This window comes from Pinus tabuliformis, chromosome 4_2 (assembly GCF_031772625.1).
Source record: "Pinus tabuliformis cultivar Carrire ecotype Pingquan chromosome 4_2, CPIR1, whole genome shotgun sequence".
NCBI lineage: Eukaryota > Viridiplantae > Streptophyta > Pinopsida > Pinales > Pinaceae > Pinus > Pinus tabuliformis.
The window spans coordinates 927,627,084-927,771,262 of record NC_142304.1 but is presented as its reverse complement, the minus strand read 5'-3'; the positions used below and the strand labels follow the sequence as shown (position 1 = coordinate 927,771,262).

General features: G+C 38.5%; 1 protein-coding gene across 1 annotated transcript; it reads left to right on the top strand.

Annotated features, from left to right (window-relative positions):
* Window positions 1-64,345: 64,345 nt before the first annotated feature.
* LOC149172730 (uncharacterized) lies at window positions 64,346-113,283 on the top strand. The gene is made up of 5 exons (XM_089426438.1): window positions 64,346-64,965; window positions 80,551-81,508; window positions 106,965-107,050; window positions 110,061-112,678; window positions 112,949-113,283. Exons 1-5 carry the CDS (start codon window positions 64,346-64,348, stop codon window positions 113,281-113,283), a joined length of 4,617 nt encoding a protein of 1,538 aa, XP_089282564.1.
* Window positions 113,284-144,179: the final 30,896 nt, after the last annotated feature.

Here is a 144,179-nt window from a genome sequence, read left to right as displayed (position 1 = left end):
TAAAGTACTTCAATGGAACTTAAAAAAATTGACTTTAAGTATACACAGGTGGGTGACTTCAGCTTTATTGGATACTCTGATTCAGACTTTGATGGAGATAAAGAAACTGGGGCATCTACTTCAGGTTGTGTTATGAGGCAGACTATGTGGCAGCAGCTAAGGCAACAAAGAAATTTTGTGGCTTAGGAAAATTTTGGAATATTTGCAGGAAAAACAAGTGCAATCAACTCCTCTTTTGATTGACAAAACTTCTGCAATAAAGTTGGCCAAGAACCCAAAGTTCCACGATCAAAGGAAGCACGTCAATACAAAATACCATCTGATATGACATCATGTTGAGGCCAAAACAATGCACCTATTCCATTGTTCCATATATGAGTAGATTACAGAGATATTCACCAAAGTGCTTGGAAGAGTAAATTTTGAAAGATTCAAAATGATTATTGGACTCACCAACATCCCTTCAGATTAACGGGTGGAATGTTGACACCTAATATTTGCGATTAGGTAAATCCATATAAATATTAGAAATAGAAAAACGAAGAGATTTAGAAGATGAAGATGCATTTGGAGTTGAAACCCAATAGTCTCCCTCTCCATGTATATACCCATGTTCCATATTAATGTAAAGAACAATTTAATTTGTGGAGTTACCTCTTGGTCTAAAAATATCATTTCCTAATATCCAAATCATTTTTTGGCCAAGACATATTCGCTGACATAGTTATACTTCCTTGTTAGGGTCAAACCATTAGCTAACTCTCTGGAATTCGACTTGATAGTTTCTCCAGAAGTGTTGTTTTAATTTTTAGCTAGTAGAAGTGTTGTTTTATGTTTTTCATTGCCTTTCCCAAGTGTCGCATGCGTTACCCAGTTTTTTCACTAATGGTCGTCGTTGCGTTACTCTCTCCGCATGCTTCATTTTTCTTCAGTTTGATTGATTCCTACATTCGTTTTATTGGCATGCATCATAATTCACTCATATCTGAAACCATCATCATTCTGCCCTTTAGATCTACTCATTTTCACAATCTTATTGGGCAGATCTGGGCTTGCTTGGCCTGGATCTTTCTCCTCCCTAGCATGTACTACGCATTTTTGGATCTCAAGGCTCTACCTTAGCTCTAGGAATTTCGCAGAGCCTTCCAAGGCCTATCTCCAATTATGGGTTGTGAAGTTCCAGGAGCCAATCCTAAGCCTTAGTCACTGGGATTGTGCAATGGAAGTCCCACCTGGCCTAAGCCTAACTGAAGTGCACATTACACAATTCCAGTCAGAAAGACTTCCCCACTGGTAGCTAGGACTGTGCAATGCACAAAACCAACTCATATTCAGTCACCTCTGTTAGGTAAACTTGACTCGGGATAGAGTCAAAAGTTGACGAGGGTAAACAGTGATGGTTTTGGGGCACATGGTATTGTGCACCCATGGTATTATGCCCGTGGTATTATATGTAATGGAGCCTATAAAAGGCTGGAAGGACTTCATTGTAATAAAAAGGCCTGGAGGTGAGAGGTGAAGGCTCACTGGCCGGATTGGCCTGGGTTTTGGCCAAGGATAATGAAATTTCATTATGATTGGGTTTTTCCCCAGATTTGGGGTTTTCCCGGATAAACATGTGTGTTTATGTGTTTATGGTTATTGCTGGTTAATTTTATATTTATTCCTCTCAGTATTTATTTATGTTATGCAGTAAATTTCTTAACAACTGGTATCAGAGCCAGATATTGGCTTCAAAGGGATTCTTTGATGCCAGGGGTTTATAGTGCTTGATGATATCAATGCAGCGTTTTTCCAAATCTGGGTCTGGAAAATAATGGTGGAACAATCGTACGTGGAAGAACCTCGAGGAGAATGTGCGGAAGATAGTGCCGTAACCGCCAGGGATCGTAGTGCATTTGCGATATTTACCGGTTTGGAACATTCTGACGAATTGTTCAGGGTTCATGCAGCTTCAAAAATTATTCATTTTCTGCTACGTGAGGCCACTGGTGCTGGAATCTACGAGGTTCTCATCAGGCTCGCAGTTGGAGCGGTTTGATAGAAGTTTTTGAGAAAATCAAATTGAGAGAGGATGGATCAGAATCGCAGCAGCAAGAAAAAAAAAATTAATGAAGTCAAAATTATTGCATGTAAATGGGCATACTACTGTAAGACCTGGTAAGGCATGTGTACCCCTTGGTGATCACCAGTAAAGTCTGGGTTAGACCTAGGTGATAGGGGGGATGTCGAGTTAACAATACCCCAGGTAAAAACTCTGAGGGGGGTAAGAGCTAGAGTGAGCGGGATTGGCTCACTTAGTAGGTTTGGCTGGAGTTAGTCAAGGAACCCCAAGTCAAGTTTAAGGGGGGAATTGTTAGGTAAACTTGACTCGGGATAGAGTCAAAAGTTGACGAGGGTAAACAGTGATGGTTTTGGGGCACATGGTATTGTGCACCCATGGTATTATGCCCGTGGTATTATATGTAATGGAGCCTATAAAAGGCTGGAAGGACTTCATTGTAATAAAAAAGGCCTGGAGGTGAGCGGTGAAGGCTCACTGGCCGGATTGGCCTGGGTTTTGGCCAAGGATAATGAAATTTCATTATGATTGGGTTTTTCCCCAGATTTGGGGTTTTCCCGAATAAACATGTGTGTTTATGTGTTTATGGTTATTGCTGGTTAATTTTATATTTATTCCTCTCAGTATTTATTTATGTTATGCAGTAAATTTCTTAACAACCTCTAAGAGCCAGGATTACACAATTCTTCCCAGTAGTTTCCTAGTTTGTTGTTTGGTATGTTCTTGAGGTGCTTTTGATTTCAAGTTGACATTTGCATGCCATGAGTGTCCTCTTTGTCTCTAGGTACAACAGTTGTTGAGAAACTCTCAAACCATTACAAGTGACATGGCTTCCAAGAGAGTTGCATCAAAGGATACTGTCAAGAGTAGCACTGGGGAAGCAATTCAGCAGGTGTCAGTGAATTTTCCAGTTTATGCAGACACTTAACTATTTATTGAGAAGGGCATGAAGTTAACATGGAAGGAAATCAAGGATATATTTACAAGGGACTTCAAGGAAGATCTAGAAGATTGGAAGGTTTATGCCAATATCCACTGGTTAGGCTTACATAAGGTTGCATGCAGGTACCCCTCCTTCCCTTGTGTGGACATCATACACTGGATTGTCTTACACAGAGATCCCAAGACTATGTCATTGAGTAGTGCCAGTGGGATACAACTTGCTACCTTCAAGATGAAGAATTATCATCAGATGTATCACTTACCTCAGCCAATGAACTGCATGTATACACTTTTCTTTGCCACCCACAACTTTGTAAGCACCATAGATACTATAAAGCGTTATGTGAAAGAGCGATCGAAGTTCATATCAACACCCAATCATGTTTACAAGACAGAGTCACTTAGAAAGGCCTACCAACTCTTGATCATATTTTCATGTTTATTATTCGGTCAAGACGACAGAGAGACCTTTCTGGAGAATTGGGTGGTTGTGTTGGACCAGTTGGTGAATGATGGAAGGCCATTCAATTGGTCAGATCTGCTGGCTCATCATTTCAAATTCCATGTGACTAACGCACGGAATCCGCCCAGGTATGAGCAAGCAAGATTATACATGTCTGCCTATTTACTTGATGCAATTTGTGCCCAGCATCAGTTTCCTGGCATGCGTTGGACATGGACACCAAAAGAGAATGTCATCAACATTTATTTGAAGTTTCTTTTTTAGTGTAGCTACCAAGGAGTTATCACGAGGCTAGCTAACCATTTCATCATCCTGATGTAAAAATTGATCTTTGAGCAAGATCGACCTTGCATGCCCCAAGAAGTGATGGTGGAAATACTTAACATTACAGATTGGTATGCCTCACCAGGTGGAACCTTCATTAGGATGTTTGGTAGAGAGAAGCCTCTGCATGTTCTATGAAGGTATGCCATGGACAATTTGGTCATGCAAGAGGTTGCATATTGTTGGGCATGGCATCCCCCGAGGCATGTTTTGGGGCTCAAAGCCCATGTTTGGGCGGAATGATGTTGTAAAGACTCCACAAATTGTGGGCGTGGAGCGCAAAATGTATGACAGATTCAAAGGGTTGTCTGCCCTAGTCTTGTAATGTAATGTCAGCCTACCCATGGTCTGCGGACGATGGGATTGTGTAAATAGAACGAGGCTTTAATTGTAAAAGAGAACTAAGTATGGGATAGCAAAGTAGAAGTCTAGGGGATTGTGTCGCAAGTGTAAAGTGTGTCTTGGGTCATAGAGTAGGAGAAGGCTCTACAGCTGAGTGCATAGAGGCCTAGTAGTCCGCAGTTGAGTGCGCAGGGAGGAGTCAAGTCTGTAACTGAGGAAGATAATAATAAAGAGAAGTTTTATCTTAAGTATTTGTATCTTTTCTTGGGTTATTACCTATTTGATATAAATCGCAATAATATTGTTTATTTACAGCTCACACTTGTATGAATGATTTACATTTCTAAGTATAACTTAATGCATACAAGTAGGCTAAGTTAATCAACTAACAGTGGAATACTAGTCAAGACTTGGGTAATAACAGTGTTCAGCCCCCAAGTAGGGCTAGGCAACATTTCAGGCTGCGAGGTACCAGTAAGTGCACGTAGCAACGTGCGCGTAGGGTCAAACCGTGGACCACTTGAACTCATCAGACATCTCCAGGGTGCATAAACCTGGTTCTAGCACCCTCCCATACTACTTCGGGTGAGATCTCAGTCTGCGCCTTGCGGACTGTTGCCGAAAGGGCCAGTAGTACCGGGATTTATTTGGCTAAATCACCTCTGAACCTAGGTCAGGCCCCAACAAGCCAAAAAAAGGTTCTGTTGCCAGGACTAGGATCTGCATAAGAGATGTCCGATGTCATGTCACTGGAATCCAACAAAGAAAGAAATTGAAGAGTGGCTTGACAAAAAGATTCACGAGTTCGCGACGCAGGAAAATGGGAATTTGTGAGTACCGAAGGAACAATAGTTAGAGTGCTACTTATATACGGAAATTCAAAATAATTTCTTTACATCCTTCCCCTCTGAGTTGTAAGAGTGGATCGTGAAGCTAGAAGATAGTCAAGGAAGGTGTAGGCTCGACAAACCGATTGTGTGGACTCTAGAGTTGGTGCACAGACTAGAAGCATCAGAAGATAAGATCGCACGCATTGTGGACCATTGGCTTGATCAGATTATAGGAGGATTTATCACCGAGTTCACGGTAGATACTTCAGTCAGCTACAACGAGGTGGAATGATGCTTCCTCAAAGGACTGCGAGGTAAGTACGTTAAATCTTCTAACACTTGGATTAAAATGCTACTGTGTGAAAAGAGGGTTATGCAAATAAATTGATGTTTGGGGCTACGCAAAGTGGGAAGATCTATAGAAATGAAGGTAGCGCAGAGATAGAAACTAGCCCCTTGATTTCGTCTCAGTGAGAAAGAGAGGAAGAGCTCATGAAAGTTCCACCAAGAAGTGCGATCAGTCTGATAAGGTAGCAAATTCCACGCATACCACCCCAACCTACACCACCACCAGTTTCACCCTCTTCCCCCCCGTCTTTGCCCACACCACCTCTGCCACCACCACAGTTTAATATGGCGAGTGAAGTAAAGTTTCTGGTGTTCAAAGGAGTAGGGAACGAAGACCCAGACCAATTTTGGTTCATGGTAAAGGCTGTACAGGAAGCGCAAGGAGTCACAAATGAAAACATAAAGAAGGAAACGCTGGTAAGCGTGTTGCAGGATCACGCACTGACATGGTAAATTAAGCATTCTAATGACAATCCAAACATGGGGATCACAGATATCCAAGTTGCGCTAAATAGGGAATTTAGCAGAACAAAATCAGAAACATAGTCGATTATCGGATTTAAGGAAATCACGATGCTTCCAGGTGAGACCCCCTGGGAGTTGGATCAGAGACTGAAGGGTATGATTCGTGAAGCCAACATGACCTTGATGGATGGGCAACAACGCGCATGATTTGTAGCATCACTAATGCCGCATCTAAGGACCGCAATGTCATAGTAGAAATTATCCACCCTGGTCGAAGCTTTTGAGATTGCAATGAGACTTCATGAGACCCCAATAAAAGATCCTAGTTTGGGAGTCCAACAAATTCACGTGCAGTTGAAAAACCTGTGTCTGGAGCTACAGAGTTTGAAATAGGACAGGAAAACTTGCCCAGACGTGCACGAGGAGGTATGGTGCATAAAGTGCAAAGGCCAGGGACATGACAAGGACCATTGTCCAATCTTCGCGAATTACTTGGCGAGAGGCAGACCAATGCCATTGAGACCAGAGGCATAAGCAGGACCGAGCATGGCGCCTGCACTATGGTGCGCAATTTGTCAAATAGGAGGGAAGCATGCTACAGATAACTGCCATATATTACAGAAGTATACGTAGACGTCCTAGCAGTTGTTCTATAATTTCTGCAGATTAGTAGGCCCTGATGAGTGCACCTGTAGAAGTTATGAATTAATGATGGATCGATCTCCTACCTACAGAGTTCAGACCGAAACACGAGCCCTTGATCAAAATACAGGGATTGCGCACACTAGATTCCAGGGGCGCGGACAAGGTCGACGTGGAATGGGACAAGGAAGGGGTCACGAACAACTGATTTGTTACAATTGTGGAGGGCCAGGGCATTATGCCCACGATTGTACAAATCCGACGAGAGCATCCTGTTTATATTGTACCTAGTTTGATCATAAGACGGAGGACTGTCCCACACTGATAGTGAGGTCGCACGATAAAGGAACACTCCAACCTCCACCGACTCAGAACTTGCAAATGATGAGGTCTGAGCCGCGTGAGGAGGACCCGAATGTAAACATCGTGCTCTAAAGCGGTATCATGACAGGAGATGACAAGGGCAAGAAGCCCAAAGAGAGTGCTTAGGTTCACAAGGCTCCAACAAAGGAGCCAAAGTTCAATTTGGAGTGCGCGAAGGAGACATTCATGCAAGCTAAGAAGAGCTTCACGGAGGCCTCCACTTCAGGTAGTAAAGACAAACTAGAACTCGAGATGGACCCATCAATGCTTACTACCTTTATGGAGACATGCACGAAGTTGCTATGCAAAAACAAGGTTGTAAAGGGACTGTAAGAACTCATCACTAGGTGCACTGGGTCCGAAGAACTGCGCGTAGTTCGGAAGCTCGGGAAGCACACAATGCGAACAGGAAGGGAGATGAGATTGACTGTGCAAATCGGGGAATATGAAATGGATCAAGTGATTCTGGATCTAGGATCGGACGCAAACGTCCTGCCAAAGCAGACATGGGAGCACATGGGCAGGCCCGCATTGCAATGGTCTCTTATTCAATTGAGAATGGCGAACCAGAAAAAGGTCCTACTAATAAGAAGATTGCAGGGAATAACAGTAGATATCGAAGGTGCGAACATGCTTGCAGATTTCGAGGTGATAGAGATTTTTGATGAAAGAAATCCCTATCACGTGCTAGTAGGAATAGATTGGGCCACAGACATGAATGGAGTGATAAATTTAAAGAAGTGCAAGATGATTTTTGAGAAAAAGTCACTACGCGTAGTGGTACCTTTAGACCCTGCGGAAGGATCGCGCTACACAGAGCCAGTGCGTGACGACAAGAGCGATGATGATCTAGACTGTATCTACAAAATAACCGCGTGGGAGAAGGACAGGGTGAATCCTAAAGTGGATGGCAGGATTTCGTGGGAGCGCGAAAGCTCCTGCACCTTAGGTTCAGATGAGGAAATAGAATGATGGCAGAACTGGCTACACGAGGTAACCACTATCAATTACAACATGATGGTAAGATCACTGCACTGCATGACAACAGAGGTAAGAGATTTTCCTATGTATGTTGGGTTGACAGTGATGGATGATTTCCTGAACAAATTTAAAAGAGAGGTGCCGGAATAGCAGCATTTTGACGCTCTGAAATGGGCACTCCGCGCTATGCCCGCAAGATGGTAGGGTACGCATCAAAGAAGTTTTGAGGATTGGCATGAATGCAGAAGGATGATGCTCATACGATTTGGAAAGCCTCGGATGAGGATGAAAGTAAGGTATGATGGACAAAACAGCCTGCACATCCACCGATGGGTACAAGCGTATGGTACACAACCTGCACGAACACACACTGTCCTCGTGATAGAAAACATGAACAATAAGAAGGAGCGGGAAAGACGAGTGCACAAACGATGAAGTATGATAAGACCAAGCATGCCAAATATTATCCATGGGGAAGCCTTTGACAAGGTGTACGAGGTGGTGAACACGGTCCACCATGTGAGACGCATTAACTAGGACCTACGCGTACCAGCAGTTCTATGGGCTTATAGGACCATGTGCAAAACCCTGACCCCACGAGCACTTCCGAAGTTGAAGTATGAAGCAGGGGCTATAATCCCTATGGAGCATGCGAAGCCTAGTCCGCACATAGCAACACCTGTAGATACGATGATTCGTGAAGCCTGGAATGAAGGAATCACATAGCCATAAGAAATAGAACACATTTGACTTGAGGAAGAAATCCGACGGTGAAACCTCAGACATCACGAAATTGAAAAGACAGGGTACGACTAAGAGAGAAGAGCGCTTTGATGGACGCGGAGGTCAAGAAGCTAGAAGACGAGATAAAGGAAGAGTTCCTCACCGAAAAAACTAGGAGGATAAGGCAAGATGTGTATGATCATACTGACAAGTTTGAGAACTATCGCCGTGAATTGGTTACTCTGATGCCTTGGCTTGGACCGCATATCGGTAAGCGTAGTAACCAGGGTAGTGCATTGCAAATGGTGAAGCACACGAGGCCGGCCACAACAATAGAAGGTGGGGATTCTCCAAGAACCGTGATGGAGGACAGGAGGGTGCTCCACAAAGGTGGTACGACCACCTGACTAGCCAAGGGAAGGCAAGTCTTAGCGCTCCAGGTAGTTGGAAGGGAGCATGGGACTATAAACTATCCTGCCCGGGAGCTACATGATGTTGGAGATGCGCGCAGAAGCAGAGAGTCACAAGGTCCGCAACCGTGCACGGGGGACTGTATTGCCACGCAGATCGGCCAAAGTAACCATTGAAGTCACTATTCACGATGGGATGATCGACTTGAGGCCAAATGGAGCGGGCGGCGAACATTTAAGACACAATTCATGGGAAATATTTGGAAAATTTTTCCGCCAAGAAAGCATTAATGGCCCGAAATTGAGGGGAACGGTCGAATTCCAATTCAAAAGGTGCTATAAAATACAAGAGGCTTCCCAACAAACAACACTTGGTCATTTGAGAATTGAGCGATTGAGCAGAGCACTGAGCATTGAGAGCTGAGTGATAATTGAGCCCCTAAGTTCGCGAGTGACAGAATACAACCTAGATACGATGACAACAACTAAGGATGGTTTGGGAATTGAAGAGGTAACCATAGGCGAGGCCGCACAAACCCCAATGGTGGAGGATGTTCTAGAAGGTGCCGGGGTTGTAGCAGAGATCCCCAAATCACCACGTACACTAAGACCCAAGAAGGATAAATAGGCAATGGCTCCAGTACGCGTGTCCCCAAAGAACCCGCTGCGCAACAAACTATCAATGGAAGAGAAAGGGAAAGCTGTCATGATAGAAACAGATGAGGAGGAAGAAGATTTGCAGGCCCTTATCATCGTGGAGGAAGAAGACGAAGGCATGGATGAGGATATTCAACCTACACGCTTTACGAAAAAATTTCCCGCATATGTCCCTCTGCGAAAGGGGAAGGCCAAAGTACCCAAGGACCTGGATGAAACCAAGAGTCCACTCCAGACCCCGCTCCTCCCAGACGGCATTGTGTTTGAAGGTACGCACCTGGGCCGCGTGCCAACCATGAAGTTTGAAGACTGGGACCTCGCTGACTACGAGAAGTTCCCTCACCTGGAGATCGGGAATCTCATGAAGCAGAATAGCACGGGGGTAGTGACAACGTTAGAGCCGCAGAAGTAGCTGTGCGGAGAGGAAACGGCTGGGCTACCGAACCAACTATGGGTGTCACATTTCCACTACACCCCAATATCCATTTTCATCATCAGGCAGCTGCTCTTCCTAGTGCATGATGGGTATCTATGGCTGGAGGAGCCTATCCCCATCATGGCAGACCTAATCCATCGCATTTCCTGGCTACCATACAAAGGAAAGGACCCCACGACCATATCAGAAGGGAAGGGTAGTTATTTGGCCCTGCGAAGGCCATGAAGACAAAGTAAAAGCTGGAGAAGGAGAAGAGGGGCTACGCTATCTCCATAATCAAGGACAAAGAGGTACACAGAGCAACCCAAATCCTGGCAGGAAAAGTTATGAGAAAGTGCCATGTCAACGAAGTACCTGCACCGGTGATGGCACTGGCCGAACAGTGCTAGGAGGGGGTCCAGTTTAACTGGGCTGAATTCATCTCCACAAAATTTTTGAAGAACTGTCACGAATCCCAAGAGTAGGGTAAAGCCTTCCACTATGTGTGGCTGCTGATATCCACAGTGCTCATAGCGGGGGAGCTGCCAAAGGATAGTCAATTCCCCCCAATTGACAGAGATTTACCAGAGGCCGTGAAGTACGCTTTGCTCTGGGCCACCAGGGACGTAAAAAGAATACACGACAATAAGATCTTCTAGGTGCTCATGGAGATGAACATCCGGATGTGGATCAATTGGAGGTTGCGCCTGTCGCCCACAATGTACAACAGTCTGCAGAGTTTTGCAGAATTCAAAGCCGACATGCATAATATATACATCAGGGCGTGCAAGGACATAACAAAGCAGTGGAAGAAGCTACCTTTTGTAGCCACTGACGACACCATTTTCATTGTCTTAGAGGCATGGCCCCAAGAATAGTGCACTCCAGATCTTGTATATCTCAAGAAGGCGGTAGTGAAGAAGAAGAAAGACGATGCCAAGCTACGTGTCAAACAATTGGCCGAGAAAAGGCGAAAGGAAACAACAACAATTGAGGTAAGGGCAGCACGTGAAGTAACATAGAAAGCCGTCGAGTAGAAGAAGGTCGCAGAAGAAGCAGCAGCATCACAGGCAGCAACTGCGAAGGTGGACGAGGGCTAAGCAATGTCCTCGCAGGGGCAGGAGGCAGAGGAAGCAGGAACAACAGAAGGGAGCGTGGAACCGGGGACCACGTCCACATAGATGAAGCCCACACATGATAGAGCACACATGACCAAGGAAGAAGGTCAAGGCCTCGAAATTGGTCATTGACCCGATCACCTTATGGTAATCAAAGAGTCATAAAGGGGAATGTTAAGGGTCACCCCACCCTTTGTTATAAATAGAACCTCATAGCTCATAGAATGGGCTTTTTGGATCTAATATTTTGGCTAGGCTTAGGCTTAGAGAAGGCTTGGGAATATTGTGACGAGCCTTCGCTTCTCCATAGAGTAGAGCAAGTATAATTCTTTAGAGGAGCAGGTGTTCTTGACTGTTATGTTCCACTATTGAGGCTAGTGGTTGTCAATGGTGTATGGATGGATGGAACTTTCACTAGTAATAATAATAACTGAGCCATCATGTTTTCATGCATATGTTGTTATTGTAGTTGGACTATTCTATTAGATTTAGCAATGCATGTTGTTTAACTTATGCATTTTATTATGAACTATTTTTTATGCAATTGTATGAATCTGCTTGAAGGCATGTTGTTGGATTAACCCGTGACTTTGTTTTGTGGACTATTCCACATCTAAGCTTGTGATGTCATTCTTCTTATGTGTTCCTTTCAGGCTACGTTCTATTACATGCTTCTAAGGAGCACACTTCCTTTTTCCCTCCATGTGTTAGAAACCACATGCATATCACTTGAATCACTTCAAGGTCACACACTTGCTTCCGACCAAAGGAATCATACTTATCTCTGTGTGCTACTATAGTCTAGGCACTACATTAGCACCCATTGCTAGGACTCCTACTCCAAATGGTTTGAGGTCTAGTATGGACTTCTTACCATGGAGACCCCCTTGAATGTTGGTAGGTCAAGCATCGTCAACATTTATGGCACTACAAGGAGGACTAGATGACAAGCTAAACCCTAAAAGTTTGATTTGAATCTTTGTACATCACTCATTACTTACATCACAATCTCAACCCCGACATGTTTTTCTCATGCTCATGATTTTGATGTGTTGGTGTATTTGATAGGTAACTTGTCTCGATTTTAATATGATGGTGAAAATAGAACATCATTGTTAACTCACGAAATTTCCTTTTTGGGTTTCTGTGACACGAATGAATTCCCCTCGGATGACATTGCCTGTCGGTTGTTCCCCTACACATTCAAAGGGTGCATTAGGAAATGGTGTCTCACATTGCCAATAGCCTCTATACACTCTTTCAACCACATGTTTAGAGAGTTAGGTCGTGTTTTCTTCTTTTATGATTGTAAAGCACTTAATCGCAAAATTTTGAAATTACAAAAAGAACCTAACAAATATATTGCACACTTTTATGAACGCTTTTGTCATTACTATTTTCAATTTCCGGAATATGAAGTTAATTGGAAATTTCTGATTGAAAGATTTCAGCATCTTGTTCATATATCGAAAAATCGACATGAGTTAGAATCTTTCGAACCCCTACCAACATACCTCGGTGTTAGAGTTCTAAATATGAGATGGAAAAGGTTGTTGTCGCAAGTGAGCCTCTGTCTCCTTCTCATCAAACAACTCTAGCTCCGTAGGATGAGGTTGGGGAAGTTACGACCTACTAGTTGAACTGTCACCTCCTCCCACCCCACCTACTCTAGATTTTTGTGTAGAATTAGACTGAAAGCCCAATGGTTTTCACGTGGTCTCATCCCCTCGACCTCCGTCCACTAGTTCCTTTTGATCCTCCATATTTTGGTGTCTTATGTTCATCCGTTCCAAATTCCACATGTGGTGTTCACGAGGATCAAGTTATCGATGGAGTTGGTGCTGGCCAGTCAACCTACGCTATCATTTCTTATGAGTATGTGTGGGAATCCAAACACGAATCTATAGTGAAGGATGACCTCATTCTGCTTGCACCTCATCCACTTTATCCTGACATCTTCCGTGATTCTGCCATTTTTGTTCCCTCTTGTGAAAATTGAACTCTTGATGTTTCCACTTCCGATCATTCACAGAACACACAGGATGTCAGTCTATCATTTGATTGCAGAGAGGACAAATATTTCTTTCAAATCCACTTGACCTCTCATCTTTCATTTCCAGAAATTCAAAGGGTGAAATTTTTTATTTCTCATCATCCCTTCTTTATGATTCTTCAGTCATGAGGATGTCGATGCCCATCTTGAATTTTCTGATCATGGCTATCGTGATATTTTCACTCTTCACTTGATCACGATTCTAATTCACCAACTCTTGATCTTTCTAAGCCACCAGTGTTTGATGATCTATCTTCTCATGAAGTGGAAACAAGTCAAGCTATCGAGGTAATTTAGCCTGAGACGATGGTTATGTCAAGGTCTTGTAGCCTCTAGGTCAGTTCCACTTCCGATCAGAAATCTGTTTAATCTCCATAGGCTCCTCATCACTCTCTTGTTTACATTGAAAATTAATATAGTTTACACTTTCCACATCCTCCAATAGAATCACACGATCCTATCGCTCATGCATTGGAGGAGTCATGCATAATGAGCACTATTGTGAAGCAAAAATCTTCTTCCTTCTTCATGTTTTCTCGTTTGTCACGTTCGAAAGAGTGTACATCCTTGTCATCTGCACAAAATGTGACGCGACACCATGATATGTCTACAGGGCGCCTTTCATGTGATTTCAATGTTTGCTTTTCCGTAGACGCATTCAAGCTTCAAATGTTTTGGTTTGAATTTCTTCATCTTTCATGTTTATTATTTTTCTTGAATATCTTTCTTGTTAGTCATGCAATCACTTATATGGGTCAACCAATGTACCAGTCGCTGCATTGGAAATATCACTTCACGTGAGTTGGCCCATGCTCTGCTTAGCTTAGGAGTAGGAGTAGTGTTTTCTTTCATGTTCTATCTTTGATTATTCTATTTTTTTTGTCTGTCTTGGTTTTGTTTTCTTTCCTTTGCTTCCTTTGTTTTTTTATGCACCCATAGGATTAGTTCCCCCCTAAAACCGTGTTTGGCTTCTTGATACAAGCAGGGTGAAATAAAAGAGGACTTGTACAACTATCAACATTTTGTTATTTTGTCTATTCCCTCTCCTTATGAAGGTCTTGTGTTTATTTTAGTCAATGATACCTTGATGCAAGATACGTTCCTTTTAGAGTGAGTCTTGGTGAAATCACGATGCTTTCACTTTTAACTAGTACCACCTACTCTAATTGGTTTTCTATATTCGGTTAACCCTTGTCAACTCAGTCAAGTAGAGTAAGGCAAGGGGAAAAACCTTAAAAAGTATGCTAGAGGTATATATAAACATCCTTCTCTGAAGGGACAACGTCTACTTCTCTCAATAAGTCAGGATCCCTATTCTGCCTCATGAAATAAATAAGTACCTATGCATAGTACTTTGAAAATGAAAAAAAAATGAAATGAAAATAATAAAGGTGAAAGAAGAGAAAAGATTTCTACACAGGGAGGTGAAGCAAGTAACTCCATCAGGGACTATATCTTTAAGTCAAGCTAGTGAAGAAGCCATGATGACAAAAAAATCAAACAAATTCTGGAAGAGGTGGACTCACTTTACATGAGAAAAGGTCCATATAGAAAGCTGGAGTTCTACCAATGTGTCACCAATGTTGTAGAAGCTACAACTGCCCTCCAAATTTTTTCCTATGCTTCCTTTTGGATCCTCCCTCATAAAAACAAAACACCTTATCTCACACTGACCCAAGTACTTGTGCTTTGGTTGAGCTTTATCTTTGCATTTTGCCTTGTGTTTTCTTACTTGACTTACCACCTAACCCACAAGTTGATCTCTTTACTTCGTTTCAACCTAGTTCCAGGCTTGCCTTACTGAATTGCACAATCCTTTAGGGAAACTAGCCTTGCTCTTAGGAATTGCGTAGTCCAAGCCAACAGTGAGCCATCAACTCGAAAATTGTGTAAAGCCAGCTGACAGCCAGCGTTCAGCTGGGAAAATGCAAAGAGCATGAGAGGCATCTAGGGCCACTCAACCCAAAAATTGCGTAAAACCCTTCCTTTAGATGCTGCCTGATGCATGAGCCAGTGAGTTGCCAGGTTATCCCCAGAGCTATGCAATCTCTCCGGGCATGCATGCTAGCTTTTCTCAAAAAAAGAAAAATCAAAAATAAAAAAATCATCCCTAAAAAATAGGGATCTTCTTTTAGCAATCGGAGGTGGCACTTAAGTTATTTTTGGAAATTGACGCCAAGTGTTGCTTTTTCCAAGATTTTTGGCCTTTGCGTCATAAACCTAAATTGACTAAATATATTTAATGGATTCCTTGAGAGCTCATTTTCACATTTCATCTTGGAGCTCTCGCATTCTCGAGGAGATCTAGCAACTTTGGACATAGTCGTCGCAACGTTTCCAGGTAAGTCTTGCTTTTCTAATGTTTTGTTGCTTTTTCTGTTGCTTTTGGTTACTTGGCTTGTGAGAGCATTGTTTTACTTGTTTTATTGAATGACCTATGGTGTTTTCATTTGTTTTAGCTTGTAGAAGTGTTGTTTTAAGTTTTGCATTTACTTTCCTAAGTATCGCATGCATTACCAAGTTTGTGCACTAATGGTCATTGTTGCGGCAACTCCCTCCACATGCTTCCTTACTCTTTTGTTTGATTGATTCCTGCACTCATTTTATTTGTGTGCATCATCATTCACTCAAATCTACACCCACCATCATTCCCCCTTCAAATCTACCCATTCTCATGATCCAATTAGGCAGATTTGGGCTTGCTTGGTCCAGATCTTGCTCCTCCCTGGCATGCACTACGCATTTTTGGATCTCAAGGCTCTGCCTTGGATCTTGGAATTGTGCAGAGGCTGCCAAGGCCTGGCCCCAACTGTGCACTACACAGTTCAAGGAGCCAGTCCTGAGCCTTGGTCACTGGGATTGCGCAATGTGCAGTTTCACCTAGCTTAAGCCTAATTGAACTACGCATTGCACAGTTCCAATCAGAAAGACCTCCCCATTGGCAATTGGGGCTGCGCAATGCACATAATTAGTTGGGATTCAGTCACCTTTGAGAGCTAGGACTGCGCAATTCTTCCCAACAGTTGCCCCATTTATTGTTTGGTTTATTCTTGAAGTTCTTTTGGTTTCAAGCTAACATTTGCTTGCCATGAGTGTCCTCTTTGTCTCCAAGTACAACAATTGTTGAGAAACTCTCCAACAATTACAAGTAACATGGCTTCCAAGAGATCTGCATCAAAGGATACTATCAAGAGTAGCATTGGGGAAGTAGTTGAGCAGGTGTCAGTGAATTTGCTAGTTTATCGAGACACTCAACTATTTATTGAAAAGGGCATGAAGTTTACATGATAGGAAATCAAGGATATATTTGCAGGGGACTTCAAAGAAGATCTATAATATCGGTAGGTGTATGTCAATATCCACCAGTCAGGCTTACATAAGGTTGCATGCAGGTAGCTTGTCTTCCCTTGTGCAGACATCATACACTGGTTTGTGTCACACATAGATCCCAAGACTCTGAAATTCACCAATGCCAATGGCATACAAATTTACCTTCAGGACGAAGAATTATCATCAAATCTATCACTTACCTCAACTAGGGAACCACATGGATACACTTTTCTATGCACCCACAACTTTGTAAACACCAGAGATATTATAAAGTAGTGGGTGAAAGATCCAACGAAGTTCAAATCAACATCCAATCATGTTTACAAGAAGAAATCACTGAGAAAGTCCTACCAACTCTTGATCATCTTTGCATGCTGATTATACGATTAAGAGAGCACAGAGACCTTTTCAGAGAATTGGGTGGTTGTGTGTGAATGATGAAAGGCCATTCAACCGGTCAGATATGTTGTCTCATCAATTGAAAGTCCATGTGACTAATGCCCAGGATCCACCCAAGGATGAGCAAGCGAGATTGTACATTTCTATGTATTTACTTGATGCAATATTTGCCCAACATCAGTTTCCTAGCATGGGTTGGACATGGACACTTCAAGATAATTCCATCAACATTTACTGCAAGTTTGTTTCTAAGTGTAGCTACCAAGGAGTTATGGTGAGGCTAGATGACCATTTCGTCATCCTGGCATACAAGTTGATATTTGAGCAGGATCCACCTTGTATGTCCCAAGAAGCGATGGAGACAAGACTTAACATTGTAAATTGGCATGCTCAGCCGGTGGCACCTTTATTAAGATGTTTGGTGGAGAGAAGCCTCTGCATGTCCTACCAATGTATGCCACGGACAAGTTGGTCATGTAAGATGTCGCATATCGCATCTCCACATTGTTATCAGTAGGGCTACATAGGAGGAAGAAGGCATCATGGTCTTCTCTTCCTTTATGGATTGGATTGTATGAGGTTAAGAGATTAAAATATGTGGATGCAAAAGCTAAGGAGATAGTGAAGTTTGAGTTCGGCACCAAAGACTTCAATCCATATGATCCCCACAGTATTTGCAAGAACCACTATGCGAAGGTGTATTATCCATGGATACACGGCACATGTCATTGGGCAGAGGAGGACCCTTGGAGGTATTGTTACAACCACTCCAAGCTCAATGAGCCAATCAGTATAGCCACAATAGGGAAAGCTACTTTGCAGGCAGTAGCACCACAGGAAGAAACAACAACATCAGTAGTAAGCAGCAAATCAGCGTAAGACAAGGGTAAGAGGATGATTGTTGAGAACCCAGAGGTTGAGAAAAGCTACAAGTTCAAAGAAGATCCTCTCATTGAGAAAGCAACTTTGGTAGCAGAGGAAAAGAGGCAACAACGCATAAAGAGGGTAGAGCAAAGGAAGACAGAAAAGCAAAGGTAGGATGAAGAAAAAAGGAAGTTGTAGGAAACATAGAGGAATTTGAAGGAAGAACATGAGCTAACAAGGAGAGAAATGGAAGAGAAGTATAAAAATGAACAAGAATGAGGGCAAGGCTCGATGATAGAGAAAACTGTGCCCCTACAGGTTGAGTCAAAACAACCAATAAATGATGAAGAGGGCGAGAAAATGTAGGATCGGGAGCTTTCTCAGCATGTTGAGCAAATGGTTGAGGAAATGGACATGGACTTGGGAAAGAGCCGTAGGATTAGGATACTGACCTCATGGCGAGAGCATCCAAGGTTGCCCCTCAGTCTCCATCAACTCCAATATCAGAACCAATCCCAAGCGAGACATGAGAGGTTCTTCTCCTTGATGATGATCCAGTGATGGATGTATACAATTTGTCATTTGATGAGTTTCAATAGAAGGTTGTACAAGCGAGGAAAAATCATTTCCCAGATGATCATGTGTCACCTGCATTTATGAAGGAAAGGGTGATAGTGTTATATGTAAGAAAGAATCTAGTCCCCATGGTCGTTTCCACTATGGCTTATGTAGGAGCCATGAGCTCAAATGTCAAGTTCTTGTCAGCAGAGAATGAATAGATGGCAAAGAACTTTCAAGCAATAAGGAAGAAAGCAGAACAATCTGCAGGATCTACAATGGCGGAAATGAGGAAATAGATACTTATTGAAGTACCTACTTTTGAGGTCAGCATGCAGAAACACTATGACGGATTTGTCACCATGAATAAAGCGGTTGTCCCTCTATTTGATTTTCAGAGGTAGGGTAGAAATATTGTCTAAACTCTCAGGGACATACATGCAGCTATCGCCCATGTGCAAGAATGGACAATGAGATACAAGGGTGCCCCGCTTCACTTGCCCAAAATGATGAAGCCACAGGCAAAGCTAGACAAAGCAAAGATCTGGATGGGATCCAAAACTATGAGAAGCTTGCCCCATTCATCAGTAGCATACATGATTCATATGAACGATTGTATATGAGTTTGGATGTCATGGTGAGAATGCACAGGATCTCATCAACTGGTTCCCTCATCGAAGGTAAGGAGAAGAACCAAGTTTTACTATAGACCAATTGGTACATGGAGCATCTAAGGCAAGAGGTCACCAACGATGACTTGGAGATGGGTGAAAAAACATGCAGAAATACATTGGTGGTCCTGACGTAGTCAAGACCATGTTGCACATGTTTAAAGATGAGTTGGACAAGGGTTCCAAGACTATATACCGAGAATTTATGGAGGCAAGAGTCCACTATCAGAATGACACTATCAAGCAATATGGGGACACCATAGCACAGTACCAAGCTTGGTATTAGTACGTCACCGAGAGTCATCAAGGATGTTGCTGAGTTGGTATCTCCCCAAACTTTTGAGTCATAGTTTTTTGTCTTGTTAGGCTGTCTCTAGCCTATTTTTTCTCACATGGGTACATGTATATTATTTGTAAATATGTTGTATGTGAAATTCCAAGTGTCATTAGTGGAATGTGAACAATCACTATGTAATGTAATGAGTTATTTGTAAAGGAAGTTGAAGAGTCATGAGGGTAGTCAAAGAGTCACAAAGGGGTATGTCAAGGGTCACCCCACCCTTTGTTACAAATAGAACCTCATAACTCATAGAATGGGCTTTTGGGAGCCAAGATTTTCACTAGGCTTAGTCTTAGAGAAGGCTTGGGAGTATTTTGACAAGCCTTGGCTTCTCCATAGTGTAGGGCGAGTATAATTCTTTGGAGGAGTAGGTGTTCTTGACTGTAATGTTCCACTATTGGGGCTAATGGCTGTCAATGGTGTATGTATGGATGGAGCTTTCACTTATAATAATAGAAACTAAGCCAACACTTTTTCATGCATATGTTGTTATTGTATTTGAACTATTATGGTTGCTTTAGAAATGTATGTTGTTTAACTTACGCTTTTGATTATGAGCTATTTTTCATGTAATTGTATGAATATGGTTGAAGACGTGTTGTTGGATTGACCCGTCACTTTATTTTGTGGACTATTCCACATTTCAAATTGTGATATCATTTTATTATAAAGTAAATTATGAGAAAATAGTGAAATTTAACTATGTGTAAATAATGAAAATAGTGAAATTTACCTATGTGTCGATAAAGAAAGAATGCTTTCAAGATAGTACAAAAATATAGAATAAGATAGCTTGTAATAGTTGGTAGAATGAAAAATATAAGTCAACAAAAAAGAAATTATTAAATGTCAATTGAAATGAGGAGATTCATAAAATGAGTGAATGCCAAAAAACTCATGCATACTAGGAATAATCCTTCTAAAAAAAATACAAATTAATTGGCATTGTAAATTTTCATCCTAAAAGAATGTGAATATAGTTACATTCACAAAGTTTATTGCTGGGAAAAAATTAAAGATTAAATGACAACAAATGTTTTCTAGGTTAATAAGAAAGAGATTAAGGAAAATTTCCCCTTTCTAACTAAATGTATAATAGGTTATTTTACAAGGAAATTTAAAGAAGTGTTAAACATGTTGTTAAGAGAAAACACCCTTTATCTTCCTAAGTTAGTTTTTAACTTACCGACACCTGTTATTTAGAATTGGACACACATTACCAATGGTTTGAAATGGATGATCATATTATCCAGAAATACAGCTTTCCACTACTATGCCAAGTGTATGTGTAAGGTGTGTGTTACATTTTGTAGTCTTCCCATTATGGTTAATCCTGATAGGTGTCAATTAACAAATGGCATGGTAAATTTTTAATGGAGCTTTGTAAAAAATTAATTTAAACAAGGTTTAATCATGCGATTTAGATATGCACGGAAGTTAGTGGTGTGAATTCAATCCATTGATATTGTGGCAATGATGAGAATATATTGGCATCTTTAAATTCAAACCGTCTGATCAATTTTTTTTATTAGTAAAATCATTAAAGTGCCCAACTCCAATAGGATGGACGCCTATCGGCGTAATTAGGTGGTCTACTTGCATGTTAAACATAACTCGTCTATGCAATGACACAACTATTGATATGTATGTGTTTTGAGGTTGATTCAATAGTTGTAGCGCAGTGAGAATTAACATTGTTGTTATTGTTCCTGAGCTAAATCACAAATCACCCAACCATATGTTTGTTCAATATATCCAATAACATGTTTAGTTGAAACCTTCCTTTCATATTGTTTATAACAACAGTATGTCAAGGACATTTCCCCCAGATATGTAGTGCCTTCTTAATCTCGAGCATCTTTCCCTTGCACGAAATTACTTCAAGGGAAACATTCCTAGTGATTATGGAAAACTAAAGAATGTAGAGTATCTTTCATTAGCTAGAGATGAATTGAGTGAAAGAATACCGTGGGATTTTGAGGCAACTTAAAAGCACTTGATTTTGGACTCTATAAACTATTCAATGGCACGATTCCTGAGACCACCACACCTGGTTCCAAAACCTTCCAACAATCCAAAGCTCAACAAAGAAAAGAATCCCATCACACCTCATCTAGGAAATCACACATGCAATCTGTTACATGCAAAATCCTCTTACTAAAATTTTTTTATCCAACCTTTGTTGTTTGTCCTTTTCTTTCCTTGTCCTTCCTTTTCTTTTCTTGTCCTCCCTTTTCCTTCCTTTCTCCAATGCTAGAGCGCTCCAAGAATGCTCTATGTGTACAAGAGTATGAGAGAATAGAAGAGAGATCCAAAACTGAACTCCCAAAGACCTGTGAATTCATCCTAAAAATCCCTTTTGTCATCAAGGCCTCTATATTCTTTAAATTCTTCTCTCATGCAAATTTGTGACCTTTCATCTCCCTTTTCTCCTATTTTCATTTGTTTAAATAATTAAATGTCAACTATTGCCTCTTTTCCTTTGCCAATGCCTTTTCCAATTTCATTAGCCATTAATAAACTAAAGGTGATGCCCACTGTGATGTTTTCCCCACCATTCAACTTGGAATACATGTCCCATGACATTGGTCTTATTTTTCATTTTTAAACTTTATTACATGACATTTTAACATGGGGTTGTTACATTGATAAAATGTAGATTCCTTAAAATTGTATCTGGTGACAGGGCTAAGATCTATAACGTGACCTTGACCAATGCCCTCTTGGTAACATCGACTTGACTGTGCTCGTTCACCAACTCTATGCCTCACTTTACCTCATTCGGGTGGCATCTTGTATTTCACCAAAAAACATAAAATACTCGAATACAATAATGTTATGGATGGTCTAAACTAACAAAATGTTTTACATTAACTAAAACAATTAGTCAACTAATAATAGCAACAACCCTCTTAGACTTGCACTGCAATGAACCAATAGCTGGCCTAAAATAATCTATTTAATTTAATAGTTACAAACTATAAAACAAAAATTACATAATAACATATAATAATAACACAAAATACTAAAATCGGAGCATAAAAGCATTCCACTTAGTTCATTATCAAATTTGAAAATAACATAATAACATATAATCATTTTTTCCACACAAGAAACCTTTAATTTGTATACATAACATTTATTTATATGCTTCTCTTTAATTCATTGGCTATACCCTACATCAATTGAGATCAATGCTAATTTAACCGTTGCTCTAATTTGGGTCTAAAATCTTATTTTCCCAATATTTTCACAAACCAAGAAATATTTCCCTAATTTTGAAATATTTTCATAACTTAATTTGCATTTTTATTATTTCCCTTTCCGGTTAATGCAAGAATTTTATTTATTTATTTATTTTTATTTTTTTTCTTCAGTAAATTGACATTGTATAATAATAATTATTATTTTTTTAAAATCAATCAATATTAGAAAATAGTATTTTCTGCATTTATTCAATGAATGCATGCATTACATTTCTCTACAACCAATTTCTTTTCTAACAAAGTAGAAGGATGTGCAGAAAGAAATATGTGTGGCAAAACATTTGTTTGTTCTTTTTTACACTTTCATGTACAATATACATTTGCACATACGAAATTTTTGAAGCGCGAATTACTGAATATTAAAAGATTAACTAAGGTTAATAATGGAATTATTATGCCTCACATTGCAATTTGCGGAGTGAAGGGATGCAATATTAATTGATTAAACCAATGTGGAATTTGCGTTCCACCATTAATATAAATATTAGTAAGTGGAAAATAGATTACATATCAAGAAACAAAAACCATTAGTGAAATTCAATAGACTTGAATTCGTATAATATCTAAATGTATAATGATTTTACCGTTAGTCTCCTACAAATGTTTATGATCTCAATAGTACCTCCCATTAATATCTGAGAAGTTATATGTTAATCATAGAATTAATCTTTAATTAGGCTTTTGTGATGTCCTAATTACATATCAATTATTCTTTTATATCCGATAATCACCAAAATGTTTCCAGCAAACAAGGCAATGTGCACAAGAAGTGTGTGAAGCATATCTTTTCAATCTGCTATAACAAATACATGTTAATAAGTGTGTTGATTACATGTCAATTTACCAAATAAACTGCGAAAAATGTTATTTTATAATATCGATAACTATGTTCTTCTTGATATGTTTATGATCAATAATCATTATACATATGCAGAGGGCGGAGATGTAGAGGAAACTTCCATTGTGCAAAAGAAATATACAAATAGAAGTGTATGAAGGAGATATGCACATCGCTTCATTTTCCTATGAGGCATACTGGATATAGAGACTTGTCCATGTTCTTTAATTGTTTACAACAATAAATTCTATTAAGCACTCGAATGATGTGTTGATTATGGGTCTATTCACCTAATATAGAAAGAGTATTTTAAAATATCGATAGATATGATTTTATTGATGTGTTTGTAGTCATTAATAATTACATAATACATCAGATTAAATCTTATTAAGCACTAGATGAATGACGTGATTGTACATCGATTTGTTGTATAGATATTAACACTACTACCACACATTAATTAATTCTACAATGTCAAGGGTGGATTTATTTGCAGCGTAATCAATATCTAACACTTCAAGTTTCCGCATATTCGCAACCATCCGTTGTGAGACAATTTTTCCATATATTGCTTCCACGCACACATGTCCTTTCTCGCATGCTCTAGTACTAAATGCTTTCAACAGTTTGTGCATTAAATGTTACCATTGGAATGATTACATAATATAATATTCTATAAACACTAATTTTTATTATAATCATTGGTTTTATCAGTATATGGCTTGATTTTTAGAAATGATATGAACAACATGCTTGCGTTTGGTCTCTCTAATAGTGACGTGTGTTAATTGGATAAATCTATGCACTAATTATTTGATTAATAAAGAGACACATCCTTAATAAAACACATTATAGAAGCATGGTATCTAGTGTTTAGTGCATCCGATAATGTGAAGAGCCTTATACAAGTGCATAGTGTGAAGAAAGCTTCCTTCGCACAATATCAAAGTCCTTTGTCTCAACAATATTTTCTTTCATAGATGTACTAATATGTTTTGAAGTAAGATGCGGTTTTGGTGGCTTGAGTCATTTAAAAAATAGTATTGTGTAGAAGGAAGTTCTCTTGGAGAGCTATGTGGAGGGAGAATGCATGCAGAAGTACATAACATTCGGGCAGACAAATTCAAAATATAGAGATGCTGATCAAGTTTTCATCATAGAGGAAGGTGGTTTTCATTATGTGGGATTGAGGTGTTATGTAAGAGTTAGAGTAAAACATCTATAAGGAAACCTACACACTTTGTTTTACCTTCCTCTTTCTGTGGTAGGAAGTTATGCAACAGAACTATGTGGAGGGAGAATGCATTTGGAAAAGTGGAACATCACAACACAGTTGTGTTTTTTATTATTCACACTTGTTCTATCACATTAATTATAAATTAAAAGCATATTTCATTCAATGTTGGACAATAAATGTTCAATTCACAGATGCTCAAAGAAATCTAAGTTTTATGAAGCTTTCATGAACATAAATGCAATTTAGCATGGGGAACCTAACCAATTTTTAACAAATAATGTGTGCATACTTTCATTCACCAACTATATTTTTTTCCATAGAATGGGTATATAGAAAGTGAGGAAGAAAGGATGTGTGAAATATCATGTCAGGATTTCTTCCTCTACACTTCGCATAAAACTAATTTATTTTAGGGAGGAGAAAGGGTGTGTGGAGAATTTCAGTGCGGAGGATTCTTTTAAGGAGCAGAGACTATATGAAGTAAATAATTTTTCCCCCACGTCACCTTAATAACACACTGTGCAGAAGTATAGTATGTAGTGTTTAGTGAGAGGGAAGCTTCCTATGCCAAATATTGGATTTCTTTGTCTCAAAAAACTTTTCTTTTACAGATGCGCTAATGTGTTTCAAAATGAGATGTGGCTTCGGTGGCTTTATTAAATCAAAAACTAGTATCATGTAGAAGGAAGGTGTGCAACAAACCTATGAAGGGAGAATGCATGTGGAAGTATGAAACATTGTGACTGAACAATTCGAAATATGGAGATATAGATCAAGATTTCATTGTAGAGGAAAGTGGCTTTTATTGTGCATGATTTAGGTGCAATGTAAAAGCTAAAGTAGCAAGTCTATAAGGAAACCTCCATACTTTTCACAATGAAAGCTTCTTCCGTTATCGTTTTACCTATCTCTTTGTACAACATGAAGATATTCATTAGACTATTCCAAGAGAGAATGCATATGAAAGTGAAAAACATATAGCACACTTGTGTTTATTATTGCGCACACTTGTAATGCTACAAGAATCACAAATTAAACACAAATTTCATTTAATTAGACAATAAGTTTTAAATTCATAAATGATTAGAGAAATATATGTTTTATGAAGCTTTCATGAACATAAAAGAAAATTAGTGCGGAGAACCTAATGGAATTATAAGAAGTAACATGTATGTAGTTGCATTCACAAAGTTTTCATCATGCGTTTGTTGACATACATTTTGAAAACACATTCTCAATTACCTATTGATGAGGATTTTTACAAATAGTTTTTTCCAAAATGCGTTTCTATGTGCTCTGCTAAGTTCTCATTTTGGTAGTTGTTAGGTTCATTATGGAATGAAAAACTCCACACAAAGTTACGAGAGGATAATTTTCAATGTGTGAGATACGAAAATGCAGAGCAAAGCTATGCAAAGGTGGATTTAATTGTGTGGGATTGACGTTATATGTAAGATCTAGAGTACCACATCTATATGGAAAGATTTACACTCTAGATAGTGGAAGATTCTTCCACTATCATTTTACCAGCCTCCTTGTGCACAATCCTTATAAAGGGGCAAGTTCAGTTCAATAGATTTGAGGATTCAACTAATTTCATAATATCTAAATTCATATATGAACTAACAAAAGTGAGACAAAATCCTAATTAAATAATATACAAACTAAAATGAACCCTGGGAATTCTAATAATTTTGATGGAAATAAATCCAAAAGCATAAAATTATTTATCTATTTTTATACCTCATGGTAAAAGTTTGTTTACTATTAATTTTGTTGACTATTGGATTAGGAAGAGGAAGACATCCCACCTTTTATAGAAGATTTGGCACTAGATGCTCAGGCAGAGTTAACAAAAGATACAATTTTGCAGACTAGGTGAAATACTACAAGATAAGAGCAGCATGATCTTTGGTAGATTGGGATGAGATGACAATTTCCAAGCAAAGCTAAATGGTACACCTAAGAGAAGGTGGAGGAAAACTTTCCTCACCTCATTTAGTAGAAGCTTTTACGAACCAAAATCATCCCAAAATGGGAATGTCTAATTTGAATTGTATCACCATATTATTTTTCATCCATCTCGATGCTCTTAGGGTGGGAAAAGTTGAGGAACCGGTTCATAGGACCATTTTTACCAATGTGACTCAGTTTGGAAAATTGGGGTAATGAAACCTTTCGTGAGAATTTTGAGGCATAAAATGATACTTTTTGTGGTAAAACTTTTCCACTTTAGTGCAATATTTTTTTTCATATTCTGAACAAAAATTCATTTCGAATGACCTCAATCAAGTTTGTATGCAAAATTTATGCCACTTAGAAGTTGACCTTCCTGTTTCACAATCGTAATTTAAGAGGAATCCACGCGATCCCCCATTATTCATGGAAAAGGGGCTAGCCATGTGATTATTATGAAGAAGACCCTAGAAGAGTTAATATTGTAGATTTGCTTAAGAGTTGAGTTAGTCGAACCTAACCACTAGTAGGCTATCGGGTTATGTTATAACTGTGCCACTAGGAGGAAAAGGGGTTTCATATTTTTTAGCGTGTTTGTTCCACTGATGAGAAAAATATTTGAAAGCCATGGGGGATAGAGCATGCAAAGAGGATTTTTGCATTGTAGTAGCCCACAAGCCACATGACATACTTCATTATACTTACAACCATTTTCTATTAAAAGAAAGAGATATAACAACCTCACCATCCAGCTCGGTTTTCTCCCAAAAGAGTTTCATAGGTTACATCTAGTGTGAAATGTATTTGTGAGTTTTTATTTTGTTGTTCTCTATTTTATGCATAAATTTTAATTTGCATGCATAAACAATTAACAATAAACAATAATCTAGAGATATAAAGAGAAAATAAATGCTAATATTGATGATTTTGATTTTTTAAATATATTTTTACCATATCTATTGTGACAAATTGTCTAGTGAAATATCCACACCAATTTACAAATTGATTTTTTTATTATTATTAAAGGAAACTACAGGAGTAGGAGTGGTGCTGATGTCTCCAAAACAAGAAAGCACACATCTGTCCTTTAAGCTAACTTTTCAGGTAAAAAAAAATGTGGCAGAGTATGAGGCTCTGATATTGGGCTTAAACGTTTCCAAAGACATGGGAATCAGAGACATAAAGGTGTTTGGAGATGCTAATCTCATCATTCAACAAGTGAACAAAACGTTCCAAGCAAGGCACCCAAGACTGAAAGCGTACAAAGATATGGAGACTTAAAGACTCTTTTGATAGCTTTTGTATCTCATATATACCTAGAATAAAAAATCATCTTGTTGATTCCCTCGCTGTGTCTGCTAGCATGTTCATCCCTCCCATGCCCCCTAGATTGGCATATGAAGTCTAGGTAAAATATAGACCATCCTTGCCTAATAATGTCCAACACTGGAAAGTCTTTGAGGATGATGATGAAGTAAATAGGTTTTTGCAAGTCATTGATGAATTCTTTGAAATGAAAATTGATCAAGAGAATCTAACCTTGGAGGAATGTCCCTAGCCCCAGCTAAGGAACAGAATTGGCCAAGACAACATTGTACATTTTCCTAACAATCATATACCTAAAGGGCTAGTTCCTCTAGAGAAGTTATTTGACCATAATGATGTGCCTCATAAGATTGCACAAAAAGAAAATCAGTCTGTAGTCCATAGGCATAACATAGGGAGTCCATATCATCCAAAGTATATAAATCTATCCACCCATTTGTCTGCTGCCCAAAGTTCTGAGTACTACACCTTAATGAAGCAATTTGTTGATATCTTTGCCAAGGAATACAGTGACCTTAAAAATTATGACAAAAATTTCATCCAGCATAAGATCCCATTGGAAAAAGACACCATTCCTTTCAAACAGAAGCTGAGGCACATAAATCCTTTGCTCCTCCCTCTGATTGAAAAAGAAATCAAGAAGTTGTTGGCTGCCAAAATCATAGTTCCCCTAAGATATTCAAAGTGGGTAGCCAAATTGGCAGTGGTGAGGAAGAAAAGTGGAGAAATAAGGCTATGTGTTGATTTCAGGAGCCTGAACAAATGCTCTAAGAAAGACAACTATCCCATGCCCAAAATGGAACATTTGCTACAGAAAGTCTCAGGAGCTAAAGTTATGTCTTTCCTAGATGGATTTTTCAGTGTATAACCAAGTTGTTGTACATCCAGATGACCAAGAAAAGACTACCTTCACCACTCCTTGGGGAACTTTTATGTACTCCAAGATGCCTTTTGGACTGATGAATGCTGGGGCCACCTTTCAGAGAGCCATGGATATAGATTTTATAGGAGAGAAGGATAAGTTTGTCCTTGTCTACCTGGATGATATAACAATATACTCCAACAACCATCAAGATTATTTGCAACATTTGAATAAAGTGTTTCTGAAGTGCAAAAGGTTTGGGATATTAGTGAACCTTAAGAAGTCACAGTTTGCTTTAGAAGAGGGCAAGCTTCTAGGACACATTGTTTCTGTTGCAGGTGTCAAGATTGACCCAGAAAGAGTGAAAGCAATATAGGCCTTGTGTATTCCAAGATCAAAAAAGGACATCCAATCCTTTCTGGGAAAAATAAATTTTGTAAGGAGGTTTATTCCTAATTTTGCAGAATTGGTAAAACACATCACCTCTATGCTAAAAAAGGGATCAGAGATCAAATGGACTGATACAGCAAGAAAATCTTTTGAAGCCATCAAAAGAGCTATTATGGAAGCTCCCACTTTAATCAGCACAGACTATAGCAATGAGTTCCATATCTTCTCCTTTGCTTCCTGTGACACCCTTGCAGCAGTCTTATTGTAGAAAGATGATGAGGATTAAGAGCATCCAGTGGCATTTTTTAGCAAAACCTTAAGAGATGCTGAACTAAGGTATGATATTATCGAAAAGAAAGCTTATGCTCTTATCAAATCTTTATAAGCTTTTTGAATCTACATTCTGCACTCCAAGGTAATTTCATATGTGCCCTCTGCTTGAGTAAAGGATTTCCTAACACAACCAGATGTTGATGGAAGAAGGGATAAATGGATTGCAAAGCTTATTGAATTCAACATAGAATTGAAGCCCACCAAGCTTGTCAAGGATCAGGGCCTTGCTTATTTGATGGCTGAACAAAATTTCAAAATGCTTGACATAAACTACATGGATACAAATTCAGAAGATGGACCGGATGTTGGTTGAAAATCTAGCTTCTTATGAATGGTATGCTCAATTTTTGCTGAAGCTAGAAGTCCCTCCAGGCCTTATTTCAAGCCAAGCAAGGACTATTAAGCTCAAAGCAACCAAGTTCTGTATTCATGAAAACTTGCTTTATTGGAGGGATCCATCTGGAATCATTTTAAGATGTCTAGACAAAGAGCAATCTATAGAGGTCATGCATTAGTTCCACTCCAGCATCTGTGGAGGACATCACTATTAGAAAACGACAGCCTACAAGATCTTGAGGGCTGGCTATTATTGGCCCACTCTTTTCTCTGAGATTTTCTCATTTGTAAGAACCTGTGACAAATGCCAGAGGTTTGAAGGAAAACAACAGTTGAAATACTTACCCTTGAAGCCAATACATGCCAGTGGCCCTTTCCAGCAGTGGGGCTTGGATTTCATAGGGGAAATTAATCCACGTTCTAGTGGCCAGCACAGATGGACCTTAGTAGCCATTGATTACTTCACTAAATGTATTGAGGCCATCCCTACTAAGAAAGTTTATCACCATGTTGTCATGAAGTTCTTGACAAAAAACATTTTCACCAGGTTTGGCTGTCCACACAAATTGGTTATAGACAATGCAGTAGCCTTCAGGGTAAAAGAGTTGGTGGGCATGTGTGACTCAATGGGCATTAAACTAGTGCATTCCACTTCATATTATGCTCAAGGCAATGGTCTAGCAGAATCATCCAATAGGAGCCTGATAAGGATAATCAGGAAGCTGCTGGAAGAGAACAAAAGGAACTGGGATTCCCAACTAAAGTTTGCATTGTAGGCTGAGAAGGTGACAACAAAGAAATCCACAGGGAATTCTCCTTTCAAGATGGTATATGGCACTGAGGCTGTATTCCCAATCCAGTTGACCCTCCCTGTGGCCAAATTATTGCAAGAAGAACAGAATGAAGAAAGTGACATGGCAAGGAGGATTAGTGACTTGGCCGAAATTCATAAGATCAAAGATCAACTGATTGAGAAGTCTGCAGCACATCAAAAGAGAATCAAGGAAGCCTTTGACAGGAAGGCAAAGATGGACAATTTTCAAATTGGAGACTTGGTTCTTAAATGGGATGCATTGAAGGAAAAGAATGGCAATCATGGCAAATTCGATGCTCTGTGGATAGGACCTTTTGTTATTACTCAGGTCCAGGGGAACAATACTTTCATGCTACAAAGTATGGAAGGAGAAACAGTTTTTGATGGCCCCGTTAATGGGCGGTTTTTGAAGATTTATGTTGTTTAAGGCCTTTAGGCCCCAACATTGTAAATATGTTCTTTTACAGCTTTTAGTGTAGGCTTAATTAGACTCCATGCCCAATGGAATACTAGGAAATCTTGCTGATCTTGTTTCTATATGAAAGATAGTGGTCTACGGTTCTTGAAACCTCACAGGGAGGATTTCATCCCCAAAAGGAGCCAGTGTTAGCTTTGTTGTGCAACGCTGACTTTCTAATGTCAGAGAGAGGCCTGGTCTATTGGTTGTGTCCTCAAAGGGGCCCCACACGGGTCATTTTCCCCTTCTCTTCTTACCCCGCTTACTCTCCACCATTTCCATTTCCCTATTTACCTTCTAAACCCGACAAAGCAACCCCCTTTGGCCTTAGTCCCAAGCGTAAAACCCCAAAGCACCCATAAAACCCTACCATATGTCTTCACATGCTCGTAACCCATCGCGCCACATTCCCACCGTTGATTAGCCCCCGCCGATCCAATGACTCACATCGCGCCCAACAAAGGCAACCCGCTCGACCACTCTCCACCGTTAGATCATCTCCACCAAGATTTCATGGCCTTCGCACATATCACGCGGACAACTAGATCGAATGAGAGTGCGCAATGAGGGCGGTTTTTCTCTCTCATCCGCTGTTATGTGTCATTCGATCTGTGGAATTGCACTGCCCCGAGCAATTACCACTTAGCGCCTGAAAGCAGTGCGATGAAAATCGTTACTGCCCAAGTAAACCACCCTCACTTGTTAACGCCCATGCAACTCCTTCGCCCGATGATTGTCTGATCTATCTACTAAAGATCCAATGGCCCTGATGCACCCCGCTCCCACCTCGGTCGATAGCCTTCACTGAGCCATATATTCCATTCATCTCTCTTATCTGACGGTCATCTCTCTCACTCATCCCAAATTTCCACCTACCCATGCACCCTACGTCCTACGTCCATTCTGTTGCCCAAGGAAGGAGATGACCAGCTCTGATTGACTGATAACAGTTGGATCCCCAACAACCACATTAAACAAAAAGAATGGCCAAAAGGAGAAAAGGACATAGCACAGCTCTGTAACAGAATTTATTAGTCATGGACTTCACTACTCCGAGCATTCCAACTGCCTAAAGGAAAACACAACAGTTGTACAGGTCAGATTTACACAAGGAGGTAAGTAGCCTTTTTCAGAGACTCCATCAGGCAGTTAAATGTAGTTGGTGGTCAATTAAGACCCCTCCATACCTAAATGGCGAGGTGCCATTATAATGTAAACTTATAAATATCCAGAAGAAAGATGTAATTAGGGTTGGCATTTGATGTAAGGTTCAACTTCTGGAGACTGTAGACAGTTTGTCGCTTGCAGCATCTCATCTTCATTTTCAGCAATACAAGCTTCTTTTGTTGTTAACTGCTCATTGTCCATTTTCCTCTGTTCTAAGCTTGTACCTAATGAGTTGTGTTCTTGATCTGTTAATGTTTAGTACTAGATAGCTGTCATCTTATCTCTGTGTTGGAATATTGAATGCATCACTGAATAGGTTGCTCAGGTTTCTTTCTATCTAATGCAGGAGCGTTGTCATCTTGTCTTTGCATTAATAGACTAGATTTGCAGGTTTTTGTACTAGTTGCAGCCGACCATCACATGGTCTTGTGTATCTGCTGGTGTGGTTAGTATCCTCCATATTCACCTAAATATCTAAACTGTGAGCATTGGTGGTCTAAAGCCTTGTAGTCTGAGGGTGTTCATGCATGTCTGGATTGAAACAGAGTAGAAGTGGTTATCTGGCTTGAACCAAATCATCATTCCTTCCATTAAAACCTACAACAATAGTTGAATTTATATGTTACCAAGCATCTCCGAGCTACAACCTAGGAGAGTTTCTTGGAATCCTAACAATTACCATTAGAATTTTATCTTCCAATAAGTTTACCTCATTTCCCTCTGAATTTTGGGCCTGTAAAATAATAGAGCACATTCATGTTCCAGTTTTGGATATGAAAAGCACCAGAATAAGCTCTCCATTTCCGTCTTCATCGCAAATATTCTGGTAGCCCCAATGTTGCCCAACGTGATTCCAACCATTGCCCAGGGCCTCAAGTCATGATGAATCCACTTGAAATTTAAGTGTCACGCCGAACCCAAAGGGGACCTTGGCAATGGAGGTGTTATTGGTTGCATTAGATTACATGTGACCGATTTTTAGAAACACTCGTTGGCAATATCAATGGGTTTTGGGATTTTGTTGTCACGCGTGGGTCCATGCAAGGTTTGGTCTATCGGTGACTCTTAGCTCTATTACTGTCTCTGCCCCCAGAGCAAGGGATTTATTTATGGTATGCATGTATGTAGGTTGGGCCTAGAACCTTCAAAGTTTTGGTATTTGAGAGGTTCCATTTATATTTACATCTCCAGAAATCTGAGGAAAAGTTGGATTCCTATGTGGCTCGGGGCATTTTTTCTTGTTGGTCGCTTGTCGGCAACAAGCAATTAAACTAGTTTTTGTTTTAGTTTTTGTCCTCTTATATGGTTACATTGGCAGGTGCCCTGTTCTTGAGGGACCCCCGAAAGCTTGTTGCTTTTGTGTATAAACTCCTTCGGATCCGCTTCCAAGGTTATAGTTAGTTTATAACATGCCTTGTAGGTACCTCGACTACATGGCTCGTGCTACCACAAGTAAACATAAGGCTTCCCGGGGATATCATAGCCGAGGTAAATAGAGTAAAACATCTCTTGCGACCAGACAACCCAATGCATCAGGTGGTAAAGTCCGTGGGCGTAAGTGGGCATCCCGAATCATTGATGAAGAAGCCCATGCATACCATTCGGGAAGCTCTGCCCAGGTCAGGAAGCTCAATGTAGAACGGGAAGAGGAGCTAAAACCAGAAAGAGAATATTTTAGAAATTGGTTTGGATGATTGGAAGACATTGGTGCCAGACCCCAATCATTCTTGAGGAAGATCCACCCAATAGAAACAAACAATTTAGTTATATTGGATGATGAAGAACCTCCTCGCTAAAGCTTCGGAGCAGCTCCAAATAGGAATGCCTTCGTCCTTTCATGGGTACCTGGATTATAGTAAGGAGTTTGAGAAGATTACATTCCAACTGCAACAAAAAAATGGTTGCCTCAGTCACATTGAGAAACATATTACATGTATCCCTGAAACTAAGCTTCCAGGCTACAGTGCAAAGGACCCTGCTCATGTTGATTCAACTAAAGATGAATAGTTTATTAGTGCACCCCTTGTTTTGGTTTTTGGTATGCAACAATTTCATACTTTTCAAAATGTTTACAATTATGTTTTATCTAGACTGTATAAAGTATAAGGACACTCAGGCTTATTTAGAGTGGCTTGCTAGGTTCATAATATTTTTCTTTTGGATGGCTTATCATGTCGTTAGGTGGTCAACAAACCTGGTTTTCCACTAGGTAGGTTGATGCCACCTAACCATCTAAAATTTGGATGTAACCTACCTCTTTTTTGACATAAAATTAATAGAAAGGTCCTACCAAGCTTACAAAAAAATAAATAAACCCAAGGTATTATTAATATTATAAACTAAAGGGATTAATAAACTAAAGAATTTAATATTATATACCATTGGGATTAATAAACCCAAGGATGAGCATGGTTAATTGAAGATGACTATATTAAACAACGATTAATCATGGTTAACTATAAGAGCCTTGATTAACCATTATGGTCATGGTTTATTATGCTTGACGATGGATTATGATGGTCGAACATGGGTGATCATGTTTGAGAATGGATAACATGAAAAGGGCATGGTTGATGAAGGCTAATCATGGTTGACTGCACTCAACCATGGTTGACCAAATTTAACAAAAGAGACCTTCATCATGGTTGACGAAATTCATCCATGGTTAATCATGGTTAACCATTGTTGATCATGGTTGAGCTTAATTGATTATGGTTCATCATAGAGACATTGACCATGGTTAACCATATTCAACCATGTTTAATCATGGTTGATCATGGTTCATGATGGTTGACATCGAATAACCATGGTTGAACATTATTTATCATGTTTGACACAATTAAAGCATGGTTGGCCACATTCAACCACGGTTCATCACGATTGACCATGGTTGATCGTGCTAAACCATCATTGTTCATATTCACCTATTCCTGACAATTGTTAACCTTATTCAATTATGGTTTACAATGGTTTTCCATAGTTCATCGTGGATTACAATAATTGATCATGTGTTCACTATCAAACGCAATCCAACATAGTCAACCACAACAGTAAATGTTGTTGACTAATTTTGTAATGTCACATTGTGATGCTGGATAAATTTCAACGTAATGTAACATTACAACAATGTTTGTCACAATTCAACATTGGATAGATTTTTGTACCATTTAGACATCAAAACATGTTTGATTATTAATATTAATCAATAATATTAATAAGCAATTATGTTTCACCAAAGTTGAATAAAGTTGATTTTCAAACATAGTCGAAGAATCACCCAAATTTTAAATGTGGTTGACCACATTTTGTAATCATATTATACATTTAAATGAAGTTATCAACATTCATGTTGAAAATCTCTTATTCATATAATCTACAAAACAAAAACGACTAAATTTGCCACTTCATTACGGATTATGAAAATGCAACTTCAAGTTGTTCATGAATTAAATTATTTAGAAAACTTTTGGTAGAGTATCCAACAAATGCAACAATCCTTTTGGTCTCCAACCTAGCAAGTAATAGTGATAGAAATGGGTGTTGCAACTAAACAAAAGATAAATTACTAGACTAGACATGCTTTCTCCTAAACCTGTCCTCCTTTTCCACCATAATCGAGATCTTGAAGGAAAGATAAAGAGGTTTAGGTAGACAAGTTTTTTCTTATCTTGAATAATGACCACTTTGTGACCCGTATTGGCATTTCCATATGTGCACTATTTAACAAAATTTCAAACAAATTTTTGTTATAAATTGATAAAGTAAGACTCAAGCAGTCTTGTAGACCACTGTAATAAAGCAGACCCAACACTAATCAAACTGGTAGAACAAGGTTGATACAAACCAATATGGAGCAAACTCTTAGAGAAAATTTGACGAAGACACGACAAAGCAAAGTTGATGCAATCCAAACACCAAGAAAAATCACATAGAAAAGTTGAATAATAAATGAGTTACGATCCATGGGTGTCCGATAGTGGGCAGTAAGAAAACTCGGGGAGCAAAGTTGATGAAAATATAAGACCAAGCAAATGTGTAGAGATAAGTTGAAACAAACCCTGCACAAAGCAAACTCACAAATCAAAGTTGAATAATTTATATTATAATCCATAAGCATCTGGAATCTAAATTCTAAATGTAATCTATATGTATAGCAAACAAATAACCATAAATTCCCTTTATTTTTTATTTGTTCGCTAAGCTAAAAAAACCGTGTCAATATGTTACCAACAATGTTGTGCACCACCTCTATGATTCATTATGACCTAACCCACACCCTATAGGTATAGACTTAATAATATGAAATGAAATGAAATGATATTTTAAGGTCCACAAGACTAAAAATAGTCTATGAGACGATTAGTTCCCTGTTGTTCGCTCTTTGCAATTCAGTCCTTTTCCGATTCAAATTGATGATGAGCTGACCCAACCTTCCAACAATCTCCTTGCTAAAAGGACAATGCCAAGAAACTGATGCTAACATGTTCTCATAAATTTCTCTGATGTCTTTGAATGCATCACATTCCAGAATGAAATGTTTTTCCGATTCCACAGCCCGAGACATGCAAAATGTGCACACCCTTTCTTTCCAAGATTTTTTAGGCCTTTTCCACTGTCCTCTTTCACACTGAAGTTGATGTGAGTTGGTCCTTAATTGAGGAATAAGAACCTTTGCCCTCCACAAAATGCTAGCTCCAATGAACTATTTTTGTTGTAAATCACACGTATGGTTGAATTCCTCAATGTAATATTTCTTCTTTCTACCCAACTCTTTTCCCCATGCCTTTCTATGAAACTTATCCATAACAAAATCCTTTAGCTCACTGCTATTTGTGGGACAGGCATTGAGATAGATATCCCATTTTTGCATCCATGTGTAGTTTTGTTTCATCTATGTTTTCTTTCTTTCATTGATGCCTTCATTGAAGATAACATTAGGCCATCTACCTACTCTCATTTGTTCAATTCTTTTTAGGTATATTATCAGCCGCACTATAGCAATTGATTCAATCGAATTTCCTCCTGTTTCACTCAACATTACCTCATAAGGTACCGAAATTTTTATTTTGAACTTGCTCATGATCAAGCGTTTTTGGATTTTCTCAATTTGTTTCCATTTTGAGACGGGAGTGTTGCTAGCCCACAATTCACACCCATATAGCATCACAGGAAAAACTAGGCGTCCAAAAAGCACTTTAATCGCTTTCCAATCCCATAACTCTGCCTCTCTACATCTGTTTTGAAGAGCATATAATGCTTTCCACCCTCCTTAAATTCTCCTCTTTCTACAGTCCACCCAATTGAGTTTGTTGTTGAAATCAACCCTAAGGTACTTGTACTCCTTTACTTCTTCAATAATGTTGTCTTCAAAGAAGAAAGTATGTTGGCTCTGCTTCCTTTTATTAGAAAAAATCATTACTTTGGTCTTGATAGTATTGAATTGCATCCCCACTGCTCTTCAAAAATGCTCAAGGGAATATAAGTGCATTTTCAATCATTGGGTCGATTTAGAAATAAATACAATATCATCAACATATAAAAGAAGTTTTATCACAAACTCCCCCAACTAAACACCATCTCCACCTTGCAGATTTAACCACTCTTCCAATTTATCAATATATAGACCAAAAAGAGTGGGGGATAGAGGGCAACCTTGCTTAACTCCAATGTCACTTTTAAAGCTTTCTGAAATACCTGCTGAGGTTCTAATTTTGACTTTCACTTCTTCATAAAGTCTATTGACAGTGGCTCTATAATGCACAGGAATTTCAGGTTCTTCCATTCTACGCCACAACTTATCCCTAGGGACTGTGTCAAATGCTTTTTCGAAGTCAACAAAGCAACAAAATACTTCTTCTTTGTCCTCCCAAACCTTTTCAACAATGTGTCTCAACGTGATGCCATGATCCACTGTAGAATGTTTTGGCCTAAAACCTGCTTGTCCTCTTGCCCTCTTTTCTTTTATTTCTGCCCACTTGCTAATTCTGTCTTCTACCATGCTGCCGAAAATCTTTGCAAACAAAGGATTGATCATAATTGTTCTATAGTTGGATGGATTATTAATGTCTCCACTTTTAAAAAAGGGTATTGCTAGGCTAGTCATCCAATCTCTTGGGAATCCTTGCTGAATGATGTTGTTGAATATATTCATGATGTGCGGTGCAAGAGCGTTCATTCCCCATTTTAGATACTCTTCTTGAAGTTCAACCAAGTCCTATGCCTTTCCTATTTTTAGCTTCTTAATTCCATTCTCCACCTCCTGTAATGTGAAGAGATTTGAATTTGTGTTCATCATGGGGGGAACTCCGCCTCAGATTCTTTCTCATAGAGTTGCCTTGCATAATCAATCCATTGATTCACTGTAATATTATTTTCAATTTGCTTCTTCCTTGGTTGCAGTTCCTGCCAGAAAAGCTTTGGATTATTCTTGCTTAAATATATTAACTCTTCTCTCATTTTTTGCATGAATTCATCTTTCTTCTTTTTTAGTATCTGCTTATATAACCTTACATTCATTTTCTCCTTTCCTACCTTTTTCAAGGTTCTCCTTGCCATTTTGAATTCCTCATCAAACCAAGCATTTACAGGAAAGCAATTTGATTTTGATTTCCTATTTTTTGCTCTTTTGCACTTCTCAAGTGCACTTTGGATTATATTTGTTAACTCATGGCTGCTGAAGCGTTTGAAACCAATTTTCTCATTCTGAATTAATCTCTCTAACTGGTCTTGAAGATAGTACCATTTTCTTGTGTTAGAAGAATTTTGCCCCTTGATAGTGATTGTCGAGAGCATTGGGTTTTCCTCTTATGTTGTCTTTCTTCTAACCATGATAACCTTATAAAAATTGGGTTATGGTCTGATTTTAAGTCCCAAATATGCTCTCCAATACTAACTTCATCTATCTTTTCTATCAAGCTTTGTGAACATATCACATATTCAATGACACTTGCCCCATTGTATGTGTTGCAAGTGAAGTTCCCAGACCTTTTACATCTATCTAGACCATTGCAAATAATTAGGTTGAAAGCCCCACACAGTGTAAGCAACTCATCTCCAAAATGATTGCTAACTTTGTCATCTTCTGAACACCTCATCCATTGGGGATTATCCTCTTCAGTGAGCCAAATAGGATTGTTATCCTCTTCGCAACAAAGGATGCTAGCTTGATTATTTGTTGTTCTAGCACTGAAATCTCCCACTAAAAGAACTTCTCCTTGCTGAGAGTACACTGCAATATCTTGTTTTAGAGCTGCATATGGATCCTTGTTGTCAAGCCCCTTATTTTTGTAAGTTTTTTAGACTTGAGGGGCAAAATAGCATGTTGCAATTCTTATGTGATTCTCATTCTCTGATATTTTCAACCATAAATATTGTTTATTTGCATCTTCTTTAATTAACTAAATGTGACAGCCTTCTTTTTCTCACTAAAACTAGTATTCCCCCATACCCTTTTCCATTTTTAGCTACCTTGTTCCAAACTGCCAACTTCAAATAACCGTCAAACACGGGAGTTTTGCAACAATCATGCTCATGAGTTTCCGTGAGAAAAATTATGTCTCTACCTTCCACAATAGGCCCTAACTCAGGTCCCCTCCTCCAAGGGTAACCTCTACAATTCCAACAAACTAAAATTAAGTAGACCTGGGTAAGATTTGACTACTACGCAGTTTGGCACATAAGACTCAAATTTGAGTCTTCACCCCTTTTTGTCCATGCTACTCTTGTTGTTTTCGTCTCTATTATTGAATTCTTTTTTTTTCTTTACTGTCAGCTTTCTACCCTGATTTGCTTGGAGGCCCAAACACTGCAATAATGGCTTTCCCATTGTACAACCATGCCATTTTCCCTTCATTTCTTGCTATTTTATTTTTCTCCACTTCATCCCTTCTCTCCTCTTGTTGTTTTTTGGTTAAATCTTCATCGAAGAAGAAGTATGAGCCTTTCAAGAGTTTATTTTTGCCCAAAAGCAGTCGTTTTTCTTGTATGCTTGCCATGGTGACTTTTATGGGTCGAGGCCTCTCTTCACGTATCCTCCCAACCCTTCTTGCTTGGCAATTTTTCCCTTTCCAATGTAGTTTCTCTTTCAGAAAATCTTTTGTCAAATTGAGAGTACTTTCATTCTTCCCATAATCTCTTATTCCCCTGATAATAAAGTTTGTTTTTCTATCCTGTCTTTCATTTTTCTCTATTTCCTATGCTTTGCAATCACTTGCATCTTCTTATTCCTCTATCCTTATGTAACCATTAGCGTCTTCAGCTCTAGCTTTGATTTCTTTTGGACTATCTTTCCCACTGTTCATTTTTTCCTTCTCTTTGGAAATGTATGTTTGCTGAGATATCTGTGTATCTACTTGAGTTCGTTTAGAAATTATCACATCTCTGTTTGTTGTTATTACTTCTCTCATGTTTTGCCATTTTTGTTTCCCTATCTCTAGAGCCTCTTGTAACATTGTTACCTATTCTTTTAAAATTCTATTACCTTCCTAGACAATGGTTTGCAATTGTAATCTCTGAAATTTTATGGTCTCTTTCTTGTTCTCTAGCTTCCAAAATCTCCAGCCTTGTTTTGACCATTATCAGTTCTTAGACATATAGATTTGATGACCAAGTAAGAGGTGTAGATGCGAGACTGTAAATGATTGATTCTTCTTTATTTTTGTTTCTTTTATTTATTTTCTTTTTCTTTTTCTTGATCTTGATAGATTTTCTTCTCATTTGTCCCCATTTAAGGCAACCAATCCTACGCCTTAAAATACCCTCATATTGCTTTGCGTTTACCCAAATCCACCTTCATGTTTTATCTGTTGAAGCAATTTTGACTTGACCCAAATGATTTGTTTCCACAAAATCTGAAATTTCCTTGCTCTTTACGCTTTGGCTCTTTTGACCGTTTTCCATGTTCTGAACGTTTACTTATTTAGAAGTTAACTACCTCACTGCTCTGTGCTCACGAAACCCTGTTCACGCTTCCTATCCATTATGCTCAGAAAACCCTATCCTCTACTTGCCTGCTTGTTCATGCTGCCTGTTACCTGTAAACAATAAAATGCCAAACCTGTTACCCATGCTTGTAATCCGTGAGGAAAATAACAATTTTAAGAAGCCCGTGTTTGGTGATTTGTTTCTCTCGCTTGATATCTGAGGCTAAAGAGAAGATATTGAAGCATTTAACCAAAAATTCGTGAACATCGACGACAAATTTTCGATCAAAGCAGTCTTTGCAATCCCAGCGCTGTTAAATTTGTTGCATCACATTCTCACTTGTATATATGATGACAATGAAGAAGGAGAGTTGGTTCTCCGTCTCATTGATTGAAGGTACTTTAAAAAACAATCCCAGACTTTGGCTCTTTCATTTCCATTAGATGGGAGGAAAACAAGATGAGAGCACAACATTTCCTGCCAGAGTCAAACTGCAGCCAATGGAAGTACTAACCCGATGGTTGGATCAATTCAACTTACCTCAAATGGAAGCGATAAAGGGAAGTATAGACTATGATATATAGTATAGATTATGATGGATAACTTATGGAGCGGAACGTAGATTCGAAGGTTTTAAAATTTTTATGCTCATCATGGTTGACTCGTGGATTTCGTATCCAGCTATTCAAATCTGTGTTTGGAGGATTAAAACGTGCTAAAAATCGCGGACAATCTACATGTTTGTCTTGTAATTTTTTTTTTAAATAATGGTACACTAGGAGGAAAGTGAACTCTGTAGTTTATTATATAAATAGAAAATAGAAAATGATAAATTCATTTGAATTAATGAAAGAAGTTTAATTTATTATATTCAATTTTAGAATAACAAATTATGATTAATTAATTTAAAAAATTACAAATTTTTTAGATGAAATTATATAATTATTTAAATAATAAACTAATTTTGATTTTAGTTGACAAACACTATATATATATAATTTTTAAATAAAAGTAATTTTCTAAATCAAGTAATTTATTTGTAATTCATAATTGATATAAATATATTAGTATCAGGAGAATGGGGAATATGTGTTTTATTATATTATTATAAGTTTCTATATGCAATATAAAGTAGAATAAACAAAAAATTAGATTTTAGTTTTCTTAAGTGGTGGCTAGGCTTTATCTAAACAACTCCCACGTGAAATGGTTTGTTTGACTGTATAGAAATTGCCTCTCCTTGATCACCTCAGAAGCTCCTTTCTATTTGTTGGGATCATGATTGTTGCTACACCAAAATCCATAGTTGTTAGTAAATCGACACAACCTCAAAGTTTATGAATCCTTAATAGGCGGTTAAATATGTGTCATGAAACACACATGGAGATCTACATTATCCAATGCACAACAATCTCCCCCTGAGTGTGAGCCAAGGGTGTTTCAAACTCGAGACCATTAGCTTTGATACCACTTGTTTGGATCATGATTTTCATTACACCAAAATCCATAGGTGTTAGTAAAAGGTTGCATCGCCAGAGTTAATTGTTCCTCGAGATATGGCTAAGCACATGTCATGAAACACACAAGGAGCTCTAGATTATCCAATTACCAACATTGTTACCAATTTGGCCCCTTTGTCCTTGCAGATCAATTCCTTAATGATGGCAGCCTTGCCCTCCGCCACCGTGCCACCACCCCCCCCCCCCTCTCACCCCCCGCCTCGCTACCGTCAAAAGTTTCTTACATCTCCCACCTCATTTAAAGGGTCCTCAATCATAACACAAGAGTGTTCATCCTTACCTTTTGAATTGTCCAACCACTCAATTAGGGATGTTTTATTGAAGGGGGTCATCTTGAAATCTAACCTCCTTACCTCCACATGGTTAGCAAAGATCCAACTACCTCTATTAGTGTCACTTAGTGTGCATTCAACCAGTTTTTATTCTACAAAGATAATGGTTAGTTTGCATGTTTAATGGGCTCTAGCCAAGCTTGTAGATCTAAATAAAATGATTGAGCCTACAATTGGAAATATATCTCAAGATAAAAATTGGTATCTATCCCTATGTTAAACATTTAGTTGTAGTAGAATTTAACCTACTAGAAGTTATAGATCGGATCCTTAACTCTTTTCCACAGTCCTTGGAAAATATAACATATGTATGAAAAATTGGATTTCAAAATTTGATATCTCTATAGACATACTCTCCATAATTTTCATCTCAATAAGCTTATCATTTTTGTACATTTGTTGGGCTATAATTTTATGTTAAATAGGAAATTCTATAAGTAAATTTCATTTTAGAATTGATGAAACAAATTCAATACATGTCACGACAGATGCATGCATGTTTATGTATGAGTTTAAATAATTGTGGAATTAAAATAGTTGATAAATATTATATCTAGAGTCAAAAGACAGACTATGAGCAAGTGACCTTCAAATGTAGAGAATGTTTTGAAACATGACACATTGATGTGCATTTCACTAATATTCTAAGTATGGTGCTAGAATAAATCTTATCAATATCCTATTTTCTAGGTTTTCAAAATGGATGCATAACTATTGGTCAATTTCGACCCTCTACATCCATATCAATATTTTTTATGTACTTACCATGGAAATATATCTCTACTAGTTATTCATCCTCCTGAAGAAGTAGCATCTGAAGAAATCGCTTATCAAGTCATAAGAGCAAGGACCCATTCCACTATTACACTTCTAGTATGAACCTTTGAAGGAAAATATAAAGACATACACAAGTTAAATCATCAAACAAGTAAAGGTGAGATGGCTTGAATAAGTAGTGGAAGAAGAATAAGAAACTTTAGAGATTCTTGATCCAAAACACCCCCAATTATAGATGAGATAAAACAGGCCACCTACATGGAATCCCAAACAAAACCTATTACTTTACTACAATATAAAAAGGGGAATAGATAGAAGGTGTCGAAAAAATGAAGTGTAGCCTACCTATAGTGATAGTATGATATCAAATTTGAAATCAATATCAAGACATCATCTAGCTATATAGTTATTTTGGATTAAATATCTATTCATAATTATGTGTCTATTCATGCGAGACATGATATAAAAAGGAGATGGAATCTCGATATAGGAGAACCCTTTAACATTCTATTGAGAAGGTCCCATCTATGAGAGACACTACTCTTTCATCACTCTTTCATATGCAAACATTTGTAGTATAGTTAGCCCATAACGTTTTAAGTAAAAAATCCTTGCTTCTATGAAAAAAATATATACCTTTTAAATAGATTCGAAGTGTTTCATTTTTCATTCTAGTGATCCTCCTTATAGTAAAAAAATATGAAAAAATCAATGAAAATGGAAGAGATGAGGTTTCCATCAAAACTATTTGGTTTAACGCAAACTTGAGTTAAACTATCAAATTCAGTGCATGCCACATTTTTTTTCCCCTGGAAAAATCGCAATCTTTCATTAATTTTGAAAAATTACATGTTGTAGATGCTATTAGCATATGCTGTATCCTTCTAGCCACTAAGGCTCTATCAAAAATTTACAGTTTGCCAAAAACTTTTGCTACTTTGAGCTTTCATCACCACGCAGGGTGTTCAGTGATTTTCTGTGTCAGGCTAGGGTAACTCCAGAATGAGTGGGAGAGAAAACTGATATTTTATTCATTAGCTAACTCATATTTATATACATAAATACAACGGATCAGTTCATCTTCTAGATGACTGTCCAGTTCACCCATCCATTTCGGATTAGGTGTCAACATTCCCCCCCTTAATCTGAAGGGATGTTGGTGAGTCCAAGCATCATTCTGAATCTTTCAAGCTTTTCTCTTCCAAGCGCTTTGGTGAAGATGTCTGCAATTTGCTCGTTTGTGGAACAATGATGGAGATGGATTGTTTTGGCCTCAACATGATGTCAGATCAGATGATATTTAGTATTGATGTGCTTAGTACGATCATGGAACTTTGGGTTCTTGGCCAACTTTATTGCAGAGGTGTTATCAATCATGAGTGGAGTTGATTGTATTTGTTTTACCTGCAAATCTTCAAGAATTTTCCTGAGCCACACAATTTCTTTCGTTGCTTCAGCTGCTGCCACATATTCTGCTTCTGTTGTGGAATCTGCTGGTACTGATTGTTTGCGTGATCTCCAGGAGACAGCTCCTGATCCAAGACTCATAGCATATCCTGAAGTAGATACCCCAGTTTCTTTGTCTCCATCGAACTCTGAATCAGAGTATCCAATCAAGTTGAAGTCGTCCACCTGTGTATACTTGATTCCAAGGTCTTGAGTTCCCTTCAAGTACCTTAGAACTCTTTTTGCAGCAGACCAATGTCCCTCACAAGGCTTTTGCATAAACCTGGAGAGGATTCCAACAGCAAATGAAATGTCTGGTCTGGTAGTAGTGAGGTAGATGAGACTTCCTACAAGCTGTCTATACTTTGTTGCATCCTCAAATTCCTTTCCTTCAATAGATGTGAGCTTCAAGTTTTGTTCCATTGGAGTAGAAAGGGGATTGCACTCTGTCATGCCAAATCTGTTTAACAAATCTCCAATTTATTTCTTTTGAGAAAGAAATATGGACTTTGGATGTTGGGTTACTTCAATGCCAAGATAGTAATGAACATAGCCCAAATCAGTCATTTCAAAAAAATTTCCTAATTCTTTCTTTATGGATGCAATATAGCTTTCATTGTTCCCTGTCATTAAAATATCATCTACATATACCACAAGATATACAACTGTTTTGCCAACTTTCTTGACAAATAAAGTTGCATCATCAAGATCAAAATGATTGAAGTTGAGTTTCAGAAGATGCTCAGTTAGTTTTTCATACCAGGCTCGTGGTGCTGGTTTGAGGCCATACAAGGACTTCACAAGTTTGCATACTTTGTTTTCATGTCCTTTCACAGCAAATCCTTCAGGCTGGGACATAAAAACATTCTCTTTTAGATCTCCATTCAAGAATGCAGTTTTTACATCCATTTGATGGACTTTCCAACCGTTCTGAGCAGCTAGTGCAAAGAGTGTCCGGATGGTTGCCCATTTTGCTGTGGGGGCAAAAGTTTCCTCATAATCGACCCCTTCCTTCTGTGCAAAGCCTTTTGCCACAAGCCTAGCTTTGTGCTTGTCAAGTGAGCCATCAGCTTTGTACTTGTTCTTGTAGACCCACTTGCAGCCAATTGGTTTGGTTCCAAATGGAGGATCAACCAGCTTCCAAGTGCCATTCTTTATGAGGGCATCATACTCCTTCTGCATCGCTTCTTTCCATTCATCATGAGAAGCAACTTCTTTGAAGGAAGTTGGTTCAAAATCTGTAGACAAGTTCAATTCACAATCATAAGTAACATCCATATCAACAGGTGAATTAGAGTTATCTACATCACCTCCATCTTGTCGGTTTGTATTTCTGGTTCCTGTTTTTCCAATTTCATCAGGATGAACACTTTCAAGTGTCTTTGTCAGCCACTTTGGGGGACCTTTCTGAGATGGTCCAGGCTGCTCTGTTGATTGAGTTGCGTCTGAATCAAGATTGAGTCTCCCAATTCTATCAATTACATCACTTAAAGCATCATCCGTTGTTGGAGTGTCATGCAGGGGAGATTGTTCTTCAGAAGGAGATTCCACATGTTGATCTAGTATAGGAATCCCCCCTTCAAGATGTGGAATCTGATTATCAAACTCTTGGAATGATTTCGGTTTTGTGAATCTATCCAAGCGATCAAGTTGCCGCTCAACAACACTGTCAGATTTGGATGATTCAAGAAAAATGACATCTCTAGATAAAACAAACTTTTTATTTACTTCATCATAGAGGCGATATGCTTTAGATGTGTTTGAATACCCCAGGAAGATACACTTACGACTTCTAGCACCAAGTTTGTTTCTATGTACCTTTGGTATTAAAGCATAACAGGTGGAACCAAATATCCTAAGATGTTTTACCGAAGGAACATGTCCATACCACAATTCATAAGGAGTCTTGTTTCTTATAGCACTAGATGGACATCTATTCTTTATATATGCAGCACATAGAACATCATCATCCCAAAACATTGTCTTTACATTTTAGAAGAAAAGCATGGATCGTACCATATTCAAGATTGTTCTATTCATTCTTTCTGCTACACCATTCTGTTGGGGATTATAAAGTACAGTTGTTTGATGTTTAATCCCATGTTGGCGAAGATATTGTTCAAATTCATTTGATGTATATTCTTTTCCATTATCAGTGCGAATAGACCCAATATGAGATTGTTCATCATTTTCAATCCACTTATGAAAATTCTTGAATGTTTGAAAAGCATCAGATTTGTTCTTCAATAAATAAACCCAACACATTCTGGTGTAATCATCAATAAATGTCATGATATATTTATTTCCATTTGCAGAAGAAACAGGCATTGGACCACATAAATCTGAATGAATGAGTTCAAGCTTCCTATGTGCTCTTGAATGTGAATCATGAAAAGACTGTTTGCTATGCTTTCCTAGAATGCAAGCATCACATTGCTTATGTTTTCTAGGAATTGTAGGCAAACCAACAACACCATTTTTCTTCAACAAGCGGAGACTATCATAGTTTAAATGTCCAAATCTAGCATGCCATAATAAACTTGATGGAAGTGTACCTTCTTCATGATGAGAAATATATGAAAAATGTTGTGCATGAGCAGAGGTTCCTTGCAGTTTAAGAAGTCTTTCTTCTTCTATACCCCTCATGACAAGTGAATGGTCAGATGCCTTTCTTACCTCAAGCTTTCCATCAAACATATGAATGGAGTGACCTTGCTGGCGGATGTGGACCAGGGACAACAAGTTTCTCTTGAGCTGTGGGAGATATAGAACATGATCCAGAAGAAAGTCTGGAAGACCAGGCAGTTTAAGCCTGATTGTGCCAAGCCCTGATGGCTTGATTTTTGACTGATCTGCAAAGTATACTGCTCCATCAACATTGTCAGTGAAGTCTTCAAAAAAATCTTTCCTATGAGTCATATGACAGGTTACTCCTGAATCAAGCAACCAGTCATTTTTCGAAGAAGCAAGTGAAGCATTAAACAAATCTTCATTTACTCCAATGTTACATTGTGCCTCAATATAGTGAGCGGATTCAGGTGCTTTACCTTTGTCTGTGTCATCAGTTTTACCTTTCTGCTGATTTCTTCTCTGCTCAACTTTGTCCCATGGTAGCTTGCATGTAGAAGCATCATGTGATCCATTTCATTTGCAGCGAATGCAATGCAGATCTGCCTTTTCTGCTTGAGGATGTCTGCCCCCCCTACCTCTGAAGTATCTTCCTCTTCCTCTTCGTCCACCTCTTCCTCTTGTAGAATCTTGAGCAGGATGCTTTTCTTTATGAGCAAGGCAAACAGTCTCTTTAGAAGATTCAGGGACTGTTTTCTTTCCAAAGGCTTTCTCTCTTTCAGCAAACTTTTTCACAAGAGAGTCAAAGGTTATATCTTTAAGATTTCCATTTGCTTGTAAAGACTCAAGATAATTGGAGTAGGTAGGATAGAGTGCTTTGAGAAAGGCAATAAGAGAGATATCCAGCTCAACCTTAGTGGATTTAATATCATGCATTATAGACTTTATTTCAGATGCAAGAGCAAGAGGATCATTATTTTTCAGTTCAAGAGTGAAGAGTTTAATCATGAGCTGAACAACTTCAAGTGCAGAATGTGTATCATAGAGTTCTTTCAGCTTTTGTAAAGCTTCAAAGGCAGTGGAATAGGATGAAATATGACGACTTACTTCTTCATTTACAGATGCTGCGATCAATGCATAGGCTTTGCTGTTCTTTTTTTCCCAAATGGCAAGTTCTTTATCTGCTGTAGGCTGCACAGGGTCTTTGTGTTCTTCTCCGACACACACTCCTTTCCATAGCTCATTGTAGATGAGGGTGTGTTTTACCATCCGAGACCATTCTGAATAGTTCTCCTTACCAGTGAGAACTATTCCTACCATAGAAATGATTGAATGCATTCTGTAAAAAAATATCTCTGCTAAAAAACTTCTGTTGATAAAAGACTTCTGCTGAAAAAAAATTCTTATGCCACAGCCTTATGCACTTTATTTTCTTCTAATGTTTGCATCAGCATTTCTTATATCACTGCAATATTACTATGTTTTGAATGTATTCACTTCAAAATGTATAAAGGATATATTACTTCAATATATATTACTTCAATATATATGAAGCAATAAAACATTCTGGAAACACAACAATGCTTTGAATAATATAAACTGGGTATATCAATTCAACAAACTGCTTTGAATTCAACGAACTTCTCAACCACTATACAAAAAACGCATCTCCACCTTATACAAAAAAATGCCATACAAAGTCAAAAAAACAACTGCATAATACTGAAGTCCTAGCATTCTTCGTAATACCCAGTGTTGTTGGCGACTTTTGAGGCTCTTGCGTTCTGCGAGTCTTTGATTGCCAGTAATAGAAAATGGCTCGAATAGGAGCAGTTCTTACAATAAAATGCAGTCATTCTTACAATAAAATGCAGTCATTCTTACACCATTCTTACAATAAAACGCAGTCACCATTCTTACAATAAAACGCAGTCACCATTCTTACAATAAAACGCAGTCATTCTTACACCATTCTTACAATAAAACTGAGGCCTGTTTTGGACCGGGAGTTAACCTTGGTAGAAATAGAACTGGTGCCGCTTACGACTGAACAACTCACGAGGCCCGATAGTTTCTCGTCTTCCGTTGAAGGTCAACAGCCTTGTTCACCGAATGGCTCGCAGTCATCTTCAAGATCTCCCATTACTCGCCATGGTTCACCAATGGTGGTTGGTGATTCTATGAGTAGAAATCATGTCGGTGTTGTAACAAAAGATGTAGGTGAAGCTGCTGCTGAAGCAAGCTCTCTGAGACACAAGCGTATCAAGTAATGTCAAACAGGAAACTCTAGATTTCGTGCAGAGAAGAAGGTATCATCGATGATTGAGGTTGTGGGCCTGGACTACATCAACACGGCCATGGATGGGTGAATGAAATCAGATGAATTGCTGGAATCTCAAATATAACTCCATGAATATCGAACTCATGAAATCACGACTCTTTAGTTAAGGGCACCCCGAGCTGGACTCAGCATACCTACACAGTGATATTTGCCATACAAATGGGGGAAATGAAATGCGCGGAAAAGTGTGAGAGCAGGCGCGTTTCTCAAAAATTACAAAGAGCGGAAAGTATGAGAGCAGGTGCTAACGGTAGTCACAATGGTAGTCGAGCAGACCTGAGAGAAGCGTTAGGGCGCAGTTATGGACAGAGGCAGCGCTCAGGAGACTGCAAACGTTCAGAGAGACTAAAGTTTCAGGCAGACAATCAATGTCAGAGTAGCGCTCAAGACTGAGCAGCTCTCAGGACAGCAGGAGTTACAACTATTTTTGGGACATGTGCTCTGATACCATGTCAGGCCAGGGTAACTCCAGAATGAGCGGGAGAGAAAACTGATATTTTATTCATTAGCTAACTCATATTTATATACATAAATACAACGGATCAGTTCATCTTCTAGATGACTGTCCAGTTCACCCATCCGTTTCGGATTAGGTGTCAACATTCTGTTATGCAGAAAAATGAAAAAGAGTCTGTTATATGGCTGTACATATGCCACGCAGGGCAATAACACTTAAAAGGATAGCCTGAAAAATATATACACAGAGTTTGTCAAGCATGTTCATCAAAAAATAATTACAAAAAAAGTAGTAATCAAGGGCTCTCTGCCCTGTGGTAGATTTGATCAATATACGGTCGGTGGTAGTAGCGGTATTCATTTGCCCCTCGCTGTTCCTGGATCATCCACTCTCCTCGGGGAAGTGTCGTGGCCTCCTTGGATAGCCCGTTAGCACAAGTGTTATTTTCCCTGTAAATGTGATTGCATGAGAGAATGTTAAACTATGCCTTGTACAAATTCACTTCATCCAAAATATAACTGTGTGTGAGAGTGACAAACAGTACTATTGTTGAACCAATTTACAACGATCTTTGAGTCCCCATATATGTTTAGATTCATGCAATTATGACCCAATGAGAAATGCAGAAGATGACGAAGAGTAATGAGTTCTGCAAAATTGTTTGTTCCATCTCCTAATCCCATCTTTACTTTGTAGTAATGCTGATCATTTAAGTAAAGAATAAAACCACTGCTGCATCCATAGTGTTTTGTCACGCCATGGAAGAATGCCCAAGGTAAATTTTTGTCAATAGGTGCTGAGTCATGTGGCCTTCGGGGTTGAGGTTGATGAGGTTTAGGAAGCTTGTTATAAGCAGATATAATGCGGGCTGTGACGTGAGGCCAGCACACAGGTCTGTTATCAAATATGACACAATTCCGAGCCAGCCATATATGCCAGCTGATGATAAGGGGTAGATTTTGTAATTTAGAACCCTGATGTTGATTACACCAGCTTTCCCATGCTCGACCAATATCTTCACCTTCCCAATGCCCGGAAAAATGAATGGAAGTGGTTATATTTTGCCAAAGATTGATCAGGGAAGTGCATTTAAGAAATAAATGGAGAGTCGATTCAGAAGAATTCTTGCATAAGACACACCAATGTGGACCATGAAAAGATCGATGGGTGAGAGACTCTCCTATAGGAACTTTGTCTCTGAGTATACACCAAAAGAATAGTCTAGTCCTTGGAGGCGATGTTAATTTCCATATACTCTTCCACCAGAAAGTGGTCTGCTCCGGTTGTTTGTGAGAGATCAGGTTGAGGTATCCAGTCTTTGGAGAGTATATGCCATTCTCAGCTAGATACTAGAAAAGTTCATCAGGTCCATCTTTTATCCTAATGTGAGATTCACATAATGCAAAGATGTATTCTTGCCATTCCTGTTGCCAAAGAGGGGGGTATATTAAGCTGCTGGGCTGATTTCCATCCTTGAGAAAAATGTTGGTATTCTGTGGGTCCACAATATGTGCTATCACCTTGATCTCATGGGAGTGTAGATGATGTATGATATCTCGAGATAGCTGGAATCTACCACCACCTCCAGTCCAAGGATCCAATCCAATGTGAGCCTTTTATCCATTGTTTATTCTCCAAACGAGGTTGCCCCTGATGCTAGGCAGGGAGTGTAGGAGTCTTGTAGACAAATGAAATACCAGATTGAGGCTAGCTTGGGAAGTGAACCCAGTCCATGATTTTCTGTGGCCATATATACTTATGATATGAGATAGAAGTCCATATATTTTGTCCAGTCAAAAGAGTCCAACCCATTTTTGCAGCCAGGGCTTGTGCAAAGAGAGGAAGGTTTTTTAGTCCCCAACCTCCCCATTTTTTAGGCAGAGCTATCTTATTCCAGCTAACCCAGGCAAGTATATTTTTGTCTTGGTGGCCATTCCAAAGATATCTGTTACAAAGTTGTTGTAATCGGGCCAAAACGTTCCTGGGGATCCATGCAAGTGCCATCCAAAATACAGGTGTGGCCTCAAGAACATATTTGATAAGTACTAATCGGGTAGCTCTGGATAAGTATCTGTGTCTCCAGATTGAAATCCTTTTTTCTAGTTTGGCGACAAGCCAAACCCAATCTGTGATTTTCTGACTGAGAGGCTTTATCCAGAAACCCAAGTATTTGAAACCATTGTCCAGGGGTATGATAAAATAAGGGAAATGTTGTTAAGCAAGTTGTGACTCCTGGATGGAAGTGAGGGCTAAGGTAATGGTAGATTTTGCATGATTTTCCTATATACCAGTAGCCAATGAGAAAAGTGGGAGAATTTTTGAAAAAGTGAGAGAGTCCCGAATTCTCCCATCCAAGAAAATGAGAACATCATCCACAAATAGAAGGTGAGTAAGGAAACAGGCATCATATATCTTAAGAACCCGAAGGCTTCCATCTCTTTTGGCCGAGGCGAACAAACGGCTAAGCTCATCCATGACAATCAGAAAGAGAAGGGGTGAGAGAGGGCAACCTTGTCTATGCCGCCTTTCATCATGAAAGAAATGGGAGGCAGATCCATTGATGAGAACACTGAAGGTAGGGGAGGTAATGCAAGCCATAATCCAAGTGATGAAGTCATGGGGAAAGCCCAGGTGGATGAGAAGCATCTTAATGTAAAGCCAGCTGACACGATCAAAGGCTTTAGCCAAATCAATCTTTAGGATAATGCCCTTTAGGTGTTTTGTCTAGATCGAGTGGATGGCCTCTTGGGCTGAGCCAATGGCTTCATGTATCTGGTGATGCTCAAGGAAGGCGAATTACTGGGGGGAAATATGACGGGATAAGATGGGGCAAAGTCGATTATTAATGACCTTGGAGATGATTTTGTACAGACAATTGCATAATGAGATAGGCCTGTAGTCATTGAAAGAGGAAGGTGTATCATATTTCGGAATGCTGGCTATAAAGGTCGAATTGACGGAATTATAAAGAGAACCGGACATTCTGCATTTTTCCACAACTTTCAACATATCATTCCCCAACAGTTCATAGAATGCAAGATAGAATTATATGGTGCACCCATCCGGTCCAAGACTCTTGTCCTTTTTAAACCATTTCAGCATTCCTTTGAGTTCACTTCCAGTAACAGGAGCAGTTAAGTCCTCGGCCTCATCAACATTTACAAATCTGGGAAAATTTCCAGCCACATTGATGATATCAGCTAGATTTGACCCAGGGGGATTTTTGTAGAGATTCCTGAAATGTGAAATGCCAAGATGGGAGAGTTTGTTGAAAGTATTAGCAACTCCCCCCTCAGGTAGTGGTAAGTTCCAATTGGTGTTTGATACCTTTCTACCACTTGCATAATTCTGAAAGAATCTTGTATTGTCGTCACGTGCTTTTAACCATATAGCTCTACATGCAAGGATTCCTCTCTCTCCTTCAAGATCCTAGCCTTTTTGTTTTCTAGCTCAATCAAATGAGTTTTGTCTTCTGCTGAAACAAAACTTAGGTTTCGATCATCAAGCAATGTGCTCAGCTCAGATTCAATGTGAGTTAAAAGAAATTCCTCCCTCTGATGTTTCTCTTTTTCCCAATTGACAGTTAGATGCTTAAGCTGAGACAAGTTTGACAGAAACTCTTAGTCAAGGAATCAAACCTATCAATCAGGTTGGCAACCCAGAATTCTGAGACCATGTTAATGTACTCAGGGTCCTATAGCCAAACATGGTTAAATTTAAATGGGGATTTTGGTTTAAGATGAGGACCAAACACCTCCAGATAAATCGGGGAGTGATCAGAGATGCCCCCTGAGCCAACCCATTGTTTGTAGTGATGCAGATGTTGCACAAGGGGGACCTTCATCAGAAACCGGTCTAATCTTCGAGCAAGTGCAGCTTTGCCCACCCTTCTATTTCTCCATGTAGGAAGAGGCTTATTCATGGAAACATCCACCAAGTTATGCTGCTCCAGAAGGTTGGTCATGTATCCTGTAATAGAGTCCACTTGCGCCATTGACCCCCAAGATTCACTAAAACCCAAAGAGAAATTGAAATCTCCTCCTACGATGATGTGATCAGGGGAAAAAATCGTAAGATTAAGCAGGTGTTGCCAGAAATTTTCCCTCTGATGACAAGGACCATAAATGTTAATGACCCTTAGGTTAATACCAAGCTCTGCTGAAAAAATGTCAAAGCCAATGAATCCATGGCCACCCTAAGATGCATAAACTCTGATGGTGCGGGGATTGTATCCAATGGCAAGGCCCCCTGATCGACCCACAACATCCAGTGCCATAAAATTCCATCCAGGAGATATAGATTTTAGGGAGCTGGTGATGAAATCAACCTCACCTAGGGTTTCTTATAGCAGGATAATGGCAAGTTTCTTGGAGGCACTAGCCATGCCTCTGCAATTGAATGATAGACACTTCATGGGGAAACCCTACCCAGGGTGTTCAGTGCTCTAAGAACCCCATCGAGAGTGGATTGTCTGCCAGAGGAAACCTCAGCCCCTTCTTGCTTGATGGATTTGGAGAGGTCTAATTTCCTCCCCCAAGAAGATAGAATAGCTGAACCAGGTAGGGTGAGTCCCAAACCAGCAAAATGTGCCGGTGTACCGCTAGATAGGGTACGAGAGCAAAGATTATAATGGTGAGATGATGAATTCCTGTTAGAAGATGGAGAGGTGGAGGATGTGGATAGTGAGTGTAAAGATGGCGCAATGGTCGCAATGAAAGGAGGTGTAGCCATAGAGAAGTGTGCCACATAAGTGATAATGGAGGATGGAACAAAAGATGTGCATAATGCAATTGAAGGAGATAGAGAGGTCAGGCGAATACCCGATGCTTTTGCAGCTTCAGCTGCAGCTCGAGCTCTGGTAAGTGGGGGCGAAGGCGATCTATGTGCTTCGTTCACCATCTTCGAGGGGACATTGCTGGCCGAAGGGATAGGGCCTAGAATAGGTGAGCAATGCAGAGCCGACGAGTCAATCCTTGTAGGTGTAGGAGATGCCTTCAGAGGATCCTTTGATTTCTTGATGAGTGGGCAGTATTTAAAAATGTGTCCAACCCTGTGAAATCTCCGATAATGGAAGGGAACTCCTTCATAGTCCAGGATCTGAACCCTGATGTATTTCCCCCATTGAAGTGTGATTTTATCTTCCAATCCCTCGCGTGTATCCAGATGAACCAAGATGCAAGCTAGGGTTCTGTTCTTTGACTGCACGAAAGTTCGATCATGGTCCAGGAAGGTGCCTAGGGCATTCCCAATTCTGATGAAAACCTCCTCACACCAGTACTGTAATGGAAGCCCTGACAAGCGTACCCAGAGTGTCCCTGCCCCTATTTGCTCCCTCTCTGAGTTGAAGAGGGGACTCCATCTCTTGAGGAGTACCAGAGCCATCTCAATGTGCCAGTACCTTGCGAGTACCAAATCCGTGTAGTTTTCTTTTGTGAGATGTAGGGCGAACCAACCTTTGGGTAAGACCTGCACCTCAGGCAGTTCCTTTAGCATTCCACCCCAAATCTCATGGACCCATAGGGTGAGTCTGGCTGCTGAATATGCTCTGCCTTGAACGTGTCCAACTAAAATAGTGCTATCCATATATGTCGCTTCCCCGATAGCAGAGGTCTCGCCGAACCAAATGATGATGTCCTTTGAAGTCGCCTTCACACACTTTGTCTTCCGCTTCCTAGTACGAGGGGCAGATGGATGATCTGCCAACGGATTAGGTGAACCTTCCAGAGAGGTATGTTTCGCAGGCTTGAGTTTTACTGCAGTAGTCTCAAAGCATCCCGATGGATAGTGTGTAGGAAAAGGAGGGTTTGGAGCCTCAAATGCATGAATATCTTCAGACGATGGAGAGAAAAAGGTCGAGATGGACGGATGGAGATGGTCAGCCGGCAGGTTTGGGTAAAATGAGGGTGAAGGAGGAGTTTTAGATGTAAGAATGTGTAGAGTACCAGGAGATAATGGGGGGCAGTCCAGAGCTGGAGATTCGATGGAAAGCGACCCGATAAACAAAGGAACAGTACAGTGCCTCGAAAAGGAAACCACCAACACAGAAATAGACAGAGCAGGTTCACATGGGAGGGTAAAGCCAGATGTCGGTGAAGAGAGATTAGGGTTTCCAAAAATGACACAGTCGGGGAAAGGGTCCTTGGTAAAATCGAGCTCCTCGACATCTATAGAATCTCCCATGATGCTATCAGTAACCATCGGCAGATAGAGACAGGCACGGCTACAACAGAAACAGAGAGAGAAACTGTCGGTTGTCGGGTGCCTAGCTTCAAGTGCCTGCAAAGAGATCTGCAGTAAATCCTAGGGTTTACCCTAAACCCTTACGAAGTTTACCTAAATTCGCCGTCCTCCCAACAACCAAATAGAAGTGCATGCGACATTGTTTTATTATAACATCTTATAATAATGCCAATACCAATAGTTGCATAGAAAACAAAATTAACATGGCCAAGTTTTATATATTCGAACTAGGTTGAATTGTAACTAACTATCTAAGTTGACTTTTAATATACTTATGGCATCATATATTAAATCACATTGAAATTGTGGAATCCATTACCTATTACAATACATAGACGACTCACAGGAAGTTCGAAACATGATTATAGAGAATAAATGAAAAACACTAAAAAAACTCATAAAAAGACAAGGTTTTGTTCTTATTACTCAAGAAATTCATTGGATGCATATAGGGTTCACAACCACTTGCACTAATATAATTCCTTTGTTTCATTTTCAGAATATCAAAACCCAAATGTTTTGAAACCTCCTAGCTGATAAGAACAGGAGCAACCATACATTATTAAAAAATGTATTGATGTCGCATAACCAAAAATCTCCAACTTGACAATAATCTCTATTTGTAGTAAGTTCTCTTCTCCACGAATTTATGTATTATGTTCTATTAAAACTAAATATGTATGCATCTCATAAAGCTTGGGTTCATGGAGTTTCATCAAATCATCTGCTTAGAAGGTCTAGAACTTGTGAGTCGATCAACAATTCTTTCTTCGTCTTGGTCAGAGTAAAAATCCTCTAATGTCATTGTTTATCCGTTGATACTTAGGTAAAATCCTCAAGATGTTTGACAATCATATTGATCAACAAACCATATAACAAGCACATGTCAACTAGAGCACATTTCTCGAAGAGCATCCATGGTCATCCTTCATGACAATATTCTAACATTCCTAGTCACTCACAATTAATCAATGAGCATAATTTTTTTTTCTCTTGTAAAACAACATCCATGAGTTTTTTAAGCAACATTCGCATTCCTAAACAAATATTTCTCAATCATATTTTCTACAATCATCTCCTTAGAAACAATTGAAGGTAGAGTACAAACATCCAGGTTGAATACTACAGCGGATTTCTATTCCAAAGTGGAATGGGATGTCATTTCAATGGATTTCATCATAGGGTTGTCAAAGACAGTGAGACAACATGGTTCCATCATGGTTGTTGTGGGCAGGTTAACAAAGGTTGCACATTTCATTTTGATGAATTCTACATTCTCAGCCAATGATGTAGCACATGTATTCATTTGAGATGTGGTCAGATTGCATGGCATTCCAAAGAATATTGTGTCGAACAGGGATGCAAAGTTCACTTCCAAGTTTTGAAAGGAGTTGTTTGCAGGTTTCAGCAGAGATTTGGCCTTTAACACAATTATCATCCAGAGGTAGATGGGCTGACAAAGAGGGTCAACAAGATATTGGAGGAAAAATTGAGGATGTATGTGACGCATCAGTAAGGGAAGTGGTAAGAGTATCTCCCCTTGGTTGAGTTTTCATACAATAATGAGTATCATGAATCATTTAGAATGAGTCCTTTTGAGGCATTTTATGGGTGGAGTTGCAACACTCCCATCAGTTGGAGTGATCACTAACGTCTATGGTCCTTAAAAACTAGAAGACAAACTAAAGCTTCTCACCTCCCTTGAGGAACTTAGGGAGAGATATCCTGATATGCCCTAGATTCTAGAAGTGGATTTCAATATGATCAGATCTCTTACAGAGAGAAAAGGTGCTACAAGAAAACTAGGCAGGGACTCCATTGCCTTCCAGAACTTCGTGAATAACATGGGGCTAGTGGACACAGAAAGAGAAAATGGAATTTTTACTTGGAATAATAAGAGAGGATGGGCTTCTCAAGTCACCTCTAAATTAGAAAAATTCATAATCTCAGATGAACTCCTTATCACAAGCCTTGATATGTCAGCTTTAATCCTTCCCTTTAGAGGCTCAGACCACTAGCCTATTCAGCTAGAAGCTTCTTTTATGGGAACATCGAGGAACAGACCTTTCAGGTTTGAAAATATCTGGCTCTCTCACCTTGATTTCACCATAAATATTGACAAATGGTGGATGGAAGAAAGGCCCGTTCAAGGCACTAAAATGTTCATACTACAGTAGAGACTCAAACACATCAAATCTAGGCTTAAAGATTGGAACAAACAAGAGTTTGGAAATATTTTTAAAGCCAAAAAAGAAGTTGAGAAGAAAATCCAGGAGATTAATCAGATCAACATCTCAGAGGGTTTTACTGAGGAAAGGAAAATTCAGGCTGACTCTCTACAGAACGAATGGGAAGATCGGTGCATGCAAGAGGATATTTTATGGAGACAGAAATCGAGGGTGCAGTGGATTAGAGAAGGAGAAAGAAACATGAAGTTTTTTCATAGATCAACCTTGGATCACAGATCCCATAACAGAATTTCCAAACTTAAAGATTCTCAAGGGAAAGAGCTTGTCTCACACATAGAAATAGAATCTGTCCTAGTTCAACACTTCCTTATCATAGTAGAGGAGCCTCTCATTGATAGATCACAGTTCATCAACAAAATCACAAAGTTCATTGCTAAGCTTGTAACTAGGGAAGACAACCACAATCTTAAGAGGCCAGTGTTGGAGGAGGAGGTTAGTAAAATTATCAATGAGATGCAAAATGGGAAAGCTCCTAGCCCTGATGGTTTCAATGTGGATTTCTTCAAAGCTTGTTGGAAAGCAGTCAAACAAGATATCCTTGAAGTTGTGGAAGACTCTAGGAGATCCAAAACTGTTCTGAAAGCTCTTAATGCCTCTTTCATAGCTTTGATTCCAAAGCAGGAAAAAGATATGACATCGGACAGATTCAGACCCATAGCCTTATGTAATGTGGTGTACAAAATTATCTCCAAAGTGATCGCTAACAGACTCAAGCCTCTTCTTCCTGTTCTCATTTCTGAGGAGCAAACTGGTTTTGTGGGAGGAAGATAGATTCTCAACAACATCATACAAGCTCATGAGGTGGTACACTCTCTTAGGAGCAATAAGCAAGCTGGTATGATCATGCAACTGGACCTAGCGAAAGCTTATGATAAGCTAAGTTGGGTGTAGATCAAAGAAGTGCTAAGAGCTTATAGCTTCGACCACAACTGGATAAGATGGGTTATGGCCCTAGTATCCATGACTAGCTTCTCAATTCTACTTAATGAATCTCCCTCTAGAACCTTTATTCCCTCTAGAGGTCTCAGACAAGGGGATCCGCTCTCCCCCTTCCTCTTTGTTCTCATGATGGAAGGACTAGGCAAAACGATCAAAATGGCAAATGCTGAAGGAAGAATCCAAGGTCTGAAACTTACCCAGGATGGGGATGCCTCCACTCATCAACAATTTGTGGATGATACAATGTTGCATGGCATTGCTACAGTCAAGGAAGGCAGAGCTTTCAAACAAATCTTGAACAAATTTGCTTTGGTAGGTGGTACATAGGTAAGCCTTGAAAAATCAAAGGTTTTTTTTTTCAATACTCACATTGCTATTAAGAGGAACCTCACTAGAATTCTTGGGTTTCAAAGGGCTCAGTTACCTTCCAAGTATCTTGGAATGCCTCTTACTGACAAACCTCTAAGTAAGGGAGTGTGGGAACCGGTCACCAATAAACTTCAGGACAAAGTCAAGAAATGGACCTGCAGGTCTTTGAACTTAGCGGGGTGCCTTGTGCTTACAAAGGCTGTCTTGCAGGCTATACCCATATTCATGTTTTCAGCTCTCCCTGCTCCCAAAGGTGTTATACAACAAATCATAAGTATTCAAAGAGATTTAAGAAGTGGGCATTGGTAGCATGGAAAAAGCTTTGCAAACCTAAGGGCCATGGAGGTTTGGGGTTTCATGACCCTAAAATCCTCAATAGAGTTTCAGGAGAAAAGCTTTGGTGGAGGTGGCTCAAGGAATCGACAGCCCCTTGGGCAAAGATTTGGAAGTTGAAATATGCAAGTAATTGGCATGAGAGGGATCATATCAGAATGTCAGGGCTCATCAAGGGCTCCCACATTTGGAATCTTGCTTGGGAGAATAGAGGTATTGTCCAACAACATAGTTTCTGGGAGATCAGAGCTGGTAAACTTGGACAGTTTTGGGAGGATAATTGACAGCAAGAACCAAATTTGTTTAGAGAAGAACTAACTGCTCTATAAAATGACACATATAACAAAGGTTTACCCATGGTAAGTGACTTCTGGGATCAGGTAAGGGACACTGAAAAATGGCAAATGTGGAAGAATCTTGGATACAGTGAAGAGAGCGCTTTGAAAGCCCAGGCGGATTCCCTTGCTCTTGATTTGGAGAAGAGGAAGATTTTAGTTCCTTCCCATCTGACCAACTAAGATGGGGTCGAAACATAGAAGGCACTTTTAACCTCAAAGAAGCTAAACGCATGGCCCTAGGTTTTGATTATCCAAACCCTGACTAGGTTTGGAATAACCTTTGGAGGAACTCACAATGGATGAAAGTCAAGTTATTCATGTGGTTAGTTCACCAAAAGAAAATTCTCACTTGGGAGAATATTCTGAAAAGGGGATTTGTTGGCCCATCCAAATGCCATCTATGTGGCTTACAGGAAGAAACGATGGAGCATTTACTAAACCTCTACCCCTTTACCTCTACCTTGTGGGATTCGGTAGCCTCAGTCTTCAGGCAAACTGATAGAGACAGACTCAGCATCACCAACACTTTGAATAATTGGAGGAAAGAATTCTCAGGCAATGAAATCGTAAACAAGGCTTGGACTCTAATTCCGGGCTTTATTATATGGGATGTTTGGAAAGAACACAATGGCAGGATTTTCAAGAAAAAAACAGGCTCAACTCAGAATATCATTGTCCAAATTCTAAGACAGATCAAAGATATAGTAGGAGCCCTTATGTGGAAAATTCCTAAGGACCCCCCTTCGGCCCAAGAGGCTCGCATATTCAGGAAGTTGGATCTCCACTCTCTGGTTCCCCTTGGAACTATTAAGGAAGTGAGCAAAACAACTACTGGTAAAGATTTCTGGCAGCCACCTTTGCACGGCTTTTTGAACATCAATATAGACGGGGCCTCTAAGGGCAACCCAGGGATGGCTGGATTTGGAGGTGTCATAAGAGATGAATATGGGAGAATAAAGGATATCTTCCATAGTCCTTTGGGGACTGCCACTAATAACATGGTGGAGCTCATGGCCTTAGAACAGTGCCTAGAAAGCTTGATTGAGTTAAATTTACAAAACGCTATCATTGAAGCTGGCTCAGAATTGGTCATTAATGTTGCCAAGAAAATGTTTAATGGAACAACACCTGGCAAAGTGTCGAAAAACTGGAGGCTCTCGCAGGTCTTTCAGTGTATTCATTCCCACTTGAAAACCCTAAGAACTGTCAGTTTTGTTCATGTGAGAAGGAAAGCCAATATGTTAGCTGATCATCTAGCGAATGAAGGCGTAATGTGCAAGGAGAGCTATATCTGGTATGACTAGGATTCTATACCCTCTGGTAAACTGAGGGACGATTGTCATCAATAGGCAATCAAAGACATGGAGTACTTCCAGATCATGAATAATAAGCAGGAGGGAGACTAGCGGGAGTGGGAAAGAGCGGAAGTCCTGGCGCCTGGTAGAAGTGTCGGGTGTTTCCTAACTGTCGATCCCACAATAAATGCTTACGCCTTAGCCAACTACGGGAGTGGAGGATGTGTTAAACAGTGGGCTTGTTGAAGGGCCGTAGACCATAGGCTTTGATGGCCTTCGATATCAAATGGATATCGGGTTTCAATTTGATGGAGGTTAAGGGGTTGAGCGGACCCGATATCTTTTTAGACCAAGGTTATAATCTAGATCAGGTCCGAAAAGTGGATAATTACCACACATGTTTCCGAAGCGATATATCGTGGACTGTCAAATCAATTGGGTTTTGATCAACGACGCAGGATCAATGTGCAACTCGGTTGATCGGAGTGAGTATCTATCATCCAATTGAAGGTTAGCTTGACGGTGGATCTCGGTAGATCTCGGTTGATCGGAGTGAGTATCTACCATCCGATTGAAGGTTAGATCGACGATGGATCTTGGTAGATCTCGGCTAATTAGAGTGAGTATCAACCGTCCGATTGAAAAGTAGATTGATAGTGGGGTCTGATTGAAGGAGAAGATTTTCATTTTGATCAACAAACTCTTCACTTAGGAATTATGGCCAGGGGTCTTTTGTGTTTATGCATGTAAGGTTTTGGGTTTTGTTGACCCGATTGTTTATTGTTCTCCAACCAGTTTGTCTTTTTTTAGTCTTTACACTTGTAAAGACATGTACCATATGTAATTTGTTGGGTTAATTGAAGGTTCCACTCTTACTTGACCAAAAAAAATTTTAACAAACTTTATTAAATTTAATATTAATATTAATATTAATATATTATATTATTATTATTATTATATTTACTAATTTTAGATTAATAATTTAAAGAAAAATTTGTATCTCAAGAGATTTGATCTTTGTGATTTCTCTAGAAATTTGATCTCTATCCAAAATTAAACAAATCTAAACTAGTTTAAATAGAAAATTACAAGATATATATTTCTATACTTGAGAAATAAATTGCAAAATATATATTTATATACTTCTGGGGGATCAAAATCACTTGATGGTTCATTCTTCCCGTGTTCATGACCTTGTTTAGAAACTTTATTCCAACCAGAAACTTGTCCAATTTGTATTTGATGATTAGTCAAGTGACAAACATTTATTTGGTGTCTAATGTCTCCTTTAATTTGATTTGGATTTCAAATTCGTATCTTTGCGTTAATAGATGGAATTCTGGAATCTTTTTAGGACTTTCAATTCTCATCTTTGCGTTAACAGAGGGAATTTTGGAATATTTGAAATGAAATCCTATAAAAATAATCTAAAATGATATTAAACACGACACATTATTATTTTTGAATTAAATCAAAGTCAGCCACATGGAAAAGGATGAGATGATTGTATAAAATACAAATATAAAAGGGAATGCAGTCTATTCATCGGTAGCATTGATTTCCCTTAATCGCATTGGAAATACTGAAAAGCACTTATGACTTTGGAAACATTGAATTACTTTACCATATGAAAGGCAGAGATTGTAATTCTATATATGAGGTGGTATGCTTGTATGTTAAACAATGACACAGGTGTTGATATGTATGGATTTTGACTCTGATTCCATAGTTGTAGGGCAGTGAGAATTAACATTATTTCCCTAGTTGAGAGCCATAGCAGATTGATTCAGTGCAACATAGTATTTTCATCGTTCAACATGAGGTTAAAAATATTTGTTTTCCTTGTGAATGCTTTGTTTCTATACCCATATACTGTTCATATCTCCAATTATTCATTCCTTAGAGATTCCATAATGCTGATTTCAATGAAAGCGACAATGGTTGATAGGAATCATCTGTTAGATAGTTGGATAGCTTCCAATCACGCCACCCATTGCTCATGGACTGGCATCCAATGTGACCATATTGGCCGAGTAGTGGCTCTAAATATCTCTGCGATGACTCTTTTAGGCCTATTCCTGGGTCATAGCACTAATCTACCAGCCCTCCGTTTGCTGCATCTCTCCAATAACATGTTCACTGGCAGCCTTCCTTCCAACATCTCAAAATTGAGGAACTTAGAGGTCCTCGATGTTTATAACAACAATATGTCAGGGATATTGCCCCCAGATTTGCAGCATCTCGTGAAGCTCGGGCTTGTTTCCCTTGCAGGAAATTACTTCTCAAGCACCATTCCTTGTGAGTATGGGAAACTGAAGAATGTAGAGTATCTTTCATTGCGTACAAATGATTTAAGTGGAAGAATACCGCGGGAGCTTGGCAATCTGGGAAACTTAATAGCGCTTGATTTGGGATTCAACAATCTAATCGATGGTGGGATTCCTCATGAGATTGGAAATTTGAGCAAGCTTATATGCCTCAGTATGGATAATTGTGGTCTTAGCAGTGCAATTCCTTCGGATCTTGGTGGTCTGAAAAGTCTGAATGCAATTTTTTTGTATAGAAATAGCCTTAGTGGCCCTATAGCCCTGATCTAGGCCATCTTCGAAGGTTAAAATCCATGGATCTATGCAAGAATAATCTCTTTGGAGAAATACCCTTGGAACTTAGGAACCTAAAAGAGTTGATACTGCTGAATCTGTTTGGGAATGGGCTACACTGTGGTATTCCATCCATCATTGGGGACTAGCCAAGTCTGCAGATTTTGCGTCTTTGGAAAAACAATTTCATAGTTCCCTTGCCTGAGCAACTAAGCGTAAGTGGAAAGCTTCAAGAAGTGGATGTTTCTTCCAATAAACTGACTGGTTCCATCCCTCCAAATCTCTGCAAGGGTGGAAAACTCCAGTGATTGATGATATTCAATAATTTCTTCGTCGGCCTCATTCCTGAGTCTCTCGGCACGTGCAATTCTCTGGTTTTGGTTTGCATGGATCAAAATCATTTGAATGATTTGATACCTGCAGGCTTTCTATATTTATCCAAGCTAACTACAATCCAACTGCACATCAATTATCTTAGTGGGAGAATACCAGAGGAAATTAATAATATATCGTCCATGCTAGAGCTAATGATAATTTCTAATAACAGGCTGAATGGTTCTCTTTCTTCATCTATCGGTAAATTATCTTCTTTGCAGACACTTTCGATCAGTGAAAATCAATTAACAGGTAATATTCTATCAGAGATTGGCAACTGAAGAATATTTCTATAATCCATATGAGTAACAACAGGTTTTCTAGTAGAGGTGCAACCTACAAAAAGTACATCTAACAAGTATGGCTGTTGTCCGACTATTTATTGCAGTGGTTGGGATTATTATTTCCAACACTCCCCCTTAATCACAACTCCTGCCATTGACAATTCCCAAACAGTTTCTTAGATAAACAAAATTTTCTCCTGCCAATGGCTTTGTGAAAATATCAGCAAGTTGTTCTTGTGACCTGCAGTGCTGCAACACAATTTCATCATTGTTAATCAAATCTCTAATAAAATGATATTTAGCATCAATATGCTTGGTCCTCTTGTGGAAGACAGAATTCTTTGACAATGCAATTGCTGAGGTGTTGTCACGGAAAATAGTTGTCGTGCCCTCTTGGTCATGACAAAGATCCCTTAACATCCTTCTCATACAAACTGCCTGACACGATGCTATTGTTGCTATGACATATTCAAATTCTGCTGTTGACAATGACACTATCGGCTGCTTCTTGGAGGCCCATGAAATGACTCTGGAACCCAAATGAAAAACATATCCTAACGTGCTCTTTTTGTCATTGACACTGCTTGCCCAATCACTGTCAGTGTAACCAAACGACCTGAAATCACTGGTTGCTGTGTGAAAAACGCCATACTATTGTCCCATTGACATACCTAAAAATCCTTTTCGGTGCTTGCCAATGTGTCTCCTTGGGTGTCTCCATGAATCTTGACACCAAACTTACTGCATACATTATATCCAGCCTAGTGGCGGTTAAATACATCAGGCTGCCTATCATGCTTTTGTATAATGTCAGATTGACATTGCTGCTGCAATCTTCTTTTCTCAACTTCAACCCTATGACAGTTGGAGTTGGTGCGGACTTGCTGTTTTGCATTTTAAACCTCTCCAAAATTTATGCCACATACTTTGCTTGAGAGATAAAAATGCCATTTTTTGTTTGCTTCACTTCTATGCCCAAAAAATATCTTAGCAATCCCAAGGCAGTCATTTCAAAATCACTCTTCATGACTTGTTTAAAATCAGCGATGAGGAAATCATCACTGCCTATAAAGATCAAATCATCTACATATAAGACGATAATGAGAATCTTACCTTCGCTCTCTTTGATGTAGAGAGTAGGCTCACCATCACATTTGTCGAAACCATTGTCCAATAGGTAAGCATCTATCTTGTTGTACCATGTGCGCAGTGCTTGCTTCAATCCATAAAGAGCTTTCTTCAACTGATACACTTTGTCTTCTTGTCCTTCTATCTCATAACCAGGTGGTTGCACGACATACAGTTCCTCTTTTAGCACTCCATTCAAGAATGTTGACTTTACATCCATTTGATACACTATAAGTTTATGCTGCATGGCAATCGCCACAACTACGCGCACTGTCTCCAGCCACGTGACTGGTGCGAATGTCTCTGCGTAATCTCTTCCATGATGTTGCTTGTATCCTTTGACAACTAGCCTTGCCTTGTGCCTTTCAATCTTTCCCTCAATGTTACTTTTAGTCTTATAGACCCACTTCACTCCAATGACATGTTTTCCTTTCGAAAGGCTCACTAACTCCCATGTGTCATTCCTTTATATTGCTTTTGTTTCTTCCTCCATTGTCGCAACCCATTCTTCTTCTTTGACTGCATCTTCAAAGTGGATTGGGTCATCTACATGGCAAAATAATGCAAATAAGGAATTCAGACCCGTGCTACTATCAACTTCATCTTGCTCATAAATTTCATTTAAATTTCTGAACTTTGGCCTTCTTATGGTTGTTGAAGATGGGCTTGACATGTCACTTGGTGTCACGCTTCGCGGTGTGCTTGGAGAAGCACTTGCTTGGTTGCGGGAGACTGTCCTATTATATGTTGATGGTGTTGCTTGCTGCCTGCTTTGCTGCGCTTGAATAGGAGTAGAGGGAGTCACAATTGGGGAATTACTTGCTACTGTTAATTCCTCTCTGTCCTCATGTCGTATGCATGTTTTGACATTGATTGTGTTTTCTAAACTTCCATCCCATGCTTCCTCTTCTATGAACTACACATCTTTGCTGATTATTACCTTCTTAGTTGATGGATTGTAGAGTTTGTATGCTTTGGATTCATCACTGTATCCAACGAATATACATTTCTCCCCCTTTCTGTCCAACTTCTTTCTCAACTCATCCGGGACATGTGCAGAAGCCACAAATCCAAAAACTCTCATGTGAGTGACATTTAGTTTTCTTCCACTCCATGCCTCTTCGATAACAATGTTCTAGACACTTTTTGTTGGACACCTATTCAAGATATATGCTGCACAAGCGACAGCTTCAGCCCAATAGTCATTTGGCAAATGCTTTGCCTTTAACATACTCCTTTCCATCTCCATAATGGTCCTATTCTTCCTTTCTGCCACACCATTTTGCTATGGTGTATATCTTGTTGTAAATTGCTTGTGAATTCCATGCTCCCTGCAAAATTGAAGGAAGTTATTTGAGATCTATTATCCACCTCTGTCAGTCCTAAGGACTTTGATGAAATGTCCGCTTTGCTTTTCAACAAGAGCCTTGTATTGGCGAAAGTGATCAAACACTTCACTTTTCTGTTTTAGGAGAAAGACCCATGTCTTCCTTATGTAGTCATCTATGAAGGTCAATACATAGTGACTGCCACCAATTGATGGTGTCTGCATTGGTCCACATAAATCTGAGTGGACAATCTCCAAAGGTGCCTTTGCCCTCACTGACTTTCCTACTAGAAATGTCTCTCTATGTTTCTTGCCCAAGATACATCCTTCACATATGCTGTCTAGTTTTTCTATGAGTGGTAAACCCTTCACCATGCCTTTCCTATGCAGCAAATTCAAACCTCCAAAGTTGAGATGTCCAAATCTCAAGTGCCATAACCATTTTTCATCTTTTACCTCTGCTTGAAAGTTTACTTGTGTGACAACTGCCTCTTTTCTTCCATCTTCTTGTGAGTTCATTGATAGTTGTGCTTGTGCACCTTCTTTCAAATCTGATCTTATCTTTAGGGGAAACATTCTATTGTTTGTCATTTGAACCTTTGCAATCAGTTGTCTGCTTGGAGGCCTATCCAAAATTGTGCACACATCATTTTTGAAGAAGACATTGTAGCCTTTCTACATGAGTTGTCCAATGCTCATAAGATTGTGTTTCAAACTAGGAACAAAGTAAACATCAGAGATGTATTTCTTCTCCCCCTTCTTTGTTAGGATATTAACTCTTCCTTTACCCATGACAGAGACTTTGCTATCAGTCCCTAATGTCACTTCAGATTTCACACTTTCATCTAGATCAGAAAACATTTCTATATTTCCTGACATGTGGTTGCTACACCCTGAATCTAGATACCATATATCACTCTGTTTTTCTTGTGCTACATTACAAGCTAAAAACACGTTGTTATGGTTCTGATTTTCTGTTGTGAAATTTACACTTGGTTTGTTACTAATATCATATTGCTTCTTTCTACATTCATTTGCATAATGACCATACTTCTTAAATTAATGGCATTGAACTTGAGATTTATCATACCTCTAACCTTGTGCTTGATTTTGGCTTGGGCCTTGAGCTAGATTTTTATTGTTGCCTCTTCCATTTGAGCTTGAAGGGTTGCTTCTTCCACCTTTGTGTGTGCTTCTTCCTCTTCCTCTGCCTCGACCTTGACCAAATGATACTTATGTCTTGAAGGCATGCTCCAATGAGGAGCTTGCTACCTTGTTTAGTCTATGTTCATGAGAAATCAGTGATGCATTAAGCTGATCCACTGAAAATTATGAGAGATCCTTTGTCTCTTCTATGGCCGAAACAATGGCCTCGAACCTTGCTAGCAGACTTCTCAAAATTTTCTCAACTATTCTTCTTTCCTCAAGTGTCTCACCATGAGACCTAATTTGAGTAACCAACCCACTTACATGTGTAAAAGACGAGTCTATATTATATGACTCTTTCATACAAAGTGTTTCAAAATCTCTCCTCAACATATGTAGCTTCGTTGTCTTGACTTTTGCCATGCCTTGGTAGGCTGTCTGGAAGATGTCTGATGCTTGCTTGGACTTCGTTGCTGCTGCAACCCTTGAGAAAATACTTTCATGAACTGCTTGAAAAATATAAAATAGGGCTTTTGAATCCTTCTTCCTATTGTCCCTTAGCACATCTCTTTCTGGTTGAGTTAAGGCATTGTATGCTGCTGCATCTGCGGGTTCTTGAAAACCATTCTCCACCAAATCCCAAATGTCTTGAGAAGAAAACATGGCCTTCATTGTAATAGACCAATAATCATAATTTTTGCCATTAAACTGAGGTATTTGAGGATTATTGAAACTTGTGCTTGAGGTTTCCATTTTTGAGCATAAAAAAAAACTTTCTACCTGCTGGTAAATATGATAAACACAATCCGCGCTCAAAACAATTTTCACTGTTAGTAAAAGCACTTGTTTTTACACTAACAGAGTTTAACCTTCTATGATACCATGTTAGAAATATTTGGCGAATTTGATTTTCATTTTCGCGGAGGGGAGAGGCAGAGAGTTATAACTTTCATGAAGCTATTTTCGCGAAACTAGGTTCGCGCACCGTGAGGCCGATTTCGTGGAACTACCTTCGCGCACCGCGACACTAATTTCCAGGCTTGAATTTCACGCACCTTTAAACTATTCCAGAGATTTAAAGAATATTCACAGTAAAATTAACAAGATAGGTTTGGAGCAACACAAAACTTAATATTCATTTCTTGAACATGAAAATACATTTACATGAGACTGTTACTCATTTACAAAGTAAAATAATATTTTACAGAGATTTAAACTTACGTGCAACACTACACAGTGAAACACAGTAACTGCTGTTTTACACGCCCACCAAAAATTGCTCCACAATTTTCTCCACGGAGACTTGCGCTCTTTTTCTACTTGCTCTCTGACCTCTCTACCCAGTCAAACTCTTCTATGCTCTCCTTTCAAAATGAATTTTACATTCATATTTAACTCAACAGACAATTTTTACATTTAATTCATGACAGAGCGGAATTAATTTTGATGTTGTTGTTGAGTGTGATCAGAGTCACACAGGTGTTCTTGGAGTGTGGGCAAGGTTGTTGAATTAATGCTTTCCCATATTTGTTTATCTAAGTAAATAAGTTATTTAAATGCATTTTCTGAGTTTCTGAGTGGTTCGCGTCTGGCTTTGGTCCTTCTATCTTCACGCTAAGACGCAACCTGCAAAAAGTACGTCTGAAAGGTATGGCTATTGTCTGACTGTTTATTGCAGTGGTTGGGATTATTGTTTCCAACATTATCCTCCATCGCGATGTGAAATCCAACAATATTCTTGTGGATGCCAACTTTGAAGCCCATGTTGCAGATTTTGGGCTAGCGAAGTTCCTGCAACATTCTAGCGCTTCGGAATACATGTCTTCCGTTGCAGGCACCTTTGGCTACCTAGCACCAGGTAAACTAGCATTCGAATTTTAGTTTTTTGGTTTTGTATAATCTACACGTAGAGTAGAAGTATACATCCATTGTGAAGGCGTGTAACTATTTGATATTTGATATGATTATTGGATCAAATCCAGTGAAGGAAGGATAATGAAACTAGAGATTGATATTATTATTAAGAGAAGGATTATGACTTGTTATTGGATTTGATATCATTTTTTATTGGTGGTTTTTAATGAAGTATTAATTTCATCACTGCCATTTCCTTTGACGTTAAAACCATAGTACGTGTACACTTTTAAAGTGGATGAGAAAAGCGATGTAGAAAGCTTTAGTGTGGTTCTTCTTGAACTTGTTACGGGAAAGAAGTCAGTAGGCGATTGTGAATTTAAAGAGGGCATGAACATCACAGGGTGGGTGAAGATGATAACTAAATCTTCCAGAGAAGAAGTTTGGAGGATTATAGATTCAAGGCTCTCCAATGTTCGTATGGAGGAAGCTATGCATATATTCTTTGTGGCCCTACTTTTCATAAAAAAGCAAAGTGTCTGCAGACCCACCATGCGCGATGTGGTCCATCTGCCTACATAATTTCCAAAGTCTAATGCCTCACATTAATTTTCTAGTTTCTATAATCCGAGGGAAAGGAATCGAAGAAGTCAAACTCCGTTGTTTGCAAGTTTGGGGTCAATGCAATATCTGTGTTCTAATGGTTTGTTGATTTTCTGATTTGTACAGTGATTTTATCAATATGAAAAATGTTAATAACAAGTTTGCTTCAAATGTTCGGCCATCCTTAAGTCGATTGTAGATTCCCGAAATATTCCGGGATCCGACGGACATGGGCGTGGTCAATGTTTTTACCGTGCCCATGTCCGTCGGATCCTGGAATATTTCGGGAATCTGCAATCGACTTAAGCTCACCAGCTTCAAATTTGTATGTAGGTTTTAGCCCCGTACAGAAATTACCTGCATACGAATTCTGAAACATAGAAAATAAACAATGCGAGAGCATAACACATAAAACACATATACACAGAGATTTTCCCCTGGATCCCAAAACCGCGACTACCAGCTTGATTTTTTCATTATTTTCCTTTCAAGGTTACAATACATATTTATACATGCCGAAGCATCCAATACCATGGATTGAAAACCATCACGTCCAAAACCATGGACCAAAAACCATCACGTCCAAAAACATGTGCAAAAATCATTCACAAAACCATAGGTGGGTCCGCCCAACCTAACATAGGGTCCAAAACCAAAATTTTCCGGGGCGCTGCCCTGGACCCCATGAAGTGGGGTTATGGGTACACCTCAAACCCTCTGTTAACTATGTGGAAAGAATATAACACAACCCAACTTTCTCCCACTTTTTGTTTTCTTTCCACAGGGGGCCACAAGAGAGCTTAGTCATTTTTCCAGCCCTGAAACTCCCATTGTCTCTCTACACCAAGAGAGCTTCTTAGAGCTCACAGATTTTGTCAATGCATCTGTAGTATTCTTCAAAGTGTCCACCTTTACCAGCAACACCTTTTTGTCTTCTATCATATCCCTCACAAAGTGATACTGAACATTAATGTGCTTTGTATTTGAATGATATGCAAGATTCTTTGCCAAGAAAATTGCACTTTGGGTGTCATAGTCTATCATTATAGCTTCCTGTACTAACCCCATACTTGAACACAATCTCTGCAACTAAACTACTTCCTTGCTTGCATGAGTGGCTCCCATGTATTCTGCCTTTGTAGTTGATAATGCCACTACAGATTGTTTCTTGCTCATCCAACTGACTGCACCTCCAAATAGGTTAAACACATACCCACTTGTATATCTTCTCTAATCCAGATCTCCAGCCCAGTTTGCATCAACAAAGCCATGAATATCCAACACTCTGTCCAATCCTGGTCTTCCTTCGTAGCACAAACCATAATCACTAGTGCCACGCAAATACCTAAAAACCCGCTTCACTGCTGTCCAGTGTTCCTTCCCTGGTTTTGCCATAAACCTGCTTAATACTCCCACTGCATGTGCAATGTCTGGTCTAGTACAGACCATTGCATACGTCAAGCCATCGACTGCACTTGGATATGGAACACAGGACATGTCCTCTTCCTCTCCTTGTGTCTTGGGACACTGTTCAGCAGATAACCTCACACCTACAGGAATAGGAACCTTCACCGGTTTACTATCCTGCATATTAAACCTCTACAGTATTGTCTCAACATACTTCCTCTGGTTTAACCAGAGCTTCCTCTTTGTACGATCTCTTTTAATTTCCATGCCCAAAATATAGTTTGCAGCACCAAGATCTTTCATGTCGAATTTGGAGGAAAATTGGGTCTTCAAATCCTGGATAATTTCTTTGTCACTTCCAACCAGCAACATATCATCCACATACAAGACTAGATAAATAACACGGTCACCAATTAATTTAAAATACACATAGTGATCTGCTTTGCTTCTGGTGAAGCCAAGTCCCTGTATAAATGTATCAAATTTATAATACCACATCCTTGGTGACTATTTTAACCCATACAGAGACTTCTTTAACTTACACACTAGTTCTTTCTTACCCTTCACCACAAAGCCTTCAGGTTGCTTCATGTAGATCTCCTCTTCCAAATCCCCGTGAAGAAATGTTGTCTTCACATCCATCTATTCTACCTCAAAATCAAGAGCAGTAGCAACAGATAAAAGTAATCTAATAGAAGTTACCTTGGCAACAGGAGAAAAAATATCACCAAAATCAATTCCCAGCACCTGGGAATAACCTTTTGCTACCAACCGAGCTTTGTATTTCTCCACCTTTCCTTCTGCATTTGTCTCCTTTTTGAACACCCATTTGCTACCAATGGGTTTCCTTCTAGACGGCAACTCCACCAGATCCCAAGCCTCATTTTTGTGCAAAGATGCCATTTCATCAACCATGGCCTCTTTCCAAAGTTTTCCATCCTCTGAATCCAATGCTTCCTTCACGGTTTTGGGATCATCATTAGTAACAGACAAAGCAAAATTTGAATAGAAAGCAGATGGACTATACCTTTATGGCTGCCCTCTTTCTCGAACTGATCTTCTCATAGCCGGAGTTTGTGGCTCTTCATCTTCTGATTCCTCCTCTGTTGTAGAGTCTGATTCTTCCTCCTTTAGCTCAAACTCTATCTTCTCAGGTTCCTTTGGTTAGACTTCGTGTTTAATAACATCTTTTACCTCTCTGAACACCACATCTCGGTTGTACACAACCTTCTGTGTGACTGGGTTCCAAATCTTATAACCCTTTAAACCATCCTTATACCCAATAAAGATGCACTTTTCAGATTTACTATCCAACTTGGTTCGTTTCTCCTTTGGAACATGTACATATGCATCACATCTAAATACCCTCAGATGTGAAAGAGAGGGTTTCTTACCAGTCCATACCTCTTATGGAGTCTTATCCTCCAACACTGGTTAAGGTGACTTGTTGACCAGGTAACATGCAGTATCCACTGCCTCTACCCAGAATTCCTATCCTAACCTAGCACCACTAAGCATGCTTCTTTCTCTTTCCATCAATGTCTTGTTCATTCTTACTGTAACTCCATTTTGCTGAGGTGTATATGGAGTAGTCTTCTACCATGCTATACCACACTTCTTGTAGAATTCTTCAAATTCCTTACTGCAAAACTCTCCGCCATTATCTGTCCTCAACACCTTTATCTTTTTCTTTGTCTGGTTTTCCACTAGAGCCTTAAATTCTTTAAACCTGTTAAGGACTTCGTATTTATTCTTAAGGAAATATATGCATGTATTCCTTGAGAAGTCATCTATAAATGATACATAGTACACAAACTTACCCAATGATAGAACCACATCACTATGTGTCATGCGGAAAGAGTCAATGTTGCGGACAAAACCAACCTCCCTAGAAGCTAAGGCTTTCTAGTGACAAACAAGACAATTAAGCACTATCCTTCCCTAAATATGCATTTAAGATACAAGCAATCAGGTGTTTACAACATACCTTTAATCCAACGCTGTTTGTAGCAGTCCAGCCTCTCCGATCCGGATGAGCTCCTCCTTCTCTTTGAAACCTGCATTCACTAACAAGCAAACGATTACATAGCACCTGAATAACTCATAAAATAAAACATATTCATCATAAAGACCAAGGAGTATATGAAACAAATTATAAATAACAACTTGTTGAGAAGAATGAACTTAATTGTATTAATAGGAAACAAAAGAAACCTTACAACCAGTGCCTTGGTGTTGTGCAGGTCCCTCCCAGGGTCCAGCAAGAGTTCTCCTTTACTTTGATCAGCTCACCCACTTCCAAATGAAGCTAAGAAAGGATGGGAATCTCTCCTCTCAATCTCTATAAGGGAGTCCTGATTTCAGCAGCATCTACCCTTAGGAATGTTCAGCTTTCAAACTCTCCTCCCTCTGGCCCAATGCCTGTATTTATAATGCTTTGGAGGAAGTTAATCAGGTCCACCATGAATGGGATAAGCCCCTCTTTCAAAGGGATAGCTCCCCTCTTCATGGGATAAGTTCCTCTTTCTTTGGGATGCATGAACCATCTGGAGGCGCTCATTCCACGTCAAACCATCTTCTAGAATGCTCTAGAATCGATTGCAAGTAAGTTTTTTTGAAGTAAAACTTGCGCCTTTTGACTTTTACAGGAGTACGCACCCACCCCTTTACAGACAGAGCGTACAAGTACGCAGGTAATGTGAACTTGAGGTGCGTACACGCAGGTAAGGTTAAGAGAAACTGCGTAACCAGATTTAATTGACTTTTTAAGGACTTTCTCTCTTTCTTGGAGTTTAACATGAGGAGCAGAGGTATAAGACTTGCCAAGGAGGATAGTATGACAGTTGATGGAGCCATACTAACTGCAAATAGTCATGGTGACAAATTTTAGTGTAACATTATGCACAAGCTCTAATATATGTTTCGCCCTCTGACCACTAGAGGGGAAACTCATCCGATTGTGCTTCCCATATACACAATTTTCACAGAAATCAAAATCCAGAGAGCTATTACTCATACCTTCTACCATACCTTTATCATGAAGTAGTCAAAGGCCCTTCTCTCCAATATGTCCAAGCCTTTGATGCCATAACATGGTCTTCTCTCTAGAGACCACTAGATTTTCTGCTCCACTTTCAGGAACCATAGAACTATTGCATCCATCAATAACAGTGATACCTTGCAGCTTGTACAGAGTTCCAATCTGAACTCCCTGCATCAATACCAGTGCTCCCCGAACCATTTTTTAGGTATCCTTCTTGAACACTGTTTTTACACCTGCATCATCCAGCTTGCTTACAGAAATCAGATTTCTAGCTAATGCAAGAATATGTAGAACACCTGGAAGCGTTCTAATCCTTCCACCTTGCAACTTCAACTTTACTTTTCCGCGACCAATGATTCTAGCCTTCCTGTCATCCCCCAAGAAGACATCACCACCATCATATTTCTCATACTCGCAGAACCACTCTCTATGGGGAGTGAAGTGAAAGGATGCACCTGAGTCAATCAACCATGCCTCATGATCTACATGTGTACTTGAAGAAGCCAAGTACACATCCCCACCTTCATCTGAGGTGGTTTTCGCCTCTACATAAGGAGCCTCATCAGATCCCTTTCCTTTGTCAGGAGCTTTAGATTTACAGTCCCTTTTGAAGTGGCCTTCATTTCCGCATTTCCAGCACACCACCTTTACAGGTTTTCTTGGAGATTTAGATCTCCCTCGAGATTTAGATCTCCCACTCGATGACTTACTTTTGTTTATGTTCTGGCACTGTCCTTGTACAGACAAGGCATCACCATTTTGGCTCTCCATATTTTTCCGTCTCATCTCCTCCGTCAACAAGGCTGAGACTATTTCATCAAACTGAAAGGTAGTTGCGTTGCTACCTATTGCAGTGACCAGACTATCCCACGAATCTGGTAGAGAACACAACAAACTGATGCACTTATCTTCATCTAAAATTTTAATATCAACAGATGCTACTGACTTACCATAGTATTAAAAGCGTTTAGATGCTCTGTCACCGAGCCTCCATATTTCATCCTCAAGTTATACAACTTTTTCCGCAGGAACATTTTATTCACCAGAGACTTAGATTGGTACAAAGTCCCTAACTTGTCCCACAAAGCCTTCACCGTAGCTTCCCCTGATACATTCAGCGATACTAAATCTAAGACACACAATCATATTGTGCTCTTTGCCTTCCGATCCAACTTCTTCCATTCTTCATAGGACACTCTTGTTGGTTTAGTACCGGAATCTACCACAATCCATTGATCTTTATCCACCAACAGATCCTCCATCTTGAGTTTCCACAACTCAAAACTCTGACCATTAAATTTCTCGATCTCTATCTTTCCACTGCTCGCCATCTTCTTTCACCACCAGAATCGATTTCGCAGATATCCCACTGAACAAGGTCTACCACAGGCCTGAGCGAAACCCCTCAGCAACAAAGGCGTCCCCTTGAAGCCAAATATGCTTTGATACCAAATGTAGGTTTTAACCCTGTACAGAAATTACCTGCATACGAATTCTAAAACACATAAAATAAACAATGCAAGAGAATAGCACATAAAACACATATACACAGAAATTTTCCCCTAGATCCCAAAACCGAGACTACCAGCCTAATTTTTTCATTATGTTCCTTTCAATGTTACAATACATATTTATACATGCCGAAGCATCCAATACCATGGACCGAAAACCATCGTGTCCAAAACCATGGACCGAAAACCATCGTGTCCAAAAACATGTGCGAAAATCATGCACAAAACCATAGGTGGGTCCACCCAGCCTAACATAGGGTCCAAAACCAAAATTTGCCGAGGCCCCGGATCCCATAAAGTGGGGTTACGGGTACACCTCAAACCCCCTGTTAACTACGTGGAAAGAATATAACACAACCCAACATTTTATTTATGATCCATCGCAAGAACTTGTTACTGTAACATAAGGGATCCATCCAGGCGCTTATGAAGTTTGGAATAAATATTTGTATTGAATAGTCTCAAAGGTATCAACAACATATCTATATAACCGTGCTGCGTAGATATTAGATTTTTCTTTGTAAAAACTTGTTATAAAATAAGGATAACCCATAGGTATATAAGTGATTGAATAAATATTTGCATGATTGAGAATAATCTTAGCAATGCATTGATTTCCATTTGAAAGGCCAAGCCACCCATCGGTATATAAGTGATTGAATAAATATTTGCATTATTGAGAATAATCTTAGCAATGCATTGATTTCCATTTGAAATGCCAAGCCACCCATCTGTATATAAGTGATTGAATAAATATTTATATTATTGAGAATAATCTTAGCAATGCATTGATTTCCATTTGAAATGCCAAGCCATGGCTAGCTTGGCTCTTGTGCATGTTAATTGTTTTACCCTATTGTTTGCCACCTTTCTCAATGAGTTTTTACTTATTCCATTGCTCATTCTTTGTGAGCTTGAGTTTTTGTTTGTTCTGGTCATCATATCTTTTAAGTGCCCATGCAAGCCATCTTGTGGGTATTGGTTGGCCCACTTTTGTGAGCTTTGGCAGGAGGAGTACCATCACTCTTCCCCCTCTTTCCATTTTTTAAGTGGAAATTCCTATTCCGTGGACAATGACTTAACGATGTGACACATCTGGCTCCATGGTGCATTAAGGACAAGTTGTTATTTCCCTTTTTACTCCAAATGGATTTTCTAAGAAAAACCATGATGGGACACTCTAGGTATCAAGAGTCTTTAGTGGGGGTCGACTTTATCCATGATCTCATTTCCTTTTTTGATTGTGTTTTATCTCTAGTATTTTTTTTGGATTCTCATCTGTTTCAATTCTATCCTTCTAGCCTTTTTTTTCTTATAGTTCTCTATACTTTCTCTATCCTGCCCCTATTACTCTCATGCATCTATGCATCTAGAGATGTACCTTTCTAGTTACCTCCAACTTCTCCCTTTGCTCTCTAATTTACCCACTTGGTTGCCTTCTCCCCACTGCTACTCTCTTCACTACACAGCTATTTCTCACCTCTTGCTATTTGCTCCTCTTTCCTTTTGTGGCCTCGCTCTCTTCACCACCTACTTTCCCTCTTTTCCTTTGACCTTCTGATCCTCTCCTTGTGTTGTTGCTTCCCCATGCCCCATCAACATGAACATGTCCACATACGTGTGATGTAGTAATATTGTTTCTATCATTTTTTAATAATTATAGAAATGCAGTAATACAACATAAATTGGTGGGGGAATACTTTTAATTTTCAATTGGTAATAATAGTGATGATTAAATTTTATTGAAATTAAATTTTCTTTATTTAACATTGAAAAATACAAAGAACTAGTTAATTTTTTTTTTTTTTTGCTAAAGCAAGAGTCGGACCTTATATTTCACTAATCAGTAGATAAAATACATAAAATACAATATTCCTCGGTAAACTGTGGACCAAGGAGAAAACCCAACACTAACTGTTAACGGGCGAGATGCAGAAGCCTCGATCCCTACAACCAAACCTCAAAACTCTCAAAAGAAATACATTGCGGAAACCGGCAAGCAAGAATCAAGAGTTGGACCTGAAGCGGAACAAATGTGTTGTTCTATAAAGATATCATGTCTGCATAACTCATAACCCGTGAATCTGTGGAACGAAAAAGATAGGCACTTCCCGCCATGAACAATTTGCATCCCGCCAATAGTACTAAACACTGACGCCTGCCACCATTTTCCTGACTTGCATCTTTAATCTTAACCGTCGAACCTTCTCGCCTGATCCTGCAGCTATGGTCGATATCGTTGTGCTTAGAAGCACGACGTTTACCCAAATGGACCCACCAACATGCTCGATCATTCCCATCCGTAGATCCGCCTTGCAAGATCCAACGGTTGAGGATCATATCGCATCGGTCTACATCACCGAACAATAGCGTGCGATGAGGGTGGTATTCCATCCGACCCCACTGCCACGTGGAGTTCGCTGAATGGAATCGCTCCCAAATTGGAAAAACCACTTCCTGCTTGCAAGGCTTGTGATCATCGTAAAACTGCCCTAGATGCAGTATTACGAACATAGAAGAAAAACTCAGGGTTTCGAGGCCACTGAGAGTTCCTGTTTTTCGGCCGCTTGCTGCACCTACTCTACCTGACCCATTGTGAGATGAAGCACCCGCCATCCTGCCTGTCATCAAAAAAACTAAATCGCTCGATTTGCTACCTCTTGGAGCCGTTTTGAAAGTGTTGACCTAGATTGCGAAGGCTGTCCATTGCTTGCAACCCGCTAAAGACCTGACTATGAAAAAACCGCCAATCATAAAGCTGCTAAGTCATCTGAACCCCACCTCCATGGCTCTGTTCCGAAACACCATCCTATACTCATCTGCTTGGTCGTGATAATTCGCCTAGTGTTTCTTAAACGTTGCAGAGATTCCTCGGTTATTCCTACCTTTGCCCGGATTAAGCATATCCTCAATGTTCCAAAAAATCGTGGCGTTTTTCTGAAGGCTAGCTTAGGGTTGGTCAGATCTGAGATTGGCAGAGTAAGGAGGGATCTTGATCATCGATCCAGACTCCTTCTGGCGGCTCATTTGGAGCTGGCGAGTATTTTCCCTGCCTCTCTCTGGTCCAGGATTGATGCCTGTTCGGCATTGAAGTCCCTAAGATTAGAAGAGTCCCTTAAGATCAGACAGTCCGCAAAGTTTAATAAACTTTCGGGCTGTTTGATTCAGGAGTCTGATCGATTCTATGGTCAGGATTCAGACAGTCGGGTCTCCTTTAACCAGGTATCCTCCCCGAGGGCTTGGGTTTTAAGCGGCTCTTCTCCTGTGGGTCTTGATCCGCCTTCCTCTGGCTCGAGTTTGGTGAAAGGAAGCGGCGATCTGAACGGCATGGGGCTGAACAGTGAAGCGATCTGCGTTAATCAAGGACCTGTGAGTCTGATCAGCCGAACAGCGGGTTCTAGTGATCGATCTCCTATCTGTTCGCAGCAGTCGGTGGCCGGTTCTTCGGATGATTTAGCTGCTGAATCGACAGAGAATATGGATCTGCGCGTAAGTTCTGGTGAGGTAGTTTACTCGCATGGTTCGGATGGCGTTGCTGCTGGTAGGTCAGCGGAAATAGATCTGCGTGGTTATGGTGTTAACGTAGCCGGTTCTTCGGTTGATGTAGCTGCTGACTCGACAGAGAATTATGATCTGCGCGCGAGTTCTGGTAAGGTGGTTTACTCGCATGATTCGGTTGACGTTGCTGGTAGGTCAGCGGTAACAGATCCGCTCGTTAATGGTGGTATCGTTAGTTTTCATAGCGTGGATAATAAGCTTAATAGGACTTTAAACGAGTGTGAAGGTGTAATTTATAAAAATAACGATATTAATGGTGCTAGCGTTAGTTTACATATCATGAATAATAAGCATAATAGGATTTTAAATGAGTGTGAAGATGTAATATATAAAAATAACGATATAAAGGGTGCTAGTGTTAATCCGAATAGCGAGGAAAATAGGCATAATATTACTATTAATAAATCTTTAATATATAAAAATAATAATAAATCTTTAATATATAAAAATAACAATATAAATAATGAAGATGATAATCGTGGTTGTGATCTTAATAAGGTATATATTAATAATAATAATAGCTGTAGTAATAATGTATTAGATGGGATTGATAGCCTTAGGTGTAAGGTTAATTTTAAGGGTTTGTCGGGAGGTAATTCGTGCTCTCTCCCTAAGGACAATAAGGTGGTGAATTTGTCGAGTTTCTCCTTTCCACCTGCGGTTTTTAGTCTCTTAGGGAAAGGTCTTAATTTTGCCTTAGCACCCAGAAAAATCCCGATTGAAGACATCATTTGCGATGTGGAATATGGCATTAAGAACCTTGTTTAGATAATCTTCGGCAAAATCACATAATCAATCTTTTGTCGACGCGTTTCGAACCAACCAGTGTGGTTCATCGTCAGGACAAGTTGAAGAACCAATCCAGCTAAGCTGAATAAATAGAGAGTGCAGAGACTCCAACGGCTATATTGCCAACTGCTAAATTTGACCTAAGGATCCTAGTCAAACCCCTAACAATACTATAAATAGCTACAACAGGTAAACTTGTTAATTTATATCTAAAATTAGAATCGATTTGATATTTTTAGTATATAATATAATATCATATTAACTATAATGGTCATATGTCTATACTTATTATTATTTAAATATTATGTCATTCTTAAATTTAGTTATATTAGGTAATTTATTCTTTAAGATATACTATTCTACATTATATAATGGTCCAATCTAATAAAATAAGTTTATTAATAAATCTATATTTACTAAAATTCTTAATTCAATATTAAAAAACAAACAAATAAAATCCCTATTACCATTCTTAGACTAATATATATGAACATTATTAATTATAAAAATTAGTTATATATTTCAATTTAATACATATTAAATAATATACACAAAAACTATATTGAATTTATATTATATAAAACAAATAAATAAATTAATTTTATATAAATTAATTATATTATTATAATATAACAAATATATTAAAACTGCCCTATATTTATATTTAATATATATTAAACAGATTAATATACAAATAAATTAATATTGAATTTATATTCTATGTAACAAAAATATATTAAACTTATATTATATATAACAAATAAATTTTAATCTATATTAAATAGATTAATATACAAATAAATTTATATTATATATACCAAATAAATTAATATTGAATTTATATTCTATATAACAAAATTATATTAAATTAATATAAAATAAATTTATATTATTATAATTTAACAATATATTAACTTTATGTAAAATATAATAAACTTATATATAACAAATAAATTTAAATTCAACTTAATGATTTATATTCACTCTACATTTAAAGGACAAACTTGCCAAAAGAGAAATTAAAGGAGGAGGAAGACAGAAACCCTAAGACCTAACCCAAAGAGGAATGAGGAGGCTAGGAAGATAGGGTTGGGACCCAGCAACGGCTAATCTTCCAACCATCATCTCTATTAAGATTGTTCGGCCTTTTCTCAATCTCCAGGGCCTCTCTAAATTTGCGATGGTGAAACTGCGGAATTTTGGCAATGACTTGAGCATCCTCTATGCATATATGATGCATAGTCTTCCCCGCATGCTCAACCAGGGCCAAGGAATTGGTCCTACCATGTCTTAAGTCAGCCGAATGCTCGCTGATCCGCTGATTGATAGACCGACCAATTTCACCAATATAAGGGGTCCCACAGGAACAGGGAATGACATAGACACCCTTCATGCTCTTAGGGTCAACCGGGTCTTTTACAGACCTGAGGGAGCCACGGATAGTATTGAGAGGTCTAAAAGTTGCGGATACATCATACTTCCTTAGAATCCTCGCAATCCTGTCCGTGGTCCCTTGGATGTAAGGAAGGTTCACACCCAGGACATGATCTTTAGGAACCCTTCGGGTTGAAGGCTCCTTCTTGGCCTTGAGGAAGGCTTTTTGACCAAGGTGTCTATTGTAACCATTCTTCTCAAAAACTTCTAGGAGGTGAGCCTTCTCCGTTTCCAGGCTCTCCTTATCCGAAATTCTCACAGCACGGGTGGCAAGAGTGCTCAGAACCCCTAACTTCTGAGCGGGGAAATGATGCGACGAAGCATGCAAGTATTGCTCAGTATGCGTCTTCTTTCTAAACACCTGATGAGAAAAGGAACCATCCACCTTCTTCGAGATGAGAACATCCAAGAACGGAAGAACCTTCCTGATAAGATTAAAGACACAATTAGGCAGGATTGTGCAGTCACCCTAAGGAGGGCTAAGCCTCCCCGTAGCAATATCACCAAGGCTGAGTTTGAGGCTCTGAAGAGCTTGAATGAAAATCGTGATGTCGTGGTATTAAAAGCTGATAAAGGCGGGGCTGCTGTTATCCTGGATAGAAAGGATTACAGAAATAAGATGCTTGACCATCTTTGTAATAGTGGGAGTTATAAGAAGCTTTCGAAAAATCCCCTCAAAAAGGTTTCTAGAGCAGTCGCTCTTGCAATCAAGTCGTGCAATTCCACGATTCCTCTAGCCCAGAAACTTATTGAGGGAAACCCCATCACTCCTAGGATATATGGTCTTCCAAAAATCCATAAGGATGGGGTCCCCCTGAGACCCATTGTCAATACCATCGGTGGTCCGACTTACCTCCTGGCCAAGTTCCTCGCTGCGAAGTTGAGACCCTTGGTTGGGCAAACTGAGTCCTTTGTCAAAGACTCAGCGTCTTTTATTGAGGATCTTAAGAGGATTAAACTTGAGCCCGAGGACATTCTGGTGAGTTTCAACGTGGTCTCTATTTACACTTGTATTCCTATCAATGAGGCCATGGAGGTAATTAATAAGCTAACTGACCCTGATACGGCTATGTTAGTTGAGCTTTGCCTTACCTCTACCTTTTTCAGCTTCGAGGGAGAATTCTATGAGCAGACTTGCGGAGTTTCCATGGGCTCCCCTTTGTCCCCTGTCGTCGCTAATCTCTTCATGGAGGATTTTGAGTCCAAGGCTTTGGCCTCCTCTCGTCTCTTACCGAAGCTTTGGAAAAGATTTGTTGATGACACTGGTGTTGTCTGGTCTCATGGTCCTGACGAGCTAGTTCGTTTCTTCAGTCACCTCAATAACCAATCCACCGCCATTAAATTCACGATGGAAAAAGAAGATAATGGTTGTCTTCCGTTCTTGGATGTTCTCATCTCTAAGAAGGTGGATGGTTCCTTTTCTCATCAGGTTTTTAGAAAGAAGACGCATACTGAGCAATACTTGCATGCTTCTTCGCATCATTTCCCCGCTCAGAAGTTAGGGGTTCTTAGCACGCTTGCCACCCATGCTGTAAGAATTTCGGATGAGGAGAGCCTGGAAACGGAGAAGGCTCATCTCCTAGATGTTTTTGAAAAGAATGGTTACAATAGGCGCCTTGGTCAAAAAGCCTTCCTCAGGGCCAAGAAGGAGCCTTCAATCCATAGGGTTCCTAAAGATCATATCATGGGTGTGAACCTTCCTTACATCCAGGGGACCACAGACAGGATTGCGAGGATTCTAAAGAAGTACGATGTGCCCGCAACTTTTAGACCTCTCAACACTATCCGGAGCTCCCTCAGGTCGGTGAAAGACCCGATTGACCCTAAGGACATGAAGGGCGTTTATATCATTCCCTGTTCCTGTGGGACCCCTTATATTGGTGAGACTGGTCGCTCTATCAACCAGTGGATTAGCGAGCATTCGGCTGACTTAAGGCATGGTAGGACCAAGTCCTCAGCCCTGGCTGAGCATGCAGAGAAGACTATGCATCATGTATGTATAGAGGAGGCTCAAGTCATTGCCAAAGTTGCGCAGTTTCACCATCGCAAATTTAGAGAGGCCCTGGAGATTGAAAAAAGGCCAAACAATCTTAATAGGGATGATGGCTGGAGGATTAGCAGTTGCTGGGTCCCAGCCTTGGCTTCCTAGCCTCCTCATTCCCCGGTTGTTAGGTCTTAGGGTTTCTGTCTTCCCTCTCCTTAAGTTTGTTTTTGGCGGGTTAGTCCTAGCATTATGGAGTGTTTGAGTTTTTATTAGGTTATTAATTAATTTCGGGCTAATTAGTGTATTAACCTTATCCCGTTTATGATACTATTGGGTATATTTTAATTAGATTTGAATTTTTGTTTCCATAATGTCAATTGTCTATTTAATTCTACTATAACTCTTTTTAAACCATATAAGTAATAATTTAATTACCTAATGACAGAATTAACTTTAATAATTTTATTATTAAATACTGATTATTTATCTATTATAACTATCTTTTGCTTAATTATCTTACACCTAATATAACTAAAATTATATAGTTATATGTGAATTATTTTATTTACCTCACTAATAATACCGTTTATATAAATTAAATAAAGAATTTACTTTTGCTATTATTATTATTAATTTATAATTTTATATTTATTTATTTATTTAATAAATAAACAAATATATTTTTATTATTTATATATTTATATATTTAATAAATAAATAATTCATTATTTTATTTATATATCTATATATTTAGTTATCTCACACCTAATATAACTAAACTTATATATTTATATATGATTTATTTACCTCACTAATAATACCATTTATATAAATGAAGTAAATAATTTACCTATGTTATTATATTTATTAATTTATATTTTTATATATTTATTTTTAATTAATAAATAAATAAATAAAAATTATTATTATTTATATTTTATTGATTTAAATAAATAAGTATAAATTATTATTATTTATATATTTATATTTATTTAATAAATAAATAATTTATCATGACTTTATTTTATATTTATATATTAATCTCACACCTAATTTAACTAAATTTATATATATTTATTAATTTTGATTTATTTATCATTATTTTATCATTGATATATGTATTTATTTCTTACCTAATATAACTAATTTTGACCTTGCTCCTGAAGTCAACCGTGGCTAGGTAACCGTTGGTGTCTCTGCTCTAGCTATTTAAACAGGCTAAGCTGGATCTGTTCTTCAACTTGTCCTGACGATGAACCACACTGGTTGGTTCGAAACGCGTCGACAAAAGATTGGTTATGTGATTTTGCCGAAGATTATCTAAACAATGTTATGGATCACAGAAGTCTAAATTCCTTAATTCGCCTTTAATCTGTTCTGGGGTAGCTCTCACCAACTCCTCACAACCCTATTTTCTGTGGAGATCACTCCTTGATTGGCCAGGAGATCCGTCAATTTATTGGCCGTTCTTCGCACATGTTTAAAACTGACTGTTCGAAGGCATTGGAGATGACTGTGAATCCATTGAAAGACCTAGATCAGCCTCCAATTTCTTGAGGCTTTTTCCGGCTTCGTACCCCAGCTGATTCTCTTGACCGAGTTAATGATTAACTTAGAATCAACTTCAACAATCACATTATGGTGATTATCCTGAACCAGGAACTCTAAACATTGCTCCATAGCCATTAATTCCGCCATATTGTTGGTGGCTCTTCCTAAATGGCAATAGAAGATGAAAAGAATATTTCCATTTTCATCCCTTAAAACCCCGCCATGACCAACAGTGCTCGGGTTGCCTTTTGAAGCACCATCAATGTTGAATTTTAAAAAACCCTTAGGGGGAGGATGCCAGAAATCTAGCTCAGAATCCAAAATTAAAACCTTCCTATCCAGGCCCTGAGGAATAAGTCCCTGCAACCCTAGCTAACTGAGAATCCTCAATTCTGTTACAGAAGGTGGATTCTTAGGGAGATTTTGGACTATAGTGCCCACTATCTCCTTAAGCTATTTTAAGATCTGTTCAAAAAGGCAGAGGGATGGCTTCTTTTCATTCTTGAAGATTCTATTGTTCCTTTCTTTCCAAACATTCCAAATAATAAAGCTTGGCGTAAGAGCCCAAGCTGATCCAAGAACTTCATAATCTGAAAAGTTTCTTCTCCAATTGTTTAGGGTGTTGATAATACTCCCTTTGTCTCTATCAGACTGTTGGAAAATGGTGGCAAAGGAATCCCACAACCTGGAGGTAAAAATGCAATTGTTGAGAAGGTGCTCCATTGTTTCCTCTTGTACTTCACAGAGCTGGCATCTGGAAGGCCCCAGGACACCCCTCTTCCAAATGTTATCCCAGGTCAAAATTTTCCTATGCTGAACCAGCCACATGAAGAGTTTAATTTTCATCCAACCTTGATGCCTCCATAGGTTTTGCCAAACCCTATCCGGAGCATGGGAATTCAATTCAAGGAGAATGAGTTTTGCTTCCTTAAGATTAAAGTTTCCCTCATTGTTGTTGCCCAATCTCAGTTGGTCATGCCCCCCTGACACTAAAATTTTCCTTTGATTTAGCTCTTTCATTCGTGTCTCAGCTTTGGCTTTCATGAGTTTGTCATCCCTGAAATCAAAGTCCCTCCAGGTTCTCCATTTTCCTATACTGTTGGTTTGATCCCAAAAATCTTTTACCTTGGATAGCCCTTTAGTATCTACCTCTACCTTGAGGTCCTCCAAGTCCTCTTTTAACATAATAGGTTCTTGTTGCCATCTATCCTCCCAGAATAAAGCTAAGTCTCCCTCTCTAATTTCCTAGAAGCTGTTTTCTTGGACTAAGCCCCTGTGTTCCCAGATATTATTCCAAATGTGTGATCCCTTAATATTTCCATCCATCCTTATATGATCATTATTTTTCCATGAGCTAGCGTATTTTTCTTTCCAAATTATAGCCCATTGAGCCTCTGGTTCTTTTACCCAGCGCCACCATAATTTTGCCCCTAAAACCTTGCTTAGAATCTCAGGATCATCCAATCCAAGACCCCCATGGTTTTTAGGTTTGCAGATTTTTTCCCAAGCTACCAAGGCCCATTTCTTCCTTTCTTCCCCCTTGCCCTATAGAAAGTCTCTTTGTATGGTTCTGAATTGTTGCAAGACTCCTTTAGGAGCTGGGAGAGTTGATAGCATGAAGACTAGGATTGATTGAAGAATAGCCTTTGTAAGCACCAACCTACTGGTCAGGTTTAAGGATCTCATAGTCCATTGCCTGATTTTATCTTGCAATTTATTAATCACCAGCTCCTAGATGCTCTTGTGAAATGGTTTAGCAGTTAGAGGAACTCCCAAATATTTTGAGGGGAGAGTTTCCCTTTGAAAGCCCAGAATTCTGGAGATGTTCCTCTGAATAACAATATTAGTATTGAAGAAAAAAAACTTAGATTTGGAGAGATTAACTTCCATACCTAAAGCCATGGAAAAGTCACTGAGGATTTGTTTATACGCGAGAGCTTCTTTAACTATGGGGATTTCCTGTAGCATGGTATCATCAACAAATTGTTGATGAGTCAAAGTCTGTCCACTATCAGAAAGTTGGAGACCTTTGATCTTACCAACTTCTTTTGCATGCTTGATAGACCGACCCAGTCCTTCCATCATGAGGATGAAGAGAAAGGGAGAGAGTGGGTCACCCTATCTGAGGCCTCTAGAAGGAGTAAAAGTCTCCGAGGGAGAACCATTGACCAGAATTGAAAAGCTGGAGGAAATAACCAGGGCCAAGACCCATCTCACCCAGTTGTGATCAAACCCAAAAGCAATAAGAACTTTCTTGATATAGGTCCAATTCAGCTTATCATAGGCCTTGGCTATGTCCAATTGCATGATCATTCCAGCCTTCCTATTGCTAGTCAGAGAGTGCACCACCTCATGTGCTTGAATGATGTTATTAAGAATTTGCCTTCCTTCCACATATCCAGATTGTTCCACAGAAACTAGGGTAGGAAGAAGAGGTTTGAGTCTATTGGCCACAACTTTTGATATTATCTTGTAAACCACATTGAACAAAGCTATTGGTCTAAACTTGTCAGGAGTTTGGGCTAACTCCTGTTTAGGGATCAGGGCGATGAAGGAGGTATTCAACGCTTTCAAAATAGTTCTATTCATCCTGAAATCTTCTACTACATTCAGAATATCCTGTTTGACAATATTCCAGCAAGCTTTAAAGAAATCTACATTGAAACCATCCGAGCCTGGCGCTTTACCGTTCTGCATTTCCTTGAGGACCTCACTAACCTCCTCTTCAGTCACTGGCCTGTTAAGGTTGAAATTGTCCTCTCTAGACACCAGCCTAGGTATATGTCTAGTGAAGTCCCTGATGGAGTGTTCTCTGTCATAACAGGTTTCCTTTGCTATGCCTCGAAAGTGCTAAACTAGTACTGCTTCTATTTCTTCATGAGAATTGAGAATATTACCTACCTCATCCTTGATTGAAGAAATTCTGTTATGAGCTCTGTTCGCCATGGTGGATCTATGGAAAAATCTAGTATTACGTTCTCCTTATTTTAGCCATTGAACTCTAGATTTTTGTCTCCAAAATATTTCCTCTTGTTTACATAAATTATCCCAGCATTGATGATATTTGGTGGCTTGATCACTTCTAACTTCATCAAAGCCATCCATGATAAGGGCTTGGTTGAGTTCCTGCATTTTACCTTCAACAGATTTTTTTTTTCTCAAAAATATTGCCATATTCATTCTTGTTCCAATCTTTGAGCCTGAGCTTGATGTGTTTTAGTCTTTTCTAAAGAAGGAACATTCTTGTGCCCTAAATGTTCAAATCTTTTGACCACCATTTGGCAATGTTGCTGATGAAATCTGGGTGGGAAAGCCAGATGTTCTCAAATCGAAAAGGTCTGTTCTTGGGGGTACCAATGCCCTGAACCTCCAGTTGAACTGGCCAGTGATCTGAGCCTCCAAAGGGGAGAACTCTTGCTTCTATTTCTTTGTCATTGAGCATAAGGTCCTCTGAGATTATGAATCTGTCTAATTTTGAGGCCACCTGAGACTCTCCTCCTCTTTTATTGTTCCAAGTAAAGATACCATTACTCGTTACAATGTCCACTAGCTTCATATTATCTATAAAAGTTTGAAATGTCAAAGATTCTTTACTTAGAACTCTGGTTCCCCCTTTTTTTTCGAAAGTGATTTGATCATGTTGAAATCACCCCCCAAGATCCATGGTATGCCTGAATGTCTGTCTCTGAGATCCTCCAGAGAATATAGAAACTTGAGTTTGCCATCCACTCTTTGGGGGCCATACACATTCGTGACCAGGTAGGTTTCCTTATCTCCCACAGGCTACATGACCACTGATAAATATTCCCTAGATGCCTCAGCATCTAAAATACCAATTTTTTTTGGATTCCAAAGAGTGAGTATGCCTCCTGCTGTATTCTCTGCTTTGACTTCCAGAAACTCAAATCGATTGAGCCATTTGCTATGAATCTCTTTTATTTTTTGAATGGAAAATTTAGTTTCCTGGATGAAGATCACATATGGTGCTTCTTGTTTCATTCTATTACTAATTATTCTTTGCTTTCTTTTGCTGCCTAGACCCCTAATATTCCAAGAAGTGAACTTCATTATTAAAGATTCGTAAAGGAGCAGCTAGTTAGGTATTTCATCTTACCTGAGTCTATCATTAGCTTTCCACATTCCATCAATAGTTTGTTCTGTTTTTTCCTACCTCTTTTCCTTCCTGGGTTTTTGGGTGCTAATCTTGGTGTGGTTTTCATCGTTTTCACACCTTCACTGCCCTACCTTTCATTGTTTCTTTGCCTCTCCAACTCTTTGGTTTGGGTTTTCCATATAAATAGCTGTTGAACTCTTCTGGAGGTAACAAGTCTACCCCTTCCCTGGTTCCTTGATTCAAGAAACCTTCCAGATCTAGGTTCTCTTTCTCAAGAATCTCCTGTAGTTCATGGTTCTCCATTTCCATCTCACTTTGGGTCATTTCATGGTCCATCCCCTATTCTGCATCACTCAACATAGTTTCTTTCTGTTTATTATTATCTTGTGTTTATTCCCTATCTTCTTCTTTCCACTCCTCCACTGGACCTCCTCCCTTTTCCTGATCTACATTTGTTATCCCTTCTTCCTCTTCGAGAACTTGGAAATTGTTATGACTAGCTTGTTTCCCTTCTTACTTTTGTATCTTTGCCCCCTTTTGCTTCCTTTTCCTCTATGTGCTACTTTGTGAAAGCTTTCAGAATCTTTCATTGTGTTAGGTTTATTCTTATTCTCTATTTTACTGAGAGGGCAGTCTCTGAATAGGTGCCCATGCTCATGGCATTTGTGACATCTGAATGGAATATGTTCATAATCTACTGTTTGCACCCATTCTTCATCAAATACTTCTAAGATTACCTCATCCGGTAGAGCTCCAGAGAGATCCATCTCCACACATATTCTAGCAAAGGAAGTATACTTTCCCCTTCTAGTGGCCTCTGAAGCTTTGACAAAACGTCCTAACTTGTTTCCTATGGCAGATAAGGATTTCATTTGCCAGTAATCAAGAGGTAGAGAGTAGAGTCTTACCCAAACCGGGACCGAAGTAAAAGTCTCACGCTCTAGAACAAAATTCATAATCCATGGTCGCATATAGAGGCCTGCTGCAGCATAAAAGTAGGGCCCTCCTTCAAACACTCTGTCCTTATCTTCAATGTTTGCAAATACCATAGTGAAGAAACCCTTTGACCCAAGATGTAGGTCAATGCTTCCTTTTGGTTTCCAATGGTATTTGATCCACAATTGTAAAGCTTTTTCAGTGGGCCATAAACCCATGAATTTACAAACGATAGCATAAGTTTGCACGTGGTCCCTGTGCGCTTGTAGAGTAGGATCATTTAAAATGACTATGGGTGTAACTGCAACTTTCGGTTTACATGGTCCCATGTGTGCTTTGTTTTCTGTTCCCTGTTCCTTGTCTTCTTCCTCATTTTCCTTAGTGCTATTATTCTCCCTTAACTTAGTCAATATTTCTTTTCCTTCCTTCTGAAGGTTCTCTATCATATTCCATTGGTTTCTTACCCCTGCTGGCCACAACCTGCTTGTAGGAGGGAGTGGAGCTCCCTCCTTTGCGACCTTCCATGGAAAACAACCTCTGCAAAAGCCTGAAACCCTAGCTATTCACCCTGAGCTCTCGTATCTCCACTTGATTCCTTTTCCTCTCCCATTACTTCGAGATTACATGAAACTTCAATAATACATTAATTGTGCCAAGAACTAGTTTAAAGTTATATTTTAAATTTTTTTAATAATAATTTTTTAAAGTTTTAATCTTTACTTTTGAAAATCTAAATCTTAATATAAAAAACAATTTTTCAATGTCTAAATCTTTACTTTTGAAAATCTAAATCTTAATATAAAAAACAATTTTTTAATGTCTAAATCTTTACTTTTGAAAATCTAAATCTTAACATAAAAAACAATTTTGATAAAGCGAATTAAATTTATAAAATAAATACAATATTAAAAATTTAATAAAATTAAAATTATTAATATATATATATATATTTTTTATTTATAATTAAATTAACTTTAAATCCTATAAGTGATTGTTTTTTTAAACATCAACTTCTATGTAATGATGGGTCGTTATATGAAATTAAGAAAATATAACATTATAAAATTATATATACTTTAAATTGCAATTAAAAGTAATATATGATTTTATATATAAAATAAATGTAGGTATATATATAAAGTTGGGTAACTTGTATTATATGATGTGAAAATGTAAAAGATAACAATACGAGTAGGGAAATCAAACCAATAAGGAACTAAAGTTTTTTTTGGGTATATTATAAGAGAATTTAATTTTTTTCATTTATTTATTTATTTTTTTCTATGTAATGATGGGTCGTTATATGAAATTAAGAAAATATAACATTATAAAATTATATATTACTTTAAATTGCAATTAAAAGTAATATATGATTTTATATATAAAATAAACGTAGGTATATATATAAAGTTGGGTAACTTGTATTATATGATGTGAAAATGTAAAAGATAACAATACGAGTAGGGAAATCAAACCAATAAGGAACTAAAGTTTTTTTTGGGTATATTATAAGAGAATTTAATTTTTTTCTTTTATTTATTTATTTTATTTATTTATTTTTTTATTATTATTATTATTATTTTTTGCGGAAAAATATGTAAATATTGTTTTTATATTATTGTTTAGGATTGTTGCATCTACCATATTATATGATTGGTTATGTTTATAATATAATAAATAAAATAAAATACAAAATTCTAAAAAATATGTGTTAGGTTGCAAGGGAATCTACTTAAATGGTTTCACATGGATCAATTTAGGCCTTTGATTTAGTTAACTTAATGCTATCGAGTGTTTGATCAATATGTTTATCTTCTTGTCCATATTGTTTATCTTCCTTTATGTCTCATTTAGTTATAGAAATATTTCATAGTTGCTCTTCAAACTTTTCTATGAAGACTTTCTCCTTTCTCCATGATTATTTTCACTTGCTAATAAATGTCCACCACTAAGAGGTATCTAAATTGATGTGATTCAGTGTAACTTATATTTGGGCAATCCAACCTCTATTCTTCTTTAAAGAGAATCACTCTCAAATCTTGCAATTTCTCATTCATTTCATTATCTTAAGCAAAGCCCTGAGCCCTCAAGTGGTATCTTCCCTTGCATTCTATTTTCTCTTGTGTCCACCTCTTCCTCTTTTACATAACAATTTTCATTACTTCACAATACAACTTGGCCAAGTCTCAAAAGTTGTCACTTTACAATGTAATTTACTACACCTTCACCAAACACCTCACTTCCTAGCCTAAGTAAATCTTTATTCCCAAGATGAATTTCTTCTAGATATTATATAGAATAAATGTTTCCTTTGGTGTTAGAATAAGACTTAATACTATTTATAACTAGTTATTATATTTTCTTTCTTATATATGAATAAATAGAGTAATCACCTAAAAGTTAAATACATGATTAAAATTTTAAATTATTTTAATAAATTTCATTATATAATTTTGCTAAGATTATTTATATTCAAAATAATTACTTAAATAATAATAAAATAAATATATTAGTTTGTTTTTCACTCAAAAAACCTATTAATTTGTCAAGATATTGCATTTGATATAAAGAAAGATCTTTTCTCTCCGAGCCTCAACCGAACTATATTTGTTGGCCAAGAGAGAAATGCAAAATCTAAGGAAAATTCACCAAGCTTTACAAAAGGACCATAAATTAGTCAGGTAGATAGCCAAAAAAACACACAAAACAAACAAATAGCCAACTAACATCACAAGATTGGAGGAGAATTTGTTGTTTGACTAGCACCCGGAGGAATAGGATGATAAAAATATTGATGGCCATGGAACTCCACATCAACCAGAGTCATATAAGTGGTCATTTGTATGCCTATGAACTCACTACAAAGAATCCAAGCAATCAAGGATGTCCCATTGATTTTGTTGAAGATCATTGAGGAATGCAATGACTTCATTCTAGTTGTGAAGGTGTTGTCCACCCATGTACTCCAACATAGTCAAGATAAGTTGAATTTGCAAGTCCAAGGACTACAAAGTGTCAAGTTGGACCACATGGCCAGGGATTTGGGTCTGACTATGTTCCAAAACATTAACCAAATCCACTCACCCTTGCAGCTTTTGCCAAATGTGCCTAGTCACCTCTACTCCTTGACAAACCATGGGGCCGTACTCCTCGCTAGGCCTGTCCCCTCTGCCTCAACATGTCAAAAATCACACCCAAGCACCCACTCTAAGCATAATCTACTTTAATTGAACTAGGATTTACTGTCTCAGTTTGCGGTCGAGGAAAGACACCATCATTCTAGCAAGACTACATAACCACCACCTTACACCAACAGGAGTTCCCTGGCTTAACTAGTGTAGTAGGGCCACCCCTAAGCAGAGGCCACCCAAACCAAGGAAGACCCTCATGCACCGACGACCCACACAAAATCATTTTCCAACCTCCAAATGTTTAGTGTCAAGCACATCCTTTTTTTATTCATACACCAAACCCAAAATTCACCTAAAAGCAAGTAAATGGAGCACAACCAAAATGCATTTCCATGAAAATGGCTAAGAAAATACAAATGTAGACCAAAAATCCTAGAAATCTTACCAAATTCTTTCCCCGTGACCCCAGGTCCATCCAATTGTTACGCACGTCGAACCAGAAGGCCACTTCAATTCTCGTCAGCTCGGACAACCAACCACTACAGAAGATTGTTATTGACTTGGCTCAAGGGTTCCAGATGAAGTGACATGTACCACAGGCGAAGAAATGCTCAACTCCCTAACCTCCAACAACAACTGCCCAAATTGAAGTTCTTAGACAAGAGAGCATGCATAGGGTGATAACGCATGCATACTCTATGATGTTTGCACCACTGGCACTATATCCCAGAACTGGAAAGCGAAAGAATAAAAAATGGCAAGGAACTATCCTTATAACATGCAAAACTTTCTCGATGGTTCACAACCCATTCCACAGCTATCCTAGCCACCTCTTTGATGTGAAAATTGTCCTTCACATGGAATTACTCCTCGTCGGCCCTTATTATGGATTCCAAAGTCCTCCACCCCGATTAGGGTTATGAAATAATATCTATATCTATATATATATATATATATATATATATATATATACACCATGGTCATATCCACGAAGTGGCACTAAATGCAATGTCTCCCTCAATAATCTTTGAAGTAGAAAAAATAGGGATGTTTTTCTTTAAAAAAATATAATATTAAAATAAAATTTCCTTCAAATTTAGGCAAACCTTTTACAATTACAAAATCAAAGAGATGCACAAGAATAAAACCAAATCTTGTTGATCAAATTGTTTAGACAACCAATGCATTATATAGGCACACATAGACAACTTCAAGGACAATCTAGATCCAAATAATTTGGATCACCAACTCACAACACAAACTATGAACACACAACTCATGATAGATAAACTCAAACACTAACTACGAGAACACATCTCTTCAACTCTATCTAGACATATCATTTCCACATTATTCCAAACCCCCCCCCCTCCCAATAGACAAATGGATTTTCAACAATGCCTAGTTCTTGTCTACATATTTCAAAGTTCATCTTTCCAAGATGATTGGTAGACATATCAACTACTTTCTCACTTGTATTACAATAGACTCAATGAATCTCATTTGATTGTATCTTTTCCCTTCCAAAATGATGTTGGACTTCAATATGTTTAGTTCTGGCTTGATAAATTGGATTATTTTCTAGCATCATGGAACTCTCGTTATCACATTTGATGATTGTTGGTCCTCTTTTTTTTCTCCAACATCTTCAAGAATCCTCCTTAACCAAATAGCTTCACAAGTTTCATTGGTCAAGGCTTTGTATTCAGCTTTTATGGATGAAAAAGAAACAATTGGTTGTTTCTTGTTGCTCCATGATATGACCCTCAATCCTAAATTGAATGCATATCTAGAGGTTGATATTCTATCATCAATATTTCCAGCCCAATCTGAATCAAAAAAACCTACCAACTCAACATCAGATTCATCAGTATACAAAATACCAATATAAAGTGTTCCCTTCAAATATCGAAGGACTTTCTTTGCTGCTTTCTAATGGCTTTCGCAAGGCTTAGCCACAAATTGACTAATGATGCTGATAGAATACACTATATTTGGCCTGGTAGTGTTGATGTAGTTCAAACTTCCCACCAATTGACAATACAAAGTTCCATTCACTTCTTTAGATCCATCGTCATTATACAACTTGGCATTTTGTTCCAAAGGAGTAGACACTGGTTTATATTCTAACATATGAAACCTTCCAAGGATCGTCTTTGCATATTTGATTTGTGTGATGATTGGCTTACCAAATTCCCTCCAAATTTCAAGACCCAAAAAATAATCTAATTCACGACGATCCTTCATTTCAAATACCTTTGACAACTGAATTTTAATTTCTTCAATCAACCTGAGTGCACTGCCTGTTATGATAATATCATCAACATACAAAGATATTAAGGAATTATTCCCATCTTCATCTCTCTTGATGTACAAGTTAGGATTACTTTCTCTTCTCACAAAACCTTTTTCATAAAAGAATGAATAAATTTTCACATACGAAGATCTTGGTGTTTGTTTCAAACCATACAAAGCTTTTGTTAACATGCAAAAAAGATGCTCATGTGAATGCTTTACACACCCTTCAAGTTGAACCAAGTAAACTTCTTCTTTTAATTGACCTTTAAAGAAATTCGATTTGATATCTAACTGATGCATTTTCCAATTTTGTTTTGTAACTAATGCAATCATCATTCTAATTGTACTCGTTTTAGCTACAAGTGTAAAATTATCTTCGTAATCAGTGCCTTCTTTTAATGAATACCCTTTTGCAACCAATCTAGCTTTATACTATCAATACTACCATCAGCATTAAACTTTGGTTTGAGCAACCATTTGCATCCTATGGGAACTTTATCTTTAGGAAATTTTGTTAATTCCCATGTGCCATTCTTCATTATAGAGCTGTATTCCTCATTCATTTCATCTCTCCATTCTATATATTCTTTATATTCTTCATAACTTGAGGGTTCTACAACATTAATTACATGAGACATCAATGCATAATCTTTATACCTTATAGGTAGTTGAATTTGACGTGGTGAAATCCTTAGGGTTTTACTACTTTCATCCCTCTTTCTGCTTTGTGGAGTCTCTTGTTGTCTGCTTGAAGTGTCATGACTACTTGATGCTTCTTGCTCTTGAACCTGTACCTGATCTTGTACCTTTTCCTATTCCAGTTCAAAACTTTCTTCTATTTTGACATAATCATCAATATCATGCCATACAAATGTGTTATTCATTTTATCACCTCCATCTGCATTTTCATGAAACACCATATCCCCACTTGCAAGAAATCTATGTGAAGTGGGATCAAATAACTTGTATGCCTTTTGATCATCACACTAACAAATGAATGTGCACTTAATTGATTTTGCATCAAGTTTTCTTCTTTTATCTTTTGGAATATGTGCAAATGCCTTATATCCAAAAACTCTTAAGTAATTTAGTTCTCATTTATATCCATAAAATGCTTCAAAAGGTGTTTTTAGATCTAAACTTTTGGTTGGAATCCTATTTCTCAAATAAACAACAGTATTAATGACTTCATCCCAAAAACTATTAGAGATATTTTTACCTTGAATCATGCTTTGTGCACATTCCACTAGTGTTCTATTTTTCCTCTTAGCAACTCCATTTTGCTGAGTTGTATGAGGCGCTGCAAATTGTTGTAGAATCCCATGACTTTTGCAATATTGATTAAAAGCTCTTGATTTTTATTCTCCCCCATGATCAGATCTAAGAATTTTGATGTCTTTCTCAGTTTGTTTGTCCACCATGTTTTTGAATCCCTTAAAGTACCAAAAAACACCACTTTTCTTTCTTATGAAATAGACCAAGTGTATCTATATCTATCATCAACAAAAATAAGAAAGTACAATGCTCCTCCAAGATATCTAGTTTTCATAAGTCCACATACATCAATATGAATTAATTCAAGTATTTCTCTTTGCCTTTTTTCTTCATGTACAAGAAATTCCTCTCGCTTGCCCATGCTTCACATTCAACATGATTATTCTTCATAATAGGAAGACCTTCAACCATTGCTTTTCTTTGAAGTAACATTAAATCATTGTGATTTAAATTCCCATACATTTGATGCCATAACCTTTCTATTGACATTGTTGTAGATGCCAATGCTTGATGCCCTATCTTGGTCACATTCAACTTATACAAACCTCGAACTCTGGCACCTGTGGCAATAACCTTGTAGCGATCTTGGATATATTTAACAACACAATGTGATTTGACAAATTCCACCTTTAGATCTTGATCAACAATAGTAGAAACAAGAATCATATTCTTTTTTATACCAAGAACATACATCACATGATGGATTTGTCTCTCTTTTCCATTAGGTAACATCATACCTATTATTCCATATCCTTGAATTTGAAGGGATCTGTTATCTCCGAGATAAACACATGTGCCATCAATGTTCTCATGATATTCATCAAACCACTCGTTATTACAAGAGATATGGAGTGATGCACCCTAATCAATGAACCAAGCATTCACATCATCAGTCTTAGCAGAAAATGCAACATAAAAAACAAACAATTTGAGATTTTTAAATCCATCATTGATTGAGGTGTCTTTGTCCACAAAATTCCCATTATGCCTTTTGTTCCTCTGTTTAGACTCATTATATTTCCTTTTATAGCAATCTTTAGCATGATGTCTAGGTTTTCCACAGTAATAACAATCATCATTTATTTTATCAATCGGTTCAAAATCTTAGAGGAAGAAGAGGGGAACAAGGAAATAGTCCAGGATATGGAGAACATAATCAATGAAAAGGAAAAGGAAGACGACATGGAGGGCATCACGGTAGATAGCCAGCAAAAGAATGATCTACTGAGTTATATGGATATAAGTAAGGACCAGGAGATGACTCCAAGTGAAGTGGGAACGGAAGACTATGAACTACAGGAGATTCTAGATAAAGAAAATCTAGATCTAGAAAATTTTCTGGAACAAGGGACGACTATAGGAGTGCATTCCCTACCAAAAGAGGACTATGACAGGGTACAACAACTCTTTCTATGGAGATCACAAGCAAAGGGAGCCAGAGTCAAAAGAAATCATGAAAGTCAAGAGCACAGTGGAGTCATAATGATGGAAAATACACAAGCACAATCGTCAAAGAACGCAGGAAGGAAAAGACAGAATGAGCTACTCAACGAATGCGGGAAACTACTAACTATCTCAGGTAAGATGAAATATCTTACCAGTTACTCCTTTACTAACCTTTCTTAGTGAAGCTCACAACCTGTAATATCAAAGCATAGGAAATAAAAGGAAACAAAGGACTCTCAGTTATAGAATTAAGGAAGAAAAACCAGATATGATCTTTATTCAGGAGACAAAATGTTCAATGGAAAAGATTAGAGAAATTCATAATAAGTGGCTAATCAGATAAAGGTTAAAGCAAACAACTTGGCAGGGGGGATTCTCATGCTGTGCGATCCACAGAAATTTGGGAACCTGGACGCTGAAGCATCCAGGAACTATCTTTCTATGGTTTGTCAACCTATAGGTGATAAGGAAGTATACATGATTAGAAATGTTTATGGACCATAGAATCAAGCAGACAAACTCGAGCTTCTCATCTCCCTTGAGGATCTCAGAGCAAGATACCCCAATTTGCCCTAGATTGTTGCAGGAGATTTCAACATGATAAGATCTCTCTCAGAGAGAAAAGGAGGTATTAGACAACTAGGAAGAGACTCCTTGGCTTTCCAGAATTTTATAATGAACATGGGGCTAGTGGAAACTAAAAATATAAATGGAACCTTCACCTGGAACAAGAAAAGGGGAGGAGCTTCTCAAGTTGCTTCCAAACTTGATAGATTTATTATTTCAGAGGACCTCCTTCTTGCAGGCCCAGCCATGAAAGCTTATATTTTGCCCTTTGGAGGATTGGATCACTGGCCTGTATAGCTGGAAGCCACATTTATGGGCACTCCTAGAAACAGACCTTTCAGGTTTGAAAATGCCTGGCTATCTCACCCTGAATTCAACAATAATATTGGAAAATGGTGGAGAGGAGATATGAACATCCAAGGCACTAAAATGTTCATGCTCCATCAAGGACTCAAATACATCAAATCCAAACTCAAAGAATGGAACAAAAAGGAATTTGGTGATATCTTCAAAGCCAAAAAAGAAGTGGAGCAGAAGCTACAAGAGATTAATCAGATAAACATCATAGATGGATTATCCAAGGAGCAACTTTAAAAGCTTACTGACTCTTTGCAGGAAGAATGGGAAGAGCGATGCTTGCAAGAGGAAATTTTCTAGAGGCAGAAATCAAGGATACAGTGGATTAGGGAGGGAGAAAGGAATACAATTTTTTTTCATAAATCCACCATGGCTCACAGGGCACATAACAGAATCACCAAGCTCAAAGATTCTCAAGGAATAGAGCTTGTCTCTCATAACAATATGGAATCAGTCCTTGTACAACACTTCCTCAATATAGCAGAGGAACCCTTGGAGGATAGATCCAGGTTCATTGAACAATTCACTCAATACATCCCCTCAGCTGGTCACCAGAGAAGATAACCACAATATTAACAGGGTAGTGTCAGAAGAGGAAGTCAGCGGAGTGATCAATGAAATCCAAAATGGAAAAGACCCAGGCCCGAATGGGTTTAATGTGGACTTTTTCAAAGCCTGCTAGGAAACAGTCAAACAGGATATCCTTGAGGTTGTGGAAGACTCAAGAAAATCTAAAAATGTTCTAAAGGCTCTTAATGCTTCCTTCATTGCTCTGATCCCAAAACAGGAAAATGGAATGACTCCTGATGGTTTCAGACCCATAGCCTTATGTAATGTGGTGTACAAAATCATTTCCAAAGTGATAGCCAATAGACTCAAGCCCCTTCTACCATCTCTAATCTCGGAGGAGAAAACAGGCTATGTGGAAGGAAGACAAATTCTCAACAACATCATCCAAGCACATGAGGTGGTACACTCTCTCAAAAGCAATAAACAATCTAGTATGATCATTCAGTTGGACCTAGCGAAAGCCTATGACAAACCAAGTTGGTCTTATATAAGAGCAATTCTAAGGGCCTATGGCTTTGACCAAAATTGGATAAGATGGGTTATGGCACTCGTCACCACGACCAGTTTCTCTATACTGCTCAATGGAGCTCCATCAAGAACCTTCACACCATCTAGAGGTCTCAGATAGGGAGATCTGCTCTCACCTTTCCTCTTCGTTCTCATGATGGAAGGGCTAGGTAGAGCGTTCAAAGTGGAAAATGTTGAAGGACGTATCCAGGGTATCAAACTCACTGAAGATGGAGCGACAAATACTCATCAACAATTTGTGGATGATACGATGCTACAGGGTATACCCACAGTCAGGGAAGCCAGAGAGATCAAAAATATCTTGATTGACTTTGCTAAGGCAGTAGGCACAGAGGTAAGCCTCAACAAATCCAAAGTTTTTTTCTTTAATACCAATATTTCTATTTAGAGAAATATTACCAAAATTATTGGGTTTCAAAGGGAACAACTACCTTCCAAGTATTTAGGCATACCTCTTACTGATAAACCATTGAGCAAGAGTGTGTGGGAGCCAACAATTAACAAACTTCAGGACAAGGTCAGGAAATGGACTCACAGGTCACTAAATTTGGCAGGACGCCTGGTGCTCACACAAGCGGTCTTGCAGGCTATTCCCATTTTTATGTTCTTAGCTCTTCCTGCTCCTAAAGGCATTATGCAACAGATTAGGAGTATACAAAGGGATTTTCTGTGGGGCAAAGGTGAAGAAAAAAAGAAGTGGGCTTTAGTAGCATGGGACAAGATTTGCAAGCCCAAAAACCATGGTGGCTTGGGGCTTCATGACCCTGAAACCCTTAGTAAAGTTTTGGGAGCCAAACTTTGGTGGCGATGGATTAAGGAATCGGCAGCCCCCTGGGCTAAGCTGTGGAAACAAAAATATGCCAAGTATTGGTAGGAAAAGGATCACATTAGAATGTCAGGGCAAATCAGGGGCTCCCATATTTGGAATCTGGCCTGGGAGAATAAAAGTATTGTTCAACAACACAACTTCTGGGAAATTCGAGCAGGGAACCTAGCAAGATTTTGGGAGGACAACTGGCAACAGGAACCCAACCTATATAAGGATGAATTAGTAGCTCTCAAGAGAGACACAAATAACAAAGGGATGATTATGGTTAAAGATTTCTGGGACCAGAATAGGGATAATGAAAAATGGAGGATTTGGAAGGATCTGGGCCACAGTGATGATAGTCCTTTGAAGGTCCTGGCTAGAATCCTCGCCCAGGAGCTAGAGCATAGAAGGATTCTAGTATCCTCCTTACTTGACCAATTAAGATGGGGAAAGAACTCTGAAGGCAACTTTAACCTCAAAGAAGCTAAACAGGAAGTAACAAGATTTAACTATCAGAATCTTGATCTAGTCTGGAAGAAACTTTGGCAAAGCCCCCACTGGATGAAAATAAAGTTATTCATCTAGTTAGTACATCAAAGGAAAATCTTAACCTGGGAGAATCTCAGAAAAAAAGGCTTTATTGGCCCCTCCCAATGCTATCTCTGTGGCTCTCAAGAGGAGACGATGGATCACCTTCTCAACCTCTGTCCTTTCACATCAAACGTTTGGGACTGGGTGGCCTCAATATTTAGGCAAATAGATAGGGATAGTCTCAGCATTTACAATACTCTAAAGAACTGGTAGGTAAATTTCTCATGGAATGAAATTATTAATAAATCTTGGATTCTGGTACCAGGCTTTGTTATCTGGAATTTTTGGAAAGAGCGTAACAATCCAATCTTAAAAGATAGAGCAAGAGATCCCAAACAGAGGCAACTCAAAGACATAATAAGAAGCCTGTTGGGGAATCTTCCTAAGGATCCTCCTCTGCCCCAAGAGGTGAGCATTCTTATGCATTTGGGTCTCCAATCCATAAACCCACAGGGCTTATTCAAGGGAGTAAGCCAAATTAATGCAAATATTAATATTTGGCAGCCTCCTCCTCATGGATTTCTAAAGATTAATATAGACGGAGCTTCTAAAGGCAATCCAGGGTTAGCTGGCTTTGGAAGGGTTATAAGAGATGAAAAGGGTCAAATAAAGAAAATCTTCCATGGCCACTTGGGCGAGGCTACTAACAACATGGCAGAGCTCATGGCACTAGAACAAGGCTTGGAAATTTTGTTAGTTTCTAATTTGCACAATGTCATCATAGAGGCAGATTTAGAATTGATTATTAGAGCGGCCAAGAAAATATGTAATGGTACTTCTCCAGATAAAGTTTCAAAGCACTGGAGGCTTTTGCAAGTCTTTCACCATATCCACTTCCACTTGCAAACCTTAAAAACGGTCAGTTTTGTCCATGTGAAGAGGAAATCTAATATGTTAGCAGATCGCTTGGCGAATGAGGGAGTCACCAACATGGATAGGGATTCCCGGTATGATTGGGATCTAGTACCCCCAGGCAAACTATTGGAGGACTGTCTCTGTTAGGCGGACAAAGATATAGAGCTATGGATTCACAGGAAGGACTGAGATGGTACAGAAGACAGGAGGGAGGATAGGGTACCATAATTTGTCGGCCCTCTTGGGGTATGGGTTGCAATCCAGAGCTTAATATTCCTTCCAACCCTCTATGGAAATACTACAGGTTGGGTTGTCCATGGTACAAGTCATTAGGTGGAAATGTTGATGGTGTTTTGGGTTTAACAGTGATTTTGGGAGGACAACACAAGAACCGTCCGATGCGCGAGATCAATGGCTACTGCTTGGTGAAAGAGCGCGGTAGTTATTCTGCAAGGAGTGTTTTTCTATAACCACGAGATGTCTATCGGGCAGAGTCTAAGTGGTATCGGGTTTTTTTTAGGAAGGCTCCGATTCCACTCTTCGTGCGACACGTAGCAAGAAGAGGTGAGAGAATACTGCTCTCATTGGATGGTTATCCCTCGTGCGACTTGTCCACCCGATATCTTCGTATACCGTTGGATCATTGGCGAGAGATCAACGGTGTTTGTTTGATCATGCAAGTTAGTTTGGTGTCTCAGACCCGAAAAAAGTTTAGAGGGCTAGAATAAAGTATATATCGAGTCCGTAAGCATGGTTTGGTATGGGTTGATGTGGGCCCGCGTTCAGTGCGGGTCCAGTGGATACTGACAGGTCGGTTCGGAGGGTGAGCGGCTCTACAAGCTCTATGAAGTTTCTAGTTGATCTTCTTTGTTGGATGTCTGGTGGACCCTCACTTGAAACTTCTTTTGAGGGCTCGAATTCTTTCAGTACTAGATAGCATGACCATATGGTCTACTGATTGCCTGTTGTCCAAAGTAAACGAAGGTAACTCCCCAGTTGTTTTGTTAGGACTTCGCATGGTTCTGGATGCGTGGTTCAGAATTCTGACTACACAAATGCCTGTTGAACTCTCATGGAGTTGCAGCTTGTAAATTATGTATTTTTAGCTAGATTAATAGCAGGTCCTACTCTTACCTGATCAAAAAAAAAAGGAGCAGGGACTATATCAAGTAAATCATTTTTCCTCTGCGTTACCTCCATAACACATTGTGCGGAAGTAAAGTATGTAGTTTTTAGTGAGAAGGAAGCTTCCATTACCCAATAATGGATTTCTTTGTCTCAACAAACTTTGCTTTTACAGATGTGCTAATGTTTTTCGAAATGAGATGTGGTTTTGGTGGCTTTAATAAATCAAAAACTAGTATCATGCAAAAGGAAGGTGTGCAACAAAACTATGAAGGGAGAATCCATGTGGAAGTATGAAACATTGTGACAGAACAATTCGAAATATGGAGATATAGATCAAGCTTTCATTGTAGAGGAAAGTGGCTTTTACTGTGCATGATTTAGGTGCTATGTAAAAGCTAAAGTAGCAAGTCTATAAGGAAACCTCCATACTTTTCACAATGAAAGCTTCTTCCATTATCGTTTTACCTATCTCTTTGTATAGCAGGAAGATATACATTAAACTATTCAAAGAGAGAATGCATACGAAAGTGCAAAACATCATAGCACACTTGTGTTTATTATTGTGCACACTTGTAATGCTACAAAAGTCACAAATTAAAAACAAATTTCATTTAATGTTAGACAATAAGTGTTAAATTCACAAATGATTAGAGAAATATATGTTTTATGACGCTTTCATGAACATAAATGAAAATTAGTGTGGAGAACCTAATGGAATTATAAGAAGTAACGTGTATGTAGTTGCATTCACAAAGTGTTCATCATGCGTTTGTTGACATACATGTTGGCAACGCATTCTCGATTACCTGTTGAGGAGGCTTGTTACAAATAGTTTTTTCCAAAATGCTTTTCTATGTGCTCTTCTAAGTTCTCATTTTGGTAGTTGTCGGGTTCATTATGGAATGAAAAACTCCGCACAAAGTTACGAGAGGATACCTTTCAATATGCGAGATACGAAATTGCAGAGCAAAGCTATGAAAAGGTGGATTTAATTGTGTGTGATTGACATTATATGTAATATCTAGAGTACCACATCTATATGGAAAGATTTACACTCTGCATAGTGGAATATTCTTCCACTATCATTTTACCAGCCTCCTTGTGCGCAATCCTTATAAAGGGGAAAGTTCAGTGCAATAGATTTGAGGATTCAACTGATTTAATAATATCTAAATTCATATATGAACTAAAAAAAGTGAGAGAAAATCCTAAGTAAATAATCTACAAACTGAAATCAACCGTGGGAATTCTAATCATTTTGATGGAAATAAATCCAAAAGCATAAAATTATTTGTCTATTTTTATACCTCATGGTAAATGTTTGTTTACTATTGATTTGTTGACTATTGGATCAGGAAGAGGAAGATATCCCACCTTTTGTAGAAGATTTGGCACCAGATGCTCAGGTACAGTTAACAAAAGATACAATTTTGCAGAATAGGTCAAATATTACAAGATAAGAGCAGCATGATCTTTGTTAGATTGTGTTGAGATAACAACTTCCAAGCAAAGCTAAATGGTACACCTAAGAGAAGGTGGAGGAAAACTTTCCTCACCTAATTTTGTAGAATATTTTACGAACCGAAAGCATCCCAAAATGGGAATGTGTGATTTGAATTGTATCACCATATTATTTTTCATCCATCTCGAAGCTCTCGGAGTGGGAAAAGTCGAGGAATCGGTTCATAGGACCATTTTTACCAATGGGACTCAGTTTGGAAAATTGGGGTAATGAAACCTTTCGTGAGAATTTTGAGGCATCAAATGATACCTTTTGTGGTAAAACTTTTCCACTTAGTGCAATATTTTTTTTCATATTCTAAACAAAAATTCCTTTCGAATGACATACGAAACACCTCAATCAAAGTTTGTATGCAAATTTATGCCACTTAGAAGTTGACCTTCCTGTTTCACCACCATAATTTAAGAGGAATTCACACAATCCCCCATTATTCTTGGAAAAGGGGCTAGCCATGTGATTATTATGAAGAAGACTCTAGAAGAGTTAATATTGTAGCTTTGCTTAAGAGTTGAGTTAGTCGAACCTAACCACTAGTAGGCTATCTGGTTATGTTATAACTGCGCCACTAGGAGGAAAAGGGGTTTGATCTTTTTTAGTGTGTTTTTTCTATAGATGATAAAAATATTCGAAAGGCATTGGGGATAGAGCATGCAAAGAGGATTTGTGCATTCTAGTAGCCCACAAGCCACATGACATACTTCATTATACTTACAACCATTTTCTATTAAAATAAAGAGAGCATAAAAACCTCACCATCCAGCTCGGTTTTCTCCCAAAAGAGTCTCATAGGTTACATCTAGTGTGAAATGTATTTGTGAGTTTTTATTTTGTTGTTCTCTATTTTATGCATAAATTTTAATTTGCATGCATAAACAATTAACAATAAACAATAATCTGGAAATCTAGAAATATAAAGAGAAAATAAACGTTAATATTGATGATTTTGATTTTTTAAATATATTTTTAGGAGATCTATTGTGACAAATTTTCTAGTGAAATATCCACAACAATTTACAAATTGATTTTTTATTATTATTATAGATTGGTTTTCCAAACCATTCGATTTTTCTAAATACTCTAATTATATATAATTTAATAAATTCATGTAAAGAATATAAACACACATTGGAAAACTAAGAAATTTGAAAGGTAACAACGCCACATCTCAAAAAGGAATGATGATAAAAACTACTTACCAAGCAGATGTTGGATTTACTATGATTATTATGTCATTTGATTTATTGTATTTTATATTGCTATAATAGTTTTTATTTTTATTTTTTTCATTATCTATCTAATATGTGATGAAATTAAATTAAATTGAAATCATATTAATGTATAATTTTGTGTGTTAATACTACTCAAATCTTGTTTATTAGTTTTGATAATGGTTCATATATTTATAATTTTAAGATGCCTTTTGAATATTAATTTTGCTTTTTTTATTATGTTGGTTAAATTTATAATTATGAATGTATTTCAAGATATTTTAGAGAAGGGACAACTTTTTATCTAATTATTTTTTGCATTAATTAGTGTGTTGTATCTTATTTTCAAAATTTTAAAAAATTATTAATATGTGTTATTTTTGTTTCTTTACGATAAGTATTAGTAATAATAACTTGAAATAACAAAATAAATAAATGAAAAAAGAATGATTAACTTTTAAAAAGTTATTTATAATATTAGGTAGATTATTGTAATAAAATTTCTGTATTCGCCATAGGTCGATAAATAAAGTCAATTTGTTGATGATAACATATATGAGGTGTTTTGAGTTACTAGAAAAGAAGGGTCAAAATATTTGATGATTTAGTCTACATGTTTAAATAGTAGAGAAAAATGTAACCGAAGAGTGCTAAATGCAAATTATTGAGATGAAATATCAAATGGTAAAACCATAAAACTATAATTCAATGCAAACCCACTATAATGTAGAAATTCGATGTCCAACATAAAACTTATAATTCAATGCAAACCCACTATAATGTAGAAATTCGATGTCCAACATAAAACTATGTACAACATGTTGAGCTCTATTTACTACCAACCAATAGCAGAGCCCTGAGACACAAGCTAAACTATAACACAATGGATACATGCCAATTAATGAACAAGACATAGCATGACCTTTAATACAATAAGGGAGTAGAGGAAAATGCTAACTCGACCACAAAACAACAAACAAGGATGACCTCTAGCAAATCCAAACATAAACAATAGAGTGACAAGATAAACTATAACATAGTTAAACTAATTCGGATTTTTAATTCGCATCTTTGCGTTGAGAGAGGGAATTCTGGAATCTTTGAAATGGTACGTCGAGGATGTGAACGGTAAAACAAAACCAAATCCTATAAAAATAATCTGAAATGATATTAAACACGGCACACTATTATTTTTAAATTAAATCAAAGTCAGCCACATGGAAAAAGATGAAATGATTGTATAAAATACAAATATAAAAGGGAATGCAGTCTATAAAAATAATCTGAAATGATATTAAACACGGCACATTATTATTTTTAAATTAAATCAAAGCCAGCCACATGGAAAAAGATGAAATGATGGTATAAAATACAAATATAAAAGGGAATGCAGTCTATAAAAATAATCTGAAATGATATTAAACACGGCACATTATTATTTTTAAATTAAATCAAAGCCAGCCACATGGAAAAAGATGAGATGAAAGGCAATGCAGTCTATTCATCGGTAGCATTGATTTCCCTTAATCACGTCGGAAACACTGAAAAGCACTTATGACGTTGGAAACATTGAAGATTCAGGACTTAGTGAATTACTTGACCATATGAAAGGCATGGACTGTAATTCTATATATTAGGTGGTATGCTTGCCTGTTAAACATAACGCGTTTATGCAATGACACAGCTGTTGATATGTATGGATTTTGACTGTGATTCCATAGCCGTAGTGCAGTGAGGATTAACATTATTGCCATAGTTGAGTGCCATAGCAGATTGATTCAGCGCAACATAGTATTGCCATCGTTCAACATGAGGTTGCAAATATTTGTTTTCCTTGTGAATGCTTTGTTTCTATACCCATCTGCTGCTCATATCTCCAATTCTTCATTCCATAGAGATTCCACAGTGCTGATTTCAATGAAAGCGGCAATGGTTGACAGGAATCATCTGTTAGATAGCTGGAGAGCTTCCAATCACATCACCCATTGCTCATGGGCTGGCGTCCAATGTGACCATATTGGCAGAGTAGTGGCTCTAGATATCTCTGCGATGACTCTTTCAGGCCCGTTCCCGAGTCAGACCACAAATCTACCAGCCCTCCGTTTGCTCAATCTCTCCAATAACATGTTCACTGGCAGCCTTCTTTCCAACATGTCAAAATTGAGGAACTTAGAGGTCCTCGATGTCTATAACAACAATATGTCGGGGCCATTGCCATCGGATTTGCAGCATCTCGTGAAGCTCAGGCATCTTGACTTGGGAGTAAATTACTTCTCGGGCAGCATTCCTTGTGAGTATGGGAAGCTGAAGAATGTAGAGTATCTTTCATTGGGTACAAATGATTTGAGTGGAAGAATACCGCGGGAGCTTGGCAATTTGGGAAACCTAAAAGCGCTTGAATTGGGACTCTACAATCTATTCGAGGGTGGGATTCCCCCTGAGATAGGAAATTTGAGCAAGCTTGTACTTCTTGATATGACTAGTTGTGGTATTAGCGGTGCAATTCCTTCGGAGCTTGGCGGTCTGAAAAGTCTGCATGCGATGTTTTTATATAGAAATAACCTCAGTGGCCCTATCCCCCCTGAGCTAGGCCATCTTCGGAGGTTAAAATCCATGGATCTATGCAAGAACAATCTCTCTGGAGAAATACCCTTGGAACTCAGGAACCTAAAAGAGTTGAGACTGTTGAATCTGTTTGGGAACAGACTACATGGTGGTATTCCATCCTTCATTGGGGACTGGCCAGATCTGCAGATTTTGCGTCTTTGGCAGAACAATTTCACAGGTCCCTTGCCTGAGCAACTGGGTGTAAGTGGAAAGCTTCAAGAAGTGGATGTTTCTTCCAACAAACTGACTGGTTCCATCCCTCCGAATCTCTGCAACGGTGGAAAACTCCAGTCATTGATGATATTCGATAATTTATTCGTCGGCCCCATTCCTGAGTCTCTGGGCACGTGCAATTCTCTCGATAGGGTCCGCATGGACCAAAATCGTTTGAATGGTTCGATACCTGCGGGCTTGCTATATTTATCCAGGCTGACTACGATCCAACTGCACAGCAATTATCTTAGTGGGAGCATACCAGAGGAAATTAATAATGTATCGTCCATGCTAAAGCTAATGAAAATTTCCAATAACAGGCTGAATGGCTCTCTTCCTTCATCTATCGGTAAATTATCTTCTTTGCAGACACTTTTGATCAGTGAAAATCAATTAACAGGTAATATTCCGCCAGAGATTGGCCAACTGAAGAATATTTCTATAATCCATATGAGTAACAACAGGTTTTCTGGTATGATTCCTAAGGAAATTAGCAAGTGTAGTGTTTTGACAGACATTGATCTTAGCCGGAACGAGTTAGCTGGTCCCATCCCAGTGGAAATCACCAGGATGCCCAATCTGAACTCTCTCAATGTATCAAGAAATCGCTTAAACGAGAGCATCCCTACAGAATTTGAGAACATGCCTAACTTGAGCTCTGCGGATTTCTCTTACAATAACTTTTCGGGCCGTGTTCCAGAGGGTCTGTCTTCCTTATTTGATGCGAGATATTTTGCAGGGAATCCGTGTTTATGCGGACCACGCTTGCGACCTTGCAGTTCTTTCATCAAAGGACCGACCGTCCGTGAACACATCAAGCTTGGACTTCTCCTAGGCCTGTTAGCACTCGGACTTTTCTTGTGCGTACTGGCGTTGGCAATCGGAGTTGTCATAATTAAGGCCAGATCCGTCAAAAAAGAAGGCGATGCCAAGTCCTGGAAGATGACGGCCTTCCAAAAACTGAACTTTGGAAGCGATGACATCTTGGAATGCTTAAAAGAAGAGAATGTCATCGGCAGAGGAGGGGCGGGGGTTGTGTACAGAGGCATGATGCCCAGTGGCGAACAAATCGCAGTGAAGAAACTTGTGGGGATTAATGGAAGAGGCTCTTCAAATGATCATGGATTCTCTGCAGAGATCAAGACTCTGGGCAAAATCCGCCACCGACACGTAGTTAAATTGCTGGCGTTTTGCTCCAACCATGACACTAATCTTCTGGTGTATGAATACATGCCTAATGGAAGCCTGGGAGAGCTACTTCATGGAAACAATGGCCAACCTCTGGCCGATTGGAATACGAGATACAAAATTGCATTGGAAGCTGCCAAGGGTTTGTGTTATCTCCACCATGATTGTCGTCCGCTTATCCTCCATCGCGATGTGAAATCCAACAATATTCTTGTGGATGCCAACTTTGAAGCCCATGTTGCAGATTTTGGGCTAGCCAAGTTCCTGCAACATTCTGGCGCTTCGGAATACATGTCTTCCATTGCAGGCACCTTTGGCTACATAGCACCAGGTAAACTAGCATTCGAATTTTAGTTTTTTGGTTTTGTATAATCTACACGTAGAGTAGAAGTAAGGATAATGATTATTGGCGTGCAACTATTTGATTTTTGATATGATTATTGGATTAAATCCAGTGAAGGAAGGATAATGAAACTAGAGATTCATATTATCATTAAGAAAAGGATTATGACTTGTTATTGGATTTGATATTTTTTTTTCTGGGTGGTTTTTAAGGAAGTATTAATTTCATCACTGCCATTTCCTTTGACGTTAAAACCAGAGTACGTGTACACTTTGAAAGTGGATGAGAAAAGTGATGTATACAGCTTCGGTGTGGTTCTTCTTGAACTTGTTACGGGAAAGAAGTCAGTAGGCGATTGTGAATTTGAAGAGGGCATGAACATCGCAGGGTGGGCGAAGATGATAACTAAATCCGCCAAAGAAGAAGTTTGGAGGATTATAGATCCAAGGCTCTCCAATGTTCGTATGGAGGAAGCTATGCATATATTCTTCGTGGCCCTCCTTTGCATAAAAAAGCGAAGTGTGCGCAGACCCACCATGCGCGAGGTTGTTCATCTGCTTACATATCTTCCAGAGTCTAACGCCTACAATTAATTTTCTACTTTCTATAATCCGAGGGAAAGGAATAGGATAAGTCAAACTACGTTGTTCGCAAGTGTGGGGTCGATGCGATATCTATGTTCTAATGGTTTGTTGATTTTGTGATTTATAACGAGTTCGCTTCAAATTTGTATTTATGATCCGTCCAGGCGCTTATGAAGTTCTGGAATAAATATTTGTATTGATTAGTCTCACAGGTATCAACAACAGATCTATATAACCTTGCTGCGTAGATCTTAGATTTTTCTTTGAAAAAACTTGTTATAAAATAAGGATAAGCCATCAGTGTATAATTGATTGAATAAATATTTGCATTATTGAGAATAATCTTAGCAATGCATTGATTTCCATTTGAAATGCCAGGCCATGGCTAGCTTGGCTCTTGTGCATGCTAATTGTTTTTCCATGTTTTCTCAATGAGTTTTTACTTATTCCATTGCTCATTCTTTGCGGCCTTGAGTTTTTGTTTGTGCTGGTCATCATATCTTTTAAGTGCTCCTGCAAGCCATCTTGTTGGTATTGGTTGGCCCACTTTTATGAGCTTTGGCAGGAGTACCATCACTCTTCCCCCTTTCCATTTTTTTAATTGGAAATTCCTATTTCCGCGGACAATGACTTAATGATGTGACGCATCTGGCTCCATGGTGCATTAAGGACAACCTGTTATTTCCCTTTTTTACTCCAAGCGGATTTTCTGAGAAAAACCATGATGGGACCCTCTATGTCATGCCCCCAAGTCTACGGTAGTCTTCCAACCTTGTTCGGCGAGGTGCGGCACCACCATACACTTTCTTTTTAACAATACTCATGCACATGGACTACGCCTTTCCACATTAACATACTTAATTTATCTTCTTCAATCAAGTAAAATGCATTAATCTTCATACACGTTCATAACCAATATGCAATTAAACCGAGAACATAACAATTGCACACAATTATAGAGGGAGGGGCAACTCCCGAACAAGTTCGCCCGATAATAATATATTATGAAAACTTTCAATAATACATCATACAAGTGTGCCCGGCAAGATCCAAGGCCAACACTTAGAAATATTACAATTGAGGCAAGACAGCCTTTTCATACATATGCCAACCTCCCTTGGTAGGAGCGTGCTCACCCGAGCCACCAGAACTCCACCAACTCGGCCTGCACATAAACTGCCTTATACCGTGTGCCTTCGTCCTACAAACAGCCCCTTGGTAAATCTGCGCACTTATCTCATGCGCATGAGAAGTGCGCACTTCTTGCTGCGTCCTTTTACCCTTAGCTCGAATGTAGAGAGGAGAGCGAAGTGCTTGATGCCAAATAAGGCTCTGCGTCTTTGTATTTTTACGCTAGCCAGCCATAATGTGAAGGGGTGTCAACTTCAAAGCCGACCCCCTATTTTAATTTTACAAGCCCCTGCCTTAACATTTTTGTAGGTCGGCCTTTGCCCATGGCAAGGCCTCCCCTACACCAAGTATAAGGCTTCGGCCTCCTTTTATATTTCGCATTATTTGCCAAGTGTTCCAATGAACGTCGCATTGCTGTCGCACTTGTTCGTCGCATTGCTGTTCACTGTTCGTCGCATTGCCGGGTCGCCCGCCCGGGTCGCCCTGCCCATCGTGCACGGGTCGCCCGCCGGGGCGCCCGCCCATCGCTCACGGGTCGCCCGCCCGGGTCGCCCGTTCACCGTGTCTGCCAACTCGCCGCGCCTATCTGCCGGGTCATCGTGCACGTCCGCGCCCACACCAGCTCGTCGCACTGTCCTCCGGGTCGTCGTGCACGCCCGCGTTCGCACCAGCTCGTCGCACTGTCCGCTGGGTCGTCCTGCACGCCCGCGCCCGCACCAGCTCGTCGCACTGTCCGCCGGGTCGTCGTGCACGCCCGCGCCTGCACCAGCGCGTCGCACTGTCCGCCGGGTCGTCGTGCACGCCCGCGCCCACACCAGCTCGTCGTCCTGTCCGCCGGGTCGTCGTGCACGCCCGCGCCCACGCCAGCTCGTCGTCCTGCCCGCCGAGTCGCCGTGCACGGGTCGCCCGCCCGGGTCGCCTGCCCGTCGTGCACGGGTCGCCCGCCCGGGTCGCCCGCCCGTCGTGCACGGGTCGCCCACGCTGTCCAACCGCCGAGTGAAGAGGTTTCGCCCGTCGCGCACTTGCCCAAGTTGCGAGGGCGTTACACTCTCCTCCACCCGAAAACGTTGTCGTCCCGACAACACACCATCCTGGCAGCTCTCTGCCAAGATCGTCATCAGCCATGATGTAGACCCCTCCATATAAGGCAAACATCACTGCAACATATATAAGGTCTCATCTCCATCATGCCATCTCCATGTGCAAACTGCCCATGTAAGTGCTACACATCCCAGTCATGTGCCAACACTCATCTCCACGATCCCATGCTCAGGTCCATGGAAACCCCATCTTTCTGCAGCATGTCATGATCATCATACCTGCTCAACCATGTTTGAGGGCTCACTGCCATGAGCAGCTTAACAATGAGCCCCATCTTCTATGTCATCTAAGAAGATGTGGAGGGAGAAGAGCCAGGAGGCTCTTTCTCACTAATCAGCTCAATCCATCTGTCAGGATCCTCAACCTCCATCCTTTGTAGATATGCCTCCTGATCTTCCTTCTAGATATTCGGCCTCACATATGTCTCATCATCATCATCACCGTCCTCCACCAGCTCTAGCCTTCTTGACAAGTCCAAGATGCTATCTGAAAGTGATCGGATAACCAATGATTGCTCCACAAGCTTTGCCTCAACAGTGGACAACTGCTTGTTTACCTTTTCCTTGTCCTCCATCTGCATTCCTCCTAATTTATGATCAGGTTTTGTTACACGAATGGTTGGAACACCAATGGGCACATCTTCCCTTCCATAATAAATGAAGAGTTTCCTCAAATGTGGTACGACCATGGCCTCAAATTGTTTCATGAACTCCATCCCCAATACAGCCTCATAGTCATCAATCCGCACTATAGTGAAGTCCACCTTTCCGGTCCATTCACCAAGTGTTGTGTCCACCTTTTCAACTATACCAAGAATCGCCATAGGAGGAGAATTCACTGTCTTCATTTGTGCCTTTACCGGTACAAATTTCAGCCCAAGTCTCCTTGCAGTATCTTCACTCATGAAGTTGTGTGAAGCCCCACTATCGACCATAGTGAGTACATCAGCTCCACCAACCTTCATCTGAACATACTCCAACCTATTTCTTTCTGGATCTCTTCCTTCATGCTCCACATCAATCACCACCTTTGAGGTAGCACTCGGGCCCGCCTCGCTTGCAGCTTCATCGTGAAGATTATCGGTAGAAGAGACTTCTATTACTAGGTGTTCTTGTGTTCGTGAGGTTCCTTCCTCACTTCTTTCTTTTTGCATTTTTCTAGATTCGATTTCTCCCTTTAAGACCTCGAGTTGTCTTTCAAGGGTCAAGCAATCCTTCTTTTTTCGATTCAAGGCATGTCTTATCCCAAGTTCCTTGAATTCTGCTTCAAGTAAGATTCCTTCTTTTGTAAGTCGAAGGGCTTCTTCCTCATCTAGGTCCGAGGCCCCTTTTTCCACCAAGGCACGAAGAGCGCTTCTTATCTCAGACAACCTTTTACCACAATCTGTAAAGTCTTGCCTTAACTTCTCTGACTCTTCAAGTGTTTCTGCTTCGAATTCTTCGAGGGTAGCATAACCCAATTTTTCCAAGAGAGACATCTCTACCAAGTCACCTGCAAATAGAACCAATCCCTGTTTCACTTCGTGTGAAACGATTTCCTTCTCTTGCAAGAGCTTGTCACGAACAACCTGCTCACTAGCTCTAGATCGAGCAGATTCACCTTCAATTTCAACCAAGACAACCTTGTCTAAGTCTTCATGAGCAACCCTGCTCTGATACCACCTGTCACGCCCCCAGGTCTATGGTAGTCTTCCAACCGTGTCCGGCGAGGTGCAGCACCACCGTACACTTTCTTTTTAACAATAATCATGCACATGGACTACGCCTTTCCACATTAACATACTTAATTTATCTTCTTCAATCAAGTAAAATGCATTAATCTTCTTACACGTTCATAACCAATATGCAATTAAACCGAGAACATAACAATTGCACACAATTATAGAGGGAGGGGCAACTCCCGAACACGTTCGCCCGATAATAATATATTATGAAAACTTTCAATAATACATCATACAAATGTGCCCGGCAAGATCCAAGGCCAACACTTAGAAATATTACAATTGAGGCAAGACAGCGTTTTCATACATATGTCAACCTCCCTTGGTAGGAGCGTGCTCACCCGAGCCACAAGAGCTCCACCAACTCGGCCTGCACATAAACTGCCTTATACCGTGTGTCTTCGTCCTACAAACAGCCCCTTGGTAAAACTGCGCACTTATCTCATGCGCATGAGAGGTGCGCACTTCTTGCTGCGTCCTTTTACCCTTAGCTCGAATGTAGAGAGGAGAGCGAAGTGCTTGATGCCAAATGAGGCTCTGCGCCTTTGTATTTATACGCTAGCCTGCCATAATGTGAAGGGGTGTCAACTCCAAAGCCGACCCCCTATTTTAATTTTACAAGCCCCTGCCTTAACATTTTTGTAGGTCGGCCTTTGCCCATGGCAAGGCCTCCCCTACGCCAAGTATAAGGCTTCGGCCTCCTTTTATATTTCGCATTATTTTCCAAGTGTTCCAATGAACGTCGCATTGCTGTCGCACTTGTTCGTCGCATTGCTGCTCACTTTTCGTCGCTTTGTTGGGTCGCCCGCCCGGGTCGTTCGCCCATCGTGCACGGGTCGCCCGCCGGGGCGCCCGCCCATCGCTCACGGGTCGCCCGCCCGGGTCGCCCGTTCACCGTGTCTGCCAATTCGCCGCGCCTATCTGCTGGGTCATCGTGCATGTCCGCGCCCACACCAGCTCGTCGCACTGTCCTCCGGGTCGTCATGCACGCCCGCGTCCGCACCAGCTCGTCGCACTGTCTGCCGGGTCGTCGTGCACGCCCGCGCCCGCACCAGCTCGTCGCACTGTCCGCCGGGTCGTCGTGCACCAGCTCGTCGCACTATCCGCCGGGTCGTCGTGCACGCCCGCGCCCGCACCAGCTCGTCGTCCTGTCCGCCGGGTCGTCGTGCACGCCCGCACCCGCACCAGCTCGTCGTCCTGCCCGCCGGGTCGCCGTGCACGGGTCGCCCACCCGGGTCGCCCGCCCGTCATGCACGGGTCGCCCGCCCGTCGTGCACGGGTCGCCCACGCTGTCCAACCGCCGTGTGAAGAGTTTTCGCCCGTCGCACACTTGCCCAAGTTGCGAGGGCGTTACACTCTAGGTATCAAGAGTCTTTATTTGGCGTCGACTTCATCCATGATCTCGTTTCCTTTTTTGATTGTGTTTTATTTCTAGTTTTTTCTTTGGATTCTCATCAATTCTCTCTTTATAACCTCTTTTTTCTTATAGTTCTCTATACCTTCTCTTCTCTCATGTATGTAGAGGTGTATTTTTCTAGTTACCTCCGACTTCTCCTTTTGCTCTCTAATTTACCCACTTGGTTGCCTTCTCCCCACTGCTACTCTCTTAACTACACCGCTATTTCTGGCCTTTTGTCATTTGCTCCTCTTTCCTTATGTGGCCTCGCTCTCTTCACCACCTACTTCCCCTCTTTTCCTTTCACCCCCTCTCCTTGTGTTGTTACTTCCCCATGCCCCATCAACATGAACATGTCCACATTTCGTGTGATGTAGTAATATTGTTTCTAAGATTATTTAGTAATTATACAAATATAGTAATACAACATAAATTTGTGTGGGAATATTTTTAATTTTTGATGATTAAATTTTATTGAAATTAAATTTTCTTTATTTAACATTGAAAAATACAAAAAAAAAAAAAAAAAAAACTATTTAAATTTTATTTTTGTATTTAAAAAATAACGAAAAGTATCAAAAATTATAATAAAAATATAAAATTTCAAAAATAAGAAAAAATTGTAAAATTTAAAAATACAATTTTAAAAAAGCTATTAAAATAATATATTACATTAAAAGTGAAAAATTAAATGTCAAACTTTAAAACAACTGATCACATTTAATATAGAAGTGTAAAAAATGTACAAAGAAAATCATAAATACAAAAAAATCAAACTTTATAATTTTAATTTTTTTTAATAATAATTTTTCAAAGTCCAAATATTTATTTTTGAAAATCTAAATCTTAATATAAAAAACAATTTTGATAAAGTGAATTAAACTTTATAAAATAAATACAATATTAAAATTTTAATACAATTAAAATTATTAATATATTTATTTTTTATTTATAATTAAACTAACTTTAAATCCTATAAGAGATTGCTTTTTTAAACATCAACTTTCATGTCATAAGAGATTGCTTTTTTAAACATCAACTTTCATGTCATGATTAGTCATTATATGAAATTAAGAAAGATATCACTATAAATAAAAATAATGTTTCTATTTTAACGCTATGCTAGACATTTATTTCTATAATCTAAATACCAAATAACGAATTTAACATTAATCCGACCAACATACCAATGAAAATTACATTTAATTTTAAAAATATATGTTATAAGGAATTCTTAAATTTATGAAATGTCCAAACGTAATTATGTAATTATGGCAAATAATTTTTTTAACACATTTATATTTAGATTTTAAATTATATATATATTTTTCTCAAAAATAATTAACGTTTCTTTGCGGGTGTTTATTTTATCATTCATATATATATATGGATATATAACCATATATATATATATATATATATATATATATATATATTTTTAAGAAATATAAATAATTTAAAATTTTGTATTAAATATTTTCAAAAAAATTATTTTTTGACACGAGATTAAATTGCAATTAATGGAGACTATAGACTTGTTAAGCTAGCTTTAAATTCCAGCCAAAACCACTTAAGTTTTAAAAGAGGTTGGTATAAATACACCAGGACCTGGTTAAATGATTGGGAGATCGATGAGAATGTTGCATTGCAAAACATTAATAACATTAAAAATATTGTTACTTCTAAGTTCAAAGAAAAAATGTGGTGTGAGAAAGATTTAGGAGCTAAAAGAAAATTAAGATATTATAAGGAGGTCATCTACCCCACCCTAGAAGATCAAAAGTATCTCTCTATTTTAACTAGCTCAAAGAAGAGAATTAATATAGCCAAGATTAGAACCAACTCTCATGAGCTCCATAGTGAAATGTGTCGTTGGAAAGTTTCTAAAACACCATGGATGGAAAAGATCTGTCATCTCTGTGAGAATATGAACATTGAGATGAAAATCACTTCCTCTTAGAGTGTCGCCCATACAACCACATTAGATCTCAGTTTCATAATCTTTGTTGCAATAATGACCTTTCTAGCCTTTTACGATGTCAAAATTATAGTGAGCTCCGGAGGCTTCTCTCCAAGCTTTTTGAGCATAGGAATGAAATCTCAAATCAAACTAAATAATTCATTTCTTTAGGTTTGATAGACCAAAGTTTGGCCTCAGTAGACGTTAACCATCATCATCATCATGATCTATATATAAAATAAATGTCGGTATATATATAAAGTTGAGTAACTTGTATTATATTATATGAAAAAAATAAAAGATAATAATATGGTTTAAGTAAATCAAACCAATATGTCGGTATATATATATAAAATTGAGTAACTTGTATTATATTATATGAAAAAAATAAAAGATAATAATATGGTTTGAGTAAATCAAACCAATGAGTAACTTGTATTATATTATATGAAAAAGATAAAAAGATAATAATATGGTTTGAGTAAATCAAACCAATAAAGAACTTGAGTTTGTGGGGTATATTATAAGAGATTTTTCTTGCTATATAACTTATAATCTAGTAAAAATATCTAAGTATTGTCTCTATATTATTGTTTATGATTGGTGGATGTACACATTATATGATTGGTTAGGTTTATGAGGTAATAGATAACTAAAATAAAAAATCTCTAAGGTTGTAGGGGAATCTATTTAAATGGTTTCACATGGATCAATCAATTTAGGTGGTTGACTTAGTGAACTTAATGTTACCAAGTGTTTAACCAGTATGTTGATCTTTTTGTCCATATTTTTTATGTTCCTTTGGGTCTCATCTAGCTATAGTTCCTCTTCTAGCCTTTCCAACAAGACTTCCCCGTGATTATTTTCACTTGCTAATATATTTCTACCACTTAGAGGTATTTGAATTGATGTGATTCAGTGTAACCTAATATTCACGATCCAACCTCTATTCTCCTTTAAAGAACATCCTTCTCAAATGTTGCAATTGCTAATATATTTCTACCACTTAGAGGTATTTGAATTGATGCGATTCAGTGTAACCTAATATTCACGATCCAACCTCTATTCTCCTTTAAAGAACATCCTTCTCAAATGTTGCAATTTCTCATTCATTTAATAATCTTAAGCAGAGTCCTAAGCCCTCAAAGTGGTATCTTCCCTTGCATTCTATTTTCTTTTGTGTCCACCTTTTCCTCTTTCACATAACATTTTTCATTATTTCACAATACAACTTGGCCAAGTGTGAATAGTTGTCACTTATTGTCAACAACGTAATTTACTACACCTTCACCAAGCACTGACTTCCTCGCTTACGTAAATCTTTGTTCCTAAAATGAATTTCTTCTAGATATTATCTAGAATTAAAGTTTCTTTTGGTGTTCGAATAAGACTTAATACTATTTATAACTAGTTATTATATTTTCTTTCTTATATATAAATAAATAGATGAATCACCGAAAACTTAAGACTAAAAGTTTAAAATTATTTTAAGAAATTTCATTATATAATTTTGCTATGTTTATCTACATTTAAAATAGTTACTTAAATAATAATAAAATAAACATATTATTTTTGTTTTGTAGGTCAAAAAAATCTATTAATTCGACAAGATATTGGATTTGATAAAAAGAAAGATCTTTGCTCTCCCAACCTCAACCAGACCATATTTGTTGCCCAGGAGAGCAATGCAAAATCTAAAGAAAATGCACCAAGATTTACAAAAGGACCATAAATTAGCTGGGAAGAGAGCCCAAAAAACACATAAAACAAATAGATTGCCAACGAACATCAGAGGATTGGAGGATCATTTGGTTCTTTACTAGCACTTGGAGGAACAAGATGATCAAAATCCTGATGGGCGTAGAACTTCACATCAGCCAGAGTCATCTAAGTGGTCATTTGTGTGCCTCTTAACACGTTGCAAAGAAGCCAAGTGATCAAGGATGTCCATTGATTTTGTTGAAGATCATTCAGGAATACAATGACTTCATTCTAGTTGTGAAGGTGTTGTCCACCCATGTCCTCCAACATAATTAAGATAAGTTGAATTTGCAAGTCCAAGGACTCCAAAGTGGCGGGTTGGACCACATGGCTAGGGGATTGGGCCTGGCAATGTTCGCAAATGTCAACCAAATCCACTCGCCTAACCCCTGTAGCCTTTTCGCACCCGGCTAGTCACCTCTATACCCCGGCAGACCATGAGGCCCTAATCCTCGCTAGGCATGTCCCCTCTGCCTAAACATGTCAAATCTCACACCCAAGCACCCACTCTAAGGAAAATCTATTTTAATTGACCTGGGCTTTACCGTCTAAGTCTGCGGTGGAGGAAAGGTGCCATCATTCCAACCAGACTACACAACCACCACCTTAAACCAACAAAAATTCCCTAGCTCAACTAGTGCACCAAGGCCACCCCTAAGCAGAGGCCACGCAAACCAAGGAAGACCCTCACGCACCGAAGACCCACACAGAATCATTTCCCAACCTATAAATGCTGAGAGCTAGGCCCGTCTTGGCTGGATGCATACACCAAACTCAAAATTCACCTGAAAGCAAGTAAATGGAGCACAACCAAAATGCACTGCCATGAAAAGGGCTCAGAAAAGACAAATGTATACCAAAAAGCCCAAAAAGATTATCAATATCCTTTCCTGTGACCCCAGGGCCATCCAATTGTCGCACACCTCAGACCAGAAAGCCGTTTCAATTCACGTCAGCTCGGAGAATCAACTACTAGAGAAGATTGTTATTGCCTTGGCTCAAGGGTTGTAGATGAAGCGACATGTACCATAGATGAAGAAACACTCAACTCCCAAACCTCCAACAATAACTACCCAAATTGAAGTTCTTAGATAAGAGAGCGTACATAGGGTGATAATGCATGCATACTCTATGATGTTTGTACCACTGGCACTATATCCCATAATCGGAAGGCGAAAAATAACAAATGGAAAGGCATCATCCTTATAACATGCAACAACCTTCTTGAGGATTCAAAACCCATCTGAAAGCTATCCTAACCACTTCTCTCATGCCAAACAATTGACCTTCACATGGAATTACTCCCTGTCGGTCCTCATTGTGGATTTCAAAGTCCTCCACACCGATCGAGGTTATGAAATAATATATATAAAGCTACATCATGGTCATATCCAAAAAATGTCTTAACATCTCACCTAATCACTATCTATTGAACACCCCCTGAATAAAATAAAAATATTATATTAAAAGATATTACATAACTAAAAACATTTAAATAAGATTAAAAACATTAAAACAATTTAAAAAATGAAATAAAAAACAATTTAATAAAAAACTTAAAAAATTAAATTAATTTGAAAAATAAAAAAATATAGATATCCTTTATAACATAAAATAAATAAATAAATAAATTTTATTTAAAAATTAAATTATATTTTAATGCATATATATTTATTTTATTATTTACTTAATCCTATAAACAACGTGGTATCGACATACCTCTGTTCTTAATTAAATATTATCCTTGTAATATGGGAAGCGTAAATTTTAAAATGTAATGACTTTTTTGGAAAAATTTGAATTTGAAAAAATTAAATTATTAATATTTTTAAATATATAATAAAGCTAGAATTATACATAAGATTATTATTTTTTTAAAATATATTTATTAAATTATTATAAAGTCCATTAATTTTATTGAGAATGATAACTATTTCAATAATTAAAATAATATAAAAGAAATTCATTTTTATAAATTAAAAAAAAAAAAAGCCTAAAATATATAATTTTAATAATTAAATTTAAATTTATAAAATAAAATAAATTTACATATTTACTATATTTTCATAAAAAAACAATCAATTTATTCCATTCAACTAAATAGGTAATATATGTTCTTTCTATATAAATTATATATTTTTTTCAATAAAAAGTAATCTTCCCCATGTCATTTCTATATAATTTTATCCGAATCCAATGCAATGTAAGGGAAAACTATTGGAATTCAGGATGGTAATAATAGAAGTTAGACGGATCTTCACTAATATCTACTATATTAGATATTGAGGTTTCAGTCATTCAGACAGTCAGCGGCACAAGTGAATATTTTATTCGAATCTAGTGTGTGTGGTGTATTAGATCAGTCAGCGGCACAAGTTAATATTTTATTCGAATGTAGTGCATGTAGGGTAAAACTATTGGAATTCAGCGTCGTAATAATAGAAGTTTGAAGGATCTTCAATAATATTTATTATATTATATATTAAGCTTCGAATCATTCGCAATAATAGAAAATTCACATTTTCGGTTTTAAAAAATTGAAAAGTAGAGTTCGTTTTGATGTAAATAAATAATATTTTTCCGATCTTTGCGTTTAAATTCATATCAGCAAATCTACCTGCACAACATCTCTTCCTTGGCACTCCACATTGGATGATCATAAGTGACATCTCTACAAGTGCTCCTGCATCATGTCCCTGCATAAGACTGCCATGCTCCATGTCTCCAACCTAATGTCCATGACTAAGTTGCCCATGTAGTCCAACCATGTAGACTCATCACAACAATCGGTCATTCTCATCCAAGTCTGTAATCTTCCGTCTAGTGAACTCGGTCACCCAACCATATCCTCATCATGAGTCCCTTTCTTCATAGCTCCCCCACTGAAGGTTCCACCAAGACTTGCTCTTGGTCTCGACCATGAGAAGTCCACCCAAGTATCAGCATATCCAAGTGTGTGCTCTTCTCCAATGTGTCCATGAGTCATGCCGGGCACTTAGCCAATTCTCCATGTGGCTAAAGCATGACTCAATCCTCTGCAATGATCATCATGTTCCTCCCTTGTCATGAGCCTTTGTACCTTCTACCATAAGGTCACAAACAACCCCAACAAGTCCTGCAACAGTCAACAATCCTTGCTTCTCCATACAAGGTCTCATCATAGACATCCATGGTAAGATCCTCCCTAGCATCGACAAACTAATTTTGCTCTTCCCTCCATTTGGTCCATCTACCAAATGCTCACGTGAAACACAAGTATAAATAGTACTTACATCATCATCATGAGGCCCCTCCATAGGAGTGTCCTCATCCATCCATGTCTGCAAACTGCACGATCCTGATACAACTTGATCAATCTCAAGTTCATCCTCCATCGTTGTTATGTCTGCAACATCCTCAATCATCACGGCTTCCTCTTCCTTGTCGGCACATTCTGCAACTTCATCCTGCTCCATTGTCCAACCAAGTTGAAGAAGTTCGCCTTCAACATTCTTTTCCAAGACATCAAGCTTCTCTCGAATCCAGGGATTCTCTTCTTTCATCCGCTTCAACCTGTATAAGGTAAGCAAAAGCTTCCCTCCGCATTCTTCCAACGCTGCCATGCCTTGTTGTTCAGCTTGGTCCAAGCACTAAGCTTCACCTCTGCTAAACCTGTTTCACCATTCACCTGAATCACCTTGATATTCCACCTGTCACCTGCAAAACTTGAGCTTCCTTCAAGTCTTTGGTCTTCGTAGAATCAACTCCTTCATTCAGTTCACCAAGTTTCCTGAAAAACTTGGACCAGCTCCGATACCACCTGTCACGAAGTGCAAGTGTGTATCAGCTTCAACGCTTCAACACCAACACCAGCTCCCTGGCACTAGCTCTGATACCACCTGTCACGCCCCTATACCTGCGGTAGTCTTTCAACCGCTTATAGCGAGGTGCGGCACTACCAATCGTTTTCCTTTCACTAATACTTACGATTGTAGACTATGCCTAACATTCGATACTTAGTTTTATTTTCGTTACCAAGTATTATTTTTATCCTTTATACAAGTGAAAGCCCATAACATTCACATAAACAACATCATACAAGAGAAATTCACAACACTATAAAGGGAGGGGCAACTCCCTGCAATATGAGTCTGCCAGAATCAATATATTATACAATCTTCAATGTTACAAAGCTTTACAAGTTAAATCTTGGGAAACCCCAAATTTACACTTAGCCAATTTTCAACTTCAGAAAACTCGGCTGCCCAGCTCATCAGCACCTCCACACGGTCGCTGCATGACTCATCAACCCTTCATTCACCTCGTTGCATGATCGTGTTGTTTGCGCAACTTGGGCGCGCCTGGTCGTAACCAAGTCGCCGCACACAGGCGCCTCCGCACGAGTCACACCTCCGTTCACAATCTCAACACTTCATCGACTCCACCGTGCACACCTTTCGCGTTTTCCTATGCACGACGGGCGACCGCTCACTCGAGCTGCCCAAGAACCCATGCACAACCACCCAACTGCACAATTGCACACAACTGGGTGTTCACGCCTTCACCCATCTGCCTTCGCACAACCGGGCTTCCTCGCCTTCACCCATGCATGCCTTGCACAACCGAGCGCCCACGCCTTACCCGTGCATGCCTTCTCTTCGACCGGCGGGCGCTCCTCGCCCAACGCCTTCGTTCACCCGATACACCCGTGCGTTCAACCCGTGTAACCTCGCCCAAGACTTGGGCGCATCCGGCTACACTCAACCTGCACCTCGTATCCTTTGAACTGCACCTTATTCCTTTGTTGAAGGTCGAAGATGTGATGCTCAAATGAGCTCCACGCATCATTTACTTATACGAGTGGCAGGGCGAGTTAGGCTACCCAGCCGACTCATCCTCCATGCTATGACACACCCCTACTCATCGTAAATGCCTCTAAAACTCATGTCGGCCTTGCTCCAAGTATGGGTCGGCAGTGGGTACTCAATCCAAGCTCCTATGCATATAAAAACACATCGCTCTCCTTCCTTTGTGGGTATTTTTACTTGTCTCCACGCGCACATCAAGTTTGAGCTTGTTCATCGCATTTCCCCAACCGCTCGTTTGCTGCCAAACACGGTCGCACCTTGGGTGGAACCGCAGGTTCTAACACAAACAGTGGAATTAACTAACTAAAGCCAAATGCACACCACATGTAAACACTAGACTTAACTAATGCTAGCTAAGTGCACATCACATGCAAGAACTAGAGTGTAACTAAAGCTAATTAAGGCTAACTAAGTGCATGTACACCAACAACCCTTAAGCATAAATGCATGCCAACAACCCTTAAGCATAAATTCATAAAAAAGGGGAAAGAGGGGAAACTCAGTGGGAAGAAACCCCACCCCTCTCCCTCCCCCTCCTCAAAATACAATGGAAAAGTAGAGAAAATACAATTGTTAGGCAGTTATGTGCTTCACCCCAAGACGATCTCGCAGAAATTGAAACTTATACTTAGTGAAGATGTCGGTAGTCTGCTTAGAACTAGGATAGTACTACAAATCAATGATCCCATCATGAATCAATTATCTAATAAAGTGCATGTGGATCTTGATATGTTTGGTCCGTTGTCGCTGCACTCGATCTTTGAAAAACATTAGTGTACTCTAATTATCACACCAAATGACAATCATATGATGGACACTGATACCAAGCTTAGAAAGAAAATGTTGTAGCCAAATGACCTGAGAAGTGGCATCAATTGCTCCTCTGTACTTGGCCTCTGCTGATGATAAAGCAAAGACAACTTGCTTCTTGCTTGACCAATAAATTGGGCTAGATCCCAAACTCAATACATAACTGGAGGTGGAGTTGCGATCAAGGCAGTTGCTAACCCAACATGAATCTGTGAACCTGATGACATCCAAAGAATAGTTGGCTACATAATGGATCCCATAGGTGATTGTCCCCTGGACATATCAAATGATGCACTTTGTAGATTTCCGGTGTCACTCATGTGGCTCCTACGTGTATCCATAAATTACTCCTATGGCATATGAGAGATCAAGGTGGGAGCGAGTGAGATAAAGAAGACTCCCCACAAGTTGATAGTGCAATGTGCAATCAACCAATGGTGTGTCTTTGCCATTCTCAAGATTAATCCCCAATAAGAAAGGTGTGGTTGCTTGCTTGCAGTCACTCATGTGAAATCATACCAAAAGGTCTCTAGCATAATTTGGTTGAGAAATTGTAATCCTAGAAACACTCTAATCGGTCTCCAGTCCAAGGAAAATATTTAGCAAACCCATATCTTCCATAGAAAACTGCTTATGCAATGGAGTTTTGATCTTACCAATGGAAAAAATTGAACTACATGTTATCAAAAGATCATCTACGCAAAGTACTATGATGAAAAAGGAGTCAATTTCTTCAACAAATAAACATTGGAATCTGATTTGCAGCGTACAAAATTTTGAGATAGAAAATGGGAATCCATCTTTGCATACCACGCTCTAGGTGTTTGCTTGACGCCATAGAGAGACTTCTTTCGTTTACATAACATAGATGAATTTTTCACGTACCCCTAAGGTTGCTCCATGTAGATTTCCTCCTCAATATCAACATGAAGAAAGGCATTCTTCACATCCATATGATGCACCTCCCATCGTCTTGTTGCCGCAATGGAGAGAGCTAGCCAAATGGAATCCTTTTTTTCCATTGAAAAAACATCCCATCATAGTCAGTACCATGTACCTACTAAAACAATTTTGTGACCAACCGTGCATTATATCAACTAACTTGTCCATCTCCTACTTTCTTGGTCTGGTAAACCCACTTGCACTTGACAAGTTTACGATTGGAAGGTAGCAGAACCAAGTCCCAAGTCTGGTTCTCAATGAGAGATGTGCATTCCTCATCCATAATTGCTTCCCATTTAGGATGCCCAACTGTTTGTACATAATTTTGTGGATCACATGCATGCATCATATAAGCATGCATAGCTCCATAGCTAAGATTTCCTGTGGGACTTCCTCAAATTGAGATCTAGTGGCAGGATCATCTAATAGATCACTCACTTGTGCCACTTGTTTGTTGAAGGTGGTCGAGAATATTCTGAACTACATGAGGAAGTATTATCTTGATGTTCAAAAAATAGTGGTCCAATAGGTGTCATAGGCAAAGGCTTATCTAGATCAGAGTTGTGATCTGAAGTGTTATCTGCATACTCATCCATTAATGGCGAGGGAAACTTTGTAACAAGTTCATCTGGTGGTGCATGAGAAGCATATTCTTCAAGATTTATACTCGTTTCAATAAAGATCTCTTCAGTGTTTATATCGTAATTTGTACCCTTTCACTTCATAAGAATATCCAACAAACATGCATGCCTAACTCTGAGGCTCCAAAGTCTCTCTCTTCTCTGTAGGAATATGGGCCCAAGCTCGAGATCTGAAAATGTGAAAATGTCTCACTTTAAGTTGCATGTCAGTCCAAGCCTAAAAAGGAGTTTTTGTATCAGCAAATTTATAAGGAGATCTAGTTTGGATGTATGAGGCACAATTGATAGCTTCAATCCACAATTTTGATGGAAGAGATCTTGCATGCAACATGCGATTGGTAATCTGTTTCAAAGATCTATTCTTCTTTTTAGCCACCCTATTTTTCTATGGAGTATAAGGAACTATATGATGCAACTATATGCTTACTTCATTACAAATATTTTGGATATATTTGTTCACATATTCCTTCCCATTATCTGTGCGGAGGATCTTGATGCGTTGTCTAGACTGATTTTCCGCATGGGATTTGAAAATATTTAGATGCTAAAAAACTTCAGACTTGAGTTTGACGAAATAAACCCAAGCGAATCTCGTGTAATCATCTATAAATGACAACACAAATCTCGCTTTTCTCATTGAAGTTACTGGAAATAGACCCATGAGATCACTTTGTATAAGCTCCAAAGGTGAAGAGGCTATCCATGCATGCCCCTTCTCTAACTTGTCTTATGGATTCTTCCCAAGAGCATGTCCATTACAAATACTATTTGAAAATTCAATAGATAGCAATCCTTTAACCATCCCTTTCTTGCTAAGTTGTTGCATATATCGGAAATTCATGTGCCCAAATCTCTCATGCCAAATCCTACTTTCTTCATTTGCATGCATAACTACAAAAATAGAATATGACGGAGGAACGAAATCAAAAAATGTATATAGACAAGATTAATAATTTACCTTTCCTAATGAAATATTCAAGTTAGGTCCCCTTATAAAAAATGCTAATGGAATCCGGGGTAAATTACAATTTCCTTTTGGTGCCTGTGTGTCATATCTCATACACTAAAAGAAGATTCACAAAAATCCTTGGAATATGCAAGACATTCTCAAAACTTCCATCTTCAAATTGCACTCTTCTTTGTCCAGTTGCTTCAAGTGAAAAATTGTCCCCCATGAGAATAGGAGGACCCAAGTATGCATGTAGAGAAGAAAAAGATTCCTTGGAATAAGCCATAGGGTGTGAATCTCTTGAATCAATGATCCATTCTTGTAGTGTAGAACTCAGGGAAATAAAAGCATGACCATTACCCCTTGTTTCTAATGATTTTTCCTTCGTATTCTCTTGGCACCTTTGAGAATGTGATGACCAACATTATTTTATTGAAGAGTCTTTGTCATCAGATCAATAGTCTTTTGCATGCAATAGGATTTAGGATGATAGCCTTTGTTACAATAAGGGCACTTGGAGTTTCCTTTCTTTCCCTTCTTACCTTTGGAGCTCGAAGAGTTATCTGGAGGTTTCATATTGGGCCTCCCTTTCTTGGATCTAGATCTCTTTCCTTTCCTTTTCCTTTAGATTGTTGATTTGATTTCAAATTGGACTTTTCTTTTTCATGCATGGTAAGTGCATGTGCATTTCAAGACTTTAATGAACCCATCTTGATGACCTTATCTTATTGATGAATGAGAGACTCAATGATCAAGGAGGATCCTAAAAGGCCAAATTTTAGAGTCGTCAAAATGCAGTGAAACCAGTCTCAAATCAAAGAGATCATCGATCTGAATAGAATGATGCGAATGAAACCTCAAACCAACATTTTATGAAGAATTTATGGCTTGCTAACATTTTTCCAAAAAAAAAAAATTGGAGCCAGTGACACTTGGCATGCTGACATCAGTAGCACTGATGATGACGTCACATATACGGATGATTACGTCAATAGGGTGACGTGGCTGTACGGTGAGAGGACAGCGAATCGCACAGTGACACGTGTTAGCTAAAATTAACATCCCAGTCAGCCATACGGGCCAATCAAGACGTGCCATGTGGTAGCCCAGTGAACATGCCAGATTTTGCCAAGGAGGCAACAATTTGGATAGGTTTGGTGTCTAGTGGAGTCAAATCTGTTGCTTACTTCAAATGTTTAATGACCCTTAAAAATGTCGGCAGGAAAAATGGCCTCTATGGCCTTATTAATTAAAAACAAAAACAATTAATCGGCAGTCGGCAGGTGGTCAAACCCTGTCGGATGGACCACCTCGGTTAACGCATATATATCATATGACCTACCATAGAACCATGATCAGTTGGAATATTAAACAACGACCAAATCATATATATATATATATATATATATACAAAGAAAACAAACCAATAGTCGGTCTCGCGGGTCGATCCCATGATTGCTGACCCGCCAACCAGGGCAGTTACCATTGGGGCAAGTGGCCCGATATAGCCAAAGCACCACATTCAAATATTTAAAGAAATCTTTTGCTGAGGGTCAGGGGATGGAGATCGTATCCGTGATTGCCAACGAAACCCTACGTGTGCACGACAGCCGAGGAGGGAATATTCCTTTGCATATTATAGGAATATTCCTGTGAAGGAATCTATGGGGAATCTAAAATATTTTCTAGAGCCCTAGAGGTCTAAAATATCTTTTGACATTAAAACCATATTGCGTGTGCACTTTGAAAGTGAATGAGAAAAGCGATGTATACAACTTCGGTGTGGTTCTTCTTGAACTTGTTACAAGAAAGAAGTCAGTAGGCCATTGTGAATTTAAAGAGGGCATGAACATCACAAGGTGGGCAAAGATGATAACTAAATCTTCCAAAGAACAAGTTTGGAGGATTATAGATCCAAGGCTCTCCAATGTTTGTATGGAGGAAGCTATGCATATATTCTTCGTGGCACTGCTCTGTATAAAAAAGCAAAGTGTCTGCAGACCCACCATGTGCGAGGTGGTTCATCTGCTTAAATATTTTCCAAAGTCTAACACTTCCGAGGGAAAGGAATCGAATAAGTCAAACTCCGTTGTTCCAAATTCTGGGGTCGATGAGATATCTGCGTTCGTGTGGTTTGTTGATTTTGTGATTTGCAGAGTGATTTCATCAGTATGAAAAATGTTAATAACAATTTTTCTTCAAATTTGTATTTATGATCCGTCACAAGAACTTGTCACTGTAACGTAAGGAATCCGTCCAGGTGCTTATGAAGTTCTGGAATAAATATTTGTATTGATTAGTCTCCCAGGCATGAACAACAGATCTATATAATCTTGCTGCGTAGATCTTACATTTTTCTTTGTAAAAACTTATTATAAAATAAGGATAACCCATCGATATATAAGTGATTGAATAAATATTTGCATTATTGAGAATAATCTCAGCAATGCATTGATTTCCATTTGAAATTCCAAGCCATGGCTAGCTTGGCTATTGTGCATGTTAGTTGTTTTTCCCTATTGTTTGCCACCTTTGTCAATGAGTTTTTACTTATTCCATTGCTCATTCTTTGTGAGCTTGAGTTTTTGTTTGTTCTGATCATCATATCCTTTAAGTGCCCTGCAAGCCATCTTGTGGGTATTGGTTGGCCCAGTTTTGTGAGCTTTGGCAGCACGAATACCATCACTCTTCCCCCTCTTTCCATTTTTTAATTGGAAATTCCTATTTCCATGGACAAAGACTTAACGATGTGACGCATCTGGCTCCATGGTGAATTAAGGACAAGCTGTTATTTCCCTTTTTACTCCAAGAGGATATTCTAAGAAAAACCATGATGGGACACTCTAGGCATCAAGACTCTTTAGTGGGCGTCGACTTCATCCATGGTCTCATTTCCTTTTTTAATTGTGTTTTATCTCTAGTCTCTTCTTTGGATTCTCATGTGTTTGAATTATAAGGAGCTCTTCTTTGGATTCTCATGTGTTTGAAGCCTCTTTTTTCTTAGTACACCTTCTCTATCCTCGTCCCATTATTCTCATGCATCTAGAGGTGTACTTTTCTAGTTAGCTTCAACTTCTCCGCTTTGTTCTCTAATTTTCCCACTTGGTTGTCTTCTTCCCGCCCCTACTCTCTTTAACTATATGGCTATCACCTCTTGCTATTTGCTCCTCTCTCCTTATGTGGCCTCGCTCTCTTCACCACCTACTTGCCCCTTTTCCTTTAACCTTCTGATCCTCCCCTTGTGTTGTTGCTTCCCCATGCCCTATCAACATGCACATATCCACACAGACGTGTGATGTAGTAATATTGTTTTTATCATTATTTAGCAATTATACAAATCCAATAATTATTTAGCAATTATACAAATGCAATAATTATTCAACAATTATACAAATGCAGTAATACAACATAAATATGTGGAGAAATATTTTTAATTTTCAATTGATAATAATAGTGATGATTAAATTTTATTCGTGTAACATTAAAAAATACAAAGAACCAATTAAATCTTATTTTTATATTTAAAAAAATAATAAAAGTTATTAAAAATTATAATAAAAATATAAAATCTTATAATTAAGAAAAATAGTAAAATGCAAAAATACAACTTTAAAAAAGTTATTAAAATAATATATTACATTAAAAGTGAAAAATTGAATGTCAAACATTAAAACAACTGATAAAATTTAATATGGAAGTGTAAAAAAAATTCTACAAAGAAAATCATAAGTACAAAAAAAATTCCAACTTTAGATTTTAATTTTTTTTAATAATAATTTTTTAAAGTCTAGATCTTTATTTTTAAAAATCTAAATCTTAATATAAAAATCAATTTTGATAAAGCTAATTAAATATTATAAAATAAATACAATTAAAATTATTAATATATTTATTTTTTATTTATAATTAAACTCACTTTAAATCCTATAAGGGATTGTTTTTTCTAAAATCAACTTTTTATGTAATGATTAGTCGTTATATGAAATCAAGAAAAGATAACATTATAAAATCATATATTACTTTAAATTGCGATTAAAAGTAATATATGATTTTATGTATTAAAAGTAATATATGATTTTATATATACAGTACCCAGGGCGATCTACGATACTGTCACGAGGACGATCTACTGCCACGAGGGTGAACTGCTAGACGATTTATTGCTGGTCTGGCCGATCTACTGCTGGGCTAGGCGATCTACTGCTAGATCCGGGGTTTTGTCTCCAGATCTGACGACTTGAGCATGATGGTGGTCGATGAGATTTGAACCATTGTGAGCGTGACGATCTTCGGCGAAGTTTTCCACCCTGGGATGCTTGGCATCGCTATTATTATTGGCACTGTAAATGAGTCTCACCATGGTCTCTTGAGCTCTCTGCTTGGCGATTTGGACTTCATTAAACGACAGAGGGACAACATTGTAAGAAACACTTTGACTCTGATTCCAGATGGCTTCCAACTTCATGAAGATAGTTTTTGGCTCAGCTCCATCCGTCTATGGGGGCATGCTCCTGCCCATATCGTCAGTGAAGCTCCAACTCCCACTGTCCAAGTGGTCCAGGCCTCACTCGATGAGGCTTTGAAGTTTTCTGAAAGTGCCTTAATCTGCTGGTTCAATGGTTTTTGGCCACGGCTGACAACTCTCCACAGTTGGATCTTGGAGGTATGGAAGCCTGCCATTTCTGATGAAATTAATATCTATCCTTGTGCTAGGGGTTTCTTTATAGTGGATTTTGAAAACCCTAAAAGTAGACAATGTATTCTAGATTCTGGCCCTTGGTTTCGGGAAAACTCAGGCCTATTCATGAAGCCATGGAACCCATCATTCGATCCCTCAACAACAGTCATAACCTCAACACCTGTTTGGGTGAGATTTCCAAACTTACCCTTGCATCTCTGGAATTTCTCCTCGCTAAAAGCCATTGGAAATGCAATTGGGAAATTTTTACTGTAGGTGCCCAGAAACAGAGGAATATGCAACAACGACCTACGCACGCATCTGTGTGGAAATGGAATTCAGCATCGGATTCCCAGCTGAAATAAACCTAACAAGTAAAGAATATGTGTGGAACCAGAAAATCGATTATGAAAGTGTCCTCTTTAGATGTTGATCCTACTTGGAGACAGGCCATCTAGCCAAAAATTGCCCAAAAGCCTCCTAGAAAAATTATGCTGGAAAGAATCACCACAAATCTACATGGTGGGAAGGAGCACAAAAAGAACATTACACTGTCATCAAGGAAGAATACTCTCTAGAAAACTTTCAATCACAAGAAATCGGGAAAGAAAGAAACAACTCTCAAGACAAGCACGGGAAAGCCCCGCCCAACAGAAAAAAAGTGAACTGGACAACCCCTCAAGCATCAACAGCTATGAGGATTCGAATACTGCACAAAATAAATATTCATTTAACAGCAAAGCAGATCTCCCAGATCAAACTTCTTCTCCGACTATCTTCAAAAGGAAGAACACAACAAATCGCGAAGCTAAGACACCAATGTCCCAAGAACCAGAAGATATGAAGGACATGCCAGATAACGGAAGTTGGAGGACCGCAGAGAAAAAAAAGAAAGCTACAACACCAATCTCGCCAAGAATGACGAGGAGCCAAACAATTAAGAACTAAGAAAATTATAGGTCCGATAGACCAATTTGGTCTCAGTGAACTTAACCACCATCATCATCATCCTCAATATATAATTTTATATATAAAATAAACGTAGGTATATATATAAGGTTGGGTAACTTGTATTATATTATGTGAAAAGGTACAAGATAACAATATGGGTAGGGAAATCAAACCAATAAGGGAACTTAAGCTTTTTTTGGGTATATTATAAGGGTTGTTGTTGTTGTTTTTTTTTTTTAGCATAATGTAGTAAAAATAGGTAAATATTGTTTTTATATTATTGTTTAGGATTGACGGATGTAGGACATTATATTATATTATTGTTTATGTTTATAATATAATTAGGTTGTAGGGGAATTTACTTAAATGGTTTCACATGGATTACTTTAGGCTTTTGATTTAGTGAACTTAATGATACCGAGTGTTTGACCAATATGTTTATCTTCTTGTCTATATTGCTTATTTTCCTTTGTTCCTCATTTAATTATTGAAATATTTCATAGTTTCTCTTCAAACCTTTTTACGAAGACTTTTTCCATGAATTTTTCACTTGGTAATAAATTTCCACCACTTAGAGGTATCTAAATTGATATGATTCGGTGTAACCTATGTTCACGATCCAACCTCTTTTCTTGTTTAAAGAGAATCATCCTCAAATCCTACAATTTCTCATTCATTCAATTATCTTAAGCAAAGCCTTGAGCCCTCGAAGTGGTATCTTCCCTTGCATTCTATTTTCTCTTGTGTCCACCTCTTCCCCTTTCACATAAAATTTTGCATTACTTCACAATACAACTTGGCCAAGTCTCAAAAGTTGTCATTTATTGTGAACAATGTAATTTACTACACCTTCACCAAGCACCTCACTTCCTAGCCTCAGTAAATCTTTATTCCCCAGATGAATTTCTTCTAGATATTATATAGAATAAAAGTTTATTTTCGTGTTAGAGTAAGAATTAATACTATTTATAACTAGTTATGATATTTTCTTTCTTATATATAAATAAATAGATTAATCGCCTAAACCTTAAATACATGATTAAAATTTTAAAATTAATTTAAGAAATTTCATTATATAATTTTGCTAAGATTATCTGCATTCAAAATAATTACTTAAATAATAATAAAACAAATATATTATGTTTTTTTCCACTCAAAAAAATCTATTAATCTGTCAAGATATTTCATTTGATATAAAGAAAGATCTTTGCTCTCCCAGACTCAACCGAACCATATTTGTTGGCTAGGAGAGAAATGCAAAATCTAAGGAAACTTCACCAAGCTTTACAAAAGTACCATAAATTAGTTAGGTATATAGCCAAAAAAACACACAAAACAAACAAATAGCCAACCAACATCACAAGATTGGAGGAGAATTTGGTGTTTGACTAGCACCCGGAGGAATAGGATGATAAAAATATTGATGGTCGTGGAACTCCACATCAACCAGAGTCATCTAAGTGGTCATTTGTGTGCCTTTGAACTCGCTACAAAGAATCCAAGAGATCAACGATGTCCCATTGATTTTGTTGCAGATCATTGAAGAATGCAATGACTTCATTCTAGTTGTGAAGGTGTTGTCCACCCATGTACTCCAACATTGTCAAGATAAGTTGAATTTGCAAGTCCAGGGACTACAAAGTGTCAGGTTGGAGCACATGGACAAGGGAGTGGGTCTGATGATGTTCCAAAACATCAACCAAATCCACTCATCCCTACAGCTTTTTCCACACCTTCCTGGTCACCTCTACCCCGCAATAGACCACGGGGCTGTACTCCTCGCTAGGCATGTCCCCTCTACCTCAAGATGTCAAAACTCGCACCCAAGAACCCACTCTAAGGACATTCTATTTTAATTGGCCTGGGATTGACTATCTAAGTTTGTTGTCGAGGAAAGACACCATCGTTCCAACAAGACTACACAACCACCACCTTACACCAACAGGGGTTCCCTAGCTCAACTAGTGCACTAGGGCCGCCCGTAAGCAGAGGCCACCAAAACAAAGGAAGACCCTCATGCACTGATGACCCACACAGAATCATTTTCCAACCTCCAAATGTTGAGAGTCAGGCGCATCTTTTTTTTAAGCATACACCAAACCCAAAATTCACTTGAAAGCAAGTAAATGGAGCACAACCAAAATGCATTGCCACGAAAAGGGCTAGGAAAATACAAATGTAGACCAAAAAGCCTAGAAATATTACCACATTCCTTCCTTGTGACCTCAGGTCCAACCAATTATTCTGCACCTCGAACAAGAAGGCCACTTTAACTTCCGTTAGCTCGGACAACCAACCGTTCGAGAATAATGTTATTGACTTGGCTCAAGGTTCCAAATGAAGCAACATGTACCACAAGCGAAGAAACACTCAACTCCCTAACCTCCAACAACAACTACCCAAATTGAATTTCTTAGACAAGACAGCATGTGCAGGGTGATAATGCATGCATACTCTATGATGTTTGCACCACTGGGACTATATCCAAAATCGGAAGGAGAAAGAATAAAAAACGGTAAGGCACTATCCTTATAACATGCAACAACTTTCTCGAGGGTTCACAACCCATTCGACAGTTATCCTAGCCACCTCTCTGATGTGAAACAATTTTCCTTCACATGGAATTATTTCCCGCCAGCCCTCATTATGGATTTCAAAGTCCTCAACCCTGATCGGGGTTATGAAATAATATATATATATATATATATATATATATATATATCTATATAACAAAAAAGCTACATCATGGTCATATCTAAGAAGTGTCATATATATATATATATATATATATATATATATATATATATATATATATAACAAAAAGGCTACATCATGGTCATATCTAAGAAGTGTCTTATCATATCATCGTCTATCCAAAACCCATGAACAAGAAAAAAATATTATATTAAAAAAATATTACATAATTAAAATCATTTCAATAAAGTTGAAAACATTAAAACAATTTAATACAAAGCTTAAGACATTAAAATAATTAGAAAAATAAAAAATATAGATAACCTTTATAACATAGGAAAAGAGAAAATAATTTATTTAAAAATTAAATTTTATTTTAATGCATATATATTTATTTAATTCAATATTTATCATTATAATATTGGAAGCTTAAATTTAAAAATGAAATGACTTTTTTTTGAAAATTTTAATTTGAAAAAAAATAAATTATTAATATTTTAAAATATATAATAAAGATAAAATTATATATAAAATCATATATTTTTAAAAAATATATGGATCAAATTATTTTAAAGGTCTAATTTTTTTTGTCAGTCAAAAAACATGCATTATATTATCATAGCATAAGTGTCAACAAAATACATCACCACTGCAACAAAATATAATGTCACAGGCTTAAGAGCTAGCACAAGCCTTGCTCTAAACAGTAAGGAGCCTGAAGAGAAGCCAAGACAACCAGTGTCTTTGGTTATTGTCGGAACAAAAAGAGAAAAAATACATATCTCGGAAATACACATTAAGGAGGGGGGTTGGGGGGAAACGCAGGAGGTGCAGCAAAGAAAGCAACATGTTCATGCGTATGATAATCTATGTGTTCCACCCGAGTCTCCAGGGCGCAAATATGGTCGTTTGTGTGCCGAAGCTGACATTGGATACCTTCTACAACGTCCAAGGACTCATTTTGCATATGTTGGAGTTCATTGATATAAGAAACCAATTCATTCATGTCATTGTATCTCTATTCCCTTAGTGTATCAATGTTGAGTTGGATGTTGTTCAGTTGGGCCACAATGGACTCCAAGTTGACTAGAGCTTCTACGTGGCCCGAGGAGCAACCTAGGGATATTTCTATGTCTGCATTGGAGTGGCAGTTCTCATTCGACCCAAAGTTCGAGTTGGGCTCTCCACGTTGTTGGGCCCCCAGCGGGCATGCCCTCGTTGTCAAGGCTTACAACCAACAACACCACCACAAGTCGCACTTTCACGGGGTGAATGCTACCTGCCGTAAGAACCACACCACACAATTCTGAATTGACTATACTAAAATGAAATTCCACTTACAATACCACAGCCGAAGAGCCCTAAGTCCTGAACACTAGCACCATAACCACAACCTACAAAGAAGTAAGAAGGCACGCCCTTGGTCCTGGGGTCCGCTGAGCACAAACCGCTCTAGAGATGGCACCTGAAAATGCTCTCACCAACCAAATGACACTCTAGTGAATGTTCCTCGAACCCGAGATAGAGCCAAATTGAGGAAAGCTTTGTGTCTTCTCCCAACGCAAATGTTCCCGCCATGGAATGAAATGCTCCTTCACGCCAGACAAAGAACTCTTTCCTCAGATCCCATGGCCAAGCTTTAAGCACGTCTCAGTTCTCCTCTGACCTACATTTTACATTCTCATCCCATTTTACTGCCGCAAGCCATAATTTGAGCCAGGACTCTAACAAACTACAACTCTTCCTCTCCCACCACTCTCTCCTCATCGTCCAGTGGTTGCTAATGGCCATCTTCATGTTCTTGTGCTTCATTAAGTATTACTCATGAGAAACAGGTTACAATTCCAAACGACCCTTCAATACAATCGTGTGGCGCGTGGAGGCCCCTCTGGCTCCACGATCCGTTGTGCCACCTACTGGCTCCATTATGATCACCCCATCGAGGATATTATAAAAATCTATTAATCTTAACGAGAGTAATAATTATTTCAATAATATAGATAATATAAAAAGAATTCATTTTTATAGATAAAAAACCTCATACATCTCCCTTACAAAATGATGTTGGACTTCAATATGTTTAGTCCTGGCATGATAAATTGGATTATTTTCTAGTGTCATGGAACTCTCATTGTAACATTTGATGCTTGTTGGTCCCCTTTGCTTTTCTCCAACATCTTTAAAAATCCTCCTTAACCAAATAGCTTCACAAGTTGCATTGGCCAAGGCTTTGTGTTCAACTTTTGTGCATGACAAAGAAACAGTTGGTTGTTTCTTGTTGCTCCATGATATGACCCCCGATCCTAAATTGAATGCATATCTAGAGGTTGATCTTCTATCATCAATATTTCTAGCTCAGTCTGAATTAAACAAACCTGCCAACTCAACATCAGATTCATCACTATACAAAATACCAAAATAAAGTGTTCCCTTCAAATATCGAAGGACTTTCTTTGCTGCTTTCCAATGGCTTTCACAAGGCTTAGCCACAAATTGACTAAGGATGCTGACAGAATATGCTATATCTAGCCTAGTAGTGGTGATGTAGTTCAAACTTCCCACCAATTGACGATAAAAAGTTCCATTCACTTGTTTACATCCAACATCATTATACAACTTGGCATTTTGTTCCAAAGGAGTAGAGTCTGGTTTATATTATAACACATGAAACCTTTCAAGGATTTTCTTTTCATATTTGCTTTGTGTGATGATTGTCTTACCAGATTCCCTCTAAATTTCAAGACCCAAACAATAATGCAATTCACGAGGATCCTTTATTTCAAATACCTCTCACAAATGAATTTTAATTTCTTCAATCAACCTGAGTGCACTTCCTGTTATGATAAGATCATTAACATACAAAGATATTAAGGCAATATTCCTATCTTCATCTCTCTTTATGTACAATTTGGAATTACTTTTGCTTCTCACAAAACATTTTTCATAAAAGAGTGAATCAATTTTCACATACCAAGATCTTGGTGTTTGTTTCAAACCATACGAAGCTTTCGTTAACCTGCAAATAAGATGCTCATGTGCTTGCATTACAAACCCTTCAGGTTGAACCAAATAAACTTCTTCTTTTAATTCACATTTCAAGGAAGTTGATTTGATATGTAAATGATGCATTTTCCAATTTTGTTTTGTAGCTAATGCAACCATTATTCCAATTGTATTAATTTTAGCTACAGGTGTAAAAGTATCTTCATAATCAATGCCTTATTTTTGTGAATAACCTTTTGCAACCAATCTAGCTTTATACTTATCAACAATACCATCAACATTAAACTCTGGTTTGAACAACCATTTGCATCCTATGGGAACTTTATCTTTTAGGCAATTTTGTTAATTACCATGTGTCATTCTTCATTATAGAGTTATATTACTCATTCATTGCATCTCTCCATTCTTTATATTCTTTAGCTTCTTCATAACTTGAGGGTTCTACAAAATTCATTAGATGAGACATCAATGCTTCCAAAATATCGACTTGACATGTCAATTGATGTTGAACATGGAGAATAGGGATTTGTTGATCCGTGTTTCACACTTGGAGGAGTATTTACTTGACCGTGAAACATTGTCCTATTGTTTGTTGACTGTGTCGCATGATGACCACTTTGTTGAGCTTGAATATATGTAGGATGAGTCTGCATTGAGGAATTAGTTGTTGTCAATTCATCTTTGTCTTCTTGTGCTATGCTTGCTTTTACATTGATTTTTTTCTCCAGACTTCCATCCCATGGTTCCTCTTCTATGAATTGCACATATCTGTTGATTATGACCTTCTTTGTTAATGGATTGTAGAGTTTATATGCCTTAGATTCATCAGAATATTAGACAAATAAACATTTCCCCCTCTTTTCTATCCAACTTCGTTCCTATTTCATCCAGGACATGTTCAAACGCCACACATGCAAACACTCTCATCTGAGTCACAGTGTGCTTCCTTCCACTCTATGCTTCTTTAGGAACCATATTCTTAACACTTTTCATTCGACACCTATTTATAATGTATGTTGCATAAGAAAAAGATTCAACCCAATATTCATTTGGAAAATGTTTTTCCTTCAACATCCTCTTTTCCATTTCCATAATGATCTTATTTTTCCTTTATGTGACACCATTTTGGTGAAGTGTGTATCTGATTGTAAATTGTTTGTCAATTCCATACTCCTTGCAAAATTGTAGGAAGTCATTTGAGATATATTTTGCACCTCTATCAGTTCTCAAAACTTTGATGTAGTGTCCACTTTGCTTCTCAACAAGGGCGTTGTATTGACAGAAGCGCTCAAACACGTCACTTTTATGTTTTAGAAAGTAGACCCATGTCTTCCTCGTGTATTCATCTATGAATGTCAAGAGATAATAATTGCCACTAATTGGTAGTGTCTGAATTGTTCCACATAAATATGGATGGACAATTTCCAAGGGTTCCTTTTCCCTTATTGATTTTCCTAGTGGAAATGATTCTCTTTGTTATTTTCCCAAGATGCATCCTACACACATTTTGTATAGTTTTTCTATGAGTAGCAATCCCTTCACCATGCATTTATTATGCAACAAATTTAGACCTCCAAAATTAAGAATCCCAAATATTAGATGCTATAACTAGCTTCGACCTCTACTTTAAAGTTTGTTTGTGTGACAACCGCAAATCTTCTTTCACATTTTTGCAAATTTACTAATAGTTGTGCTTACACATCTTCTTGCTTCAAGTCTAGTTTTATATTAAGGGGAAAAATTATGTTAGTTGTCATTTGAACTTTTGCAATTAGCTAATTGCTTGGGAATTTATTCAAAATTGTGCATTCTCCATTTTTGAAACTGACCTTGTATCCTTTTTACATGAGCTATCCAATGCTTATCAAATTGTGATTCAAACCTAGAATAAGATATACATATGAAATATATTTCTTCTCCTCGTTCTTGGTTAGAACATTAACTCTTCATTTTCACAGGACTGGCCCATTGTTAATAATCACTAAAGTCATTTTAGATTTTACACTTTCATCCAAATTAAAAAAACATTTGTATATTCCATGACATGTGATAGTTGCAACCTCAATCTAGAAACCATACATTGTTTTGCTTCTCTTGTGCTACATTGCATGCTAAAAACATTCTTTCTTGCTTCTGATTTTCTTTTGTGAAATTTTCATTTTGGCTTACTACTAAGATCATGTTGTTTCTTTCTATATTCACTTGCATAATTCCCATACTTCGTACAATAGTGACATTGAACTTTGGATTTATCATACCTCTCACCTTGTGCTTGATTGTTTCTTGGATTTGGACTTGAATTTTGAGTGCTTAATCATCCA

What these genes read in the sequence shown, in the direction of transcription:
- LOC149172730 (XM_089426438.1), top strand. Translation starts at nt 64,346, where the DNA reads ATGGTTGATAGGAATCATCTGTTAGATAGTTGGATAGCTTCCAATCAC. An exon ending in ACGATATTAATGGTGCTAGC is followed by an intron (nt 81,509 to 106,964) that starts GTTAGTTTACAT and finishes CTATTGGATCAG; the next exon opens with GAAGAGGAAGATATCCCACC. An exon ending in CTTTGGCTACATAGCACCAG is followed by an intron (nt 112,679 to 112,948) that starts GTAAACTAGCAT and finishes CGTTAAAACCAG; the next exon opens with AGTACGTGTACACTTTGAAA.